The 144,179-nt window shown below is 45.3% G+C and overlaps 1 protein-coding gene across 1 annotated transcript; it reads left to right on the forward strand.

The window, feature by feature from the left end:
• The first annotated feature begins 7,540 nt into the window (after nucleotides 1–7,540).
• On the forward strand, nucleotides 7,541–107,839 carry Fbxw11 (F-box and WD repeat domain containing 11). Its single transcript, XM_051168066.1, has 13 exons — nucleotides 7,541–7,745; nucleotides 46,708–46,809; nucleotides 76,349–76,574; nucleotides 85,032–85,218; nucleotides 86,603–86,693; nucleotides 93,672–93,809; nucleotides 95,787–95,905; nucleotides 97,387–97,636; nucleotides 100,745–100,863; nucleotides 101,700–101,810; nucleotides 102,874–102,952; nucleotides 104,718–104,903; nucleotides 106,772–107,839. Exons 1-12 carry the CDS (start codon nucleotides 7,701–7,703, stop codon nucleotides 104,877–104,879), a joined length of 1,629 nt encoding a protein of 542 aa, XP_051024023.1. The 5' UTR covers nucleotides 7,541–7,700; the 3' UTR covers nucleotides 104,880–104,903; nucleotides 106,772–107,839.
• Nucleotides 107,840–144,179: the final 36,340 nt, after the last annotated feature.

Here is a 144,179-nt window from a genome sequence, read left to right on the forward strand (position 1 = left end):
TATAGATGGTTGTGAGGCACCATGTGGTTGCTGGGAATTGAACTCGGGACCTCTGGAAGAACAATCAGTGCTCTTAACCTCTGAATCATCTCTCTAGCCCCTTAGCCCACTTTCTTATACAATCCAGGACCAGTGCCATCCAGGACCAGAGATGGCACTGCCCACAGTGGGCTGCACCTGCCCACATCAACTAGTCATTAAGAAAATACCCCACATAGGCTTGCCTACATGCCAGTTTGATGGAGGCAGTTCTTCTATTGCGGTTCCCTTTCCCCTGGTGACTATAGTTTGTGCTAAGTTGACAAAACTGTCACTGTGTGTGTGTGTGTGTGTGTGTGCGTGCGCGCGCGCGCTGCAGCTCAGACATAGAGGTCAGAGGACAATTTTCAGGAGTTGATTCTGTCCTTCCATTATGAGGGTCCCAAGGATTGAACTCAGGTCATCAATCTTGGTTGCAAATGATTTTACACATTGGATCATCTTGCCAGGTCTGAATTGATAATTTTTTTTTTTTAAAGCCATTGATGATTTAGAGGTAGGTCTGCAAATCTCTGTTGGGACTTTGGTCATCTCCGTATTCTCAGAGTTGGTAGCTACTCAATCACTGTGTCTGGGAGGTGGCCTATTTCTGGTGACTGTGTTCATTCTGTGTTCTGTTGTTTTGGGAATCTCCCTCCATTGTATCTGGTGACCTCACTGAAAAGCCGTCTTTTGGGGGGGCTAAATCTCCGGGAGCTTTTCCCTCAGAGAGGGAAAAGCAAACTACTCTAAACAGCAATAACACCCAACACAATCAGCTACAGAAATGCAAGCAATTGTTGTCAGTTGACAATGATCGTAGATCAGAAAATGGCAAAAAGAGTGTGGTGTGTGCTACACACACACACACACACACACACACACACACACACACACACACACACACACACACTGCTAGTTATCAGAATCAAGTTACAGCCAGGCATGGTGGTGCACATCTTTAATCCCAGCACTCGGGAGGCAGAGGCAGGCGGATAGCCAACCTGGTCTACAAAGCGAGTCCAAGACAGCAGATTCAGGGCCCTTGTCTCATTAGGCTGCATTTCAGCATGGTGCTGAGACGTGTACTGTTCTGTCTCTCCCCTTTCCTTTGCTTGCACTGCTGAGCTGTGCTGTGCCATACTGTGTGCTTGGCACTGGCTCACTCGCTTACACTCCGCTCCTTTCACCAAGGGCTTTTGAGTTTTTCTCAGGTCTGTTTTTACAACTAAACTTCAGTACCTACTCATCTCATCTATCTAATTCTTTTTGCCTGTGTGCATGCCTGAATGCGTGTGTGTGTGTGTGTGTGTGTGTGTGTGTGTGTGTGTGTGACAGAATCTCTCTACGTAGCCCTGGTTGTCCTAAAACTTGTTAAATAGACCAGGCTGCTTCTGCCTTCTAAGTGCTGCAATTAAAGGCGTGTACGACCACACCTGGCTAAATCATTTTTTTTCTCCAACTCCATATTTTTCTGGAAAGAATTTCATCCTATTTTTTTCTTACATCAAGCACACTGAGACAAAACTATTACATATTTCTTGTTTCAAAGTCTTTTTTTTTTTTATTACCACCTTATTACACTTCTCTCCTGAGTGTTGCCATACTTTTTACCTTGTATATGATCATACGCTTTAAGAGAACCTTCTGGATTAAAGTGTGATTACAGTTATTAAACACAATTGGTCAAATAAGCACATTAATATCTGAAGTACAGATTTTACTACATCTTTTAAATACTTAATTTGTTAAGCTCATTTGCATAACATTTCTGCACGTGAATGTTACTTGTTGTTGCTGCTAGAATTTACATTATTTTTTTCTGTTAATAGTAAGAAAACCTGTTCACACATGAGTGTAATTTGTCTCACAGCCATATTATGAGACCTCTTGGAATTTCTTTTTTTTTTTTTTTTTTTTTTTTTCTCCTTTTTTCAGGCTGACACAGGTTTCTCTGTGTAACAGCCCTGGCTGACCTGTTCTCAGTTTGTAGACCAGACTGGCCTTGAACTCACAGAGAACCACCTGTTTCTGCCTCCCAGGTGCTGGGATTAAAGGCACGTGCTACCACTTCTGGCTGCCCTCCTGGAATTTTAGGTTATGTCAAAAATTACACAGTGGGAACTGTCCTGTGTTCCGTCATGTCGGCGTTCATCATCTTGTGGTTCCTAGAGAAGTATTTGAGCTCCGTTCCACAGGGGCTGAAGTTATCAGCTCCTATCTCCTGTACACACTGCTGACCAGGCCCTGTGGCCCAGCCCCTATCCCCTGTACACACTGCTGACCAGGCCCTGTGGCCCAGCCCCTATCCCCTGTACACACTGCTGACCAGGCCCTGTGGCCCAGCCCCTATCCCCTGTACACACTGCTGACCAGGGCCTGTGGCCCAGCTCCTATCCCCTGTACACACTGCTGACCAGGCCCTGTGGCCCAGCCCCTATCCCCTGTACACACTGCTGACCAGGCCCTGTGGCCCAGCCCCTATCCCCTGTACACACTGCTGACCAGGCCCTGTGGCCCAGCTCCTATCCCCTGTACACACTGCTGACAAGGGCCTGTGGCCCAGCCCCTATCCCCTGTACACACTGCTGACCAGGCCCTGTGGCCCAGCCCCTATCCCCTGTACACACTGCTGACCAGGCCCTGTGGCCCAGGCCCTATCCCCTGTACACACTGCTGACCAGGCCCTGTGGCCCAGCCCCTATCCCCTGTACACACTGCTGACCAGGGCCTGTGGCCCAGCCCCTATCCCCTGTACACACTGCTGACCAGGCCCTGTGGCCCAGCTCCTATCTCCTGTACACACTGCTGACCAGGCCCTGTGGCCCAGCTCCTATCCCCTGTACACACTGCTGACCAGGCCCTGTGGCCCAGCTCCTATCCCCTGTACACACTGCTGACCAGGCCCTGTAGCCCAGCCCCTATCTCCTGTACACACTGCTGACCAGGCCCTGTGGCCCAGCTCCTATCCCCTGTACACACTGCTGACCAGGGCCTGTGGCCCAGCTTCTATCTCCTGTACACACTGCTGACCAGGGCCTGTGGCCCAGCTCCTATCCCCTGTACACACTGCTGACCAGGGCCTGTGGCCCAGCTTCTATCTCCTGTACACACTGCTGACCAGGCCCTGTGGCCCAGCTCCTATCTCCTGTACACACTGCTGACCAGGGCCTGTGGCCCAGCTCCTATCTCCTTGTGGGCACCTCCCTTTCAACTTGTTCTTCTTTGGCTTTATCCTAGTCATTCGCTTGAGAGTACAGATCACCCCCCCCCCCCCCACCCCAGAGCAGGGTGGACTTCCAGCCTGTGCAGATTTTCTCTTCTCCAGTATGACCCTGCACCTTGTCATGAACATTGTTGGCTGAGCTTCTCCTATTTTCTTGGTTGTGGAGTTGGAGGCAAGCAGAACATTCGCTCTTCGACCTCCCCTAGAGAAGAATTCTTGAGATGGCAGTTTGTTGGATATGTAGATTCTTCAGCTCCATGCTTTACCACGACTCTGATTGGGCATAAGGTGGGGAGTCCAGAGAACTCCCTTGGCTCTGCCAGACCAGCCTGGCAATCATCTGGTAACACAAAATCTGCCTTCTTCTAAGTGTAACTTCCCTTTCCAAATTAAAAGTTTCTCTACTACATAAAAGGAAAAAAAAAATCACATAGTGACCTACCAGCAAAATTATCATTGTTGTCTTTTTCTTTTACATTTGATTTTTAACTTGTGTGTGTGTGTGTGTGTGTGTGTGTGTGTGTGTGTGTGTATGTAGGTGACTTGGCTGCATGTATATCTGTGCACCCGAAGAGGGAGCTGGATTCCCTGAAACTTGAGTGACAGACAATTATAATTGGTCATGAGGGTTCTTGCTGTGGCAGCAGAGCGTTGCCTGTGGTGCCAAGGCTGGTCTCTAGTTCCTAGGTTCATGCGGTCTTTCTGCCTCAGTTTTCTAGGCGGCTGAAGCTCTTGCTGTGTATCGCCGTGTCCAGGTATTGCTACGTTTCTCTCGGCTTCGGTTCAGTCCTCCTCTGATGTTACTGGCAGCGGTAGAAACCATTTGATTGGTGGGAGGATGGGTTCTTTTTTTTTTTTTTTTTTTCCCCCTTTTTGAGATAGGGATCTCAATATGTTGCTTTTAGGCTGACACAGAAATCCTGCCTTAGCCTCCAAGGAGACTAACCAACCGTAGGTGTGTGCTACCCCAGCCAACTAAAGGACTTTTTAAAATGTAGGTACTAGGAAAACTTGTTTGAAATTTTTTTGTGAAGCATACCACAATGCCTTTCCAACATTGTTTTCTCTTCTTCCTTGTTACTGTTTTCCTGGTGGTGAGAGTTACGCCAACAACTTTGCACCGCATTTACTGAGGCTTTTAAGTGACTATATACCTGCAGAGTAGGGACATCTCGCACGGTTTACCAATTCCTTCCCTAGCCTTTTTTTGCACTAGACATGAAACCCAGGGCATTATACTTCCTGTTTCCTATTGTACTCAAAGAGCACTCTAGCAGGCTCCCTACCAGCTTCTTGGGGGTCATGTGACTAAGTACTGGCCAATGAATGATGAGCAAGAAGGGTGTGCTTCTGAGATAGGTAGTTATCACCTCATACTGTGCTTTCCAGACTGTGCACCATTCAGATAAAGGTTAGCTTACCAATATTGGGTATCACAGGAACAAGATTTGCCTAGTAGTGGGAGTGCTTTGGCTATGGAAACTTAGAATCATGTCAGCTTGCCTAGGCCATTAAGACATTTCTCAGAGCTGGTGCAGTGGTGCACGCCTATAATCTCAGCACTCAGAGAAGCAGAGGCAAGGTGGATCTCTGTGAGTTAAAAGCCAGCCTGGTCTACAAAGTGAGTCCAGGACAGCAAAGGCTACACAGAGAAATGCTGTCTAGAAAAAACAAAACCAGCTGGGTGTGGTGGCGCACGCCTTTAGTCCCAGCACTCGGGAGGCAGAGGCAGGTGGATCACTGTGAGTTCGAGGCCAGCCTGGACTACAAAGCGAGTCTAGGACAGCCAAGGTTACACAGAGAAAACCCTGTCTTGAAAAACCAAAAAAACAAAACAAAACCAACCCCCCCCCCCCCGAAAAAAAATCCCCAACCAAACAAACAAAATGGCCCTGGGTTCAACTCATAGCACTGCCAAAATAAATTAGTTAAAAGATTCACATTTTAGGGAGCTTTGTTTTGTTTTTTGAGACAGGGCTTCTTTGTGTAACAGCCCTAGCTGACTTGGAACTTGCTTTGCAGATTTGGTTGGCCTAGAACTCACAGCGATCCACCTGCCTCTGCCTCCCAAGTGCTGAGATTAAAGGCATGTGCCACCACGCCCACCTGTGTGTGATGATTTTGTGTGTGTGTGTGTGATGATTTTTAAAACAATGAAAATAGTACTGTAGGCTAAAAAAACACATGGGAGGTTCATATTCATCCTGTGACACCCTACACGCTATACCTGTTTGACAGGAGCTGGGGTCTTCCAGGTCTTAGCTGGCTGCTACACTGGGGAACTCCAATGAACTAGGATTTCAGTATTCATAGAACTTCCCACACTCACTATGAACTTTGACATATGACTTGCTTTGGCCAATGGGGCAATCAGAGCTTTTGCAAGCCGCCCTCCAGAGGCTTGATACGTAGCCAGTGGAAAAGAGAGGCCCCAGAGGATGAGAAATCATTCTGAATGTGTTCCCAGCTGATTACAGTCCCATGTATAACCTCAGCTTAGCTTAGCTTATATCACCGTAGTCTGGATGAACTTGGTTAACTTACACAATTGTAAAAATAAATACATAAATAATAAGCCATTGTTATTTTACTCCACCAAGCTTTGGAACAGTTTGTTACGTTGCAATAAGTAACTGAAACAGAAGTTATTTAACCTAACCTCCTCAGTACATTACTGACTGGGAAGAGAGTTTGGCGAACCCCAGACAGCAAGGTGATGGCAGTAACTCTAATGCTGGGCTTTTCCCAGCTGCTCTTCTTTCAGGCTTTTGGTGAAAAGCCACCAGATAAAGAATATAACATTTCAAACTCTAACTGCTGGGGCTTTCTACTGTGATTTGGATGGCTACAGATTACTGAGACACGTTGATCTTTAGAAATGGAAAGAGTTCTAAGTCATAGGGACAGAGAGTTGAAGAAGACCTGAGAAGCAGGCTCTGACACTGTGAAGTGAGCCATGTAAAACCAGCCAGGCCCTTGAGATACTTGCTAATAGCCAGAGCCTGGCCCTCACAGCCAGGTGTCCCGTCAAACACAAACAGCTGCACAGGCCATCAACAGCCGACGAGGTCATTCTGCGGCAGTATCTTATGGATCAAAATAAAAGCAAGTCCACCCCATAATCATTTGTGAACACAGATAAACACATGAGCACTGTCCAAGCCACACGCACAGCTACAGGACTAAAGACTTGAAGCTGGCTAAGACGAGGGGCTGCCATTGAACAGTGCATTAGCTGCAACCCGATACAACTTCCTAGAGTTAAGTCCGAGGCGTTCGATCTTATTACCCGCCCCCCCCCCACTTCCTGACAGTGCCCGCTCCACAGCCTCTTCAAATCCTTTTCTACATTATCTGAGGTTTCTTACTGAGATGCCCATGATTCGTCATGATGTATGTTCTCTTCCGCTTCAGCTAGAAATAACTATCAGCGTGTTCCTGGGGGATTTTGGTTGGAGGGTACTGACAGCCTGGAGGTCACACAGAGGCGGAGTTCACTGGAAGTCTCCAGGTGTGTTCCTTCATAGTATCGCTAACTCTCGGTTAATGTCTGCGGTCTTTCCATTAGAATTAAGCTTCACGAGAACAGGAGTCTCGCCTGTCATGTTCGAAGTTGATTCCCAGTGCTTAGGGGCAGTACTTAGTAAAAACTGAATGCTTAAAAAAATGTCTTCAGAATGAACAGCTTCTTTGGCTCGGCTCCTCCCAGTCAGTGTAGCAGATCTCCATCCACCTGTTTCCAACTCAGTCTCCAAACTCTTCCTCTTGAGATGTCCATCTTTCCTTGGCTGGGTCCTGGGGCTCGCGGGCCCCCCTCCCACACCTGCCAGTGCACTTGGGACCCATCTATCTCAACCACTTGTCCCTACCAAATGCAACACACACGGAGTGGTGGCTCAGCCACCTAGCCGACAAGTGGGCACTGCAGACACCCACTGCGCATGTGCGGAAATCGGTCGTACCCGCAAAGATCTCAGACGAGTGAGGAGTTGCCTCGGAGTTTCCGTCCGGGTCTGGGAAGCCCCCGGCTGCCAGGAAGTCAGGAACGACTAGCCGGAAAGAGACCTCGCGCGCGGGGATTTCTGGGACAAGTAGTCGCGGCACTCTCTAGGCTCTGCTCCGAGCAAGCCCTAGATTCTCCAGGTCTGCACGTCCCACACGCCCAGCCCTGCGCTCCTCTAGGCGCACTGTCCAGCGGCGGGCCCCAGGCAGGAGTGGGCCGGGTGGCTTCTTGCTCCCACAAGGCCGAGCGGGCCGCTGCGGCTACCGGGAGTTGTAGTTCCCGCTGTGCGTCCTGCGTCCGCCGTGGGGGAGGGCGGAGCTGCCGGCGGCCCGGGCGGGCTGGCAGCTAGAGTGGGTGCGAGAGCTGCCTCCACCGCCGCCGCTGCCACCGCCTCCTCCGCCCGGGCCGTTCGCTGCTGTGCGGGGAGAGCGAGGCGGGGCCGCCGGGGCCGCCATGGAGCCCGACTCGGTGATTGAAGACAAGACCATCGAGCTTATGGTGAGTGAGGCCCGCTGGCTCTCCGTTCTTCCGGCCGGCCGGCGGCCCGGGGGCCTGCCCACCTCGGCGTCCGCGCCAGGCCGGCCCTTGCTCCCCGCCGCCCGAGCCCGGCCGGTCCCCTGCTATGGCTCGTTGCTGACGCTCTTGGACCGGCCCGGCCTCCGCTCCACCTCCCCCCGCCCTTAACCCCCCTCCCCGAGGTCCGGCCAGTCTCCGGCGCCCCTGCCTCGCTCCTCCCGGAGCCTCTGCTCACTCTCGCCTTGCCTTCGCACTCTCATTTTGGAAAGGGATTTCTTTTCACTTCCCTGGATTCCTCTGGTCAGGGCCGCAACGCGCTTCCCAGCCGCGTTCGAGCTGAGGCTGATGGTGGTGGGAGGGAGTCCGAGACCAGTTGGGGCTTCTTCGGCCTCCGTAACCTGGCGCGGGGGAGTGGGGGTGGGTCTCAGCACCCTCTACCCAAGCCATGGCTGTGTGGATGCCCGGATAGGCCCCACAGGGCTGGCATGTTGGGGGTGCCCTCGAGTCTGAGGCTGTGCGGGATAAGGGGCCTCTTTTCCGGGCCCCTGTGGTGTCAGGCTTCTTGGACAAAGGGTTTCCTACCCTGCAGTGAAGGATGTTTGTATACCAAGGCCCTAGGTACTCTGAATTCCATCCCCCAGGAGAGGGAAACCATAACTTTATCATTTGGGAAATGAGAAGGGAGGGGGGAAGAGGTCGCCCTCATCACTGCCACCGCTCTTTTAATAATAATAATAATAATAATAATAATAATAATAATAATAATAATAATAATGTCGTGTGTAAGGGGAATTCTTTGCTCACGGAGAAGTAGCCATCCCTTTACTGTTAGAAACCATTGGTAGGTTTCCCCGGACACCCCTAGCCCGTTTCTGACCTCCGATTTGATGCTAGAAGGGTTTTTGGGAACGAGACTATGAGTGAGTGGCTGGGAAAGTGAAGACTTTGCTCATTGGTGGAAGAAATAAAATATGGTTGGTATTACCAACCTGCCAGTGTAAACGTGAGGGAAATCTAGCTGGGCCTAGGAGAGTTCGGAGGAAATCAGCCTCTGCGAATGGACATAGAAAGAGCTTCTTCCTGTGAAAACCCTGACAGTTTCTTTGTATCTCTGCGTATACAGTAACAACTAGTATCTGCTCCACCGTATGGAGGAAAGGTGAAAGACCTGCCTAACTTAGCTAAGCGATTTCTTCGTCAGATTTTCTCCAGTGGGAAGTGCTTAATTGAGTCAGTGATTCCGCTGGGTAGGGTTGGTGACATCAGAGCCTCTTCCCCCATTTAATGCTATAAATAATAAATGGTGATACTGAAAGTCTGTTGGATAGCCTCATGGTTTCTGCGGAGTTGTTATCCAGGGAGTTGAGGTACATGTTTTCAGATGGAAGTATAGTAGCATCAAACAAATACAGAGTAGTCTCATGTCTGCTGGCCTCTGACTGGACTTGTTGAAAATTAGTGGCAAAAACTTGGGGGGGGGGAGAGTGTGAGTGAGAGAGAGAGAGAGAGAGAGAGAGAGAGAGAGTGAGTGTGTGTGTGTGTGTGTGTGTGTGTGTGTGTGTGTGTGTTTGTTTTCAAAGGATTCTGTCATTTGATCTTGAGGTACTGAGGCATATTTCCTTTTCAGCATTAAATTGTTGGCTATGATAGTTTGGGAAACTTCCATAGTGGTTTATTTTAACAAGCTATCTTTAAAAAAATTGTTATTTATGTATTATTCTGAATGAGCACAAGCACTGCAGTGGGCATGTGGAGGTCAGAGGACGACTTTGTAGAGTCATTTCTCTCTTGTGTTTACCGGGGTTCTGGGAGTTGAACTCATGTTGTCAGGCTTATGAAGTCAAGTGCCTTTGGCTGAACCATCTTGCTCTGTTTTGATAGTGTCTTCATACACGGTCCATCTTCTTAAAGATAAACAATGTGTCTGCTTTCATTGTGACTAGTGCTTCATACTGAAACACATTCATTTAAAACAACCAAAATGTCTTCTTTTTCAAAAGAGAAGAAATTCAGTGTAACCAACCCCAGGCTGGTCTTTAAGTATATGACTAAGGAAAGATTCTGGCCCACATATACTGGTTTTCTAAGCTTATTACTAAAAAGAGTTTTGTTTTGAGTGCTGGGGTGCACCGCAGTGGGAGAGCACATGAAGCGCACATGTGCTCTTTAGACTTTGTGTGATAGTGTTTACTATTAAGCTGAAGAGCTGTCAGTCAACTAAAACATAAGTTGGGGTTTAATGTAGGATTCTTTGTTTGTTTGATTTTTGTTTTGTTTGTTTGTTTTTTTGAGACAGGGTGTCTCTGTAACCTTAGCTGTCCTGGACTCTCTTTGTAGATTAGCCTGGCCTTGGACTCTCAGAGATTCACCTGCCTCTGTCCCCCAAGTGCTGGGATTAAAGATGTGCACCACTACGCTTGGCTAATGTAGGATTCTTAGAAATGTAATAATAAAGGGCTGGAGAAGTAGCTCAGTTGCTTGAGTGTTTGCCTTGCATATGTGAAGCCATAGGTTCAATCCCCAGCAGTGTTTAAAAAAAAAATTATCAAGACATACATTTTTGCTGGGCGAGGTGGCGCATGCCTTTAATCCCAGCACTTGGGAGGCAGAGGCAGGTGGATCTCTGAATTCAAGCCCATCTTGGTCTACAAAGTGAGTCCAGGATAGCCAAGGCTGCACAGAGAAACCCTGTCTTGAAAAACCAAAACCAAACCAAAACAAAAAGTAGTAATAAAAAAATGTGGCAGTCATGGTGGCACATGCCTTTTATCCCAGTACTTGGGAAGCAGAGACAGGTGAATCTCTGTGAGCTTGAGGCCAGCCTGGTCTACAAAATGAGTTCTAAGGCCAACTAGGGCTCCACAGAAAAAACCCTGTCTCAAAAAAACCCTAAAAAACAGACAAACAAATTGTAGTGATTAGGCTTGTATTCTAGATCTGATTTATGTGTCTGTGCCTAGATCCTGTTACTTGAGACATTTATAAACTCTGTAGCTACAGTTTTTCCAAATAGTTGATACCTGCTTTTCTTTATGATCTGTTTAATTTATAATCAAGATACTTCTTTGTTGCATATTTTTTGTTTTTGTTTTTTTGAGACAGGGTTTCTCTATGGAATAGCCCTGGCTGTTCTGGAACTTGCTCTGTAGACCAGGCAGGCCTGGAACTCACAGAGATCCACCTGCCTCTGCCCCCTGAGTGCTGGGATTAAAGGAGTGCACCACCATTGCCCCTATTGTTGCACGTTTTAAAATACTACTTTGAGAATGACTTTGTATTTGTTGTGGAATACCAATAATGGAGACTACACCTGTAGTTTATTACAGTACGCACTTTGCTTGAGTTCGTCCCTACCTATCCTGGGGGATGGTTGGAGGAGGAAGATGGTGATAGTAGAATAGTTAAAGTTTCAAAATTCAGATCCCCCCTTTGTGACTAATTGAGGCCCAGATGTGCCACAGGTCCTTCATGGGACTCTGACTTTCATGAGACCTCACAAGTACTCTCCCCCTCTTCACTCTCTCTTCTCTTTTCTCTCTCTCTCCTCATTCTCCTCCCTCTTCTTTCCCATCTCCCTCCTCTCGTTCTTCTTAATGCACTCTCCCTTTCTCCAGATCCCTATCATTTTCTAGGGTCTCATGGAACCCAGGCTGGCCTAGAACTTTGTAGCTGAAGGTGGCCTTGAACTCCCAATCTTCTTGTTTCTACCTTGCAAGTGCTGGGGTTATGGGCTTGTGGCACCATCCTTGACAAGGTGGTAAATGAACTTTTTGTTTTTCAAGACTGGATTTGTAGACCAGGCTGGCCTCAAACTCACAGTGATCCACCTGCTTCTGCCTCCCAAGTGCTAGGATTAAAGGTGTTCGCCACCACGCCTGGCTGGTAAATGAACTCTTGATAGAGACAATGATTTTATATCTGCTGATAGTGAATAATTTAATTGCCATGTGACTTTCATGGCTTTATATTGGCACAGTGCTAGGCCAGCTTTATAGACCTGTTTTCTAGACTTCTTTGTAACAATCAGCTTTATTATGATGAGATATAACAGCAGTGATCCATTTTGGAAATATTCAGAGTTCACCATGCTGTGTGTCTGGTTTGGTGGATTTCACTGGAAAGAATGCAAACTGCATTATGCATCACCCTGAGTTGGTAGTATGAGGTGATGATGCATAGGCATTCCTTAGGAAGCACTCAAGAGCTGCAGGTTGACGGATGGCTGCTCCTCCCGTGAAAAGATAGCAAAATGCTGCTAACACTTTAAGGATACAGGCCAACAGGCAAGGATACAGCCGCCAAGACTGACTACCTAAACTTCATTCCCTAGGACGCACGTAGAGGAAGAAGAGAAGAAATCTCTGGAAATTCCTCCCACCCTTACCTTGGCATGCACTTTCTTTTCTTTTCTTTTCTTTTCTTTTCTTTCTTTCTTTCTTTCTTTCTTTCTTTCTTTTTCTTTTCTTTTCTTTTCTTTCTTTCTTTCTTTCTTTCTTTCTTTCTTTCTTTCTTTTCAAGACAGGGTTTCTCTGTGTAACAGCTTGGCTGTCCTAGACTCACTTTGCAGACCAGGCTGGTCTTGATCTCACAGCAATCCGCCTGCCTCCCCCTCCCAAATGCTGGAATTAAAGGCATGTGCCACCATGCTCAGCTAGCATGTAATTTTAAAGAAGTTTAAGGATGCCGGGCTGGGCGTGGTGGCACGTTCCTTTAATCCTAGCACTCAGGAGGTAGAGGCAGGCGGATTGCTGTGAGTTTGAGGCGAGCCTCGTCTACAAAGTGAGTCAAGGACAGGCAAGGCTACACAGAGAAACCCTGTTTAAGGATGATAATTCAGGCGTGGTGGCGCACGCCTTTAATCCCAGCACTCGGGAGGCAGAGGCAGACGGATTGCTGTGAGTTCGAGGCCAGCCTGGTCTACAAAGTGAGCCCAGGACAGGCAAGGCTAACACAGAGAAAGCCTGTCTTGAAAAACAAACAAACAAACAAACAAACAAACAAACAAAAAACCCCAAAAAACATAGCCGGGCGTGGTGGCGCATGCCTTTAATCCCAGCACTCGGGAGGCAGAGGCAGGCGGATCGCTGTGAGTTCGAGGCCAGCCTGGTCTACAAAGTGAGTCCAGGATGGCCAAGGCTACACAGAGAAACCCTGTCTCGAAAAACCAAAAAACAAACACACACACACACACACACAAAAAAAAAGGATGATAATTCTGTCTCATGGGTGTGAACAAAACTTAGCTAGTTACACTTCTACTGAGTTATTAGTTCCTGAAAGACTCCCCTCTGCTAAATGACCTTAAGTGAGTCATTTCCTTTTTGTTTTTAATCTCTTAAGTGGATGAAGTAGTAAAGACTAAAATATAGTGGTATCTCAGCCATCTTCTTGTCTGGGAAACTTCACCTGTTCCTGATTCTCATAATCGTAACTTTATGGAGTCTTAGCATCATTGCAGAGTTGCAGTTGTGTCTAAACACCTGCACCAGAAGCTGCAGCTAGTGCTCCGTTTACTGCTTCACCACATGCGAAGTGTGTGGTAGCCCCGGCTGGCCTGGAATTCACTCCGTAGATGGCCAGGCTGGCCTTGAACTCAGAGATCTGCCTGCCTCTGCTTTCCAAGTGCTGGGATTAAAGGCACACACCACTTCTGCCTCACATTGTTTTTTAAAACTGCCATGATACCTTTTAAGTCTTTTTTTTTTTTCGAGACAGGGTCTCTCTCTGTGTAGCCATGGCTGTCCTGGACTCGCTTTATAGACCAGGCTGGCCTCGAACTCACAGCAACCCACCAGCTTCTGCCTCCCAAGTGCTGGGATTAAAGGCGTGCCCCACCACGCCTGGCCTTTTAAATAACTTTAACACAAAGGTGTATATAGAAGAAAAAGACTGGTGAGAGAAAATGGAAGGTGGTGTGTGGCACTCATGATATGCATCGACATTTAACCATCTTTACAGACGCACATAGATGCAGATTGATTTATGCATCCTAGACCCATCGATTAGCCAAGAACTGAGGAAGCCACTTTCCTGTTATATCTGTTGCTGAGAATAGTTAGTTAAGCTGCCAGCATTTCCTGACCTTAGGAAGTGTGATTTAACTAGCAGAAAGGGCATAGGCTGTAGGGCAAAACACCTGATTTTTGTCAAAGCTCTGCAATTCTGCAATGATGTTAAGACTCCGTAAAGTTAAGATTATGAGAACCGGGACTAGGTGAAGTTTCCCAGACAAGATGGCTGAGATACAGAGAGTAGTCCACCCCTAAGTAAACCGCTATTACAGGAGCTTACTTGCTGTGTGACCTTAAAGGAAGCCTAATAAGGCATGTAGAAGCCTGATTATCCTTCTGAGTCAATGGGAAGGTTTCAAGAGACATGTACTTGAAAGGGCTTTACAGAGGGGGCAGCCTTACTATGGTACCTGAAAGCCAGGGACCCCTTTTTTATTCTAATGTTTGAGACCGTTGCTAAGTTGGTCAGGCTGTGTCAGTCTCCCCGCCTCCCGTGCTAGGATTACGGGCATGGCTGATGCTTTTTTAAAGAAAACATTTTATTATTGTGTATGCATATGCGTGACCTGTGTGTATGTGAGTGTTTGTGTGTTGTGAGTGCCATGGGTGTTCGTGTGGACAGGACAAGTTGTGGAGTCATTCTCTGTTCACACTTTGTGGGTTCCAGGAGCTGACCTCGCATTGCTGGGCTCACATGGCAATCTTATTTACCGTCGGGGCCATCTTGCAGACCTAGCTTTTTTTTTGTTTAACTTTAGAAACATTTAAAAAAAAGTGGTTTAAAATTTTTGAGACAGGTTTCACTTCGTAACCCAGGTTAGCCTTGAACTCGTTAGCTTAGGCTGGCCTCAAACTCACGTCTTCTTGCCTCATCCTCCCATGTTGCTAGGATAGGTGTGTGCCACCATGACAAGCCTTGGGGGGGGCTGCATTTCTTTATTGTTATTATCTATTTATTTAGTTTTTTTGAGACAGGGTTTCTCTCTGTAGCCTTTGCTGTCCTGGGCTTGCTTTGTAGACCAGGTTGTCCTTGAACTCACACAGATCGATCTGCCTCCCCAAGTGCTGGGATTACAGGCATGTGCCACTGCGCCCAGCTCTAGACCTGCATTTTATAAAGCAAAATCAGGACAGATGGTGTGGGAAAAGTTAACTTTTTTCCCCCATGAGTTGTGCATGTGTTTATTTGTAAAGCTATTTGCATGTATGTGCATTTATTTTTAGAGGCCTAACATTTAGTTGTTTTTAGTCCATAGATATAGTGAGTCATTCTGAGGGAAATGATACATTTACAGTATCCACAATGGTTTGGAAAATATGGGAGGTACATGATGTTTAGTGGGAACTATCAGTTATTCTGATCAGATCTGTGTAGCGACAGAGAAAAATGCCTACCTCCACCCCAGCTTGTGTTGGGCAGGAGACTGGCCATTAGTGTGTGTGAGCATTGGCTGTGCTGACTAAGGTTTCACTGGTTTAGGGTGTTCTGTGCAGTGAAGGTTTTTGATTCTTGGCAGAGCTGGTGATTCTGGCTACTATTTGAATAAGCCGTGTTTCCTTCCAGGTTGAATTGTTGTTAATTGAATTAGTTGACAATAGGGGAAAACCTGTTGGTCAAGAAGAGCTCCCTTCTGTTAAGTTTCTGCTTGATCACAATTGCTTAACAGGAAGTTTGTCTTTCTAGGCAAATGAGAGACAGACTGGGAGGACCTGACAATCCAGTTGCTGTGTCTAACCTTGGCCTTACTGTTTTAGCAAATGTTAACTTTAAAAAAAAAAAAAAAAAAAGATTTATTTATTTATTTAGCTTGGCAGTGGTGGTGCACGCCTTTAATCCCAGCACTCGGGAGGCAGAGGCAGGCGGATCTTTATAAATTCTAGGCCAGCCTGGTCTACAAAGTGAGTCCAGGACAGCTGCAGCTACACAGAGAAACCCTGTCTCGAAAAACAAAAAACAAACAAACAAAACCCCCAAAAAACCAAAACAAAAAACAAGATTTATTTATTTGTTATTATTATACAGTGCTCTGCCTGTGTGCACATCTGCAGGCCAGAAGGGGGCATCAGATCACATTATAGGTGGTTGTGAGCCACCATGTGGCTGCTGAGAATTGAACTCAGGACCTCTGGAAGAGCATACAGTGCTCTCAAGCTCTGAGCCATCTCTCCAGCCCCAAATGTTAACTTTTGTGTAGAGTTTTGTGATGTCAGCAGGAAGATTGTTTAGAAAATTCCTTCTTATGGTTAGGCAACATAAAGGCCTTCACAGGCCAGAGTGCTGTGAGGTAGAAATTAATAAGACATTAACAAGAAAAATGGAGGAGAAAAGGGAAAATGCTCGCTTGTGAGTAAGAAGTGAGCAGATATAATGTGGGAACTGGTTTCCAGGAGAAACACCCTGCTTTACAGAAGGGAAAGCCAAGTGTGGGCTCTACACAACACCTTTTTAACTTTTTAGAAATTAAGCCGAGAACATATAGCAACTTGAAAGAACTGACTGCTCTTCCAAAGGACCTGAGTTCAATTCCCACAACCACATGGTGGCTCACAACCTTCTATAATGTGATCTGGGATCCTCTTCTGGCCTGCAGGTGCACATGCAGGCAGACCACTGTATACATAATAATAGATAATAAATCTTAAAAAAAAAAAAAAAAAAAAGAAATGATAATACAACTAGGCATGGTGGTGCACGCCTATAATCCCAGCACTCAGGGAGGCAGAGGCAGGTGGATCTCTGTGAGTTTGAGGTCAGCTTGGTCTACAAGTGAGTCCAGGACAGCCAAGGCCACACAGAGAAACCTTGTTTAGAAAAACCAGAATAAAGGCCTGGAGAGATGGCTCAAAGGTTAAGAGCACTGGTTGCTCTTCCAGAGGTCCTGAGTTAATTGAGTTCAATTCCCGGCAACCACATGGTGGCTCATAACTATAGTGGGATCTGGTGCCCTCTTCTGATGGGCAAGCACACGTGCAGGCAGAATATTGTATACATAATAAATAAATCTTAAAAAAAAAAAAGTGATAATACCTGAGAGGCAGAAGCTGGTGGATCTCTATGAGTTTGAGGCCAGCCTGGTCTACTGTGCAAGTTCCAGGACAGCCAAGGCTACACAGAGAAAACCCTGTCTCAATGCCCCCCACCTTCACCCCACCCCCAAATGATAAAGTATACCTTGGTTGTCTGTGAAGAGACAAGGAGAACTCAGTCCTCACTCTCTTAGCCTTCACTTGTTAATCTTCTGCAGAGCTCGCCACCAGTTAGGTATTGTCCAGAACTTCTTTGAAGGAAGGGTGAAAAATTAACTCACCAGGACAGGCAAAGGCCAGAGAGGATTCGGCAGCGTGAGAACGGAGTTGGCTGTTTGCTGTGTCCTGTCTTGCAGTTTGGTTGTAAGTTGAACTTTGAAAAAGCAGAGTATGTTCTTTTAGCAACTAGCTACAGTGTCGTTCACTGGATACTTTTGTCACACCTGGATTTCCAGTCTAATTAATTAATTAAGACAGGTTTCATGTATCCTAGGCTGGCCTTGAATTTGCTGTGTAGCCACAGATGCCCTTGAACTTCTGATCCTCCTGCTCCCACCTCCAGAGTCCTGGGCTTACAAGGATATGCACCTGGTTAATGCAGTGCCAAGGACAGACCCTGGGACTTTGAATGCCAGGCAAACCCTCTGTAACTGAGCCACATCCTCAGTTGGCATTCTGACTCAGTGACATCAGCTAGTGAGAAACAGCTTGGCCTTTTTTTCTTTTGGTGTGGTGCTTTACTTGCATGCTTGCTTCAAGTCGTGAGGACTGTGGTGTTTGCATCTGGTCAACTGTGGTACAGTTACTCACAGACAGGGCATTCAGTGCCCAGAGTGTGAAAATCAGTACACCCGTCATCATCACCGGCTCTGTTGGTGCATCTGAGAAGTTAGGTCACTTGAGTTGAGAAGGGAACGTAATTTGCTACTAGCACAGAAGAGGACTCCGCTCTGCTGTGACATTAGTGCTTGGGACCTTGGAAGTGCATACCTCTTTGGTAATGGGGTGCCTTTTAATGTGGAATAATTTGTGGAGTTTGCTCTTTCTGTCACCAGGCTGAAATTCTCACCCTTGTGTAATTTTGTAGTTCTTATTAACTTAGGGCCTTTTGAAATTATTTATTTCTTCTGTCCTGAGAATAATGGGTTTTCTGACCCTTGTACTTAAGAAGCAGCTGCGCTTTGTGAAAATGGTGTGAGCTTTACCTCCTTTAGATGGGGGACTTGAGAAGTTCTTGTGAATTAGTATGGGTTCTCGTGCGTGTGCCTCTCCCTCCCTCCCTCCCTCCTTCCCTTTCTCTCTCTCTCTCTCTCTCTCTCTCTCTCTCTCTCTCTCTCTCAACAGGGTTTCTCTGTGTAGCCCTGGCTGTCCTGGAACTCATTCTGTAGACCAGGCTGGCTTCAGCTCAGATCTACCTGACTCTGCCTCTGAGCTGGGATCAAAGGTGTGCGCCACTACCTGTTTTAAAAATGGTCATTAATGTACAAGGCTTGGCTCATCAGCAGCCCTTAGGTATTTAATACTGCAGGAACACTTTGGCAGTAGTGTGACAAGTAAATTCAGTCTTCATTTTCTTGTTGGTCGTCTGTCCTATTTAGTGTCTTTTTTTTTTTTTTTTATAGTTTGTTAGAATTTGCAGTCTATGTTAATAGGATTTGTATTGACTGTAATGTTTATAAATTTACAAACTAATGTTTGTAAATTATTGATTAGTGTTCTTTATTGTTTCTTTGGTTTACTTGATTAGGTATTGTGGGGTATTGGCCTTTTTGAACTGTAAATTCACACTTATATTGTCATATATTTAAGAATGTTCTGTTTTCCAGTTGAACATCAATGTTTGAGTAACATAATGTAGGTTTGATGTCTTTTCAGCAGCAGACCAAATGATTTCCTTGCTAGGTATGTCAGTAAATATTGGGAGATATTTAAACTCTCACTTATTTTCATTTTGGCTGGCAAACTGCTTTTGTAATGGTGGAAGAGCTGTCCTAGAAACCTGACAGGAGGTTCATTGTATTGAATGATCAGGGACAGTTTATGTGGACCGTTGAGTGAGTTTTTAGTTGCTCTCATTTGTAGATTGTTTGGTATTTATCATGAGTAAACACTAACATTAGCCGTATTCATTATTTGTCATGTAGAATCCTTCTGTCTGCTGAGGTGAGGGGTACTGCTCCAGGCCCTTCATGTCCGCGGTCTGTGCTTCAGACCTACCATTCCATCGGCCCATATTTCCCTTCTTGGTGGCTGTCATTTGCCGCTGGTGCCATGGTGGGTGTATGGATTGCTCTCTGTCTTCCAACAGTTGCCGAAGTGCATGTTTGGGATTTTGTTGAAGAAAGCTGGATACAGTAAACGGAAAGGATCTTGGAAGATGCTTGACTGCTGTCTTTTCTCAGACTAGTCTGAAAGGGAGTGCCCCATTCATTCAGTGGTGGATCTGAAGTACAAAATGCTTCCCAGGTAAGCCATTGCCCGTGTTGCTTTGTTTTGTGGAACTCACCTCACTGAAAGAAACTTTAAAAAAATCTTCTCAAAGGTGGATATTGTGGCTCACACCTGTAATCCCAGTCTTTGGGAGGGTCAGGCAGGAGGAGGATTGCTATAGGTTGGAGGCCAGCCTGGGCTACAGAGTGAGCCTGGTGTTTCAAACAACAACAAACCTTTTCTTTTCCCCCATTGCTAGGAAAGACATATTGGATATACTAGAAAGACATTGGATATTTGTGTTTAGTGTCGTGTGTGTGTGTGTGTGTGTGTGTGTGAGAGAGAGAGAGAGAGAGAGAGAGAGAGAGAGAGAGAGAGAGAGAGAGAGAGAAGGCGCTATGGCAGAATTACCAAAAAAACCCTGCATAAATGTAAGAAGTACAGTTATGGGCTTAAATATCTTCTAGTCAGAATCTGAGGACTTTGGGGTGTCAGGGGCTGGCGTCTAAAACAAGTGGCCGTTTTCCTGAGTGATTAATTGTTGCTACCGAGCCAGATTATTTTTGTAGATGCCATGTGAAATGGTGGTCTGTCGTGAGGACTCCTGCTCTAGAGGGTCTTGTCAGGAGCAGGCACTCTCTGCAGCAGCTGTTGAGAGCATTGCTAACCTGGCATGTTTCTTTAGACACATGCTTCCCTTGGATTTCACACAGTGGGATGACATGCAGATGTTCTGAGGAAGGAAGAGCAGGCTGCCTAGTGCATACACTAGTAAATGGCAGAGCCACATTCTGCCCTGGATCTTTATGTTCAGTGAAGTTTGTACTTAAGCCTTTTGGATTTTCTTTTCCTTTTTTGTTTTTTGTTTTTTGTTTTTTGTTTTTTGTTTTTTTGTTTTTTGTTTTTTAAACAATGTGTGTGTGTGTGTGTGTGTGTGTGTGTGTGTGTGTGTGTGTGTAGGTGCTCATTGTGTCTTTTTTCTGGGTTGACGGTTGAATATGAAGGCCAGGTTGATGGCAATCGTCTTTCTCCTTTTTTGTTTTGTTTTGTTTGTGTTGTTTTTCAAGACAGGGTTTCTCTGTGTAGCCTTGGTTGTCCTGGTCTCACTTTGTAGACCAGGGTAGCCTCGAACTCACAGAGATCTGCCTGCCTCTGCCTCCCTGAGTGCTGGGATTACAGGCATGCACCACCACATCTGGCTCTCTTCATTTTTTTTCTTTTTAAAATTATTTTTATGTGCATTGGTGTTTATCCACATGTCTGTGTGATACAGTATGTCTGTGTGCAGGTGTCAGACCCCATGGAACTGGAGTTACAAACAGTTGTAAGCTGCCATGTGGGTGCTAGGAATTGGATCTGGGTCCTCTGGAAGAACAGCCAGTGTTCTTAACCACTGCTCCAGCCCCGAGTGTCTTTCTCAATAGCTCTTTTTCTCCCTCAAGACAGATTTCTCTGGGTAGCCTTGACTGTCCTGGACTGGCTTTGTAGACCAGGCTGGCTTCTATCTCACAAGATCCACCTACCTCTGCCTCCTCAAGTGCTGGGATTACAGGAGTGCATGGCTGTGCCTGGCTGGTCTCAATAGCTCTTCTACATTATTTTTGAGATAGGGTCTCCTGATGAACCCAAGCTCACTGGTTTTGCTATACTGGTCAGGAGACCAGTGTTCAGATAATATGTGTCACCTCAAGCTTTGTGGTGATTTTTATTTATTTATTTTTGTTGTTTTAATTTATGTGGGTAAGGATCAAATCAGGTCCTCATGCTTGTGCCACAAGTACTCTATTGACTGAGTCATCTCCAGCCCCTCACAGTGGGTTTTCACTTGAAGAACACATGCTAGCTCATTGTCTGGCATGATATTTGTCCTAGTCAGGATTACTATTGCTATGATGAAACATCATGACCAAAAGCTGTTTGCTTTCACATCACTGTTCATCATTGACAGGATCTCAAACAGGGTACGAGCCTGTGCAGAGGCCATGGAGGAGTGCTGCTTACTGACTTGCTGCTCATGGCTTGCTCACCCTGCTTTATTATAGAACCCAGGACCACCAGGGTGGCCCCACTTACAAAGGGCCAAGCCCTCCGCCATCAGTCACTAATTAAGAAAATGCCTTCCTTATGGGCTTGCCTATAGCCCAATCTTATGGATGCATTTTCTCAGTGGAACCTCCCTCCTGTCTAGTGACTCTAACTTGTGTCAAGTTGACATAAACCTAGCAACACAGTATTTTGGTAAGTTCTGGTGTTCTGCTTCCTTTGTGAAAATTCAGCAGCTCTTAAGTCAGTTCTTCGGGTGAATATGAAAGTAATTAAGGAACACGAGAGAGGCACAGTACATTAAAATGCAATGTGTTACGTACAGGGAACTCCAGTGAATTCAACTCATTCCTTTTTGGTATTTATTGCTTTACTCAGCTTACAGCTCACATGCATACACTTCTTTTGACCTGTCATCTGTCAGCCTGACAGGATAGGTCAAGTAATTCTTGAAAACACAACTTTTTCATTATTTAACATTCCTTCTAGATTGTTTACACCCTATACTGTTTTAAAACTTTCTGTTATAGACTGACATTCTGACTTCTTTGAATTGGATTTCTTTGTGTTTGCTAATATTCTATTTCCCATCCCACCTTAAGAGCTGTGGTTGTTGGCTGGTGTAGTAGAAAGAAGAGCAGGTAATAGTCACTGGGCACTTATTCTCCATAAAGATTAGTCTAGTTAGTTGTTTTTTTCCTGCACACTCCCCCCTTTTGTTTTAGTCTAGTTATTTTACATATGAACTCATTGTATCCTTACAATAACCTGGGAAGGTGAGAGCCCTTGGTGTTTCATTGCTGAGGGAGCCAGTGGATAGAGTGGTTACATACTGTGCTCAAGAGCAGAGATGAGAGAGGAATCCAGGCCGCATGGTTCAGAGAATGCACCTCTGTCCTCTGTGCTCTTGTTTAGAGCCATATCCGGTCATGAGCACACAGGCCAAAATCTTGCCTAACACTGTATACAGTTTTCTTACTTTTAGAAATAATTGAAGCTGGGTGTGGCAGCTCCCGCACCTGTAATCCCAGGTGGGAGGCTGGTTGTGAGTTCCTAAGCCAGCCTGGGCTGTAGAGAACGATACTGTCTCAATAAAAAACAAGAGGAGACAGCTGGTAGATGTTTTACCCTTGAAAAAGTCTAGTTCTCAGGTTCCATTAACCACCTAGGCTCTCAGGTCTTTCCCAAGAAAACCCTAATAGTGTGAGTCTGAGATCGTTTTTCAGAACAGTGCTGTGTCGTTAACCGTCTGCCATGATCAAGATGTTTGAAATCTGTGCTGGCAATTAGCAATCGCCAAAGTGTTTGCTTTCTGCTTTTTGTTTTTGAGACTGGGTCTTGCCTCATAGCCCTGGCTACATTGAGCTTGTGATCCTCCTGTGTAGTCATCTGGAATGCTAGGATTACAGGTGTGTGTCAGCGTATTGGCATATGTAACAATTTTGAAATGTGACTAAATTTATGTTTAAATAGCCACATGTAATTTTAGAATTTGTCGTCATTCAAGGTGATGTCTTTAGCACCCTCCGATCCTGTTACTGTGCTCAAAGTGTGTCTTTATCCTAGAGCTGGGTAACGGTAGCAGCTTTACAACACTGTAAGGCCAGAACTAACTTATAAGTTCACAGTGATTGCATGTATATTGGCACGATCAGTATATTCTTGTCTTTCCTCTTTTGAGACAGAGTCTCATGCAGCTAGCTCTCGGGCTGGCTTTGCACCCACCACATAGCTGAGGACGGCCTTGAGCTTGTTTGGGATGTTTCTGCATGCACTTGCAAGTGCTGAGAATTACTGGCTTGTACAACTATACAGTTTTCTTTGGTGGTGGGCACCAAACCCAGGGCTTCTGTACGTGCTAGGCAAGCACTCTACCATTAGCCCAAGTATTCTCTCAAGAAAGATTTGCTTGATGCTAATTTATATGCTAATTTAGTTCTGAGGGGCCTGTGGGCTCCACCCAATATGACTGCAGCATTCTTTCTGTCGGTAAACTGCCTAGCAGGACGGGCCTTTGGGGCCCTTTGGGGCGGGTGTTGAACAGCCTTTTCCCAGGGTTCCTATGGCAGCCGCCCTGCATGTCAGACATTCCCATTACCATTCACGACAGTAGCAAAATTGCAGTTATGAAGTAGCAACAAAAATAATTTTATGGTTGGAGTTTAGAACCTGTATTAAAGGGTCACAGCAGTAGGAAAGTTGAGGGTCACTGGCCTAGCAGGCCATATCATGGGCCCAGTCTGTTAGTCTGCTAAGGAAGATGTCTGCTGGATGGGTAGAGACAACCTCCCCCCCCCTTCCACTTTCCAAATTCCTTTCTAATTAAGGCATTCAGGGTTTTGGGTTTTCCTCGCCCCCCTTGCCTTTATTTTTGGTTTTGAGTTAGGATTTTGTATGTAACCCAGGCTGGGCAGGAACTCCTTCACCATCCTTGGTGCTGCATTTAAGCTGCTACGGAGCAACTGGGGCCTTTAACATATTCGGCTTGAATGTACTTTTGACTTAGAAGTCTGAGAAGTCCTTTCTCTCTCTCTCTCTCTCTTTCTCTCTTGCATGTGTATGTGTGTTAAACATTCACGTGTATATCCGTGTGTGTGTGTGTGTGTGTGTGTGTGTGTGTGCGCGCGCGCATGTGTGTTCATGCAGAGGCCGGAAGTCGATGTCAGATGTCTTTCTCCATTACTTTCCACTTTATTTACTTAAGTTCTCATTACTGTAAGTTTCTCTGAATCCAGAATGTATGGATTGGCTAGTCTAGTTAGCTAGCTTGTTCCAGGGACCTGGTTTCCACCCACCCGTGCTGGGATGCAGACTCCTCTCCTCCAGCTTGGAGGAAAAGAGGCGCTCCCCACCCCCAGCCATTTTTCCACCTCTGGCCCCTGATTTTGCATCGAGTTCCTTTGTCACTGCTGTGACCCATTTTCTGCCCACTTTCCGCTCGTAAGGAGATAGTTGACTTACTAAGCTTGTGTAACTTGGTCATATAGAGTGCTGTAAATAGGACCATACTCAGAGGACCACGCCCCAATGGTACATTCTCTTGGCATTACAGCGTGCTGTTCAGTGGAGCTTGGTTGCAGCCTACTGAGTCGTTACTTTTCTTTTTTTTCCCTTCTGTTCTTGAAGTGGAAAAGGTAACACAGTGAATTGGTATTTCAGGAAGTTACCTTGGCAAGTGGATGCAGGATGAGAGACTAAAAGCCGAGACTTGGGCTTAGTGAGCAGTGCTAAAAGTGAGCTGGAGGGCTTATATACAGGCTGTGGCTTTGTGAAAATTGTAGGTGGTGGGTCTACAGAGCTTAGGGGTTGGTTGTTGTTGTTTTAATTTATTCTTAGTTCATGTGCATTGGTGTTTTGCCTGCATGTATGTATGTCTGTGTGAGGGTGTCGGAGCCTCTGGAACTAGAATTACAGACAGTTGTAAGCTGACGTGTGAGTCTGGGAATTAAACCTAGGTCCTCTAGAAGAGCAGCCAGTGCTCTCAACCACTAAGCCATTTCCAGTCCAGGGATTGGTTTTAGTAGCAGGGCAATTGAGAAGTAATATCATGAGTTTTTTCTTTTGCCTTGAGCCCTTGGGTAGATGTTTGCTTTCTTCCTCAGGATGGGTAATACTGTAATAAAACATGAGATTAGGGGAGAAGAAAGCATGAGTTTATGTTGGGCAAGATTACTAATGAGTTGGATTCGCCCATAGAGGTATGTATGCAATATTGGTCTGAGCTCACCAAATAGTGAAATTTCAGAGCCTTTGCCTTCATGTAGTAACTTTTTTATTTGTTTGTTTTTTGTTTTTTTGAGACAGAGTTTCTCTGTGTAGCCTTGGTTATCCTAGACTTGCTTTGTAGACCAGGCTGGCCTTCAGCTCACAGCAATCCGCCTGCCTCTGCCTCCCAAGTGTTGGGATTAAAGGCATGTGCCACCACAGGGTTTCTCTTTGTAACTTGGCTGTCCTGTACTTGCTGTAGACTACTTTGGTCTCGAACTCACAGCGATCCACCAGCCTCTGCCTCCCGAGTGCTGGGATTAAAGGCATGTGCCACCACCACTCGGCCAACTTTTTAAGTAGAATTATGAGGTTACTCAAACACAGACTGTGTCTGGGAATGCCAGCATACAGGAATGGACTGTGATGTTGACCAGGAGGTGTGGTCACACTTCTCTCTCATCAGATTTCCCAACAGCCCTCTCATTCCTGTTTCCAGTCCATTGATGAGATCATCACACTTAGTTGGGATTTTCTCTCTCACTCCAACTGGCTAATCAATAAAGGCTCAGTTTTTTTTTTAATTTATTTATTATATATCTAGTGCTCATCAGATCATATCATAGATGGTTGTGAGCCACCATGTGGTTGCTGGGAATTGAACTCAGGACCTCAATTTTATTTTATTTTATTTTTTGGTTTCTCAAGACAGAGTTTGTCTGTGTAACAGCTCTGGCTGTCCTGGAACTGGCTCTGTAGACCAGGCTGGCCTCGAACTCACAGAGATCCACCTGCCTCTCCCTCCCAAGTGCTGGGATTAAAGACATGCCCCACCACTGCCCGGCTCATTCACTCAATTTTAATTCTGCATCTGGTTACTAAAACAAGAGAAAAATAACCTGAGAAAAGATGGCAAAGAGATATCTGTCCTCCTAGATAGCCTCAATTCTGAGTGTTTTTCACCTAGCTCTGGTGAGTGCAACTATAGTATTTTAAAAGACATTTTAAACATCACAACATGAAGCCTAAATACAAGTCAGCTATTTTATCTACTTGTCAGTTAAAGAAACAGCTGTTCGAGTGCTGGAGCCAAAATTAGCTGTGTGGGACTAACTGAGAAGCTATGTTGGCCTCTGGTGTAGCACTTCCTTCAGGGAGTTAATTTTGAGACAAAGTCTCCCTGTGTAGTTCATGCTGACCTCAAGTTTCACCACTAAGTGGTGGTTCTCAACCTTCCTAATGCAGTGACCCTTCAATACAGTTCCTTATGGTGAGGTGACCCCGCCACCCATTACATTGTTTTGTTGCCTCTTCATATCCATAATTTGGCTACTGTAATAAAGTGTGATGTAAATATCTGATGTGCAGCCCCTTGACCCACAAGTTGAGAACCACTGCTTTAGAGGATTAAAAAAAAGAGAGAGAGAGATTTATTTGTTTTTATGTTATGTGTATTGGTGTTTTTGCCTGTATGTATGTGTACCACATGTGTGCAGTGCCCACAGAGGCCAGAAGAGGAGGTAGAGATGGTTATGAGCTGCCATGTGGGATCTGGGAACTGAACCTGGGTAAGAGCATCAAGTGCTCCCAACTGCTGAGTTAGTTCTCACACCCTCCTTAAGGGACCCCCCCCCCCCAGGGTTTCTCTGTGTAGCCTTGGCTGTTCCTGCACTTACTTTGTAGACCAGGCTGGCCTTGAACTCACAGAGATCCCCCTACCTCTGCCTCCCAGAGTGCTGGGGTTACAGGCGTGTGCTACCACCCCCGGCTCTCCTTAAGGGACTTTAAAAAATTATTATTATAGTTCTTTTTTTAGACATACACATTTATTTTATTACACATAAATAAAATAAACTACATACAGCAGAAAAAACCACAAAGCAATCAGGAATTATATACATGTTACATTTATAGTGATTTAGCTATTTGTATTTGGCAAACTTGAAGTAAACATATTTCCTATCTTGATGAGTTTAAAATTCTGAATGAAAATCACTATCTACTATATCTCATCTCTATCAACTTAAAACAGTTATCAGATCTAAAAACATCTTAACCCCTAAACAACTAAGCTTAATTGTAAGACTAAACTATCTGGTCTTCAAGCCCATCAGAGACTTGAGAAGGAATAAAACTTAATTAGCTGAGTGGACTGGAAGTTCAGATTAGCAGCTTCCAAAATGAAAAAAATGACAGATACAGTTTACTGCCTGAAAAGCCACCCAAAACTCTCTATAACATTGGAGCATCCTCTTCTGCCTTGGGGCCCAGTATATCTGACAGACATATTTGGGAGGCAGGAACTATTGAGTATTGAGGACTTGCTTACCCTGTCTTGGCAGAGTTTCGCTGCCAACTCTGCCTGCATCCAAGCTTGCCCATTTTTAGGCAGAATTCTGTCAGTGGCAGAAACAAGGACATTTTTCCTAGTGGCTGGTTTGCCATATTTGAAGCCATCTCCATAAGGAGGTTCTTTGATGCTCATCATCTTCTTGAGGAAGGCTGTGTTGCCAGGAGTTAACCTGTCTCGTCAAAGAATTTTTAGAATAATAAAAACATCTATAAATGCCATATTCTGTAGGTCTCTGAAGCGTTTGAAGACCTTTCCTTAAGGGACTTTAACACAATTCTTTTTACTACATGTTAATTCTACCTTAATCCCTTAAGACTGTTGGAGATGGCCGTCAATACTTGACACATTTTAAAATAAATTGTATATATCTGTGGCATGAGCCATAAAGTATACAATGTAAAAGAAAATGCAAGGCTCTTATTCTGTACTCACATATAACCTGTTTCTATATATGTATATATACTTTTTATCAGTAGTAATGTTTTTATTATTGTTGTTATTTTGAGATGAAGGTCTCATTATGCAGTCCTGGCTAGCTCGCAACTTGCCATGTGTAGGCCAGGCTGGCCTTGAACACTAAGCTCTGCCTGCCCTTGCCTCTTGAGTGCTAGGATTAAAGGCATGCTCTGTCATGCATGGCCTGAACCTTATTGTTTGTTTGCCTGCACACATTTCTGTGTACCACGCTTATGTGCATGGTAATTGAGGCCAGAAGAGGGCATTAGATTCCCCCAGAAGTGTAGTTGCAGACAGTTGTCAGTCACTATGGGGGTGCTGGGAATTGAACCCAGGTCCCTGTGCTCTTAACTGCTGAGCCATCTGTCCAGCCCCTGAATCGTACCTATTTTAATGTAAAATATGATGTGATCATCTTACCTACCAATTCCCAAAGGGCTCTCGTTATCATATAAATAAGCTGTAATTTGTGTAGCTAGTCTGGACTGATGGATGGTATGTGGATCATTTTCAGTCTTTTGCTATAACTTTGTACATATGCCATTTCACATATGAAGGAGTATATCTGTAGGGCGGATTCTGAGGAGGGGTGGGGTAAGTAGACACTCTGAGAGCTGTGGCCTTGGGCCAGGGTTTATCTCAGGGGCTTGCCTAACATGTACAGGGACTTGTGTTTGATCCTCAGTGTTGTACCTTACACAGGCTTTGCCTCGGACTGCACTTATTTCCTGTTCTCTAATGGTGTTAAGTGAACTTCAAACTGGAAGTTAAAAAAGTTGTTGTCCGCCTGTCTAGCCCCCAAGCCCAGGGCCTTCTGCTTTTTGGGTAGTTGGTCTAGCACCAAGGTGAAGCCCCTTGACTTTGCCTGAAGACAACTTATGTACATAGAGCTGGGGCTCAAACAGGCAGAAGGAAGCGTTCTTTTCACCTGGGCTTACCAATTGTCATGGGCCACTTTGGCATCTCCTCTGTGTTATTTCTCTCCCTTATTTTCCTCCCTACCCTAACCCCCCCTTTTTTTTCTTACCCTGATAACAATTCTTTTCTTTGTTGTAAAAAAATTTTGAAAGTCCATTGCAAACATTTTGATATTGTTTCCCTTAAATTTGTACTTAGCTGTCTCTCTGCTGTTTTAGTTTAGAACAAGCTATTTATCTTTTCTTGTTTTCCCCCACTGATTTCTCGGAAGAGCCCAGTTTAGTTAGTTGCCTTATACATGTGCAGTGGTGTGTGACATTCCACATTCATTTGAGTGTTTCCTGAAGCTTTGGTGAGCTGCATCCAAGTTCAGCTTTTTGTTAGGAATGCTTCATTATAGGAGAAATGTTCCTCACACTGAATCACAGCAAGAGGCATCAGAAGCTGTGCTACCTTGTCCCTTGGTTACGCTGACAGTAGCCAGATCTCTGTTAGAATTGCAGTTTTCACCTCTGCTCTTGGCAAGGTTGTCTGCAGGGCACTGTTTGACATTTTGTAACCGTCTTGTTACAACTCCTTACCTGCAGACTCAGAGCTTCCCAATCCTGAAGTCTTACTATAGCATGGTTACAAAATTGTGGTCTAGTTGTCATTCTCCTGTTTATTAGCTAGTGCTCACAGAGCTAGCCTGCTTCTCCACCTCTCTATCTGTGCCACTGTACTCTCATGGGCTTTTGTTTATTTGGCATGTTAACAGTCAATTACCATCCTTACTGATTCTCAGTGTCCCAGATTTGGCTAATGAGAGCCTCTTCCAGTAGCTCTCACTTTCTTTTGATGTGTCTTCACCAGTCTTTGTGTGTTTCCTGGCTTTGGGGATCAGATTCTCCCAGGTCTGTGTTGTGTGACACTATGGCTGTTTTATGAGGGGCATTTCTAGAAACTATTTGTTGTCATTGTTGTAGGTCCTTGTGGTAGACAGGGCTAAGAAATATCTTTAAAAGGAACCATGAGTTCATCTTATTTTTGATTCAAATTTAACATTACAGTTTTTCCTGTCTGAGCTTGGTAATCTTAATATTGAAAAATCTAAGGGATCTTGTTAACATAATGACCATCAAATTGAGGTGCACATTGCTGCATAAGTAGGTAAGTAGTTTATTCATTCGTTATCGGGCATATCCTCTCTGCTATTATGGAGAATAAAGAATAGAATCAGACGTGTATGTTGTTTCCAGTAGTTTGTAGTCTTATATGGAAATTAATTTTGTTTGGTGTTGCAAGAGTTAGAAAGGAGACAGTTTTATAAGGAATACTTTATTTGCTTACTTTGTTTGTGTTGTTTATATGTATGTGGTGTATACATCCATATATATGTGTGTAAAGGAGGTCTGAGGAAGGTGATGGGTGTCTTCCTCTTCATTCTCCACCTTGCTGCTTTAAGGCAGGGTCTCTCAGTGGGCCTGGAGCCTGTTCCCTTTGGGCTATGTTATGCTGTGGTTAAAAGCACATGCAGGGCACACCCAGTTTTTATATGGTTGCTGGAATCTGAACTCCCAACTTTATGCTTATACAACAAGCCTGAGCCATCCCTCCAGCTCCAGAAGGCACACTTTAAAAGCTATTCTTTGAGGCTTGGTATAGATTAGAAATGGACATAGATGGACTGGGAAGGTGGGGCGGGGGGGGGGTGGGTGTCCTGACATAGCAAAGACAATCAGAAGACAATGGCTGAAATGATGTCTATCTTGTTTTTTTTTTTTTATAATATATATATTTTTTAGATTTTATATGTTTATTTTATGTGTATAAGTGTTTTGTCTGCATGTGTGCGTGTGCTCCTGGTGCCCATGAAGGTCAGAAAATGGCTTCCAATTGCCTGGAACTGGAGTTATGGATGGATGTGAAACACTGTGTGGGTGCTGGGATCTGAACCTGGTCCTCTTCAAGAGCAGCAAGTACTCTTAAACACTGAGCTGTTTCTCCATCCCCCTTTAATTTTCAATTATGTGCCTGTGAGTGCAGGTACATGCTGTCTCTCAACATTCTTATGAGGCAGAGTCTAGCTATGTAGCCTGGGCTGGCCTTGAACGTATGACAATCTTCTGTCTTGGCCTTGAGGGGTGGGATTACAGTTGTGTGTCACCCATGCCTGGCAAAGGGTGTGTGGTTTCTATCAGGAGGGAGGAGTAAGGAGTCCCATGGATTGCTTAATACAGCTTGAATGAAGCAACCGAGGTATATGAATTTGCAAAGGTATATAACTAAATTTTGGACTTTATTAGGTCACAAGGTACAGGCTAATTTACATATAGACAGGAACCCCACAGATGGTTTTATTTCATCTGCATAGGTTTTTTTTTTTTTTTTTTTTTCAAAGGATTGGGACCTTGCATATCAAAAGCCCCATTTCTGGTTTTGTGTGAAAACTGGAATGTGGTGGTTACTGGCCTTCTGAAGCAGAGCTGTGCTTTCCTGCCTACCCTTGCCCATCTGGTACTCTTCATGTTACCTGCTGATGCATTTGAGCTTGCGATTCTTGTGACCAGAAGATGAGTGCAGCGAATGTGCATTATGGAAGTTTTAGCAGCATGTGTGCTTTACAAAGATGATTTTGGCAGTCAGTTTGGATACTGCATTGAAACAAGAGAAATTGGAGCAGTTAATAGACAAACCAGTAACAGATGGTGGAAGAGGAGGAAATGAGTCATGTTAGATACAGAGTGGACAGAGTGCAATGTAGATGTGAGCACGATGTGCCTATGGATTGACAACAGAGTGTAATTCTTATGTAAAAAGAAAAAGATTTACTGTTTGTGTCTGTGAGAGCAGAAGTGCATATCCATGGTGTGGCCAGAAGTCAGGCTGACGCTCCAGGCTCTGTCTACCTCCCATCTCCCCACAGGAGTGATGGGATTGCAACTATAGATTTCCACTTTTCTGTTTTCTTTTCTTTTTTTTTTTTTTTTTAACATGGTTTCAAGGATTGAACTCGGGCCCTCAGGGTCACATGGCAAGTGCAAGTGCTTTTTACCCACTGAGCCATCTTGCCAGACCTGTAAGTCCTTCTTGTTTTCTTTTTTGATTTTTTTTTTGAGACAGGGTTTCTTTGTATAACAGCCCTCACTGTCTTAGACTTGCTTTCTAGACTAGGCTGGCCTTGAACACACAGAGGACCTCTAAGTTCTTAAAACTTTAAAACACAAAGTCCTAAGGATGAAGATTTAGCTCAATAGTAGTGCCAGCCCTTGACACTAAATGGATAAGGTTCTCAGGACTGCAAACAAAATGAAAACAGCTTAAAAATGCTTTTACAAGCTAAGATACTTATATTCACCAACCACATTCTCAAAATTGGTCATTTGCTGTTTATAGTGTGTTGGTTAATTTGTTGTCACTGTGTAAAGTTAATTGTGTTACTAGGTGGCAGAATACACAGCTTCATCCATGCTGAGGCCTGTAGTTCAGTGGTCGCTATCATGCCTGGTATGCCCATGGCCGTGCATTTGAGTTCTAGCACTGCATTAGAAAAAATGTAACTTTCACATGGTTTGCACTTTTGAAGGTTGTGCGTGCATATTTATCTTTTTATTGTTTTATGTGACATCTCTTTAACTGTGTTAAAATTTTAAACAAACATCCTAGTAGTTCTGTGTAGCTCTTAAAAAATAACTTATCTATATTTAAATTTAAATTTCTTAAGTCTGTTACATATACTAAAAAAAAACCCAAAACATCTTAAGACTATTTGTATTGTTAGTATTTTGTCATAAGTCCTCCCTGTTGGCTTGGGGTCAAACTTGAGCCAATCTCATTGCCATTTCAGACACTCTGAGGCGCAGCCTTGGGAAACACAGTTGTAGGAAGTGACAATAATAGATTAAAAGCATTTGTGTGTGTGCATGTGTGTGATTACTAACACTGAGTGTATATAGCTTTTATAGGATAAATAACAACTATGTAGCTCAGTGAATTCTCATTAAGTGTGTAACATATAGTATGGCTGCTGCTCAGGACGTGATTACGACCAAATCCCTTGAAGAGCTGCCACTGCCAGCCCACTCTCCCAAAGACATTCATAGGTTAGCTGTGCCTCTTTTACAATTATATGTTCATGCACTCTGCCCATATTTATGTCTGTGAAGCTCTCTTATTTTGTGCATCTGTAGTGTTTGCCCCTCTGCATTTTCCATTTCTAGTTCATTGCTCTTTTTACTAGGTGGCTTGAATGGCTTGAACAGCTGGGTTGCTTAGTACTTGGCTGCTGTTCTTAATTACTGGAGTTGCTTCCAATTTTTGGCTGGTCCTGTGGATAACGCTTGCTTGTTTGTTTGCTTGTTTTTTTAAGATGGTGTCTCTGGGTTGACTTGGCTGTCCTCGAACTCAGAGCTTCACCTGCCTCGGCCTCCAGAGTACTGGGATTAAAGGCTTGTGCCACCACACCCAGCCTGATAACACTTCTAAGTAGATAGAATCCCATGTTTCTGTTGGGTATACAGCTCTGAGATGGAAGAGATGGGCTGTGGGTGGGCATATTGGGAACTTAGATAAGACAGCTCCAATGTCCTCTGAGCTGATTGCAGGGCCTAGTCCAGTTTATGCTTCCATTGCTAAGGTAGAGTTCCATGTAATACATCATCTGATGGCTTACCAGTCCTTGTCAGTCAGTTTAATGGGTGTGTGCTGGTATTTTTATTGTAGCCTTTATTTTCTTTTTATTTAATTATCTTAGTAGAGCTGGTGTTGAGTTAAATGTACTACTTATCTGTAGTGTAGTGTTTGAGTTTTCAGAAATACATAAGCTCATATAACCACCGCCATCATCAACACATGCTTTCAAAAAGCCTTCCTCACTTCCCTTTGCAGTCATCAGCCTTTTCCCACGTTGTCCCTAGTGTCCTGCTTTCCGTAACTGTTGGTTAGTTCAGTCTGTTCTGGGATTTCACATGGGTAGAGTCATATAACATTGTATACACTGTATACTCAGCTATGTTTGGTTTGGTTTGCTCAGCATGGTTTTAAGACTCATTCATTCTTAAGAAGAAAAAAAGATTTAGTGTGTGTTTGTTGTGTTGTGTGCATATCTGCACATGTACAGATGTGTACCTGGAGGCCAGGAGGAGTTTGGTCACTTGGTGTTGGAGTTACGAGCATTTGTGGGTTGCCTGGTTTATTATGTGGGTGCTGGAAGTGGAGCTCTGGTCCTCATGGTTATGCAGTCAGTGCATTTTCCCTATTGAGAGCCATCTCTCCAGCTCCAAGAATTGTTCTTGTTCTAATCCTTTTTATTGCTACATTGTTTGTATTATTTGCTTTTTGGGAATAAAGAGAGAAAGCTCATATATAGATTTTTGAGCAAGTTTGTTTTCAGGTGGATGTACCAAGAGTGGAATTATCGGGACAGTACAAATTCAAAGAGGAAAAAAAAGTTTCAACACTGGCAAGGAATGGTGGTGCACACCTTTAATCCCAGCACTTGGGAGGCAGAGGCTGGCAGATCGCTGTGAATTCGAGGCTAGCCTGGTCTACAAAGTGCGCCTAGGACAGCCAAGACTACAGAGAGAAACCCTGTCTTGAAAAACCAATTATGACAGGCAGATCTGGGTCCCGGGGTCCTGCTCAAACTATGGCACCAGCCAAGGAAAATACAGGCAGTAAACTTCGAACCCCTACCCAGACCTAGCCGATGGACAGGACATTCTTCCACCATTTAGTGGAGAGTGAGGTCTGACTTTCATACAAACTCATTGCCTTATTTTTGACCACATCCCCTTGATGGGGAGGCCTGGTGGTACTCAGAGGAAGGGTAACAGGTCACCAAGAAGAGACTCTATGAGCATATATAGGGGAAGGAGGTCCCCCTCAGTCACAGACATAGGGAAGGGGAGTAGGGGGAAGTGGGAGGGAAGAATGGGAGGATACAAGGGGATGGGTTAACAATTGAGATGTAATATGATTAAATTAATAAAATATTAAAAAAAAAAAGAAAAACCAACCCCCCCGCAAAATGCTGTGACACTGATTGTTTGGGGTTCTCCTATAGCAGCTCTCCAGTTCTTTGCATATTCCTACTGGACATCCTGGCATTAGTTCAGTTCCAGTGATACCTAGAATTTGTGTTAGATCCCAGATTGCCCCTACTTCAGGGGTCCTGTGTTGTGACCTACTTATATCATGGGAGTTTCCATGACTCTCTTCCTCATGGATAGTAATGTGCTACATGGTGCAGAGAATTCAGGGAATACTTTACTTAGGGTTACTAGTTTTATGAAAGGATATTATAGGATTTTAAAAAATTTATCAAGTATTGAGTGTTTTGCCTCCATGTGTGTAGTGCCTGAGGTGGCCAGAAGAGGGTATGAGATCCTCTGAGGCTGGAGGTAATAGACAGTAATGGGCTGCTATGTGAGTGCTGGAGACTGAAGCTGCTGTCCTCAACCACTGAGCCACAGCTTCAGCCCTTGCATGGATCTTATAAAGGATACAAAAGAACTATCAGACCAAGAGGTGCCACACATGGCTGTTCTGGCAACTCCTGTGTCCTTCCTAACAGTTACCTTACATAAGCTCAGGTCTGGTTGAGAGGGCTGCTTAGAGATAGCCCTTGCACTCAAGGAGTTCCAAGTTTTAGAAACCGTTGTTCTTGGAAGGGGGCAGAGGGCACAGCAGAGAATCAGGGATGAAATGTGTATTTATTATACCACAAAGTGTACCTGTAGCTAGAAAAATAAATCTTGAATCTTCTCTAAAGCAGTAAGATGCTTTTATTTTCTCTGGCAATATATGAACATTTCATTTGCTTTGCATTCATGTGAGAATTTGCTGTTGTCCTCTTTCATTTTGGTTTAACCTTGTGGTTTCACCTACAGAGTGTTGATATCACTCAGCTTCTCTGTGCTTGTTGGCTACTCATACCTGTAAGGGATGTGCCAGTTTACATCTTTAATCCTAGTGTTTGGGGGCCTGAAGCAGGTGGTTTCTAAGTTCCAGGACAGCCTGGTCTACAGAGATAATTCCACAACAGCCTGGGCTATGTAGTGAGACCCTGTCTTGAAAAACTAAACAAAATTTGAGTGTGTGAAAGGACAAAGTTCCACCAGCCTAACTCAGATCTTGATTGGCTTTCTTTTGTGTTTCTAGAACCAGGCATCTCTTTGCTGCACCTATTGCACACATTGCAGACTCATAGTATTGAGTGAGAGGGGAGGAGGTTTGTTTCATTGTGAGAAGGCTGAAACAATTGTGTCAGAGTTGTTTCCTTGTGTGCAGGGAGATGAATAATAGGAAAACAACTGGTGTGTTAATACCAGGTCATTTCAAGTTACATTAGGGATAGAGGATTGACGATTGGACCAGAGGGACCTTCTTTGTCATGGCATTTGGCCTATTTGGGAAGCTTGTCTGTTGCTTTCCCCACAACCTGGGAAGGTAAGATAGCTTAATTTGGTGACATGGAATGTTAGCATGGGTAACTCCATATTGACTTTTAGTCTGATCTGATGTGGCGCAGTGCAGGAGTTTAGTTCCTTAAACATACTGTAGCCCAGGCTGGTCTGGAAAGTATGGTGATCCTGTCTTCTGAGTGTTGGGGTTACAGGTGTGAGCCCCATGCCCAACTCAGCTTTCCTTTTTAAGCACTAATTCATCGTTTGCAGAGTCAGGAGTCTTGTTAGATGTTTTGTAAGTGTGTGGCAGTTTTGCAGTGGATCTACAAAAGATTTTTCAAATTTTAGTACTATGGAGACAGTGATGGGGTTTGTGTACAGACAGCATTTTGCACTGTAGGAATTAGCCACATGTCTTCCTTTAGTAAACTGGGAAATTATATAGCTTTACTTACAGAAATCATTTCTGATATCAGAATATTTGGTTTTGCGGTTTCTTACAATATTTGTTGAAGCATTTATAGCTTTAGCCTATACAGCAAATATTTTTGAATAAATAACAGCTTAAACTGAAAAAGTTAACTGTTCTCAGGCTATATTCTTGAAATAGTTATCTCTTCCTAGAAAAAATGAGAATATTTATCATATGTGAAAAAGTTTTTGACTTCCCATATGTTCTGTTGTTCTATATAAAACATGATAAAATTGCACTCTCTTGCATGAAAACTTGGTATGCTAAAAGGCAGTAGAATTTTATGCACACATTTTCAAAGACTAGTGAAGTTTTTTGGCTTGTGAGGTAGAAGGACCTGGAGTGGATGAAGCTGCACCGGTGCCTGTGATGGTATATTAATCCATTTTCTGTTGTGAGAAAGATACATAACACTGGTAGGTAGGCATCTTACAAAGAGGAGAGGTTTATGTAGGATAACAGTGTTGGAGGCTGACAATCCAGGACCGGCTGCTCCATCTGTTTGGTTGCTGATGAGGATCTTGCGACAGGACAGATGTGGCTATCAAGCAAGAATGCATTCAGAAGAGATCACATAGACTAGGATAACATCCTGTCTTGGGAACTCAACTACCTGGGAACCCCAGGAACTACATTATTCTCAATGTGACAGTGTTCCCATGACCTAACCACCTTCTGGGCCCCACTTAAAGGTCCAGCGCCTCACAGTGTTGCCGGGCTGGTTAGCAAGCCTTCAGCACACAGGAACCCTGAGGGCACAAGCCCATGGAGCTATAACCAGGGGGAAGAAAGGAAGCACACAGCCAATGAAGGCTTGTCTCTGCTGCTTGTCCTATCATGTGGAAGTCCTCCTGGTGTAGTGCATGGTAGGGTGTGGGTGTGGACTGCCACAGTCAAGTTCACTTGAGTAAGGTTCCTCTTAGATGGCAGGTCACTGGCTTTTTGACTGAACTCAGCTATCTGGTAGCCATAGAAGTGGAAATGAAGCTACAGTAAGTAGTGTCTTGGCCAAACTCTGACGGCTGTTTTGGCCCAATTTGCTTCATTGAAGGTCAGGGGACAAGTTGCTGTGATCAGATCCCTGAGTAAGGATGCAAAAACCGATGTTTTATATGAAGTGTTCTCAGGATGTAGGATCCAGAAGCCTGGATATTGTATGTCCAGCTGTATGTGGCTGACTGAGAGATTCAAATAGAAATAATTGCATCATATTCTGGGTATTTTATATGTATTAAAATGGAGCCATAACGGCAGCCCTGATTTATTGCCTTTATTCAGTTAAAGCTTCTTGAATTACTTCAGTGTGTTGGAATTTTTTTTTATGTCTATCTAGGTTATGAATAGGCTCTACTGGGTAGTCCTATGTGCCAGGCACATCATGCTTTTCCTGTGGGTAGTCCATAACTTACTGTTTGGTCCTTGTTGCTGGGGTTTCTTTGCTATTATGAATAATGATCTGATCTGATGAATGCCTTTGTTTTTCCTCTTACTATAATATTTTCCTTGTAAATTGAGTCAGTGATACACAAGCTTTTCAAACTTTGAATCCATGTGTGTTGTTGCACCTCAGGCTATGTCTGTTACCCAGTTACACTCCATCAGGACTGTGATTTGAGCAATAGGTTGATTAAAATTTGAATTAACCAGGCAGATGCACCACTTAGGAGAGTTTAATTTTAAACAGAATAATAGATGATGTAAATTAGAAAAGGAAGCAGGGACTTTGGAGTCAGATAGAATTATAATTCCACTTTTTTTTTTTAAAAGAGGCTTTTACATACTCGAGGCTGGACTAGAACTCACTCCATAGTAGAGGATGGCCCTCATCCTCTTGCTTCTACCGCATTAATGTAGTTCATGGTTGTGGGGGCAGGGGGTGCAGGCAAGAGACATTTTCTTTTTTGCTTTTTTCTAGAGAGGGTTTCTCTATGTATCCTTGGCTGTCCTGGACTCACTTTGTAGACCAGCCTGGCCTCGAACTCACAAAGATTGCCTGCTCTGCTTCCCAAGTGCTGCTATTAAAGGTGTGCACCACTACACCTGGCTCAGGAGACATTTATTTTCTTTCTTTCTTTCTTTCTTTCTTTCTTTCTTTCTTTCTTTCTTTCTTTCTCTTTCTTTTTTATTATTTATTTAATATATAGAATGCTTTGTCTGCATGTATACCTGCATGCCAGAAGAGGGCACCAGATCACGTTATAGATGGTTGTGAGCCACCATGTGGTTGCTGGGAATTGAACTCACGACCTCTGGAAGAGCAGGCAGTGCTCTTAACCTCTGAGCCATCTTTCCAACCCCAAGACATTTTCTTTTTTTTTTTTTTAATTTAATTTATTCATATTACATCTCAATGGTTATCCCCAAGACATTTTAAGTGGTGTAGCCACAGACAGTTTAGTTGCACATGCTCCTGTAGCAACCTTAACTAAACTGTGTGCTACTCATGATACATAAAGAAAGGTTGGGACTTTGCTGGCACGCGTAAGGCTTGGGTTCACATTCTAGCACCATAAAGTGAACAAACAAACAAATAACAGAGAAAAGGGGGAATGGAAACTGAATTATCCTTTATCCCTCTTCTGGAGGTGCCCATGCAGATCATGACGGCTTTGTGAGGTTCTGGATCATCACTCAAGATGAAGTCACTGAACATTAAAGAACTGAGAGGACAGTGTATAAGGATAAGTTGGGCTCTGACTTTCAGCTCTGATTCTATCAAGTTGCTATCATTGTTTGGCCTTGTTTGAGTCTCTGAAACTCAGCAGATCATAAATTTCCTTTTTCTCCCCACTTTTTCCTCTTGTCCTTTTCTTCCCTTATTGAGTATCTCAGCCAGAGAATGTTCTGCTATAATATCACTGACAAGTAAGTATGCACTTCTAAAGTACAATTGCTAAGAATTAAATAGGAACTGTCATGGTTATATGACACGTGTTTATTGTCCAATTCTGCCTTAACAAAGTGCCATTCTGTTTGAAAGATTGTTACACATGAAGGTATGGATCAGTATTGTGTTTTTTAAAAAAATATGTATGTAAAATGTAATTAAATTGTGAATTAACATGAGAGAGACAGAGAGAGAAGAGAGAGAGAGAGACAGAGAGACAGAGATGGAAACATGATGTGACTGGTAGGTAGTCAGAAGACAGCTTTGGCGGGAGTGGGTTCTCTCCTTCCCCTTGTGCAGTCTGGGTTTGAACTCAGGTATTATTTTAAAACTAAGAGTTGTTTTGTTGATGTTTGCTGTGTCTTACAGATCACTATTTAACATTAGAGGTCTAGGTTCTAAGTCTTCCCAGATTTGGAACAGCATTATAGTTTTTTGCCATCACAGACACTGTTGTTTCTTGACAAGTGACAAGTCAGGCAATTAGACACAATAGCATGGTTCCTAATTTTGATTAATTTTAATGCTTGTTCTACTTATTTGAGATGAGTGCAGTCTTACAGAGAGATTTCTGTGGGTCCTGCTGGATCTTAAACCTAGGTTTAGAGAGCTGACCGCTGGCTGAAGGTTTTCAGTGGAGAGCATGTTACCAGCCACATGCCGGTTACTTCTGTGTCTAGTGTCCCCCAGTACATTACCACGCCACCCTTGGCTTTCCGTCTCATAAGGAGGGCATAATAGAAGTCTTATGGGGAAGAAAAGGACTCGGACTATGAGTGTTGGTAAGTACTGGCTCCTCATGCACTGAGTGAAGTTTGCAGTGTGTAAGCCAAAAATAAATGAGTGGCTTGAAGATCCCTGAGATAGCCTTTTTGCTTTTCTTCACACTGTGCTTTTTCTCTAGCGGCCGAGACTCATTTCTCTGCTTAAAGTAGTTGAATACCTCCTATCATTTCTCACCAATGGTTTGTTAAGTTAAAACTCTTGTATATATAGTATGTATGGGTGTCTGTATGTGGAGGCAGTGTCATCCTCTATGCTTTCTACCTTAGCTTTTGAGACAGTCTGTCATCAAACTTGGAGCTCAGTGATGAGCTAGATGGGCTGACCAAGGAGAACTCCAGGGATCCCCTGCTGCCTCTCCAGCACAAGGGTTTCCAAGTGTGTACCACCACACTCAGCTTTTATACATGCTGGGGATCTGAGCATGGATCTTTATGTATACTTCCTCTGTTGAGCCGTCTTTCCCTGCCCCTGGTTATTAAGTTTTGTAAATTCTTCCTTAACAGAATTAAATGATCTAAGCACTCATATTTATTGAGCTTTAACAAAACTTACAGTAATCTATTAAAGACATTATGATTTTGTACTATTTACCTGTTATCCGGTTCTTTTTGAATAGAGTTTCATCTTATGTGTTTACTACATATTCTAGAACACAGGCTTTTCTTTGAAGCTGGCTATGGATTGATAGTGTACTCCATCTCCTAATTGTTGGGCTAAGAATCCATGGCCTGGGCTAGAGAGATGGCTCAGAGGTTAAGAGCACATGGCTCACAACCATCTGTAATGAGATCTGGTGCCCTCTTCTGGTGTTCAGGCACACATATGGGCAGCATACCGTATTAAAAAAAAAAAAAAAGAACCCATGGCCCATTAAAAAAAATTTATTATTTTAGATTGTGTGTGTGTGTCCTGATGGGGTAGGGGGTGCTATGTGCACAAGAGTGTCAGTGCCCATGGAGGCCAGAGGTATCAGATCTCTCTGGAGTTGGAGTTAACTGGTGATTATGGGCTACCTAATATGGGTGCTGGGAATTGAACTCCGATGCTGAGTCTTCTCTGTGACCTTACATATAAGGGTTAATACCCAGCTAGCTTCTGCCCTTACTGTGCCATTTCAGCATTGCTTATGCTCTTTATTCTGCTTGAAATTCATCTTTTTTTTCCTCCTAGCTGCCCCCTGCTCATCATTTTAGCCTTAGTTGCCTCCTCCTTTGGATAGGTTGTCTATTTGGTATATATGTGTATTTATACATTGTCAAGATATCTTCCTGTGTCTAGGGGAAAGTATTTTGTTCTTTATTTTTATTTTTTCTGTGCAGATAGATATAAGTTCAGATCCTTTTTTATTGGATGAGATGGGGTTGGTCACCTCAACCATCATGGTGGAAATTAGATGAAGGTAATGATTTGATTGGGTGGGAAGTGGTTTAAAGAAAACTACTTGAGAGGGGATTATAGGAAACCTGTAATAATGCAGATTTCTAAATCAGGGAGCATTAGAGGGATGACAGAACATACCTTTGTGTGCTGCTTTAAAAGAATTGCCTCTTTGAGGAGGAATCAGGGCAGGAAATTCAAAGCAGTCCCATCTAGAAAAAGCCCAGTGGCAGCCTTTGTGAGACTGCAAGCTGGCCAGTGAGAAGACAAGGTGGCAGCAGGTGCTTTTTCATTTGATTTGTGGTCCCTATGGTAATAGAGCGAAAACCTAGGATATTTCTCTTTTACTCCCTTTAATAAACTCTCAGCTTTTGAAATATGCCAAAAAGCTATTATTCTTGTCTTTTATGAACCTCAAGTTTTCCCAGCTGGTGATGAATGTGACAGAATCAGTAAGCATAGTTGGCTTCCTTGGCCAGTGTTTTATTTGACTTTAGAGTTGAAAAAGTATTCATCCTGAGTGTATATTTTCCCTTAATACTAGAAACCTCATATGAGTAATTCCATGTTTTCTATGAATATGAATAAATATGAGATTATAACATGTATATTGGAGATTTTTATGACCTCTGGAATGGTCCTTGTCAAAGTCTTTGGGGCTTGAAGCTGAGGTTGCAAGAACAAAGAAAGGTGGCTTGGTGACTAAGTAGGTTGTACATACTGTTAAGATTTGTAAATATGCTATTCAGGGTAAATTCCTTAGACCTTTTATAACAGGAAATAAGAATATTTCACTATTACCTTAAAAGCGTACCTGGAGGGAGGGAGTAGTCACATTGTAAACATAGCTGACAAGAAGATAGTTTTCATTTAAAAAACAACAACAGGCTGGGCAGTGGTGGCGCACGCATTTAATCCCAGCCCTTGGGAGGCAGAGGCAGGTGGATTGCTGTGAGTTCGAGGCCAGTCTGGTCTACAAAGCGATTCTAGGACAGTCAAGGCTACACAGAGAAACCATGTCTCGAAAAACTAGAGAACCAAACCAAGCAACAACAACAACAACAACAACCAGTTTAGCCAGGTGTGGTGGCGCACACCTTTAATCCCAGCATTTGGGAGGCAGAGGGAGGCAGATCTCTGAGTTTGAGGACAGCCTGGTCTATAAAGCGAGTTCCAGGATAGCTAGGGCTACACAAAGAAACCCTGTCCTGAGAAACAAAAAGAAACACAAACAAACAAACACAATACCTTCAGTTTCCAACCAAGTCTCGAAATTTAAATTAGAAGCGTCACGGATCAATTACTGTTAAGGTTCTAGATGCATTTTATTTGATATTCTTAGATTAATGAGTATAGTGTTGATTTTAAATTACCAATAAGGCCTAATAATAATTATTAGGCCTATACTTATTACTATTATGGCAGTATAACCCGCTAGCAATCAATCAAGACACAGACACTTGTTATATTTAAAATAGCCTTAGTTAACCTGGGCAGGGCAGACATTAACCCTCTATACTACTTCTCACAGTGGGGCAGGGATCCTATACCTGCCCCAATCCCATGCCATCTGCTTCTAATAATTTCTTTCAAGCTACTTCCCATCCATAATCCCATATACTTGTTAATCTTCTTCATCTGGGCCAAGTCTCCACACCGGCCACGTGCTTCTCCTCCACCCAACCCATGATGGCCTTCTCTCTTCTCCTCAGGTCTCTCCTTCTTCCCAAGATTTTCTCTGTCTCTCCAAGCCCAGGAACCTCAGCCACACCTGTCTCATTTGCCCTGCCCAGGTGTGATGGCTTTTTATTAATTAGCATCAGAATACATCAGACCAACCCCCAACAGTATAGAACTTTTGCCCATTTCAAGTTGGACCTTTGTCTTCCTGGTTTGTTTTTGTTTTTTTAGACAAAAGGATCTGTGCTTAGGGCAGCATGCATGGACTTCCCTATTACAAGGTACATGAGTTTCCTACAGTGGCCTTCCCTGTTGAGTAAAGACCGTTTCCAGTAGTGTGGTAGGTTATCTGCGAATAACAGTGTGGGGACGGAGCATGCCTAACGCCTTTTAACTACACTGTCTTACCCTCATCTTGACCTGGAAGATTGCAGGCCTGGTGAATGGAGGTTTCTGACTGGCAGGTTTTGGCAGTTGCTTTACAGCAACAGGTAGGTGGGCAGTGCCTGGGAGCATGCTGTCTCCACAGCCCCTGTTCTCAAGCAGATCTGTCAGCTGTGGGGCTGGCATTCTAATTTAAGATTACTAGGACCAGCGCCAGCTTAGACCTAGCTCTGGGTGGTTTTTAGATAAGAAATTGCATCTCTTCAAAACCATTTTCTTATTCTGAATATTGGAAAAGTAAGGTGTGTAAAATTGAAATGGTGGTGAGTTGTGTTTAGCATGGCGCGACATGGTCACCGCTGACCGTCATTCTTCTGTGTATCTACTGTGGGTGGTAGGAAAAGAAACTCTTGAAATTTAAAGATCCTTTAAAGTCCCCCCCCCCCCCCAATAGAGTTGGACATGCTGGCAAACACCTGTAGTTCTGCACTGGGAAAGCTCAGGTTAGAGGCTCATGAGGTTGAGCCAACCAGCCTCATAGTGAAAATCTGTCTCAAAAGCAAACAGGGCAAGTTGGTGAATTCTATCCTGGGAACTTTTCCACCACTTGGAAGCTAAGAGGAGAGAATTGACTATTCTAAGCCTTCCTCATGTCATGGCATGTGAGGTCCCTCGCATCCCCCTGCCCCCCTTCCAAATTATAATAAAGAAGCCAAAGCAAACAAACAAAAATCTCTGGAATATGCAAATTCACACCAAAGTTTTAAAAGTTGTGAAGCAGGTTTGTGGGTGTAGCTCAGTAGCAGGATGCTTTCATGGAACTTGTAAGTGAGTTTTACAGAGGATCTCAACTGTTTACTGAATAACTGGACATTGATTGCAAGTGAGCTTTGCTACTTTGGTATTAGAAAATACTGATGTGATTCTTCCTCTCTTGGTTAAGATCTGAGTGATTTTTGTGAGTCAGTAAGCTGAACAGTCCAGAAAGAACCCTAAATTTCTGGCTGGGGAGTCTACTTACAGATCCCGTGCTTAGCATGTTGAAAGGTCCTGGGGGTCAGTCCCCAGGATTGCCAGACGGAGGAGCAACAAAGATACCGAGAGAGTCCTCAGACTGAGCTCTGAGGATCTAGGGAGTTTATTTAACCTAAATAATCCATGTAATGAACATGTGATGTAGATCTTTTCTCTGGCCACACACTGTGACACAGACTGACAGAACTGCTGTCCCAGTTAGTGTGTGTAACAAGGCCTCAGGGTAGAGAACTCGCTGTAGAGTCAGGATCAGCCGGCATTGCTGCAGACCTCAGACACGCTGGTGTTTAACAGAACGTCTGTAGACCAAGATACTAACTGCCTTTCAGGGTTACTGTGACAGTTGTCCTAATAGGAACTAGTCAGAGGCGCTCAATAAACGGCAGCTACTCTCATTGTATTTTATAAAAATGTGGTCAGGCCCTTTCTGTGGTTGCTTCTTTACGTTGTGAAGCTGCTGGGCGACAGTCTGTCCCGAACAACAGGTACTTCACCACTGTCTTGTCCGTGCTAAGCCTTCAGTGAGCACTCAGGTTGGAAATGTGTGATGTTTTTCATTGCTTAGAGAGTTGTGCCCTGACTTACCCCATTTGCTTCCTCTGATTTTGTGTGCTCTTCTAAGTAACCTCAACATTCCCTCCATCACAAGTGAGCTGTAAGTAGGAAGCAGCGAATGCAGGGTAGGAGCAGGTCTATCTGAGTTCCAGCAAGGCTCATTGTTTATAGTACACGTGTACTGATTGTAGAACATTTCCTAGTGAAAACCAAGGAGCCAGGGGAACAAACACATGGCTTGAGTCTTAAGATTTGTGGAGTGTTTCAGTAGAACTCAAGCACCTGCCTTCAGGGTTGGTTTGTTTTAATTTTTTTATTGTAATTATTGGTTTTTGCCTCTGTAAACTAATTGATCTTAGAATAAAAATATTTATTAGATATCATAGTCTGATGGTTACTATTTGTTAGCTATAATATATGCTCATTTTTGTGTTACATTTAAAAATTCTTTCAAAAGCAACAAGTTTCTTTTTAAGGGTGGAGTGGAGTCAATCAATTAAGCTTTTAATTCTTTTTGTTTTGTTTGTTTTTTTTCGAGACAGGGTTTCTCTGGGTAGCTTGGTTATCCTGGAATTTGCTTTGTCTCTGTAGACCAGGGTGGCCTTGAACTCACAGAGATCCACCTGCCTCTGCTTCCTGAGTGCTGGGATCAAAGGTGTGCGCCACCACCACCTGGCAGGCTTTTAATTCTTAGTCTTGCCACCAAGTTTGTACATAAAGTCCAGAATGAAAAGTCACAGGTCATAGTACTCCATTTTTTTCTCTGAGCATGCAGAGATGTTGATGACAGTGAAAACAGTGTCTTTCAAGCAGTTTTAATTACCTGTATCTGTTACTTATCTCTCTTTTCCTTTCCCTCTTTCTCTTTAAGTGTCCTGCAATTTTACTTTAGAAAAATGCAAAACTGTATTCACATGGTGACTGTTGGGTCACTAAAGCTTTTCAATAGAGGAGGCTTGTGGGACTTGGTAGCCTGAGGCTAAACCATGCTGTGTGTCCTTGTGCAAATTATTCAACAACTGCGTCTCACCTTTTTATAGTGTGGTATGGGGGCCTGCTATGGTAGTTTCTTAAGCAATGGAGACTGCGTGGATAGACCAGAGTCCCTTAACTTTTATGGAATTGTCACACACACTCAAGTGCTCTTGCTTTACACGCAGACTCACAGTTCCCTCTAGGGGGTTGTCATTTAAGCAGTCTCTCCCTCTTGATTCTGTTTACTTTATCCTGTGAAATGAGTGGTTGGCTGCACCAAATCCATGTCCATAAGACAGAAAGGGGGCCTGCTCCCCAGGGTTCAGGAAACCTAGGCCTATCCCTGCCCTCTACACTGCATGGGTGTGCCCCGCCCCGACTAACATGCAAGCTGCCTGTGTGAAGGAGTGACTTGTTGCGGCCTCTAACTGCTTCTTCTCTTCCTTCCTTTTTGTCATCCTGCAGTGTTCTGTGCCAAGGTCTTTGTGGCTAGGCTGCGCCAACCTGGTAGAGAGCATGTGCGCACTGAGTTGCCTGCAGAGCATGCCCAGTGTCAGATGTCTCCAGGTGCCTCTCTTCTTTCTTGTTGTAAATGTGTTTTTACGTATGCCATGAACATTTGTTGAAACTTGCAGTAGTGTGTTTAATCCAATGTTAAGTCTGCTAAATGTTCTGTGTAACCCTCTGCTTTCCTCCAGCCTGGATGCCCCCTGGGAGGAGGAGTACAAGGAGGGGCCCTTCTGAGCAAACAGGTCTTGAAGGGTCCTTTCTTGCTCCCCTTTTCTGCTCCTACCTTTTAATTCTCCCCCTTACTTCAAAGTTGTGATTCTCATGTTTAATAGTTAAACCTTTGAAAAACAAAACAAAATACTCTGATATTTCCCATTTGGCTACCTTTAACAGTTTTGAGTTGAGAGAGTTTCATAATTAAAATAATTTTTCTATTTTGAAACATCTTTTTGGTTTACCTTTTCTCTTCCATTCAAAAAAGAAAAAGGAAAAAAAAAAAAAAAAAAAAAAGAGGGGGAGGGAATCAGTTAAGAGTCTATTACAAACCTCAAATTAGAAGTTTCTAAAGGCCATAGCTTTATGCTGTTGGGAACCATCAGCTTGAGCCAACTCCAAAAAAGGCCAGATCCGATACCTGTCCTTAGGGTCTACCCAGTTTTCCAGGCCAAGGCCAGCAGAGAATTCCACAGATAAAAGTAATATTGGGAGGGGGTTTCGGGTGGGTAGGGGTGGGGGTTGCTCAGGATAAAACTGTTAGCAGCATAGTTGGTGTCCTCTTCTGATGGCTTCTGATAAAACCAAGGCCAAAACCATTATGGCCGTACATGGGAAGCTCTATTTAGAGAGTGTGTTTAATTAAATGTGTCAGTAGCAGTATCAGCTTTTATTACTGTAGAGCTCATACAAGTTGGTCTTTTAAAGGCAATATTAAATGCCTGGTGTCCTGTGGATCCCGCCCAGATCTTAGGAAATGAATTAGAGAGGTATTGATGCCATGGGTGATTTCACTGCTCTGTCACAAGGCTTTCTATTCATATGCACAGTTTTAAAATGGTGCTAGGTGTTTGGAAGGAAGACGTTTCTTTTGTATTGATGTTGAGCCCTTTATTTGCTTATTGGCCAGCCTCTGAGTAGCACCGTGTGGTTACTGATGGAAATTGCTATCTTTAGAAAATTGCGCTGGTACCCATTAACAGTTTGCTGGAGTTTAGATTCTGCATGCCTCCCAGTTCTTAGGTCTGTGGAAGAAGATAGGTCCCCAGTCTGGGATACAGAATTGAGTGTTTGATTCTGGCTCCTTGCCTTGAAAGGGCAGCCAAGTGTTGCAGTGCTCCCTCTCTTCTTGGTACTAGGCAATGGCCATTTACATTATAAAAGTCTGTCTTTTCAGTATGTCTTGAGAGTTGCCTTTGATTTGTCATGGGCTGGCCCAGTTTTAGCCAGAGCTGGCAGTACAAATAGGGAAAGAATTGTAGTTATGAAATTCTCTTTGCTGTGTTCAGTTAAGTAATCAGGCAATATAAGGCACCAGGCAGCATGCTGGTACTGGCTGTGGATCTCTGCAGGTGCCAGGGGGTGGGGGGGGGGGGGTAGGAGAAAGTACAGGTTTCCCCTGAAATGGGGAAATGCCTTCAAAGTTCCTCAGTCACCTTCCTCTGAGGAAAAACGATGAAATATTGCCTTCCTAGGGGCCTGTTTCAATAAATGGGAGCAGCATTGACTTCAGATGTATGCAGGGAGTTTTGATTATTAAGCCTTTACTTTGAGTAGCCTAAAATTGAAGGCATGTAGCTTTGTAAAATGAACCAAGGGCTTAGGTGATTGGAATTGCCAAATCATTATTTTGTTCTGTGTGAAAAATGAACCTGGGAGATTTCTTTGCTTTCCACTCACTTGTTTTATATAAATATTACTGTTGGTTGCTATTTTAAACAAAAATGTATATGTGGAGTTTTAATTCTTACTTTTCTCTTAAAATTTAATTACTGTTTTGACTTCTGGTGCTGGGGATTGAACCTAGATCTTGTGTAAGTGCTGTGTCATTGACTGCATCCCTGCCCCTTCCTTCTCCTTCTCTTCTGTGTTGGGCACAGAAGTCTCCACGCAGTGCTAAAGCACCTGTTGACGTGCTCTTTTTTTTTTTTTTTAATTACAAAAATGGCTCTCCTAGATGTTGGATGCCTCAACACAGCCATTTAAAAAGACTAGAAGGAAATAGCACCTTAGTTGACTCTGTTTGGGCTGTTCGGGTCTGAAATTGACACATTGGGCCCCATAATCTCAGCTTTCAGCCTATTGTCCTATGTGGCTGTCTGTGTAGTTTTTGAAAAAACAAGAGTGGAGGTAGTAATTGCATTTAGGCTTAATTTAGCTCTTGCAGGTTTGCCAACAGAGAAGAGTCTTTTAGCGGCTATGCTTGATGTTTCCCATCTATCAGGTTTATGACAACCCATGAGATGCAGTTCCTGTCCCCATTTTCCTCATGCTGCAACTGAGGCAGATGATGTAGCCTCCAGACTGAGATGATGTGTGCCGACTGGCTTAGGTTTATGCGGCTGTTAAGTGCTGGAGCAGGTGTTTGAGATCCAGGTCCGCCTTGTGCAGACTCTGTTCCCCCATACTGGGTTTTAAATTTCTTCCTTTCTGGGTTTTTTGCTTTTAGCATAGCTGTACTTGTAGAAATTGTACTAGTGATATCTAATGTATGGTTTCTTTAGTCATTATGTATTTGAATATAAAAGAAGAAAAGCCTGTCAAATTCAGATATCCCTTTTGCCAAAATGAGTGCTTCCCAGTCTTAGAGCTAGGAAACCTGGGTGGATTTCTGAAAATTTAGTGCCATGAGTATGTCCCTGGTATGCTGTGTATGGGCCTTCCCCTAGTGTGTGGATGCAAGGCACAGATTTGTTTCTTGTTGTCAAGGAGCTTTCTGTAGAAAGCAGTACCATGAATGAAAATCCAGACTGCACTGTGAATGAAGTGTGTGTGTGTGTGTGTGTGTGTGTGTGTGTGTGTGTGTGTGTGTGTACACGCGTGGACAATAAAGCTCCAAAGTTAGCTAAACCTACACATGCTTTTAGACTCTTGTTAACCAGTTTAAACTTGTTCCACTCTCCACATGTTTTAGAACAGTTCGGTAGAAATGTTTGAATGTCTTAGAGTCTAGCTGAGCTGAGCCAAGGTAGGTTGTTTCACAAGCCCAGATTTGACTGGTTGGTTCTTAGATCAGATAATCCAAGAACACTGATTTGACAGGACACTGATGCCTGTACCTTTTATTTTCTACCTTCTAAGTGTTTGTGGCCTAGGATTCTCTGACGATTGAATCCAGGCCCTACATGTGCAGGCAGGCATTCTCCCACTGAGTCATGCCTCTGCCATTGTTGGATCCTCTGTAGAAACTACCTGGGTTTTTCTTTGTGTATGAAGTTACAGAATTGGATTGACTTGCCGAGGCTGTATGTTTATCTAACAGAACTGGGCTCTGAACCTAGACCCGCACAGCTGCCCCAGACTGAAGTGACCATTGCGATCATTTGAGAGTTGAAACAAATTCCTCCTTTTGGTATTTTTGAGACAAAGTTTTTCTTCTATGTAAGCCTTGGCTGTCCTGATCTTGCTTTGTAGACCAGGCTTGCCTCCCTCCGCCTGCCTGCTGTCTCTCTGCATGCTAGGATTAAAGGCATGCTCCATAAGCATAGCCAGTTCCTCTTATTTTTAATGTCAAAACTGAAAAACTACAAATGGAGTACAGAGGCTCAGCACAGTAGACTGACAAATGACAGTGTTCCTTAGGGGTTAGGAATGCTTGCTTGTTGGAAACAAAGCAAGGATCATGGGACTCTGCTTTTGGGGCCTTCCTCCGAGTGCCTTTGTGTTTTGTTGGGCTGTGAAAGCTCAGCTGTGAGCCTGAGGGCTGGGAACGCTATACAGGATGTAGCTACTGACAGGGTGGGACTGTAGGGGCGAGGTGGCTCAGTAGCTAGAGTTGGGCTCCAAGCTGGTAAACCCAGATTCACCTTCTGGCTGCTAAACCCAGATTCACCTTCTGGCTGCTTGAGCTGGGAGCTCGGTCCTCTATTTAAGAAGGGTAGTTTCCTACCTTGCAGGGTTTTTACCAACTAAAGGACAATACCAAATGCCTCCTGCTGACGGCCTTCTTCTAAGGGGATGGAAATCCATTTCTTTCTTTGCTTGCAAGGAGTTCTCTATTGAAGAATAGGCCATCTTATTTGTAGTTCTAGGGTGTGTTAAAGAGAAGATAGAAGACAAAGCAGGTGAGGTGGCCCTTGTTTTCTCCTGGTGTTTAGGGCATGTGCCTCTGGCTCAACAGTGGGCTCTCTTGACCACCTTAGTCTTTTTTTTTTTTTTTTTTGGCTAAACGCTGCAGATTTGTTGTTTCTAATGATTATTCCATTGCACTTCAAGTCTAAAAGTATGAAGGCCTAGGATGACCTTTGGGATTCCTCAGGGTTAGAGCCTTTAGTGTTTTCTGAATATTAAAAACAAACAAACAAACAAGCAAAACCCCACACCTTTCCTTTCAGTAGAAAAGATTGCAGCATACACTGACCAGACTAGAGATATAGCTTAGTGGAGAGCACTGGCCTAACAAGCTTAGCATGAGCCACGCATAGAGCCTTGAGTAGTAGGGTCACAACAACAACAACAACAACAACACCGGATACCTTCTCCTCTCAAATCTGTCAGCCACCTCATTACCAATCAAACACCCAGGGGCTTTATTTCAACCTGCAGCAGGGCAGTTCTGATGGTAATGGGAGTGTTTTTGTTTTTGTTTGTTTGTTTGTTTTGCTTTGGAGACAGGGTTTCTCTGTGTAGCCTTGGGTGTTGTGGGCTTTGAAGACCAGGCTGGCCTTGAACTCACAGTGATCCACCTGCCTCTGCCTCCCGAGTGCTGGGATTAAAGGTGTGCATGGCAGTGTTTGAATTGTCCCACGAGGCTCAGTTTGGTTGTGGAGTCAGCAGAGGCATAGAAGAGCCTGGGCATTGTGTTCCTTGATTTCTGCCTTACCCAGAATACCTCTGGGTTGATCTTTTCTCTGAAATATTTTAATTGAAAACTTTATTCGACATGAGAAGCACTTAGCTTAATCTCGAGCCATCTTCAGACCTTCAACTTTGCTGTTTACTGGGACATTTTAAAACAAACTGGAAAACCAATTAAGGTTGACAAATCACATTTCTGTCAGCATTTAAAGATTTAAAACTACAGTTAGAAATGAAAAGGAGCAGTTGGCACTGAAGGCTATAAAGTAGTGCATAGTGTGGTAGTGTGTGTTTATATTCCCAGCACCCCGGAGGGAGAAGTGTGGAAACCTTCGGAAGGTGTGGAAAATCTTGTTTTCCTTTGTTTTTCCTAACTGGTGTGAGGATTGAAGCAAGGGCCCTGCCAGTGCTTAGCATAAGTGCTATCCTGCCTACCTGCAGGGAACCGGCAGGTAGGGAGTTTGAGGCGAGCCTGGACTACCTAGACTGTAGCTCAGAAAGCCAGAAGTACTGCTGGCGAGATGGCTCTTGGGGTAAAGTTGGCTGTTGCCTGCTGCCAAGCTTGATGACCTGAGTTCAGTCCCTGGGATCGAAAGGGGAGGGAACTGTCTCTCTGCTCAAAGAAATATATAAGTGCTGAACACTTTGCTTGACCTCCAAGTTTTCCTTGAGGACTTGTCATTTGTCACATGCTGGCTCCCATTTTACTTTCAGGTTAAATGCAGAGAGCCACAGTATGTACACTCTTCAGCTAGCTCAGTGCTGTTTCTTCAAGTCAGTACAGGAGGTGATGAGCCAGGAGCACTGCACCTTACTTTTCTTAGTTACAACTGACAGATTCTAGAGTAAAACACTTGGTGGATATGGTGTTACAGTGTAATTTTAGGGAAAGGAAATAGGTAAATGGGTTTTAGACTGCATTAAATTTTCTTTCCTTTTTGAATAAAAATTGTGCATTATACCTTACACTACAACCACTTGTTGCTGGTAAAAATGCTGATTTTATTTCTACTGTTGGTTTATAATTGTGTATTCTGTTATGAAGTAACATCTTTTCTCTGTCAAAATTTAGATAGTAGGTAAGTATAAAAAACACCTTAGTTATAATATAAACTTCATTGTTCATTTTGTGATAATTTTGTGACATTTTATGTCATATGTATTTTGTTTTATAAAGGCTCTTGCTTCTTATTGCATTCTCGATTATAAACCACTTTAAAATATTGTTAATGGAACAATATGGTACATATTAGTGAATGTAAGTCCCTCTATATATTTTGCTTGTTTTTTGAGACAGGGTCTCACTGAGTTTGAGTTTTGGCTTATTACTGTGGTTTAAATAACTATTTGTCTTCATTACCTAAGCGGTTATATTAAGTTAATCAGTCTCTTATCAGTGAATGTTGAGGTCGTTAAACTTTAATGTGTATTCATGATTAATTCCTAAGGATACATTATTCACTGGGAAAATTTGAGTTGTCCTGAAGTTCATATCTGCAGGTTTAAAGTTCAGCAGAAAGGTTGTCTGATGATTGTACAGAAATAACGCCCAATGTGAACTACTAGAAACCAGGAAAACATGAAGAAGAAATTTAAAAATACCCTTTGTTGGAAGCTAGAAAGATGTCTCAGTGGCTAAGAGCCCTTGCTGTTCTTCCAGAGAACCTGAGTTTAGTTCTCATCACCCACAGTAGGTGGCTCACAAGTGTGTAACTCTAGCTCTAGGATCCGACATACGTCTGGCTCCTGTGGGCATGTAGACACAGACATACAATAGAAAGCCATAAACTCCACCCACCTGCCCTTTGTTTTTCCCTCCCCCAGCAGTAAATATTTACGATACTCCTACTATGTGCAACTTTTAGGGTGTAAGAAAATAGAAGAGCTGAGGCTTCCTTCCCACCTGCTAGCAAGTATTCTCTCAGCCAGGAACTCACCTTCATTTTAACGTGAAAGAAACCAAATGAGGAAAACACTAGGGTTCAGTGGGAGGGATGCTAAGGAAAAGCGAGCCTAGAGGAGCCTAAGCTTTGGGAAATGGTTTCAGCTTTACACTGGCTGAGGAGAAGCCCCCCCCCCCCCAAAGAAAGGTGATTGAGTGAATTCCTGGAGGAAATAAGTGAGCAGGCTCATAGCAAGGGCAAGGGTGAAAAAATCCCCGACCTCGGGAACAGTGAGTGAATAGCCCATGTGGGAGCATGTGTGGTGGAGAACAGCAGAGGCCGACCTCTGCTGGAACGTGGAGTGAGGGAGTAGGAGGTGAAGCGCGGATGGACAACGAGGTACATCCTGTTGGCTGTCAGCTATCACTGCACCACGCAGGAGATCGCTGGAGCATCTACAGCAAGGCACCTACCATTCCACCAGGCAGGCCCTGGCTGCTGGGTCACCATGAGATGAAAAGAAGGAATCAGGGAGACCAGTTACAGCATGCCAGGCAGCTTTTCTCCAGAGCCTCGGAATCCAGGGTAGACAGACAGGAAGGAAAGCGTGAAGAACCAGTTCACTCTATTGTGGGGACTGACAAGTTGGAGCTTTGTAATGTAGGCAGGCAGGCTTTCTCTGTTGCTCTCAGGAAGCAAATTTCCCCTGAAACATTAGCCTTAACTCTAAGGGTTCCCATTGATTGGATGAAGCTCCCTTACATTGTGGATTGTATAGGGTTTATTGGAAGTGTACTGCTTGTGTGTGTCAGTCATATCTGAGAGAGTGTTTCCCAGAAGCATCTGGGTTAGTGTTAGAACATATGGCTGGCCATCATAGGCAAGAAGATACATAAAGCTGGCAGTCACAGAAGCAGGCCTGGGGTAGCGTGCCAGGCTGGACTAAGGGATTTAGTGTAGAGAGAGACAGTCGTGACATGGTAAGAAGAGGAAAGGACAGAGTAACATTGATAGACATGTTGTCAGTCTGCTCAGGCGAGTGTCGTTTATAGCGCCCATATCTGATGAGAATTTAGAGCTGACTGGGTGCGGGGGCTGGTTGGCTCTGAAGGTGAGACTGCTCACAGAAGTGTGACAGTACTTCACGAAGAATCCTTCAGGGTATAATCTAGTTCATTGGTGGAAAACCTGGTCAGTGAACTCAGCGGTCAGTGAACATGTGCCTGCTTACGTGTTCCTGGGCTGTCCCCTTGCATCTTCTGCACAACTTTGTAAAGCAGGCACTGTTAGGTCTATTTTACATGTGAGAAAATTGCAACCAAGAGGAGGGAGGGAGGCTCCAGGACTGAAGGAAGGCTAGTCTCTGCTCTCAGGAACCTCATTGGTTCTTACAGTACAGTCACTGCAGCGCTTGCCTGTGTTTTAACAAGCTTTTCAAAGTCTGAGGGTAGTCGTGCACGAGCGGTGCTATTATGTCACTGTTGGTCACTCGCAGAGCCCAGTGTCTGTTCAGGGGCCGTTCTGCGTGTCTGTTCTGATGTCCTGCTGGCCACTGCTCCTTCATGGTTTAATTTTTTTTTTCATAGCACTAAGCAGTGGCTGAAATTGGATTGTAGGTTTGTTTTTTCTATCTCTTGCCACACCCATCCTACCCAGATCCAAGTTCTGAGAAAAACAGGTCATGTTTTCTGCTCACTACTTGGTAAACACACTTGTTTCTAGACTGGCAGGTAGTAGGTTCTGAGTAATTATTCTCTGACTGCAGAGTGGGTGCAGTCGGCTGGAAGAAGAGAGCCAGGCCAGGCTCTGTGCTCGGCTTTTCCCTGGATTGCATAGGCAGGGCCACTTTGGACTTGGTTTTCAGAGTTCTGTGAGTTTAAATATTTCTGCGAGTTGGAAAATGACTTTGGAAGAAAGTTGATTTTGCTTTAAAGCCAGCTAGTTGTAATTTTGTTTTGCTTTTAAAATTAATCTTTTAGCCAGGCAGTGGTGGCACACACCTTTAGTCCTAGCACTTGGGAGACGGCGGCTCTCCGAGTTCCAGGTCTACAGAGTGAGTGCCAAGGCAGCCAGGGCTACACAGAGAAACCCTGTCTTAAACACCCTCCCCCCCACAAAGTAATAAGTTAATAACAGAGAATTGGGGTAAAAATGGAAAGTGAGAGATAATCCTCACCTTAAGAGGGGGAATCCTTCATATTTTTGCCCTTTTTTTTTTTAGTTTTGAATACATGCTTTACACGTAGTTGAGACTTTTTGTAATTATAATTTGACATGCTTCATTTTTCTCTTTATGCCTTGCACATTTGTTGTTCTCTAGAGACAGAGTCTATGTAGCCTGATTGTCCTTGACCTCACTGTGTAGACCATGTGGGCTCTGTCCTCACAAAGGTCTACCTGCCCTTGCCTCCAAGCATTGAGAGTAAAGGTGTGTGCCATTACTCTGGGCTATTCAGGGTATTTATACTAACCTTTTCCTATAATTTCTCATAACACAATTTAAAAGCATCCCGCAATTCACTACTTATCAAGGCACTCAGAATCTTTGCTTAGGTATTACAAAATGCGTTATCTCCCTGCCCTTGCCTTTATTTGAACTGCTGAGGGGCTAGGTGGGCAGAGCCTGTCACATGGCATTCATTGCAAGCACATCTCACCAAACCCTCACATTATTATTTTGAGAAGTTTGGAAATCTGTTGCCCTTGGCATCAAAGTAGACGGACATCATGACACATGGCAGCTCTTCACTCAGAGCGACTTGAGTCTATATGAAATCATAGCGTACGGCTACACTGGGCCATGAGAAAGAGCCCCAGAGACAGTGTCAGGCACGCAGCTATGCCAGCGTCAGCTCAGACCTTCTGACTGAGCTCCTTGGACACCATGTCTAGAGTTTTTGTTGAGATGATTCCGTTAGAATGGCATTATTCACAAATACTTAAGTTATGCACTCATACATCTTGTCCAGCCTGGGGACCCCTAGAGTCCATCATGCTATGCCCAGCTAATGCAGAGAACAAGCTCGCAGTCCTAGACAGATTGCATGTAAACATGTACTCCCTTATACAAGCAAGCTTCCTACCCCTTGAGAAAACAAAGTGTCTTTACTGAAGTCTGTAAACTTGTTTTTATTCTAAGATACTGTTAGTTGCTTAATTTGAAATAAGGAGCAAAACAAAAATTTAAATCTTTCATCTTTAAAAACAACAGAAACAAGTAATTAAGAGCTACAGTGATAGTATCTGCTGGCAGGTAGGAATCATGTAATAATCTCGGGGAAAGATCAAGGGCACACTCCTTATTATCATAGGTGGTCTGGGAGATACATGACCCCAGTGCCCTTAGTCATTGCTAGCTCAGGGTACTTTTTTGTTGTGTGCCGTGTGTGTGCATGTGCTTGTGTGCATGAGCATGTGACTGCTTATGTGTGTGCATGCATGTGTGTGCGTTGAAGTCAGAGGACACTTGCAGAGTTCTCTCCTTCCACCTTTACATAGTTCCAAGGATTGCACTCAGTTCACCAGGCTTGCAGAGCAAGTGCCGTTAACCTGCTGAGCCACCTTGCTGGCCCAAGATGCTTTTAAAGATCATCTGACAGTAATGGTTTAAGGCAGGGAGGTGGTCAGGGTTAGCCAGTTACTCTCCAGTTAGATTTGAGGCTGGCAGGACTGGAGGGAATTCACCCTTCACCCCTGTAAACCTGGACAGAAACTCGTGACTGGGGAGGCCACTGCTGTGGTTTTTCTACCTGGGCATGATGCACCTTCAAAATAGTTTTGTCTTTGTCCATGAAGCAGTGCTCTCATCAGATTTAGTCACAGAAACGTCTTTTTTTTCAAGTGGGCATTAGTAATTGCAGAGGTTCATAACTGGTCAAACTGCTGAAAATAACTGACTCTTGAAAAGTTGAGCTCCAAATGAGACACCTGTGTCACTCCTTCTAGGGTTCAGGGGCCATCATAGGCAAGGGGCTTGAAAGAAACTGTGGGACGGGACAGAGGGTAGAATCTGTGGAACGCTTTCTTCTGATATGGCCATATAGAGTCCTGAACTCAGCACGAGACCTACACAGCACTGGGCCTTTAGCTTCTGTCAGTGGGAGCCAGAGGCAGCCTCGTGAGGCTCTATTTCTCCTGCAGAGACGAGTACAGTTAATGGTTCTTGAGAAAGAGAGACATTTTCTTCAATGTAGCCACTGGTAGGGTGTCCATGTGCGGGTAAGTAGCCCTAATTAGTCTCAGTGGGTACCAAAGACAAAATGAAAGAAAAAGATGTGATGGGGCCAGGAACTGGTTGAGAAGAGGAAGAGGATGATGGGGCAAGAAAGGACTCCTGGGTTAGAAAAGAAAAAAGAAAAAGAAAAAAAGTTGTAGAAAGGATTTGAGTGTGTATGCACACATCTGTGTGAGTGTTCATATGTGTATGGATAAGCTGTGGAAGCCCTGGGTTCATGTTCAGCGTCTGCATTCTATTGAGGCCGGGTCTCTTGCAAATCTGCTGCTCCCTGATTTTGGGTAGTTTAGCTATTTCTTACCCAGGGATTGCTGGGATTGCAAGTGGTCACCACCCTGCCTGGCTTTTCACTTGGGTTCCAGTAAAGCACTTTATCTACTGAACTGTCTCCCTAGTCCCAGGATTTAATTTTTTAAAAACAAAAATAAAAATTGTTTTTATTACTAGCAATAAAAAGAAAAAAGCTTAGGGCTGGGCATATAATGATAGCTTGCCAACCATGTGCAAGGCCTGACTTCAACCTCAGCACTGCAAAAATAAACAAGTAGATAAATAGACAGACAAACTTGAGTCTATTTAAACTGAAAGGAGGAAGGATGTTTTAAATATTCTATCATATCCTTTCTTAGCCATTGCAAGGCTGCTGCTTTTCCATTTGAGCTGGTCCCAGGCTTATAGAAAAGTTGCAGGTGTGTCACAAAAAGGTGTTTCTAAAAGCTTGAGAGAAGCTGGCTGCTGTCTTGCTCCACCATTATAGTGCACGGAGACTGCTGACTGCTCCTGCAGTCTGGCAGACCTCAGCAATGAGTTAACACTGATGTGTTGCTGACGTCAGTCCTTAGGCCCTACCTGAATTTCACCAAAACTCTTCGTGTCCTTTGAGGCAGGGCCATGCATGTAGGAATGGTGCACTGACTTCAGCTGTACCCTTGAAATCTTTTCAGCTTTTCTATCTTTGTTGGACTTAGGTGACTTTGCTACTTATTTGAGTTACAGACCAGCTGTTATGTGGTGACTTCAGTGTAGGTTTCCGTTCGCGTCTTTGGTAGGAGTAGCACAAGGGTTTGCTCTACCTTCAAGGCAGAGCATGATTTTGATTTGTCCTTTATAAACTGATTGCTTGGTTTAAGTAGAGCCCAGCAAGCTTCCTTCATTTTAAAGTTCTTTATCCCTTTGTAACTCAGTGTTTTGTAGAGGGGTCCTAAGGAACTATGTAAGTATGTGGTTTCACTGGCATTTCACTTTCATTGATTGTGTCAGCATAGATGGCTTTCCTGTTGTACTCCGTAGGCTGTAGTCTGTTAGTCATTACTGTGATGGTCAGATGTCTCAGTTTGGCTAGTGGATGCTTCAAGATCAGCTGGTGGAAGTGCTTTAGACATTTATTTGCAGCACATTGCAGGCTCTTGGTTTTCCCCATACTCGGGTCCAAGTGTGGGTGCTTAGTGTTGCTGGGATGTCATTGCTGTCAGGCCCATCAAGTATGCTAGGAGTTTTCATTTGTTTCTCTCTGAAACCTCCTTTTTTATTGCACGGAAAACCCCATGAATTCAAACCTTTAGCTGCAGTGCAGTTCCATTCCTCCATTCAGCCTTCAGTGAGACCTTCCTGCCTCAGCCTTCCAGGGGAGGAGTTACTGTCACGGCCACCACAGTAGCTTTACAGTTGCTTGAGTATTAGTTTCCAAATGTATGTGAGGACTGAGTTTTAGCAAACTTTCTTTTTTCTTTGTACAGAATATTTGTGGTAATAACGCAGTAAGAAAAGTTGGTGTCTTAATTTATATCTCTTTAAAGAACTGAATGCTTATTTTCTCAAAAAATTTTTTGGAGCTGGGTGGTAGTGGCAATGCCTTAATCCCAGCAATCAAGAGACAGAAGCAGGCAGATCTCTGACTTCAAGCCAGCCTGGTCTATAGAGTGTTTCAGGACAGCCAGGGCTATACAGAAAAATCTTGTCTCGAAAAACAAAAAACTCAAAACATGCATATATGTGTGTGTGTGTGTGTGTGTGTGTGTGTGTGTGTGCACATACATACACACACATATATATTTAATATTATATATATTTATTTAAGCCAGGCATAGCGGTATGCACCTTTAATCCCACCACTCAGGAAGCAGAGGCAGGAAGATCTTTGAGTTTGAAGCCAGCCTGACCTATGTAGTGAGTTCCAGGACATCCAGGGCTACATAGTGAGACTTTGTCTTGGGAAAACAAAAGCACAGAAATGTTTTTGAGTGGTAGTACTGAGGACTGATCCCAGGGCTTCTTGCATGCTAAGCATGTGCTATAGTGCCGATCTGGACCCACTGCCCCCAAATTGTCCATAATTTCTTGGAACTCACTGTGTATCACAGGCTGGCATCAAACTTGTAGCCTCAGTATGAGATACTACACACAGCTGGGCAACCCTTCCTATATCTATAACTTCCTTTTGCTTTTTTATTTGTTTGTTTTGAGACAGGGTTTCTCTGTGTAGCACTGGCTGTCTTAGAACTTGTTCTGTAGATCAGGCTGGTCTTGGACTCAGAGATCCACCTGCTTTTCTGAGTTCTGGGATTAAGGGATTTGCCACCTCACACAGTTTATAATTCCCCCTTCTAATGCTGAGAAATATGATATGTAATTTCCTCTTTTTCACTTGCTTAGTCTGAAGACCTAGGAAATAGATTTAGAATGACTTAGGTTACTGAGAAGTAAATACCAAATGAATACTTTTTTACTTTTGAAAACAAACACACCTGAACTCATGAGTAGCAGACCACCATGGTAAAAGTGCCAGTCATGTAACCCTGATGCTCAGAAGCAGTGACATTCAGCAGCCTTGTACACAAGCGTTTTTTATTGTGATTAAATTTTAGTTTTTCTTTAGGGAAAATTCCTAGTGGCAAAGTTGCTAGATGGAGAGGTATAGACATATTTCATTTCATTAGAAATTGCCAAGATGAGCATGCCTGCCTGCTGACCACCATGCTTTTATACTGCTGGGTAGCTGCTAGTAAGCTCAGAGAAAATGTGTGGCTTCAGTTTGCACCCATCTAATGATAAGGAAGCCTTAGCATGTTCCTGTCATTAAGGATCATATTTCTGCCTTTACAAATACTTTTATGTCAAGGTGGGTTGTGACCATGGATGAGATGTTAGAACGAAGCCCACTCTTTAGTGTAATTGCTGTGAAATAATGAAGTCCCTGTTGAGGTCTTTCCCATTTCTTCATTTTTCTATTGAAAGTTTAGCATGTTCCTGTCCCCTCTGATTTTTTATTTCCCGTTCCCTCTGATTTAAAAGGAACTTTAGTGCTTTTTATCTGTGGTCTTAATTGTCTTCCCCCCCCCCCCCCCCCCCCCCCCCCCCGTGGTTTGTTTCATTGCCACATGACTTTTAGCTACACTAGGCTGTAACAGTTTCATCGAGTTTCCCTCTCCAGGTTTCCCTCTCCAGGTTTCTGGTCTTTGTGAAGTCTATTGTGTAGGCTCTGCAAAGTGTGGATCTGATTTTATGCCCCCAAGTTGCTGACGATGTCCTCACAGTACTCACTGAGAGCTTCTCCAGTCACTGGGATGCTGCTATGAGCCTGGTCAAGTCTCACATGTCCCGGGGGGTGCTTCTCTGCTCTCTCTTCTGTTACACCAGGGTTTGGCACACTGACCCATTGGCAGATCCAGCCCTGTATGTAAATACAGTCCGTGCTTACTCAGCCACTGGTATCTCTTTACTTGATGCCTTTGCTCCTTTCATGCTGAAGCAGAGAAATTGAGTGCTTGGACCTGCAGAGGCTGAAGCTTTGACATCTGCCCGAGTGCTCCCCAGGCTCCTCCCTCTCCTGAGTACTTGCACAGTTATTTCCACATGAGTTTGCCCACGAGGAGTTTTGGTGTCAGTTTTGGAAGTGTGCTGACCTATAAATCGGGGAAGCATCTTCAATAGTTTCCAACAGCAAGTTATAAAGCAAAACCCAGAGAGTCCACAGAGCACTCCGTCCACAGACACACACGGTTCCTGAGCGCCATGTGGTTCTCTCTGTAGCATTGGTTCTTTTGAAGACTTACTTTTTATGGGAATTATTTCCAGTTTTAGATTGTTTTAAATTACATACTATTTTCTAATCTTTCTTGTTTATGAAGGTTATTTCTTTAGATTTGGCATGGTCAGCTTTTGTCAATTTTAGGCACATTTAAAAAGCAGATTACTTCAAACCTCTTTTTAGTAGTGTTAAATTTGATACCTACTTCTTAGATTTGCCCCCCTCATCACTTATACTTTATTTTGTCCTCTTGAGCTGTCTAGTACCAAGAAAAATGTGTGTAGAATATTTTCAGCATTCCTTCCTTCTTTCTTTTCTTGTACCCCACCTCTCCTCCCACTGTGGTTGGGGTTGAATCTAGTCCTCATTGCATGCTGTGCAAGCATTCTGCCACTGAGCTATACCATACCCAGATACTTTGATTCGAGGACTCTCTGTGTTTCTTAGTTTCTACCCATGATGCATCGCTTTTACTCTTAGAGGGTTGGTTTGTTTGTTTTTAATTTTTTTCCCCTTCTTCGAGACAGAGTTTCTCTGTGTAGTTTTGGCTGTCCTGGACTCACTTTATAGACCAGGCTGGCCTAGAACTCTTAAGAGATTGGCCTGCCTCTTGCCTCGCTGAATGCTGGGATTACAGGTGTGCACTGCCACACCTTGTGTTCTCTCTCTCTCTCCCTTTCTCTCTCTCTCTCTCGGGATGGGGTGGGCTAAAGTTAGGTTAATTTGTATTTATTTATAATATTAGAATACTTATAGCTCTCGATGAAGCATCATTGCAGTCACTTTTAGGCTGTTTTCCCTGTCACCATGTGTAAACTACTTTTGGGCATGTAATAATGCTTTCAGGGGCTGGGAAGGGAGGCTCACTCAGTTAAGTCCCTGCTGTCCAAGCATGAGGACCCCAGCCAGGGGCAGTGGTCCACGTCTGTAGCCACAGCCCTGGAGAGGCAGAGACAGGAGGATCCTTGGAGTGCACTGCTCAGCCAGCCCCACGGAATCCATGAGCTCCAGACGTGACTGTTTTTATTTAAAAAGTAAATTACATAGGGATCAAGGAAGACATCTGACTCTGACTTCTGGTCTCTATACATAAGTACAAATATACACGTAATACTTTTAATGAACAGAATTACTTAACTGTAGTGCAATTTATCACATTTATTCTAACAGTAAATTATGCGTTCTATTTAAGAAAACTTGCCCAATAAGAATGTATTGAGGATTCATAATAATAGTTTTCTTATTTATCATTTACATTTAAGTCCCTAATGTAGAGTAGGTTGTGTAGAGGAACTAGGAGAAGGATTAAGGTATGTTAAAATATCAATTGATATGGTGTTTTTAAAGACCACTTTCTTCCTATTGCACTGAAAGGTCAGTGTTTAGTCAGGTAAACTTAATTTGTAGATTTGTGTTTGCATCTGTCCCTCTGTTGATCATTTATTTACACATCGCCTGCATGGCTGTCCTTTACTAAAGTTATATGCTAATGCTTAGTATTCTGCGGTGTGTATCCCTTAGCTGAGTTCTTTAGATTGCTTTGATTGTGTGTGATTATGTGGCAGTGGGGGCATTAGGGCAGCCGGTAGGGGTTTGCCATAGGAAGCCTAGTGATACTCTGACTGCAGTTGTGTTGAATCTGTTATCTCTTTGTTCTTTGACAGTTTTGGTGGACTTAGGTTTTTTGTTTTTATTTTCCTTTTATTTCTTCAGTTTTCGTTACTTACCAAATGGTGGCTTCTGCATTGTAACTATCATGATGCAGTCTGTGTAGTTGCTTTGATGTTATGGTTTAGTCTTAGCTGGATTTGACCAGCTGTACTTGGACAATAATGTAAGTAGCAATTGTGATATGCTATAGTATTTCTAGCTTTGGCAGGTGTTGCTGGTAGATGTTTTCTGTTTTCTTTTACAGTGCCTGTTAGTAGAAGCGAAACAAGATAAAAAGCATTTTGCAAACTTTGGATGATTTTGACTCGTTAGCAGTATTGTAGGTGTTTTTATGTTATGTCTATGCTAGCAGCAAGGCAAGCTTTCCTCCTTGTTTAATAAAGATTTTGTCTCTAGCATGTTGAGGGTCAGAAATGGCATGCATGTTTTTCTTCCTGTGTGTTTTGTAAAGGACATGGGAAATATAGAAAAGGATCAAGGACAATGAAATCACATTTCTGTCAGTGTACTAGCTTATTGTGTAATTCAAATGCTGATTTCTGTAACCCCCTCCCCCATATCTGGTTGCAATCCTTGTTATGAGAATCTCCTGTCCCAATGTTGTTATAAACACTGCTCCCCAATTGTCCCTTGATAAGCCAGTAAAACAGCTTACAGCCGATCGCTGAGCAGGGGAGAGAATAGGGCTGGACTTCCTGCCAGCCAGGGGAGGAGGAGTGAGAAGAGGAAGAAGGGTTTTGAGCCATGGCAGAGGCCCAGGAGACATCAGGAGAGTGGAGGTGGAATAGGGAAAGCTACAAAGTGCTGGTATCTCTGGGATGCACACTGGGAGGAAGCCAAATGAGCTTAGAGGGTTAAGAATAGTACAATAACTGCTCAGTTCCTAATGCTATGAAGCTTGTTTAAGAAAATAAAAGAATAAAATAATAACTGCTCAGTTCCTGTGCTGTGAAGCTTGTTAAAGTAATATAATAGAGTTTCAATTATTTGTGTGGTAGCTAGGTTACGAAAAAAACTGAGAAACAAACACAATTTTATAAAAATAACTTTGGAGCTGGGAAGATGGGGTAGTAGCTAGCTGGTGCTTACTCTGGACACATGTTTGCTTCTCCATTTGCAGATGTCAGGAGGTACCCTAAGTGTTAAGGTGGCAGAACGAACAAACTCAACTGTATGCATTTTGTGCTGGTTGCAGTGGTTAAAGGAGCCCTTCTGAGTGCTAGGGCTATCTTTGATCATTTTCTCGCAGTAAGATCCTTTGCGAGGCCCTTGTCACCTGTTCTGTGGACCTTTTGGAAAGTTAGATAGTTGGCTACTGTTTCCCTGAGAGTAGAGTGCGTGTGTCAAGTGTTCTGTGTGTGGATCCTCTTACTTTTGCTGATGGTCGGTTTTTAAGGGAGACACTTTTCTAAATAAATATTTAAGTAAAAAACAAAAAGAACAAACTAACCAAAAACATACATACATATATTTACCTTTAAAGTCTATTTTTTATTTGCATGGTGAGATTCCCATCCAGTGTGATTCATACCCTTTTTATTGCCGAATTAGTCTCTCCAGGGACTAGAGAGATGTCTCAGTGGTTAAGAACACTTGCTACTCTTGTGGAGGACTTGGGTTCAGTCTCCAGGACCCACATGGCAGCACACAGCTGTTTACACAGCAGTTCCAGGGCTTTCAGAGCTCTCTTCTGACCACTATAGGGACAGTCACACACATGGTGCACGTACATACATGTAGGCGAACACTCACACAATAAAATCTTCAAAAGTAAAGTCTCACCATTTGGCAATAGTTGTGCATGTCTTCACAATTTGTGGTATACAGATGGCTGTCCAGCTGCACCAGGAGATTTCACCAACCTCAGGGTAAAAATACTGAAAACAAACAATAGGAAAAAACCCCACTATATTTGTAATGGTCGTTTACATGATTTTCCTGTCCTCATTATTCACTGAGCAGTACAGTTTGACAGCTGCTTGCTCACACAGCATTTTATGGACAGGATTGTGAGGAGTCTGGAGGTGACTTAAAGAGCATATATGCAGCTTAAGTGCAGACACGAAGTTGTCCTTCCATTTTGGTTTCTGAGGAGGTTCCTGAGGTCAAGTCTGAATGGGTCTTGAGAGACAGCTGTGTATCTGTATACCGTAATTTGTGCTTCTACACATTTCACATATTTTTAAGTTACACTTAAGTCAGAAAGGGAGCTACATATAACCTTATGACTGGAAAAATCAGTGGTGCTGTAGAAATAAGCTATGGAAAAAATAAATATTATGAAAACAAGACCCTGATGAAATCATAGCCAGGCACACACTTTGGGAGAATATTAGTATATGCTGCAGTGGTCCAGTTGTACTTGTAAATAGACCTGATAGCATCACACATGTGCACACCAGAAGGCATGGCAGAGCTGTTTTTAAATGCTGAAAATGTGTTGGGATGTGGCCCAGTAGTGCTTGGCTTGTTTGCATGAAGCCCTAAGTGGGACCCTTAGCACCAAATAAAAAAGGAGAAGCGAGGGGGGAAGCAGCTGTGTGCCTGACCAGCTAAATTTTGGAGTTTTGAGGATTGAACCTGGGCCTTATGTAAGCAAACAGTCTGCTTTTGAGTAGTAAATAATTCCCAGAATAGTATACAGAAATGAAAAAGAAGGAAATCTTGTTGTATTTAAGAATTTCAATGATACAGTGTTACACAAAGGAAGCCAGACTCAGAAAAGTTAATATAGTCATCTGAGACCTGTCTTAGACCACACAGAACTTGGCAGTGACCTAAAACCTGTTTCCTCAGAGGTAGAGAAATGTCTGGAAAACCACATTAACAACTTTTTGGTGTCCTTTGTGTGTGGGTTTTTTGTTTTGTTTTGTTTTGTTTTTTCCAGACAGGGTTTCTTTGTGTAGCCTTGGCTGTCCTGGACTCACTTTGTAGACCAGGCTGGCCTCAAACTCACAGAGATCCACCTGCCTCTGCCTCCGAGTGCTGGCATTTAAAGGCATGCACCACCACACCTGGCTGTGAAATTTTATTCAGTATATAAAAGTACATTCCTTCCTGTTTGTAACCTTTGCTTTCTAGAGACAGGGACACTTTTTTTGTGGGGAAAGTTTTTTTGTTGTCAGATAGAATGTCTTAGTGATTCACAACCTCTTACCACAGAATTTACAGTTTTAAAAATAAGAATTGTTTCTTTTAAATGATTCTCAAAATGGGGAGTTTTTGAAGTGAAATTCATTCTGTGTTAGTTGGTGGCACCTTCCAGCAAAGAAACTTCACTGCTCAGCTACAAGGTAAAAGAAAATGGAGATGAGATATTTTGGAGCCAGACTGGCAGTTCCATTGTTTGTCATGACAGTGTGAGAAGGCAGAAAACACTTTACACAGGCTGTGGTAGCTGCCACTTGTTTTCTCCTTTCCAGTCTGGGAGAAATGTTAACAAAGTTGCGGGGGAGAAGACAGCTATTTCCGTTGAGCTTTTGTCAGACTACTACATGTATCTTAGGACACTTTTAAATATTAGTTTAAAATTTAAAAAAAAAATTCTTTTATCTTTGATTAATGGAGATCCTATTAAGTGATCCAACTGAGGAAGCCAGTGTCTCCTCCTCAGCATGAAAACCTGTGCTGCTTGCTCTAGATTTGGGATACTGCCTGGGGCTTCCTTGTGGGTGAAGCCAGGCAAGCGCTCCACTACCCAGCTGCACCAGCCTCTTTTTACTTGTAGCTCTGAGACATATGGTCTGGCTAAGCTATCCATAACGGCTTGCACTCACTATGTAGTCTAAGCTGGCTCCTGACCCATTATCTTGTCTGAGCCTCCCAAGAACCTGGGATTACAGGCCCTTCCACTGGGGCCTAGTGCAGAATGGTTTTTGAAAGCCTCATCCTCGGTGCCTGTAGTTTCCTTGTGATGGTAGAAAAGGTGTCTTTAAAACAAGATTGGGGTCTTCCTAGGGCTCCAGCTAGCTATGTGCGCCTGTTACTGAGGCACACGTGCATGGAGGAAGAGGCTGGCTCTGAAGCCTGACACTGGTGTGACATATCAGGCCACTTGTATACTTCTGAGTATTGGTAAAACAGAATTTGTGTACTTGTCATATAGGTTGTTGTAAGGAATGGAAGAAATTCATATAAAATTTTACAAGTTTCAAAGCTGATTATTGTGAGCAAGCATTAAATGGTAACTTTTTGGCTGCTGTGATGGCTTGGTAGGAAAAGGTAAAGCTGGGTGTTTGGTCCCTGGGACCCACATGGTAGGCAGAAGTAGAGAACCAACTGCAATGCCCTCTGACCTCCATATGTGGGCCGTGGCTCTTGAACATGCATAGCCATCAAAATGACAACTGTTGTCATTTCTGTTCTTGGTGGAACTGCTACGTAAGGTGTGGAGTGGTTGTTTTTTTTGTTTTTTTTTTTTTTTTTTTTTTTTTTTTTTTTTAATGTAATTGAATGTTACTTGAGAAGGTACCAGCAGTTCTGGACTCTTGCATTTGGGTTGGGTCCATTGCCGAATCAGTGGGGCTTTCTTCCTTTAGGTTACTGATACCACGAGCCACACCATTTTGCCATAGCAGTGAGGTTTAAAAAGAGACATAAATCACAATTACTTGAAGAAATTATAAAAATTTTGTTAAAGCCCGTGGTCCTCTAGTAAGAACTCCTGTTATTAAAGTTTCTCAGATAACTGTTTTGACGGTAAGCAGCTTACCCCAGGAGGTAGTAGGTGTACATATCTACCTGTTTGACTGGAGGCATGCACTACTCACTCTGTAGTCTAGGCTGGCTTCTGACCCACTGATCTTGTCTTAGCCTTCCAAGAACCTGGGATTTCAGGCTTTTCCACAGGGGACTAGTGTAGGAGGGAGATGTGCGGTTGTGCTACAGTCATACTGTGTGTGAAGAGCCTCAAATACTGTTCTGGAGCCACGCTGAAGGGACTGCAGTGTTATCTGAAGGCCACCACACAGCATAAACTCCTAGAGTACTGCCTTTCACACGGCACAGACAGTTCTCTGAGGAGAAGTTCCCATCACCACTTAACCAACAACACTGTATAGATTGAGAAAGGTAACGGAGAAATGGCTTCTGCTTGTGATTGTCAAAATGGCCCTTTCCCTTGTGCCAGAGCTACTTGTGGAAATGGGAGGAATAAGACTGTTGCCATAGTCCAGTGTTTGCAGATCTGTGTTAAGCTATGAGCAGATATTACTACTGCTCATGTCCAACTGCCTTGAGGGAGGTAGTATAAACTGTCTTGGTCTGACTCAGAGTTCTAGTTTGTTACAGAATTTACAGTAGTCTAGTAGTCACTTACTGCGTGAGCAGGTGACTGCGTGTGCTCATGTGCATAGGCAGTGTTTCTCAGACTTAATGAGACCACAGGCCCTTTTTCCTCTCAGCGTCTCTCATGCCACGTAGGATTAAATACTATTTGGAAATGATTCGCTGGGAATGCGGTCCACTGTTAAGGTCCTTCCCAGCAAAATGAGGGCCCATGTTTGAGTTGTAGAAGTGAGAAGAAAGTGATGCAAACCAGCTCTGTCAGGACAGCTTGTGTGGTGTTGTGTGAGGAGCTGGGGAAATGTGTAGGAGGGGAGTTAGCCTGGCCCTCAGAGGGTGTCATTGAGGTGTCTACAGTCAGCCTCTGTAGTCCAGCCTGAAGAGGATAGTTGGCATTTCTTCACAAGAACGGCCATCCTCTCAGCTGGATAAATGCTGCTTTTTGTTATTGTGGAACAGGTGAGTTAAAGCTCACTGTGGTGATGGTGTTACTGGTATAGTCTGCAGGTCTCCTGACGTTGTTGCTTCTTTCTTGAGTGAAGAAAAGCATCTTGTTACTTAGGTCAAAACCACTCTTTCTAACTGCCATATTCAGGCTGCGAGGAACCAAGACACTGTCTGAATTCCCGAAGGTTTAAGCTAGACTGTGTCCCAGGCCTTGTGAGATATGAGGGCCCTGGCTCTCATTTACCTCCCTCCCTGCCCATGCTTTCCTCGTGCTTCCAGACATGCTGTTGTCCTCTTGCCAGTCTTTTTTTTTTTTAATTGATTTACATCACATACCCCAGTCTCCCCCATCCCCCATCCCTTCCTAGCCACCCTTTGCCCTTGCAACGCCCCTCCCCCCTCTGCACATCTCATCATGGAAGCTGTAGTGTATCACAGTATGTCACACTATGTACCCTTTGTCCATACATCTTTATTTGCAAATGTTCATTGCAGTGAGTTGTTGGCCAGGTTCTGGCTTCTGCTACACTATCAATACTGGATCCTCACTGGGACTCTTTGGATATTCTGTTGTTGCCCTGTGTCATGGATGTCCTGCAGCTTTGAATCTGCAGGGCCGCCCCTTCTTGTGCCCCAGCAGATCACAGATGGAGTGGATGTTGGGGTGGGCCAACTCAAAGTCCAGGCCCTGGGCGTGAGTGGTAGCTGAGCTCTCCATTACTGCCCCAGGTAGCTCACCCAATGCTGCATCTAGCAAGGGGCAGGACCAGCTCTCCTGCATCCACCCCATCAGGGTGAGCTCTCCATCACTGCCCTAGCTAGTTCACCCATTGCTGCATCTAGCAAGGGGCAGGACCAGGTCTCTCACCTGCTGCAGGTGGCTAGGGGTAGGGAGGGGATGCATATCTCCCTCACTTATTGTCACTACAAGCTACAACATGACAGGTAAGACATGGTGGGGCCAGTTGTCCTGAGCTTACACCCTTGAGGCCATCTAACCCATGCTCACACCACTAGGGCCAGCCCTGCTGTGCTGCCCAGGCAAGGGGCATGGACACTCTGCCACTTGCATGCTCTCTGTACCAACTCTGCCACACTGTCCAGGCTAGGAATGGGACCAGCTCTCCTTAGCTAGTGCTGTAGCTATTGAGGGATGGGGCTAGTTCTGCACAGCCCTCAGACATCAATATGGCCCCAGGTGGCACCCAGAACAGAGACCTTTGTGGTAATAGACCCCCACTGCTGCAGCGCCACAGACCCAGAAAAGGCTCTCAGCGGCAGCATGGGCAAGGACCTCATCATGGCCTCAGGTGGCATCACTGGCTATTTCTGACTACCTTCAAGTCTCTGGTTCTGCATCTCTTCGTTGTGCACACACTGTTCTGCTTCTCTTTCTCTTCCATCTCTCCACCACTTGCTTGTTCATCTTATTGGTGCCAGGGGTTCCTGGGTGTCTGGGGTCGTCTAGGTCCTTCTCTGCCTGCCCACGCCCTTGTCATTCTTGGGCACCACTGTGACATACCACTTTGTAACTTCATGCACAGGGCGTGAGGTGCTGAGTCTCATTCTCATGTTGCCTAGTTTTCTAATGAAGCCAGTTGGACTTGATAGTCTCCAAGGCCATTCTAGGTAGCTGTAAAGGACAGTGACGTGAGGAGACCTTCATAAGCACAGCATTTGTCAGCTTCTCCCTCTCCTTTAGGATTGTCTACTGCTGCCCCTGGTTTTGAACACTAGGACACACTGCCTCTGCCACCCCCTCCTCCTTCACTCTGTTATTAGCCTTGACGTTCCGGAACTTTTAAGGTATATTTAGGAAGATTTGCCCTTTAGAGCCATTATGCTTTGTCCAGGTCACTGAAGTTGTACATGTGTGCCAAGGAAACGTTGGGAGAGTAGTGTCCTCAAAGCAGGGAAGGAGGGCATCTTTGACAGAGGTGCAGCGCTAGTGGTCTCACCACATCCCGTGGCTCAGTTTGATGAGTGACTTCACTTGCTCAAGGTCCCACACTGAGTCCAGTGTCTGGCTTTGGCTCTCTTATTATGTGCCACTGACACAGGCAGCAGTGACTCATGCTCAGTGGTGACTCCTGTCAACTGTTGGGAGATTTCCCATTGCTCTGTTAGGAAGTACTCTGGGTTGGGTCCAAATATGTTAGGACTTAAAAGAAAAGAAGGGGGGATTTGAGAAAGAAGTTTGTCCCTGAAGATGTAAACAGAGATTCCAGAATGCTGGCAACTTTAATAGATCTGTAATGAACCTTCCAAAAAAACACTGCAGAGCAGCTGCTGGAGTTTAAGATTTGTGTTCAGACCTTAGAGTTCTAGGTTTGGGGCAGAACCCTGGAGTGCCCCTGGCTGCGAGTGAGCTGTCACTCCTTTCAGACCACAACCCTTCTACTGTCCCATCTCATTAAGGCTCCCTTGGCTGCTAGTTAGGTAGGACCTTCAAAAGGGAAAACCCAATCATGTATTCTCTCCAGTTAATGGGCAGCTGTTGAGCCAGTAGGTTACCAAAGGGATAATTGCACAGTGCTTCTTTGTAAACACAAAAGGGAAAGGAAATATGTTCCAAAGGCAAGTCAGCCTGTTAGTGACTAACAACATCTTTTTCTTGAGGGAGAAGGTTGGGGCACTCCTCCGATTTTGCTGGGAGAGATAGCGAGGCCATTCTCCAGAACAGCTATGGAGGGAGAGGAGGGGAAGGAGGTGTGGTATGTGCAGGGTCTTGTCACTTGTCATTGCTGGCGGATGGGATGTATTACCAAACAGCAGGCATTTCTAGGATACATTTTGTGCAACCATAGGGGACTTGCCACAAGCCATAGAACAACGATGATGATGAAGGTGCCCTTCAACCCTTCCCCACAAGTTAGCTGGTTTCCAGTCATGCCCAGTACCCATAAGTGAAAGCTGTATGCTTTCTATTGATTTATGAAAGCTGAATATAGGTTCCTGACCCAAAATGGCATGTGTTACCACCAGCCATATGTAAAGTTTGGGATCTCAAAGTTTATGTCTTGTAGTCACTTAGGTTTTGCAGAAGTTGGCATAATTCAAATAACCTGTTTTTCCCCCTTTAGAACACTTCAGTTATGGAAGATCAAAATGAAGATGAGTCCCCAAAGAAAAGTGCTCTTTGGCAGGTAGGCACGATAAGCTGGCAGATGACTGTAGATAAGCTCCGCCTTTGCTCGTGTCCTCACCGAGACCAGAGCCTAGCCTTTGCTTTGCGAAGGGCTGCAGGATTCAGGAGCCATCCTATTTGTCCATCACTTCCTCAGGGAACCGTCCTGACTAGTAGTAAATATCTTCGGAGTTTTCTGAACGGTTCCAAAAGGGCAGTGTCCTGAAATACCGACTTTATGACCCAAGACAGCGCGTGTGGAAATCCTCCTTCCCAGGAATGGGATGCTTTTAGCTCAGAGCCAAGTGCAAACCTTATGCCAGTGCCAGTCCTGCAGGCTGCTGCTTTTCTTCGTTGGTGCCACGCCCCTCCTGCCTTGCTCTTCCTGTGGGGTTCTTTCCCCATCTCAGTCTCCTTTCGTGGCTCTCTTACTTTCCTGTTCAGTCTCCCAGGCTTTGTTGTGGGGTTCTGGGGAACACGCAGCCAGCCCTTCATGATTTAGTGTTTTCAGTAATTATTCTGGTGAACATTTTTTTCTCCTTTGTGAGGACATGAGTAAAGGCACAGCATATATAGAGTAAAACAAAACAAAAACAAACATACAAACAAAAAAACAACCTGGTTTCATTTGAAAACTACAAAGGTAGGTTAGTTAGCTAGAATAATGTATGCCCAGCAAATTCAACACAAAGTGAAACATGGTAAATAATGCCAGTAGGGTTTGTCTGGACCCACCAGGGAGCTGGAAATAGGAGCTGGAAAATGTGCTCCCAAACATTGGATGCACGTGTGTTCGTCTTTTTGAACATTATATGTAAAACAAACATGTTGGCCCTCCAGTTTGCAGTGGTTCCCAGCACTTTCTCATCCAGGTTTCTTCATCTATGCACCTCCTAGTTGGTTACTCAGTGGGAAACTTGATGGTAAATGAAAGAACAATCCTTTTGCCTATTAAATGAGAAACTGGTATGAAAGCCCTGTGAGTTAGGAAGCAGTGTGCAGATGCAGAGTGTTGACACAATTCTATTTAACCTGTTGTGAAAGCAGATGTTGTGGAAAACTGTCACCCGATGTTAAGTAAAAGAGGAACACATGCAGTCTGTAGGACTCCACAGCTGGCATTTTGACGTGCAGCCTGAGTTTGTCTTGGTGTGCTCCCCTTCCACAGATGTGCGTGTTTCTAGCACCACAAGATTTTGCACCTCACCTTTGTTCCTTTCCATCATTTTAAGAGCTGCCTCTGGTCAGTCGGGTCTTAACTTAATTTAAAGCTGGATTGTAACAGCAACACTGGAGCCCTTCTGTGTAGAGACTTGTGCTGTAATTTGCTTTACCAATTGCTTGTAATTAGGCAGTTCTATTTTTTCCTGTTAAACATTGGGATACTGTTACACTTAAAATAGGATAGGCATCTCCTTTTATATTTATACTTTTATATTGGTGACTTTATGTAATCTCTCTTTTTTTTTGAAAGGTTCTGAGTGGATTTATTGAATAGGCAAGAAAATATATGGACTTGTGTTTTATTTTTAAACATGAACAGTTAATAAATAGTACAAGTCTACATGTGTTCTTCTTGTTCTCTATGACTTCAAACCTCCTTGAATGAGAGCCCTGAAGATGCCAACAAAGTTCCTTGTCAAAAGTAAACTGTTTGGCATTTTGTTTGATTTTATTTTTGATGTGTTTGCCAGTAATTGAAGGTCCTGCTTCCAAGATAGTCTGGCACAAAGTAATATATGCACTTCACTGTCACTGTAATCCTTTGCTTTACATGTCTCCTTTTATATTTGCTATTGATATTTATCACAGCAAAGATTTTTCACATTGTCTTCTATTGGGAACTTTTAAAATGCTGTTCAATGCTGCCCTCTGGTGGTAGCTGGTGCCTATTGAATTATTCAGGATTTGTATGGGTGTGGAGAGCTGGAAGCAGACGGCTAATGTAAATTAAGTGGAAGATAAATGCTTTCTGACCTTGCCTCTAAGTGCAGACATAAAATAACTTGAGCTATGAAACTGAAAAGATTTTTGTCAAGGAAGATTAGAAGTGCCCTGTGAGCAGTTACAGAGGCTCGCTTCCTTCTTAGATGATTTAGTCTAATGAGAGCACACTATCAACAAAGCTCTTCATTCCACATCAGACTTTGGAAGCAAGTTCATATGGAGTTAATGGACATTTGCAAGTCAACTCTTTATCTCTGAAAATCTTCTAGTGTCTTCTTGTTGGTATATGCAAGTATTCTATTCTAGGACAAATGGCTTGGGAAGTACCAGGTGGTGGTGGCATGTGCCTTTAGTCTCAGCACTCAGGAGGCAGAGGCAGGCGGATCTCTGACCACTCTGGTCTGCAGAGTGAGTTCCAAGACAGCCAGGGCCACACAGAGACACTGTGTCTCAAAACTAAACAAAAGCAGGCCACTGTGATGCTTTTCATAAAGAGGAAGGTACTGTCCTCCCTAGTATTAGTAGTGGTTGTGTCTTCAATCTAGGGATGTAGGCTGCTGTTGCTATGGTGACGGGAGAGGGTGTGTATGTGAGTATGCAGATGTGTTTGGGTATTGAATGTCTTCTTCTATTGTTCTCAGCCATATTACCTTGAACAGGGTCTCTTGCTGAACTGAAAGCTTGCACTTTCAGCTCTTCTGGTTGACCAGCCAGCAGTTTGAGGCGCCTGCTTGTTTATATGTCCCATGCTAGCATTACAGGCATGTGCAACCATGTCTGGATGTTTTATTTTGTTTGTTTGTTTGTTTATGTGTTTTTTTCAAGACAGGGTTTCTTTGTGTAGTTCTGTGTAGTTCTCTGTGTAGATCCACCTGCCTGACTCCCAAATGCGGGGATTAAATGCGTGCCGCCACACCTGGCCTGTCTGGATTTTCACATGGGTGCTGGAGACTTGAATTCAGAGCCTCATGCTTGCAGTGACAGTGCTCTTACCTGCTGAGCCATCTTTCAGCCTCTAGATTGCTGGATGATGTCATCCAGAAGTAGTTTATATGGCTTGTTTAGGGGAAGGGTGTTGGAATTGGACCTTCCTCTGGACTGTACCCAGCATCCTATGGTTTTAATTTAAAATATTAATTAACTAATTAAACATTTTATAGTGCAAGTCTGGAGGCCACAGGACAACTTGCTGCAGTCAATGATCTCTTTCCACTATGTGGGTTCCTGGGATCAGTCTCAGGCTGAGCTATCTCATTGGCCATCAGGTTAGATGATGCTACTGTTCAGGGGAAGGCAGGTGGAAGAAGTGGTGAGAAAGGCATTGCTGTAATCATAGCACTGATCATATAGAAGCCGTCCAGGATGAATACCTTTCCAGGTATACAGGAGTTACTTTGGGTTATTTTCTGAGAAGTGGGGCAAAAGAAGGGATGGCAAGCCTAAGCTTTTTAGCAGTTATGCCACAGGGACTAATGTGGAGGGGCCAAAACTATTAGGAGAAAATGAAGCTTTATAGATTGATTTACTTTCAGGCTCTTTTCTACTGAGGTAGATTGAGAATATAAGAGAGACATTAACTTTTAATTTTGAGGAAGTAAGATAGACGACTACTAGCCAGTCAGATGCTAGCTTGTCAGGCTGGGCAGTTAGTACCTCTAAGATGGTCATCTCCAAGTGAGTTGCCTAATGATGGGTGGTATTGTGTAGGTATTAGGGAATGGAGAGCTAAGACACCAGTTAGCTTTAGAAACAGCTGCAACTCTGGGAATTACTATGGTCATTAATTTGAGGATACATGGGCCTTGAATACATTTTAATAATATCTTGAATGAATGCACAAAGAAATGAAATTGGTTTAGGTTAAAACTGCCATTTTAGGGTTAAATCTATAGGACAAAAGGTATTTCTAATAAAACTGATTAAATACCTTCCTAGCTAATTTTTACTTCTTTGTTTTTCCAAAACAGATAAGTAACGGAACGCCATCTGTGATTGTCTCCAGAAAGAGACCCTCAGAGGGAAACTACCAGAAGGAAAAGGACCTGTGCATTAAGTACTTTGACCAGTGGTCTGAGTCAGATCAGGTGGAATTTGTGGAGCATCTTATCTCACGGATGTGTCATTATCAGCATGGACATATTAACTCATACCTGAAGCCCATGTTGCAGCGGGACTTTATCACCGCGTTACCAGGTAAACTCTACTGACAGTTGTTGGGCAGCACAAGACCCCAGTCCTTGAACATGGGTAGAGCTGAGTGCAGGCCTGTGAAGTGAATGGCAGAGTGCCTGCACTGTGAGCCATTTCTGGGGCCATCTGTGCTATTTGTAGTCATTTTAACCTTCCTGAAGGGCCATCTATTAAAATAGAGTGGGTAGGTAGATACCTGTCTGTCTGTCTTTCTTTCTTTCTAGATGTATTTCTAGGAAACGCAGGCTACCTCTGCATCAGTGCTATTGCTTTACTTATTTGCTTTTCTTGTTTTTAAAGATACACTTAATTTTTGTATTATATATACAATTTTAATTATGTATGTACTCTGTACTTTACCTTTACATATAATTGCAAACATGTATAGAGCTAGACATGGCAGCTCATGCCTGTTCCTAAAATTCATTAGGCTAGGACAGGAGGATTATTTCGAGGCCAGCCAAGGCAAGGCAGACAAAAGACATACGTGTCTAATTTTCCTTAAGTCTGCATCTCGGCAAGCCTCACAGAGTTCAGATCGTTCCCTTGTGTCTGCAGTGATACTTAGGAAATGGCCAAGAAACTGAGGAAACTGGTAGTATCTTTGTTAACATTTTGTTTGTTTAGATTTATTTATTTTCTCTTAGGTGTATGAGTGTTGTCTACATATATTCTATGCACTGTGTGGGCACCTTGTGCCCATGGAGGCCGGAAGAGTGTTGGGTTTCCTGGAATTGGAGTTAGAGGTGGCTATAAGCCGCTGTGTGGTGCTAGGGACCCAACCTGGGTCCTTTGTAAGAGCAGCAAGTGCTCTTAACCATTGGGCTACCTTTCCAGCCTGTTAACATTTTTTGAAACTTGCTTCTCTATCCACTCCTTGGAGTCCCACAGTCTCTCACACATGTATATGTGCACCCATGGGTACATTTTTCTGTGTTATAAAATATGTATGTATGTATGTATGCATGTATGTATGTATGTATGTATAAAAGCTTTGTACTTACAACAGTTTTAGTCCTGAGCAAAATCCGATGAAAAGTACAGAGAACTCGTGCCTACCTGTGCCCCCCTCCCACAGGCACACGCTTGCATTGTCGGTGTCCTGCTGCGTTTGTGTTCTTGGGTGAACCTATGGCTACATCATCCCCTAAATCCACATTAGATGTTAGAATTCACTTTGGGGCACGTCATCATGGGTCTGAGTGATATGTAAACCTGTACCCACCACTCCCACTTAAGGCTCTTATTTCATTCTACTTTGGGCTTTGACAGCTTATTCTTTTCTCTCTTTTAATTTGAACTGTTTCATCTTCAATTTGCCTAAGTAGGATGTAGAGCTCTGACTTCTAAAGGGAATGATGGCTCTCTTTTGACAGTCAGTGCCTACTGCAGCAGCCTTGCCTCAGGAACAGCAGCTTTTCTGCTGCCGGCGCTTTTGTAGCACACAGGACCTAAGCTGTGGTCCTAGGCCTGGAGCCTGTACTCAAGTGACAGGGATGCGTCTGATGTCTTTGTGCTTTTCTCCCAGAGCTCTTGTGTTTGTTCCTGAGAGGGAAGAGTGTTTGAGAGTTACTTTGCTGCTGTTCTTGGGATGCCAGAGTGTTGTCTTATCTTCCCTGCGTGTCTCTAGAAAAGCAAACAGAACTCTTTCTATCCAGAATTGTAGCACTTACCTGCTTAGCCCAACTTGTCACTAGGCAGATTAGAATGACAAGAGTCAGAGAGAGAATCACCATGAAATGCCCTTTCACATTGTCACAGGGCAAAATGATGGTGGCCACACATTGGTTCAAAGTTAGCACAAAGGATGAAATCACTCAGAGTTGAGATTTTTCTGGGAAAGTCCTTAGCTTGCTCCTGAGTGTTAAATAAATATATGGTAGCTGTCTTAGTTGCTACCTAGTACTGTGATCAAGCACCATGATCAGAAGCGACTTGGAAAGGAAAGGCTGTGTTTCCCTACAGCTTACAGTCCTCCAGTGAGGGAAGTCAGGACCGGAACTGAAGCAGAGACCATGAAGGAGTGCTGCTTACGGGCCTGTTCTCCTGGCATGTGCGGTGTGCTTTCTTACGTTACTCTAGGCTGTGTCAAGTTGACAAAAAACTAATGAGAACAATAACTCAGTTCATAAAATTCATGTCTAATTTTGGAGCATGAGAAAAGGGATCTTTGATTGTGAGAGAGAAGGGTATAGGTGAATGGATTCTTGGGTGTATCTCTGCACATAGCACTGCAACTGCAGGGCCCTGGCATTGAGCTGCACCGAAAGAGTCAGGGAAGTCTTTCAAGTTGATGATTGTATTGTTCTCATCAGTGGCTGCTAACTAATGAGGCCAAGCCTCCATTTTCACAAGCAAATCTATTTATTGTTTGGCTTTTCTTTTGTTTTCTTTCTTTTTTTTTTTTTTTTTTTTTTCCCTTCTAATTTTCTTTCCAAATGGTTTAGATGTGGGTGATTGGCCCTTATGTTTACAGAATAGCCACAAGGTGGCGCTGTTGAAGTTCCCCTGATAGTTCCCAGCAGCTCCTTCTGGGGAGTGCACAGCCTTGGAGAAGAGGCAGAACAGATGAACATGTGTTATGTATATAAATATGGTTAGTATAATTGCACACAATTCAGTTTTCATTACAGCGAATTTTAAGGCATTGTCCATATCTCTGTTAAAGTGGAATTTTGTGGTATTGAATGTTATATGAAATGAATGGACTGTTGGCTGGAACATGGAAATATTTCTGTTAAAATGCTATTTGTTTTAACAGGATTTGATCTGAACATATATACAAATGTCAGTATATTTCATACATGAGAGTCTAATAGCCAGGGACAAGCTGGCCTAGTTGATTGTGTTTGTGACTAGCAGACTTGGATTAAACCTGGCATCAGTTGTGATCCCAGACCTATGTGGGTAGAGCGTTGTGAGGAAGACGAATTTTTGTGCACTTACATAGGTTTAGTAAGACATAGAACCACCTTTAATCATCCTCCAGTTAGTGTTTAGCTTTAAGTCTCTTGAGTTTGAATTTTTACTGTTAAGATTGACACTCATTTTAAGCCTTTGATTGTGAAAAACATTAGTTCCAAAAAATTGTCTATAGTTTTGGCTTTTTTTCTTTTTCTTTCTTTCAATGCTTACTGTGAACATTGTACCTGTCAGTATAGGAAAAGTGGAAAATGTTTGTGGTCTCTGGCTCCTTTTGGTTCAGTGGAAAAAGTGATAATTATGATACGCTTTTCTAAAAATCATAGTAAATGTTTAGTCTGCAATGTCAATTTCTGCAGGCTAAGTTTGTGGTTTGTAAGAACTGTTGTTAAAGGGAAAATTTATACTATTTAAAATAGAGGCAGATTGTACTTCAAAAGGGATGATAAGTCTTACTGATCAGTTTGTGAGGTATCTGTGCAATTAAAAATTTTGAAATACTTAGCTTCCTGACCATGGTTTATTCATTTGTCTAGCTTCCAAGTAAGGACAGAAAACCATTAAAGACTGTAAATGTGATAGGCTAGCTAGATCAAAGGTCACGGGAGATGGGCAGGAATAAGCTAAGACTTCGGGCTGGGTGCAGGGCCAAAGACCCAGCACCGCTGAGTGGAGAGTGAGTGCTGGAATTAGAGACTCTGCACACAGTAGCCCCATCCTCATCTGTATGGGGACAACAGTAACTGCTAGTGTGTGGGACGGTTAAAGATAGGGTGTTTATAATATGCCTGGCACCTAGTGGGTGATCATGTAAATGTTTCCACTTTGTCATTTGGGGTTCTGGTAATGTAACGGGAAATCCTTGGCTTTGTGACCTGCGCTTCTTTTCACTTCTCTTCTCACCCTTAGAGTTACATGTTCCCGGGAAAGGCTTCGCCATACTGATTGTAGGTGGTTGTCTTGTTGTAAAAGGTTTCTAACTTCAGAAAACCAAATCTGTGACTCAGGAAGCAGCAACAGAGGGTTGGGAGGAAGGGGGGGATCTGGAGAAAGGAAGTTTCTTTACAGCTGCTCTTTGAGAGGTTTCTAAAATAATGGAAGTTTTTGTATCACCTAAACAGCTGTGTTAAACTGGTCTTCTTCACCAAGGGCATTGAACTGACATCACACAGTTTAGGTTCATTTTGATATGATAGTTTTTACACATTGAACTTTAGAATCGGTACCTTTTTATTGTTTGAATTTATTGCTGACGTTTTTCTGCATTGTCATGAGGTGACTGTAATTAGCACCGGCAGTGCTTTCAGAATTGTGCGTGCACTATCAGGCTGCATTCTTTGGAGGCAGTGGTGTGTCCTCGCGTTGCCTTAGGAGGGGAGGGTGGGGGCTCCACTCCTTCAGCATGATAGCATAATAAGAGCCAGACACACTGTTTAGGAAAGTGCCCGGTTTAACACCTCAAATCACTTCAGTCCTAGCTAAAAGATTGCTTTGTGCTCCGTAACCTCTTTCTCCTCAGTGGACTTGAAACCAGAAAGTTCTGGGATTTATATGGCTCTTCAGGATGACTACTAAAGAATCCTCTATTCTGGGAGTCAAGGTGCCCAAACAGCACTTGATTCTTACTCTTCTCAGGACAATTTGGGAATGTGGGGCTTAGACTAATAGAAGGGAAGCTAGCTGGTTTTCCCAGCAGACATAGGCATTGTTTTCTTTGTGGGTGAAGACTGGGGCAGCCTCCTTGAGCATTCATATCAGCTAAGGAGATTTGGAGGGAGGGAGGTTAAGGACATTTATTGAATACCTGTTACATATCTGGCCCTTTCTATCTCTCATTAGCCTTCCCGCTGGGCTTGAGAGATTCCTCCCCTGTAGAACGTGGATAGTTAGAACACTTCTCTTGCAGAGTTGCTTTGCAGACTGTATGAGATAACTCCTGTGCCTGTGTTATGGACTGTTGATATCTAAAAGGATAACATGTTTGCTTATGGCCACTCGTATAGCAATCGACTGAAACAAAATGTAAACCCGCTCTCCGGTGTGACGGCCATTGCATTTTCCTTAAGACTGAAACATGCTGCCTCCGGTCAGGAGGATGGGAATTTAAGGTAGCAACTAAAGGAAGCCTAAGGAGTCCAACCTCAGATGTCACTAGGGTGCAGTTTAGATGAGCTGGTGGCATTTGGAAGAGGAAAATATTTAAGGGATTTTCTTGTACAAAAACTTACTGGTGGCTTAGTTGTGAGCAGTCAGTGAGGAGGAAAGATCCAAGACCACACGGTACCCTTGCTATGAACCAGAAGTCCCTAAAGTGTTAGAATTAGGTGGCACTTCCTAGGCTGCCTCCTCCAGAGGTTGATTCAGTAGAAAGTCTGAGGGTCTGTTTTGTTGCTGTGCTTTTCAAAGTCAGTGACCCCAACCAATTCCAGTGCAGCACACGCTTTAGCACCTCATGGTTGCAGGCTCTGGCTTGTCAGAGGTGGCAGTTTGAATGCCGGTTCCTCTGGTTCTTCACAAGTCACGGGAACCATGCCATCGAGACTTGGAAAGGCAGCTGCCTTTCTGATGCATGCTTGCCTTGCTGTTTGCTTCATCTCCAAAAATAGAGGGTCTGAAAGGGGAACTGGTTAGGGCATGCTTATGATAGGAGGTCCAGTCAGGGAGTCACGGGAGTCATGTAGAGTGACTGTTAATATCCTGTGTGGGAGGAAGTCCAGTGAGCCCCCAGATTTAGAGACAGCCAAGAAGAGCTAAGTGTGTTTCCTTGTGGCTAGAGAAATGTGATTAAGCATGATTTCAATGCAGTTATAGTTGGGATAAGCATAGACTCAGCTTATGACATATGAAATTTGAATCCATAGTTTTAGCTGTGATGTGGAGAGAGAGGCCCATCTGTGTGACTACACATAGAAGATGTAGGAGAGGACACCTGAACATGTGGCTCACTGAAGGTATTTGAACTTTGGAGAATGGTTCCAAGAACACCGAGTTTCACATCATGTCAGATTAACCAGATAGGGAATCCAGAGAGTCGAAGACTAAGTATCCAACCATTTGGAGGGGAATTACAACAAATAAGTGGATAGTGTATTTGAAGTAGATGGCATAGTGGTAATAGAAATAGGTCTATTTTCACTCCTGTTTAACTTAGTTCTTTCCTGTCCCTAAGAACAATGCCCTTAATCAGTAATGGAAAGAAAAAGATGTGGCCAAGAAAGGTATGAATAAATTTAGAAATCCTGCAGGTACATTTGTGAGGTAGCAACAGAGCCTGGGACAGATGTTCAGAACTGGAGAGTTCTGAGCAATGCCTGAGTGTCAGTGCACCTGGGCTCATAGTCCTGCCTGATGGTGCCCAAAGGAGACTGTGGGACAAGTCTCTGAGAGGGGTTAACAACTCGGGAGGTGTTTGTGGGATATCAGCTGTTATATTGGATGCTACTCTTTAGTCTATCTTAATTAAAAAGCTAATTGGCACCTGAAAAGATTAGGAAGGGGGTGTAATCCTCAAGAGGGTAAATGCAGGATTTGGAAGATCTCTCGGATATGGGTTTTAGAATTGGCAGTTAATTTGGTTATGTGTGTTTTGTTGTTTTTCTCCAATGAGCATAGATTGTATATGTTAAGAAGGGACCCAAAGCAACTGGTGCCAACCTGCAAATGAAAGATTGCAAAGCTAGTAGGTACCAGCGGGAGAGTGAGTGAGCAAGTGAGCCAGATTCAGCTCCTTCCTCTTCTGTGTGCTCTTACCAAAGTAAGGTTGGAAGAGTGCTCTAAAGATGGCAGTGTCTTCATGAGAGCTTCTCCAGACGTCCCTGGGGACTGAATGGACAGATTTGGACTAGATATAATTAGACGACTTAGAGAGCTGGCAGCTGAGTGTTAAGACCCTTAAATATCACCAGACTCATCTGTAATGGCCTGCAGGGGAAGAGCTACTGTCCTGGGTGCTGTCCTTGGTTCTGACCCATTTTCTGTGTGTGTTCTCAGCTGGGGGTAAAGACAATCTGTTTGCTCATTATGCAGGTCTGCTGAGGGATACCCTCTTTCTGGATGCCAAGACCAGCATTCTAGAGACTGCAGTGGCTGGTCACATGGAACTTTTGAAGTTGAATTATAGTAAGGATAAGCATAAAGTGCTGCTGACTCTGTCCTCCTGGTGGTCAAACACAGAGTTAAAGGGAATTCTTTTAATAGCTATTGGGAGAAGCCATCTCAGGAGACAGCTGTGATATGTCCATTAGGGGAAGGAGGTCAGTCTTTTATTATGTGACTCTAAGGTAATTTTGGTAACAGGATAGCAATAGTGCCATGTCAGGGTGGAAGATGGGCCTTAGAGTTAGTCCAGGATAGAATTAGTATATGAAAGCCTGGAAACTGTCATCAGCCATGCAACATGTCATTCTGAGACATGCAGGTAACCTCCGTTTATAAAGCCAGCCTTTTGTCCTTCCTTCAGCGGAAATATCAGGCCTGGACCCTCACCACATCTGGCTTCAAAAGCATTGTTTGGTCTGTGCCGTAGAACCAGCAGTACACAGTGAACTTAGGACGTGGAAATTGAATGTTTTGTGCTGCGGATGAGTTGTATTTTCTGTAGCTACAGAAGACATACCTAGAACTACAGGAAGGAATAGAACAGACCGTGACAGTGCTACCCATTGCGATCTTCTGTGGCAAAGCTCAAACACAGCTGGAACTTGCATGAATTTCTTTCCAGGGCCCTTGCATTTTTATTTTGTGTGTGTGTGTGTGTGTGTGTGTGTGTGTGTGTGTGTGTGTGTGTGTGCGCGCGCGCGCGCGCGTACGTGTACACACACGTGCTACAGCACTCCTGACTCCTTTGGAGGTCAGGAATAACTTTTGGGAGTTGGGTATCTCCTTCCACTGTGGGTTCCTCAGGGTCACAAATTCAGCAGGCTCGTGGCTGACCTTCAGTGGACTGTTTAATTCAATCCTCAGAGTCACAAAGTGAGTAGGCATGCAGCTGTTGCCTTTGAAGGTTTTTGCCCATCTGCTCAGAACAGAAAGTAGTTCTCCATCAGAGGGAGACGAGAAGATTGCCATGAACATTTTTAATTCTTTAAATGCCTTTAAAAATGGGTCAGTTTTCCCTTTTGGCCTCTGTGGCTATCAAGAATTCACGATGGAGTGCAGTTTATTGTAAAAGACCGTGAACATGAGCAACAAGCACAGGTTTTGCAGTAAGAAGTCTTGAGGTCCCATCTGGCTTCACTACAGAGTATAGCCCAAGAGCTTTGCCCTCTTGATTCTCATCTGTAACTTTAGGGAACTATTAGCCTGTGAGGTTTGGTGGGAAAAAAGAGTCTCAAAATTTTGAGAAAGACAGAGCTGTCCTAGGGCAGCTTTTGTACCAAGGACAGCTGCTGTTTATGCACCTGTTTATGAGCCTGTCTATGTCTTGCTCTTAGGGGTTTCACCTGCCTCATCAGGGCTTACTCATTTCTTACTTTTTAAAAAGGGCTAGTCTGTGTCCACAGCCCTCCCCATTTCTTCCACTGCTTTTCTGTTTTGTAGAGCAAGGCTTAGATCATATAGCAGAAAATATTCTTTCCTACCTGGATGCCCGGTCCCTGTGCGCAGCAGAGCTGGTGTGCAAAGAATGGCAGCGAGTGATCTCAGAAGGGATGCTCTGGAAGAAGCTCATCGAGAGGATGGTGCGCACCGACCCCCTCTGGAAGGGGCTCTCCGAGAGAAGAGGCTGGTGAGTACGGGGGGCTTGTTTAGGAAGGGTTCCTTGGTGTCCCGTCAGCTTGATTATTCAAGGCAGTTATATTTGTGAATGTATCAGTCTGTTTAAACAAGGAGGAAAAATGATTGGTCAGACTGGTTAAAGCTCTTAGAATTTCCCCTTCTGGTAGATTTTTGTTATTATAAAGTTTTGAATACCATTCATCTTTTTAAACTTTTTCAAAAGTTAAGCATGATCCCATCACAAAAAGATAAGAAAAAGAAGTATGAGAGCTGGGACTGCAGTGATGGTTAAGAACACTGGCTGCTTTTTCAGAGGACCTTGGTTTAGTTCCAGCACCTAGTTGGAAGCTCTCAGCTACTTGGTGCTCCATTTCTAGAGGACCTGATGCCCTCTTCTGGCTTCCATGGGCACCAGGCACACACCTGGTGCACAAACATACATGCAAACTCAACCTCCATACACAAAGCAGTTTTTAAGGAAAATGTGAGCACCTAGTAATGTTATTTACTTGTTTTTGTGATTGCTGGGGATTGAGCCTGGGGGTGCATTCAGGGTGGGCAGCTGCTTTGCCACTGAGCTGTGTCCCAGGCTGAGTCTGTCATTTCTCCATTTATTACTGCTCATGGGGAAGAATGGAAACACAGCCCAGGACTTTTAGGAAAGCTCGTGAGCTTAAATGAAGTTCAATAGTTCTGCATAGTCAGTGGCCCTGCTCAGTCAGCATAGAGAAAGTTATAGACGGGACACAAGGCTGGGAGGACAATGGAGGGCGAGGCTGCATTTTCTTTATGGGAGGAAGTTTAGTGATCCTGTGTGGGTGCAGCACAGCACATAGAACAGGGAGGAATAAGTACTAGGGATGGAGAAGTGCAGCTAGTGGGCATGCAGAATGATGAGGGGAGAAGCTAATTGGTTTCCTGACTCTAACTCTGCCATGAAAATTTCATTTTTCTAGTGGATAAGAACATAAAAATATGTTTGATAGTGAAAAGTGTAAATATCCAGTGTGAAGGTCCACAGCTTCAGAATGTCTATTCTAAATTTTTTTTTAGAGGTTCATTAAAATGTATAGACTTTGTGACTGGTTCATTTCAACGTGTCCTGTTTTTTATTTGCAAGTGTTTACTAATAAAATTTATGTATAGAAAAAAGATAGCTCTAGGATGAGAGCTTAATTATTTGTGTGACAGTACTTAGAAAACAAAAGACCAGTGTCATGCCAGAACTAAGCTGTCTGCCACGGAGACTGCAGTCTGTCAGAAGCCCTGCTTTTGAACTGTTAGCATTCAGTGCAAGCAAAGACATGAAACATGGGCTGTTCTTGTGAGCGCGCTTACAGAAAAGCCCTTCTTTATGTGCAAAAATGTAACATCTGTTTGTTTTCACTTGCCAGGGATCAGTACCTGTTTAAAAACAGACCTACAGATGGCCCCCCCAACTCATTTTACAGATCATTGTACCCAAAGATTATCCAGGACATAGAGGTAACTATTTCACCTAATTGTTTTGCACTCTCTGGGCTCTTGTTCTTTATATTGTTTTAAAAGTCCTTTTGTCCTAAATCACGGAAGTCATAATTTTTAAAAGTTGAGTTTTGGAAATAAATATCACAATGTGTAATCTGTATCTGTTCTTTAAACCTGATGATGCCTTTTTATAGAAATACAACTTTTCCTAAAACATGCAATGCTTCTATAAGGCTGCTAGTTAATTAAAACCTTAATCCAGGATAAACTGTACTCTAATTTGATAAGCTTTTCACAATCCGAGGCCTGGTTTTTTTAGGTAAACATACTTTTATATTTTTGGCCATCTTTGTAGAAGGCATGTTTGTAGTCTTCTGTCTTAAGTCTTGCATAATTTTTCGTAAAAATGGCTCAGGTTATTCTGAGGTATCGTGAAGCAGGCCATGCTTTGGGGCCATTGTGGAGCTGTGGAGTGACTCGACAACCAGCAGAGCTCTGTGCACGCGCTCAGGACAGTTAGCAGTGCACCGTCCTGCTGCTGTGCTCTGCTCTGTCGGTTTAGCTATTTAGCCCTTTCCTTGAACCAGGAAACACAGGCACAGGTACGCTGTCATTAACTCTTTCACGTGTGTCCTCGCCTGTTCTTGGTTACTTCACTGTTTTCTCTTTGGCAAAAAAGTTTACCTTTCGCTGGCTAATGCTGTCTGTATCTCCGAGAGCCAGTTTCCAAAATGTGAGGTCATCCTCTTTCCCAGGTGTGGAGTGTAAGCATTATTGTGCCAGAATTCGTTAATGGAGAAGCATGTGTCTTTGTGTAGCTCGTCCCGAGCCCCTTCTCAGGCAGATGTGAGCTGGTGGACCCATCCTAGTACTCGTACGTCTGTGGCTGACTAGATGTCATTATTTAAAAGAGGAGCTTTTGTCTCGAGTGTATGCGCTCTAAAACACTGAAAGCTAACCTTTTAGGCAAGGCTCAATAGTTTTAAACTATTGTCACAAAGTTTAAGAATCAATTGACTTGTTGTTCAAAAGTTGTACTAATGTCCTGCATTGCTTAGTGGGTGACATAAATGGACAGGCATCATGGGCTAGTGTTTGCGCATTGCAGGAGGGCGGGGCCTGCTCTAGGTTGGCGCATGACGCTGTGGATATACATATCTTGGAAGTGCCTTTTGGCAGGGGGTAGCTGTTGATAGAGACTGACTTTCCTGAGTGGTCCCAAGAAGGCATTCCTTTTGAGGGGATGTTGTTTAAAGCTAGCCATTAATAAACAGGAACTCTGGAGAACCTTTATCAGATTGAGGTTTGGTGATGTAAATTATTTTATTTAGTTGCCATGACTGCTGTTCTAATTGACAGTAAGACAGTACTTAGCACAGCCATTTCCTCAGGCTGAAATAATACTTTTGAGCTAGCAAAGGGGGCAGATGTGATGGGAAATGGAACCGCTGGGAAATGCTGTTCAACACAAAGCCTCTGCATCAGGGTGGTCTTCCCAGTGGCTCTTAAAGTGTGGTTTGGGAAAACCCACTGCCTGCCCACAAGAGTTTCCTCAGATTTTTGTAGCTAAGTTTCTTAATATGAGGGATGACGATTATGCTTTGGTGTACTCACTAATAGTAATAGTGACAGAAACAGTGCATCACTAATAAGAGCACTTATAAATACCAGATACTTTGTTTAGAATTTTATAGCATATTTCCTCATTCAGTAACCTAGAGATCCTGAAAAGTAGGTCAAATCCATGTTGAGCATTAAGAATCATGAGCTGACAAGGTAAACTCTTACCCTGGATCACAGGGAGTGGTATAGTCCACAGTCAACCACGTGTTCTTGTGTGCGCAGTGAGTGCACAGCTATCCACACACTCTACATACATAGTTACTGAGTGGTAGAGCCCACAGCCAACCATGTACTCTCTGGCCCTTCATACAACGCTTGCAGCATGGATCAGTGGCACCACCTCTGAATAGAGTGTGCTGTGTTCTGTCAGGGCAGATATGTGTGTGGAAGTTCTTCTCTTTTGTGAGCCATAGATCAGAATGTGAGGCACACAGATGTCCACAATGCCTGCTGTGAGTGCTTTACCTGCAGGGCACTATGATTGTGCCCTGTGATCTACCATGAACTGTTCTGGGGGAGCTACGTAGATAATTGCAATAATATTACAGGGTCCATAGCATGCATCATACCGTATAATATCGTTTACCATATATCATGTAAAAAGGGAAATTGAGACAAAAAGAAATGTTAGAATATGTTACATAGAAGTAGGCTTTTAGCTGAGGTCTGTCTAGCCTCAGGCTTACAGTTAGTTGTTTGCTGTTTCCAAAGTAGACAGTCCAGGAAGTGAAGGAGAAAGGCATATTTATTCTTGTGGACTTCTCTTCTGCTGAGTGTGTGGAGAGTCATCACCTTGGCTGTTGGGATGAGACCCTTTGCCTTGCTTTTAGTTCTGCTAGGGAGAAGGTAGCATGGAAAGGTAGCACACTGCCCAAAAGGTAAAGGAACACGAGACTGTCAGGCGAGTACTCAGGTCTCCCCTGCCTGTTCTTTCCCCTACACTCCACAGAGCGGGCACTTCCTTGGTACTACTTTTGCTTTCCTCTCCTCTGTCTTGACAGTTGGCTGACTCCTGAAATACATCCACTCTCAGCTTGGGTTCTCATGAGCGTAGAGGAAAATGGTCCCCTCTGAATTTTGCCTTACGCGTGAAGCCACCAGAAATTGGCTGTATTTTAATAATAAATAGACAGCCTGGCTTTGTGTGGCTAGCTCTTGCTGGTCAGAAAACGGGGAGTGAGAGTCGGAGTCTGCGGGGGACAATTCACATTCTTCCCTTTCTGCCAAGGCCCCGCTTTCCTGGGTGTCCTTGCCACACAGATGTCTGAGGACCTCTACTGGCAAACCTGAGGCTTGTCCTGCCAAGAGGCAGCCACACCCTCCTGTACTATCTAGAGCCCTTGTCAATGCTGTTTTCAAGGCAGCGAGTGCACTGTGCACAGCAAGGTACTTGGCTGAACCTAACTCCCAGAACTGGGATCCTGACTCCTCAGACTCTCCCCACCCTGCACTCCCAAGCCAACATGCTAGTGTCCTGAACTTGATTTTTCTTTTGGATTTGTCTTTTCTGCCATTCTAGAGTAGTGACTCTTTATATTTACTGGGTAAGTGGCTTTGAAGTACTCTCTTTGGAGCTGACCGTGGGGAAAATGACGATGTGTTGTATCACACCTTTTAATAAACCACATTTCATTCAGGGAAAATGGAAAGCTTTTTTGTGGTTTGCAAGTTTGATATTAACATTGTCCCGACTAGAAAATGCTGAAGCTTGCCCACCCACCCAGTTATGTTTAGGCTTCTAAAAATAATGTTATTCCTCTATACCCAGACATCTGTTTTCACTCTATTGCCAATTTAAATGCCGCTGTGTACTCTGTATATCATGGCTACTTTCCCAGTATTTTGAAATTTTGCGCAGGGTAAGGGGATTTTACAAGTTCTCTAACACATGAAATACTCTTGTACAGTAGCTGTTACCACCTGATGGCTCATGGTAGAGCAGGCATTGGCGAGGGCACCTGCGTGTGACTGGCCTTACTGCTGCTGCTGCAGTCAGATTAGAGCTGGGTTCCATTGGAAGACTGAGCACCTTGCTGGGCCTACTACAAAATGCAGGCCACCAGCGATGGATAGCAGCCTAGACCAACAAAGCCATTCCTGCGATTTGAAGAGACCCCTCCTTTTTAAAAACAGCACACTGCTTTTGGCAGCATTCCTGATACGTGGTGATGAGCACATGCTTTATCTTACGTGGTCCCTTGGTAGTTAGGGAACAGATTCTACTGATCTGCTTCCCAGAGGTGGAAGCTGCTGTTCAGTCTGTACCACTGGCAAGGCTGCCTGCCAGGCGTGAAGGTCTAGTTTTTGTGAAAGCCTGATTTAAAAGAATTGGAGTGAAAGTTGAGGTGGTCAGACATGGTGGTAGTGCTCTTGGTAGGCACAGTCATCAGCAAGTGCTGCTTTGTGTGTGGGTGGCCTGGAGAACTGCAGAGTGACAGTCTCAGGAGTGCCTTTGGTGGCTGCACGGCTGTCAGAGACTTCCTGTTGGGTTCCAGTGCGCTATACTTACCCTGGATTCAAGAACCTAAAGATATAAAAACCTGCCCTAACTGGGGACTTCCCAGTGTGACTCACCAAGAGTCTTCTAAACTTTTCCTTAAAATTTAAAAGTATCTTAGAAAGTTAGGAATCTTGTGTGCATGGAGAAACTCAGCCATACACTGACTCCCTTTTGACTTAGAGGGAACATGGGATATCTAGTGGCACTAATGTAAAGACCCGTCCTCTCACAGCGGACAACTCAGCTTTCATATTGGACTGTTCTTTGCCGAGGTGTTTCAGGGAGTGATTTTGCCACCATCGGCGGCCATGTGGTATCATCTTGTCTCCTCTCCCTCATCCATTCTGTTGTTTCCTCTGTGTGTTAGGTACAGTTGAAGGTTATGGCTGGCTCACTCTGTTCGAGAAAATACCTTGAAGAGTGGTAGGAAAGTGTATAAGAAATCCTCTTGTTTCCTCTGTTTGAATGAAAAGCATTTTTCTTCCTTCAAACTCTCATGAGATGTAAACGTGCCTTTTCTGTTCATTGAAATGCACAGGAAAGCACACCTTAGACCCACACTTTAAAGCCCAAAGGTAGCCATGCAGTTTTAAAGCAATGTCTAGTCTATAAGGAGGCATGCTTTGTATTCGATGCTTTGGCTTCAGATGGAATCACACACTCTCTATCAAGTCTTGTTCCTCTCGAAGGATGGCTGGCACCTGAACATGGGTGACTACTACTCAAGGTCACTGTTAGGCTAGGAATAGACTCCTTACCCATAGATGTGGCTTCCTAAGTCAGCATTTCCCTGGAATGTTTAGCATGCAGAGATGGCCCAGTCACCATCCAACAATACACTGTTTCTCTGAATGCGTCTAAACAGTTGGTTTGTTTGAATAAGTTTTTATGCTCTGGAGAGACCTGTCTTGAGAGATGTTTGCAGGTGGGGTGACTTAGTTTGCCCAGTTTTGACAGAGACAATGCCTGGCCGAAGATGTCCTGATGGTAGCAGGTGGGCAGAGGGCTTCTCCAGTCTGTTGTTGTCTCCAGGGCTTGAACATGCTGTCCTGCTGGTTGAGTGCTGGCTCAGATATTCCTGGGGCCCTTGCTGAGTGTGAGGGTGACAAATGACAGACACTTGCCCTTTCAAGTATACATGTATCAATATATGTATTAGTGGCTCCAGTGCTCCATTTCTTTCTCTATAAAAATGTGGGCATTGATTTTTGCCTCAGTGTAAGATGATGAACTGGCTAGAAATACAGCTGGTCCTGCATGTAACTGTGCTCCACAGAGGCACCTGTTATAATGGGAAAGAAGTAGAAAAATTGCATTTGTACTTAACATGTGCAAGATTTTTTTACCCTCTTTGGTTGTGATTCCTTAAATATTTTAGTATTACAACCATTTATATAACATTTATATTGAACCGGATGTGGTGCACACCTTTAATCCCAGCACTTGGGAGGCAGAGGCAGGTGGATTTTGGGGCTAGCCTAGTCTAGTTCCAGGACAGCCAGAGCTACACAGAGAAACCCTGTCTTGAAAACAACAACAAAACCACAAAAATCCCTCAATGTTTATGGTATGTTTGGGTTCTGTGTTCTCTGCCTAAGAGCTGGGACTATCCTTTACACCGGAGAATATATTCCTAGCAGAATCCTGGCTGATTAGGACTGAGTATGATTTCTAGCTAGTCCAGTTACTATTTTTGCAGACTTAGGCAGATTAAACTGTTTCCTTACTTATACAAGGATTCTATAAATCCTTATTTATAAAAACAATGAGAAATCCTACCAAGATTATAGGCTTAATCTTTAGCCAAGTGAATTTAGCCCAAAGTCTAGATGTTCCTTAGTGTACTATGAGGTTACAGCCGATAAACCCATGGCAAGCTGAAAATAGTGTAAACTGAGATGTTACATGACATATGTAGCCCGCTGAGCAGCCCACCTCAGTAATACATTGCACTGTCATCCAGCATCCAAGTGGCAAGCCAGGGAAAGGATCACTATTCAAAATACAGTTTCTGTTGAATGTGTATTGCTTTTGCATTTTAAGGCCAAGAATAAAAGTTAAGCCTAACCATTAAAGGTGAAGAGCAAGTGTGTGTGGGCCTTGAACTTGACATCTTGTGCCTCAGCTTCCCGAGTCCTGGATTCCAAGTGTTTGCCCTCACAGCTGGCTCGATACCTCCCTGGAATGCAGCATGCATCCTGTTCATCTTTTGCCCCCAGGACTGGGGTACGCTAACAGCCCATTAAACAGCGCATGATGAGGAGCGCTTGGACACCCCAAACCCAGCGTTTCTCTGGGTAGTCTTGGCTGTCCTGGAACTTGTTCTGTATACCAGGCTGACCTTAAACTGAGGTCCTCCTGCCTCTGCTGGCATTAAAGGCATGCACCACACCAGGCAAAGTATTCCATTCTTATTTCAAGTGGTTTCAGTCTGGCAGGAGCTTAAAAATGACAGTACAGTTGTCTATGTAGTTGGCAGGCACTAGCACAGTGCCTTCAGTTAGATGTGTGGGTTGTTAGTACAGTGCTTCCTAATGGGGCAGTCTTTTGCCAAGTATCTTAATTGGCACTAGGGAGTGACACAGTGAGTTAGTTACTATATATTTGTATTTTGGGAGGGCGAGTGATGTTCTTTAAAGGTACTGAATTCTGTCTAGGCTGTTTCAGATCAAACCCAGAACTCACTGAAAATCCCATGACGGCTGCCAGTAGGCAGGGAAGGAAGGTTTGACAAGAAACTTTGCTGGCCAGTGTTTCATTAGGAAAGAGCGAAATTGGGGTCTCTGGTGTTTTGCTTCTGGAAGCAAGACAAGATTGTGAAACCTAACAGAATAGTTGACTCAAAAAACCCACCTCTTGCCTCCTTTCTCCAGACCATAGAGTCAAACTGGCGGTGTGGAAGACACAACTTGCAGAGGATCCAGTGCCGCTCTGAAAACAGTAAGGGCGTCTACTGCTTGCAGTATGACGACGACAAAATCATCAGCGGCCTCCGGGACAACTCTATCAAGGTGACTTACGGACTGTGTGTGCTACTCTAGGGCGCTCAGCAGTGAGGCGCTGCTGCATGCTGGTCTCTGCTGCTGCCCACAGGTTCTTATCTGCTCTCAGCCTCAGCAGCTCTCACGTGCTTCAGAAGACACAGAGCCAGCCTTTCCTCTTCTCCCCGCACCATCCCCTCAGCTTCCCTTGCCCTGCCCCTGAGATAGCCCTTTTATCTCTTCATGCCCGCTTCCCTTACCTCTATATAAAACCTAGCATTTCCTATCAGTGTGTCCATGTAACATGTAACAGACTCTTGAAACTGACGTCTTGTTCTTAGGACAGGTGGGCCTAATTTCACTCTCTTGCTTTGTTTCGCGATAGTTCATTACTTCTTGCTGTGGCCTAGCATTCTGTGTTACTGGGTGCATCGTAGTATGCTAATCCGTGTGGTTCTCAGGGATGGTTATGCTATTTGTGGCTTCTCAGAATTGTGAATGCAGCCTTTGGAAATACATGCATGCAAGTCTTTATGGGAATATAACTTCAGTTCACTTGAGTGAGTGAAAACTTGGGAGCTGAATTGCTGCCTCATGCAGTAAAATGATCTTGGGTTTGAGGATGACATTGTAGATGTAATACCAGAGCACAGGCTGTGAAAGAAGAATTGCTGAGCTAGGCTCCATTAGCATGATGCTCTTCGCTCTTTGAGAAAATACAGGCTTCAGACTGACAGCATATGCATGTAAAAGACACAGCTGATAAGGCAGTAGTAGCTACAGTGTGCAGAAGCTGTAAAAACCCAACAATAAGGAAATAAAACACATTTTTAAAAACAGGCAGAGACCTTAATAGCTATCTCTCCAAAGACTATGCCTAGCCAGCAAAGCAGCATTTGCAAAGGTGGCCATGTCGACAGTACTCAAGGAAGGGGAAAGCAACAGTGAGAGGCATCACGCTCCATCAGTGTGGCAAGAACTGTAGCACTTGCAGCACTGGGTGAAGGTGAGGAAGCCAGCAGAGCCTTCATCCATTGCTTGTGGAAAAGTGAAATGGTCCAGCTACTTTGGAAGGCGGTTTGGCAGTTTCTTAGAAAACACTCTTATACAACCCAGTGCGTGTATTAGTTAGTATTTGCTCAAAGGAGTTGAGAACTTAGTCCACTCCAATACTTGCACACATTGGCAGAGCTTTATTCATAATTGCCAAGCCTTGGATATAAGCACGCGTCCTGTGCTGGTGATTGGATAAGCTGCACTGCGACCAGTTAGTGGGATAATTTTTCAGCACTGAAAAGAATTTGCCTAACAAGTCTTAGAAAGACACGGAGAGCTTTAAATGCATGTTAATAAGTTAAAGAAACAAAGTTGAAAAGGCTGCATGATGCAAGATTCAGTATGTGATGTTTTGGAAAGGGAAAACTGAAGACTAGTCAAAGAAGAGGGAAAAAGCTCAGGGTGTAAAAGTAACTACGACTCCTGTTTCACTTCTTTTCATCTTCAGAAACTAGGACCATTATGTCACCATATAAATAACTTTTGTTTTGATTCTTAAGTGCTTAACTTTTTAATAAAACACTGTATTCTCTTATTAAGAACTCTGGTTAGTTTGTTTGGGGCTTTCAGGGAACAAACACTCCATATTTGTAAGGTTTTGATGCTGTAAGAGCATGCGTTTTTGACCGCTCCTTGTAGAAACTGTGGTGCTATTTACCCGAGAGTAAGCTGGCTCTTCCCAGGCTCTGTTAAAACCCCCTTTCTCAAGCTGCTGGTTTATTGAGTTCAGTAGCTAAGGGCTCACATTAAGCGATCCTTGTGTGTCTGTTCTGGAAGTTGGTCGGTATTGCCCAGTTCTGGTTCCTCTTGTCATTTCCTGCCTGTTTGATACTTACCTTGTATCCTATACCCTGTGTGTTTTCTTGTGTGATTCAGAGTGTGGGGTGCATGAGAGCCTTTGTCTAAGTGGATGCACTGAATTACTGCTCTGGTTGATTTTTGTCTCAATAGATCTGGGATAAAACTAGCCTGGAATGTTTGAAAGTGCTAACAGGGCACACGGGCTCTGTCCTCTGCCTCCAGTATGATGAGCGAGTCATTGTAACTGGTTCTTCAGATTCCACAGTGAGGTGAGTGATCTGGCTGAATTCTCTGATCTCAGAGACCTTTTGTGAGGTGACAGAGATGCATACGTTCTTCAGGGATTTGCACACACACAGATCCACATGCATGCGTACATGCTATTCTGTACATATTTTAACTTACTGTATCTCAAGGCTCTTTTTGATGGAGTTTTGTTAAGCAAATAGACTAGAAGGGTGAGTTTTAAGTGTGTCTTGTTCCTCTTGCCATGTTTTGTAGAGGTGGCAGTGTGCTTTCCTATAAACCAACACTGCTTTATATTAGCTTTCCCCTGCCATCCAGAGCAGAGTGGGAAGAAGTTAGTTGTTTTTGAAATATGAAGGGTGCTGGGAGTGAAAGAACTGGGCTGTTTGCAGGCCCTTGGAAAAGTGAGACCCCAGAGCCAGAGATGATATGTTTTGATTACAGACATCTGCTTGAGTTCTTTTAGGCATTGTCTTTATCTTTGTAGGTACATTAGAAAACAGAGGTTAAATAGTTTCTTTGGAGTCACATAACTAGTGCATTTTTGAACCTTTAGTTTAGGTCACTCATGACTGTGTTTATAGTCACTGCAGTGATAGAAGCTTTAGTGTTTAGTTGCCACCCAGGGCAGAGTGGAGAAGGCATTATAGAAGGAAAGCAGTGACTGGTGGCTGCGTATCAAGAATAAAAAAGGAGCATTACTGAGACATGCTCCTATATGCCTGGGAAAGCACACCTCCCTATACCTGATAGACTTGCAGGTGGGGTGTAGCAAAGTCTGGCTAGACTGAGGCAGACTGCAAGGAGAGAGGATAGTGGCTCAGTCTACCCTGGGCTCTGCCATGTCCCCTCTTGGTTACTTGTCTTGCCACACTGTCAGATGCTTTATTCAACCCTGCCCACAGCACAGCTACTGCCCGTACCCTGGCTTGGCCCTTAGGCCACTTCTGCCAGATGTCACTGCTTGGCCTGAGGGTCATCTGTTCTATGTTGAGGCATTCTTTAGGATGTTGGAGTTTTCTGGAGGTGCTGCACCTATGCACTCCACGTCTTCAGTGTCAGACAGAAGGTGCTCTGATGAGATGCCACAGCTTAGTTTGCAGATATAAGCAATAGATTGATTCTTCAGCATGCCAGAGGCCAGTGGAAACCTTAAGCTTGAGGGCACCTGGGCTCAGCTGTCAAACTCCTCCTGTCAGCACAGACTCACTGAAAGCCTACTGTCTTGAAGGATTATCTTTGTCGCCTGTACAAACCTGAAGATGTCCCTGAGTTAATTACTTTGAGTGTGAGGTAAACCTGCACGTAGCCAGATTTTGCTGCCTTTTTAAAGACATCTTGGCTTTGTCAGCATTGAGGAAGATGCTGCCTGGATTCTGCTGGCAGCATGCACCTGGGAATAGGAATTTGCTGGCAGCCTGTACCTGGTATAATAAGAGTGACACTGAGGTCAGACTTCACCTTTCCCTGGGTTTCCCTGTCACACCTTTCTGTTCTCTTGCAGAGTCTGGGATGTGAACACTGGTGAAGTTCTCAACACACTCATCCATCACAATGAAGCTGTACTGCACTTACGCTTCAGTAATGGACTGATGGTGACTTGTTCCAAGGACCGGTCTATTGCTGTGTGGGACATGGCTTCTGCCACTGATATCACTTTACGGCGTGTCCTGGTTGGCCACCGTGCTGCTGTCAATGTAGTTGACTTTGATGATAAGTACATCGTGTCTGCCTCTGGAGACAGGACCATTAAAGTGAGTGTGTCTGTGGTCTTCACCCTGACTGTCTTGTCCCTATACCACAGAGAAAACGCAGATGTACTCACACTAGGTGGCAAGGTCTGTCCTTCCTGCATTCCTATAAGACCGTTCCATTGCACATGCTTCTGGAGCCACAGGCAAGGCCCGGGGGAGGGGGGAAGGCCATTTCCCAAGAGAGAACAGTTGCCAATTTTGAGATGACATTGTCATCCTGAGCGTGCTATGTGTGGAAGAAGTTTATGTTTGTCATCTCACTCCCCCCACGCCTCCCCCAACCCCGTACACTTTAGGGTAGGTGTGTCTGTTTCACAAACATGGCTCAAGCTAGTCATGTGGAGCTTAGATTTGGTTTATGCACTTCTGAGAGCTTGCTGTTGTATAGCCCCTGGCTAGATGCTGGAGAAAGGCTGAATAAGGCACACCCCTGCCTTCAAGAAGCTGGGTTGGGGTAGAAGGAAAGTAAATGTGTGACCAGCAATTGTAGACTTAAGGTAGCCCATAGGGTGTAAGAAATTCAGTTCTGATTCCTGTATCTTTGTTAACTTATATAAACTTTAGTGCTGCTCCCCCTACGTCTGTCTGTCTGTACACATAACTCATTCTTTTTTCTGAAGTTGACTCACAATTTCTCTCTCTCTCTCTCTCTCTCTCTCTCTCTCTCTCTCTTTCTCTTTCTCTCTCTCTCTCACACACACACACACACTCATTTTTTTCTTAATTAAATTGATTCATTGACAGTTTTCACACATTGTCCATACTGACCATTTTCACAGAGCTCCCACTTCCCTGTTTCTCCATTTCCCCACAAATCTCTTTCCCATGTTCACCTGTTTATTTTGTTCTGTGATGCATTGAATTTGACCTGCGTTGCTTGGGTGACAAGGGTTTGGAGTTATCTGTTGGTGCCTAAGTGGCTCAGAGATGGAGTGCACAGCTGAAGAGAGGATTCCCCTATCTCAGAATCTTATCAGTAGCCAGTAGTTGCTCAGTAAGTGGTTAGGCCCCATGAGATCCTTCTAGTTTTTAAAATGTATTTATTAACAGCTTTATTGATATATAATTTCCATACCTGAAGATTTGGTTTTGTAAATGTACAATTAATTTAGTACATTTACAGCTTTGTATAACATTACCCCAGCCTAGTCTGTAAACATTTTACCTATAACACTGAATGTGCAGTAGAGCCAACCTCTGCTCTCTCCACAAGCTCCTGGCATTCCTATTTCACGGTCCTGCCAGCACAAGGCTCTGTGCTGGCCTCAAAGCCTTTAATCACTGGACAGTGCTCTGTTCTCTCTTAGCTTGCCCCACAAATCACGAGCTGTGTTACAGTAAACCTTAGGGCTCTTGAAGCTGAACACGTGGTTTTTATGTGCATTAACTTAGACACATCGCAGTAGTCAGGACAAGAGGAGCCCTGATAGCCAGTAGCACTTGGGCCTGATTAGAAGACATCTCTGTGGGGAGATTGCTCCGCACACTTGCCAACACTTGTTACTATCTTGTTTTGAGCTGTAGCTTTCCTGGGCTGTGTGAGAATCTGGAGTTTTGCTTGCACTCTGCAGTGGCTAGTGGTGTCTTGCTTGCTTATTGGTATTGGTTACTATGTACCTGCTCTGGATAAAAATAATTTAGCCCATTTAATAGCTTAGTTTTCTTTTGCTGGCTGAGTTACAATTTTTTTAAAACATTTTTAATACATTTTGGAGCTGAGCCCTGTAATTGGATAAATGACTTTTCTCTCATTCTTTCACTCTGTTGATGTCACCTTGGGAACACAAATAACTTTAATTTTGATGACAACCAGCTTTACCAGTTTATCTTTTGTGTTGCGTGTACTTTCGTTATACCTAAGAACCCACTGCTTGACACTAAAGTTTACTCCTTTGTTCCTCCTGAGGGTTATATTATTTCAGTTCTTCCATTTAGATATTTGATCTATTTTGAATTAAATGTTCATATATGGCATGGGGTTCAGGGCCTAACTCCATTTGGTGAGGGTGCAGCTCATTCTGCTGAGCGGCAAATGGCAGCTGTCACATTAACTCCGAGTCTCCAGCTACTGTGTTCTCCCTTATTTGACTCATTACACAGTATGTGTGTCTGGGAGCATCTGCATCTTAAGACAGATCCACAGAGGGGATTATTTACATCATGTATGGAATATTAGGAGTCATGTGGCAAAATAAATGAAACTACTCAAAAACCAGGTGAGCAGAGGGATGAGGACGGTGCAGAGGCGTGTCAGAGGCGTGAGTGTGCTCAAAAACCAGGTGAGCAGAGGGATGAGGACGGTGCAGAGGCGTGTCAGAGGCGTGAGTGTGCTCAAAAACCAGGTGAGCAGAGGGATGAGGACGGTGCAGAGGCGTGTCAGAGGCATGAGTGTGCTCAAAAACCAGGTGAGCAGAGGGATGAGGACGGTGCAGAGGCGTGTCAGAGGCGTGAGTGTGCTCAAAAACCAGGTGAGCAGAGGGATGAGGACGGTGCAGAGGCGTGTCAGAGGCGTGAGTGTGCTCAAAAACCAGGTGAGCAGAGGGATGAGGACGGTGCAGAGGCGTGTCAGAGGCGTGAGTGTGCTCAAAAACCAGGTGAGCAGAGGGATGAGGACGGTGCAGAGGCGTGTCAGAGGCGTGAGTGTGCTCAAAAACCAGGTGAGCAGAGGGATGAGGACGGTGCAGAGGCGTGTCAGAGGCGTGAGTGTGCTGTATGAGCTGGCATGCACACACAGAATCTTTCCCCCACACAAAGAAAGGCCCGAGCCTTCCAGGACAGTCTGTCTTTGTGAAGATCTCAGACTTTAGACTTTTTAACTCCCTTAAATGCCACTCTAGTTTTATTACCCTCAGCCCAGGAAAACTCGCCCTGTCCAGTTTCTGTTCCAATCCATGGTTAACTGAGAAGCAAGTTTATGGCTGGGCATTTGGGGTCATTCTTGGAGTGGCCTCTCCTCCCTACTATGGAGCCACACTATCTTCAAGCTTGCCATCCTCCTGCCTCGGCCTCCTGAATGCTAGGATCATAGCGGTAGTCCCCTGCCAGCTCTCCTTGAAGGTTTCTCGTGGCAGGGCGTGGTGTCATCCTAGTGCTGCTGTCTGTCTGCAGGTGTGGAGCACAAGCACCTGTGAGTTTGTTCGCACTCTGAATGGGCATAAGCGAGGCATCGCCTGCCTGCAGTACCGGGACCGGCTGGTTGTTAGTGGATCATCAGATAATACCATCCGGTGAGTAGAAATTGCTTGGTTTATATACAAAAACCGTCTGTAAAATCCAAAAAGTCTCTCCCTCCAGAATTAGAACACACAGGAGTTTGTCCCTCTGAGTCGTGTGGAGGAGAAGGCTTACTATGGCCAGCAGCTCTGCAGCTCAGGACCCCAGAGGCCAAGGCCCACTCCTTAAGGACCTAGTGATCCTGGTGTCTAGTGCACGCGAGGCAGCACTGAGCTTCGTCAAGATTGGGAGACCACCAGGACTGAAGTCCCTGGCCAAGTGTGATCTCCCTTCCTTCCTTCCTGGACATGCTTTTTTCCTTCCCTGACTCAAGTCCACATCTCCTCCGAGGCCATGGGGCTCTGTGGCTTTATCAGCTTAGACATCAAGAGAACTCCCAGGAACTAAGCATAATTGAAATGCTCTTGTTGATGATTTGACTTAAATAGAAAATGCCTTTTAAAAGTTTCAAATTGTGTGTGTGAATGTGTATATACACATGTGTATATGCATGCATACACACACACACACACACACACACACACACACACACACACACACACACACACACACACACACACACACACACACACACACACACACACACACACACACACACACACACACACACACACACCCGGGGAGGGGGGAGGTTTCTGTCTAAATTAATGCTAAAAGCCCAAATGTTAGATTTAGAGGTGCATATGCGATATGAGCCAGGAGTGAGATGGGACTATGGAATTCAAGGAGAATGAAAAGTCCTCTCTGCACGGAACAGATGTACAGGACTTGAGGAGGGTGGGAATCGTGTGTGAGAATTTGTTTCATAGATGACTGCTTCTTGTTCAAGGCTATGGGATATTGAATGTGGTGCCTGTTTAAGAGTCCTAGAGGGGCACGAAGAATTGGTGCGATGCATCCGTTTTGATAACAAGAGGATTGTCAGTGGCGCCTATGATGGGTATGTATTTACTCTGCACATGCATGGCTGTAGCCTTGTCAAGAACAAAAGCTCTGTGCATGCTAGACTCTGTAGGTTTAGTTTTTTTAACCAATATATTTTATTATAACTTATTAACTGAGTATATGTCACTTATAACCCGACTAACCAAAACTAACAAAACTGTAAGGATATCAGTTCCGAGCAGCGATTCTCCTGGTGTAATCAGCAGGATTTCTTCTGCTGGAATCTGGAGTAACCAGAACCCGGAATCTCAGCAGGATCTGGAGCCCCAAAGCCTTCCCCCGTCAGTTCTCTCTAGGACCGTCTCGAAGTGCAGTGATGAACAGTCAAAACTATCCCAAGTCTCCAAAAGTCCCGCCTCCAGTTCTGGGCTCATTTATATATCTCCTCCCAGAGTCTGTTCACGGGATCTTTCCAGCTGGCAACAATCAAACTCCTGCACGAGGTGGTTGGTCTTCTAGTGGATTAATATTACCTGTTCTCTCACAAGACCGTTCTGATCCCACACTTGGAATCCTAAAAAACAGGTTTATCTCTCCTTCAGGACTCGGTGTGAGAAAGAGCAGTAACATCAGTGGGTCAGATGAGGGTGCTCAGGGAAGATGAAATAAAGCTTGCCTCAGTCACACTGCAGCCAGGCACTTGACTTCTAGCTTATGTCTCATATTAGCCGAGGTGTAAGAGTAAGGCCTGCCTTGTATATACTTGGTTAGTGGTCAGCAGGGCTCTGAACATTTCCTCATGTGGAGAAAGGCAGCCTGGGAATCTTGCACTCAGTCCAAATAATGAGTTGGGTAACATAGATATCAAGTCAGGAAATGAATTTAGGTAACCTAAAGTCTTCTGCCTGTTTATCTCCTTAACAATAACATCCTTTCAGTTTCAGGAATTCCAGGAAGGTTAGATTCTTTTTCTAAAACCCAAGTTCAAAAACTTAGAAATAGCAGCATATTGCCCACTGGCTTTGGTAGTAGAGCTTTCAAGTGCACTCTGCTTTTTTATGGATGGTGTAGACGGTGTTAACTCTTTTATTAACCCCAGTCTCATTTTCCCTTCATAGGAAGATTAAAGTCTGGGACTTGCAAGCTGCTCTTGACCCTCGGGCCCCAGCAAGCACATTGTGTCTGCGCACCTTGGTGGTACGTGATGAGTTGGGGTGGCAAGGGTGCCCAGGAAAGCTTGTGTCTTGTACCATGCTTTCAGAGATTCATGGGTAATTTTAGCCAGCCAGAGCATAGTACCTTTACACTTTGTAGGATCCTCTGTAGGTGGGCAGGCGTCCTCATAGATTATACTGCATTCCATCTGCACCTCGGGGGAGTCTGTAATGTCTGACTGTGGTAGATTTTACAGCTGTGCATTTGTGTGTCATTGAGGTACAACTTCCCTTCAGTCTCTAGTATGTGGGTTATTTCTTTGACATATAAGAATACTTTAATTTTTAGGTTTTATTTTAATTTTAAAAATAATGTACATTATAGAAAATTGTTAGTCAATTAATGAATCCATCAGTTTTCATTTCTTTGTGATAGAAATATTAAAAATCTGTTTTTAACACTGAGTGTGGTAGTTCAGACCTATAATCTCAGCACTTGGGATCAGGGTTCTAAGGTCATTCTTGGCTACGTAGTGGGTTTGAGGCCAGCCTGGGATACAGAAAACTGTCTCCCACCTGTAACAAACAAACAAACAAAAACCTACTCTGAAAAAGTCTTGAAATATACCACACTTTGCCTTTTACTGTGGTCACTCTATAGTGCAGTGGGACCCTCCCTTCTGCCTCATTTTTGTGAGATTCCACAGTCTGTGGGATCATTGTCTTTCTGTGTCTGGCTTATTTCACTTACTAAATGACTTCTGGGTGATTGATATCCATGTCAGTGTAAGTGGCAGAATGTCTTGATTGCTTTAAGACCAGATAAACACTTTATTTTGATATGTAAACCTTTTTGAGTATTACCAAAGCTGTTGATTTCTAATTGTGGCTGAATCTGTTGGGTTTTTTTGTTCTTGTTTTTGTTTTTTTAAGAAGACAATCTGGATACAGTGATAGGCTTTTCTTGAAAATTTTCAGCAATTTTGTTCCTTTTTTAAAAATTATTTTTAAGGCCATGCTAGTGATACATGCCTTTAATCCCATCACCTGAGAGGCTGAGGCGGGTGGACCTTTTGAGTTTGAGGCCAGCCGGGTCTACAGGGTGAGTTTTAGGACAGCCAGAGCTACACACAGAGAAACTGTTTCAACATACATCTATCCAGCTTTACGTGTATGACGATTTCCCTGGTGTGTGTGTTTGCCTGCCTGTGCACACCTCTTAGACCCCCTGGCTACTTATGCAGCGTTGTGCGCCACTATGCCGGTGCTGGGAGTGGAGCCTGGGTCTTGTGTAAGTGTGACTAGTGCTCTTAACTACTGAGTGCTCTCTCCACTGCCAGCAGTTGGCCTTGCATTTCCTTACCCCGCACGCTGACTAGACCAGGCAGGACTGTAGTGAGGGCCACTCTTGCTTTCAGCATGAATTGTGATGTCTGCTGTGATTAAGCGTAGATGTTCTTGATCATCTTTGAAAAAAAAGTTATAGCGACTTTGTCCTTCTCATCCTGGCTTTGCAGTGTGTCTTGAGTGGGTGTTAACTCTGATGGTCTCTGTGAGGTGATCACATAGTTTTTCTTCTGTGACGTATCACCAGGTCATGGTGTAGGACATAATATTTAACTAAAAATGAAAAAGAAAAGCCTAGAAGGCAAAGCAGAGTGTTTGTTCTCAGAGAAAGGTCACAGTTCAGTGGCTGGGAGGCCATGCAGGAAGCTCTGAAATGCACAGACCTTCCCATCTGAGTTGAGTTCCAGCTCCGGAGGCCGGGGCTGCCAAGACGGTACTGCTAACCAATTGCTCTTTCCTAGGAACACTCTGGACGTGTGTTTCGGCTGCAGTTTGATGAGTTTCAGATCATCAGCAGCTCCCATGATGACACTATTTTGATTTGGGATTTTTTAAACGTGCCTCCCAGTGCCCAGAATGAGACACGCTCTCCCTCCAGAACCTACACCTACATCTCCAGATAGCGGTCTGCACTTTGGCCCAACCTGGTGAGTGTGTTCAGACTCTGGTCCCGCCTGGGCTCTTCCAAGCCTTCATTCTGGGCTTTACCTTCCCTCTGGGAATTAGGAGAGTGGGGTTCTTTGGTGACGTGAGCAAAAGCTCTACTAGAGCTAACAGGCAAGGTCCTGACAGTCTCCCGATAGAGTCCTGCACACCCTGGGCTTTCACGTCCTCACCGACAGGTGATGGTGGATGTGGTTGCTCTTTTTATAACAGTGGTTTCCTAAATGGTCATAGGCATTTAGCACCAGGATAGTTTTTCAGGTTTGATTCTGGAGTGCAGAACTCAACCTTTTTTCCTGGTCCCTTGGTTCTATGGCTGGCAGTCAGACAGATGCGCGCGCGCGCACACACACACACACACACACACACACCACAAAATCTTTTTCCCAGCACCTTAGTCCACTCTGCATTGCCATCTCCATAAGTAGCTGTCACTGAAGTATGCTATGAGCCTTGAAGGCCACACTTCATGGTGAAGGGTGCAGGCGCTTTCTAGTTACAGAGCCATCACACCGTTGGGGATAGATGTTCAGTTTAGACAGAGAAAAGGCCGACTTGGCCACATTCCAGATACCCATGACTCCTGGAACAACATTCTCACCTGGAAGATTTACCAGAGGCCACTAGATTCTGTGCACATCACACTTTTGTAGACTTAAATACCCTTACTTCTATGGAAAAAAAAAGTTTATAATATATAACATATTTGTGATATCTACAATATATAAGACCTGTGGTTAAATTATCTTAATTAAAAAGTATTACTTAATTCTTTGTAGCTTTTTATTATCATGTGTTTTCTTGTTTATTAAAAAGTAAAAGAATAAGCACACCTTTAATCTCAATTTCAGATTTTTTTTTTCTTTTGGATTTTCGAGACAGGGTTTCTCTGTGTAGTCTTGGCTGTCCTAGATTTGCTTTGTAGACCAGGCTCACCTTGAACTCACAGAAATCTGCCTGCTTCTGCCTCTTGAGTGCTGGGATTAAAGGCATGCACCAGCACTGCCCGGCTCAGATTTTTTTAAATCAAGATCCTGAGTCCTATAAGTGACTGTCAAAAAGATTACTTTGCTCAGGGTTAATACACGGTAACCGAGTGTCAAATTTGACACTTTGTTTTTCTGCCACTGCAGGCCAAAAATAGTTCTTATATTTTAAACACTTGAAAAATATTAAAAAGATATTTTCATGCCATGTAAAAATATATATATTAAAATTCCAGTCTTCATAAAGTCAGTTTGACTGGAGCTTAACTGCACTCATGTATTTACATGTCACTGTGGCTGCTTCTGTGCCTCAGTGGCAGAACTGAGTAGTTGGCACAAAGCTCACACAGCCTATAACATGGCAACCATTCTCTTTAAGAATCAGAGATCTGCATCAATAATGGCAGATCTGTGCTGCCTTGGAGATCTCGGTTTGGCCAGTAGTGCTGCTTGGCGGCTACCTTTAGAATGGCTCTGCAGCCCCAGGAGACTGCAAGGCAAGATGGCCTGGTAACAGCTGCTCTGTGTGTCTGAGGCCATCAGCAGGCACCTGAAAGCCACTCACGTGTTTACTGTACCTGGTCTCCCATGTGTTCGCACCATCTCTGTCTACACAGTCATCTTCCTCACTACTTTCTCTTGGAAGGTTGTTTATAAATCTATTGACAAAGCCACCTGTCAGACTCTTGTGTTCATTGATGAAGTCTTTGGAGTACAGCACACGAGAGGTTTACAGAGGTAGAGGACAGGAGCACAGGGAAGGCATGGAGGACTCCTGGTCTTCCCCTTCCTTCTTGAACCTGCCCCCTGTGCCCCTTCTGTGTCCTGTCCAGTTACAGTAATGCCTGCTCTCCATCCTTCTCCAGGGTTTTCTGGTCTTGAACTACTGGCTACATGGCTACCATATGCCTACGGGAGTTCGTTCGCAGCTGAGTTCTGGGGCTAGACTTGGTTCTAGATGCTGGGTAGACACAAAGCAGCCCCACTCTTCAAGCCCCGACATTTCTCACCGCGCCCCAGCTCTACTTGGAGAAGGACAGCTTAGCTCACCGCTGCAAGTAGAGCAGCAGCTCACGCCCCTCCCTTCAGTGAAGACCCCAGCGCTCCCAATGCACGTGTTCTCGTGAAGGACACATGGCCTGTACGTTCTCCAGAAGCAAAGACCGTCGGGAGAAGCCCTGCCTCTAATTTACGTCGCTTTGCACCTCGGTTTGGTACTAAAAGCAGCATTGCATTCTTGGTGAAGTGCTGGGTGCCAAACGCTGACCCAGAGTTTTCAGGGCTTTTCTGTCCAGCAGCAGCTTCTCCTTAGACCACCGGTCATTGTTGTTCTGAAGTGCGGAGGGATGTGCCGGACAGTGGGCAGATCTGGGTTATCTTAGTATTTTTGGATTACATTTCCTTTCTGTACCAGTTTCTTTTAATTTAAAGAATAAGCAAGTTATATTACCTCTCCATAGGTAGTATAGCTGTTTTCTTTTATTAACTGTTCTCTGTTTCCCGTCATCTCCTGATATTTGGTAGAGTAACACCTTTATCCGAGTGCTTGCCTCCTAATTTAAAATACTGTATCCGCATGTAGATAGAATGTACATAACAATTCAAGCTCAAGGTTGCCGCCCGGCCCCCTGCGCCTGAGACACTACCGTGGAGCGTGTCACACTTAGCCGCAGGTGGGCCGAGTGCCTGACTCCAGGGTTGCTGTGATTGCCTAGAACCTTCCTGCAGTATTCATTCGGGTTTTATTTGTCACTGTCTTTGTGTGTGCTGTGTGTTTTCAGATGGAACTTGAGAAGTTTAACATGTTTGTTTGTTGTGTGGCATCTGCAGGGGACAGGTATCTTTACAGGCTCCATGACGCTCTTCTTTTCCTCATGAGTCCAACAGCTTTCTTCTTGGCAGTGACCCTGAGACAGGGAGATGGCAGCCCCGTTGACGAGTCTCCAGGCTCTGGGCTCCCTGAACTCTAATGGAGTCTTGGGGCCTGCCGAGTTAGAGCCTTTGGGGCAGGTTAACTGTTCAGAGCATGGCACTCCTGTGTGGAGCAGTGCCTCAGACGCTGTCAGCCCGGTGTGAGAGTGGCATACAGACAGGACATTGGTCAACATTATTTCCCTCTTTCAAGATTAGGCTTTGATTTGCCCCTCGCCATTGTTTTCAAAGATGAAGGAATATCAGTATGGTTTTAAAGGACCAAGCAGCCCCTGCCTGTGAATGAAAGCTCTTCCCATGGAAGCACATTCCAGGAGAGCAGGCCCCTGGGTTCCGCTTGTCCTGGCATTGCAAACACTGGGGCTCAGCATGTCAGGGATTGGTTTCCTGGGTTGGCTTTGGTTTTGTTTTGATACATCATTCTCACTTGCTTCTATGTTTGTTTCTGAGTGGTGGGGGCTCAGAGATACAGAAGGTAGCCCGGTCCATAATGGGGGTGAACACACCACCTCACAGCTCAGCACCCATTTGACAGGAACACCCAGGGGAGGGGTAGGGGAGGAGGTGAGATTTGAACAATTGGACTTTTCTGTTGTTTTTGCATGTTTAATATAGAAGTTCCTGTCGATCCTTGGGAGATCATCGCCTTCAAATATGCACACAACCTTTAAATTGTGCCTACTAAATTATAGCAGGGGACTTGGGTACCCAAGGAATTCCAATTTCTGGGATTACAATAGTAGTTCCCAGCTGTACTCTGGACTTTATTTTGCTAACCGTAATTGAGCAACTGTAAATTACTGCTATATTAATGTGTTAAAGCACTGGGGTAGTCTAATTCTAACTGGTAATTAATTATGTTTGCCAATTATCTGTTTGAAATAAATATGTGTCTGAACAGCTATTGAAACTGTTAAATTGTACAGATATTATCATGACGGCTTTGTACTGTGGAATGTGCTTAATAAAAACAAAAGTTTGACCTTTGTCCAACAAATTGCTAAGTAATGTCAATAAATGGAGATGAGTATTACGCAGTACACCTGACCTGGCTTTAATGGCGATTGTTACTTCAGCTACTACTTCAAAGCCAATATTCTAAATAAAGTGTTGCAGTACTCTGCTGGTCGGTTACATTTTTCAGAAAAATAGCTTTGTGCTACCAGGAATTAACTGACATACCATTAAAGGTAAATTTTCAGGAGCATCTGGTCTGGTGACGCTGAAGGCAGTGTTTCTGGCCTGTGAAATTCCTCACCTTTGGTTTTCCCAGAAAGCTTCAAGAGCTCAGGGATTCTTGCGTAGAGCCATCGCAGCAGCTCTGTGTCTCCAGGGTGTGCATGATTACTTCATGAGGTCCGCAAGATAGAAGAGCAGCCACCAGAACTTCCAGGTGAGAGAACCCTTCCTCTTGAGAAGATGTGAGTGAGTGGTAGAGCTATAGGTGCAGGAAGTGAGCTCGCTATGGGTGAGGGCTTTTTGGATGAAATTAAACAGTATTTTGACAGACTTGTCTCCTTAAAATAAGTAGAAGCATGAATATGGGTAAGAAAACCAGTTTGCAGCCCCTAAGAGAGTGCAGAGTGCTGCTTCCCCTGCTCCATTTCCCTTTTCCCTCTTCTGTCCTCCCCCATGTCTGCTGGGTACCAGTCTACACTGTGTGTGTGGTGTGTGGCGGTGGCGGTGGTGGTTGTTGGTCCTTAGGAACAGCAAGGGAAAGCCCAGAGGGAAGGATAGCAGCTTGGATCCTGTGCTGGATAGTTTTATGTCAAGTTGACACAGCTAAAGTCATCTGAGAGGCGGGAGCTTCAATAAAACCCTCAAGATCAGGCTGTAGGCAAACCTGTAGGGCATTTTCTTAATTAGTGATTGGTAGGGGAGAGTCCAACCCACAGTGGGTGGACTGATGATCCTGGATTCTATATGAAAGCCAGCTGAGCAAGCCAGTAAGCAGCTCCCCTCCATGACCTCCACATCAGCTCCTGCCTCCAGGTTCCTGCCCTGTTTCAATTCCTGGCCTGACTTAATATGGTGATGAACAGCAATGTTGCAGTATTGGCCAAATAAATCCTTTCTTCCTCAACTTGCTTTTTGGTTATGGTGTTTCATCACAGCAATAGAAACCCTGACTAAGAGGTCACTTCCTGACCTCTTCTGTAGCTGGTAGACTCCCTCCCTCCTTCCTTTCTGTTTTTCCTTCCTGGATGCTGGGACATACCCGCCAGTGCTGGAGAGCTGAGGTCCTATAGTGCTTGACCACCATCAGCGATGAGCTCCCTGCCATCCCAGACTGATTGTCTTTTATTTAATAAAGATCCCAATGGGCCATTTGGGTCATAGTTCTCTTCCCACTTAGCTGCCTGGCAGTCCTAGGTGGGGTCTTTGCCCCCTGTTTGCCTTTATTTAAGAAGGCATGGCAAGCTTAGCTGGCTGTACAAGAGCACAGAGCCAGCGATGCCAGGGCTGACTTCAGTGTAACCTGGATTATGCACTCATATAACTTGTAGAAGTTGGCACTTTTTCATTGAGACAGATTTCTGTGTATGCATTTTGTCTGTGTCTGGAGGCAGGAGTTGAACAGAAGCCATGGAGGGCTGCTGTTCCTGGCTTCCTCCTCCTGGCCTGGTTCTGTTTGTTTTCTTATACCAGGACCATCTGCCTAGAGTGGCCCCTCCATGATGGTCTGGGCACTCCCCAGCACTCGGAAGGCAGAGGCAGGCAGATCGCTGTGAGTTCAAGGCTAGCCTGGTCTACAAAGAGTCCAGGACAGCCAAGGCTACACAGAGAAACCCTGTCTCGAAAAACCAAAAAAGAAAAAAAAAAAAAAAAGAAAGAAAGAAAAAAGAAAACCGGCTTGCCTACAAGCAGGCTTTATAGAGGCATCTTCCCAAGTGAGGTTCCTTCCTCAGATGACTCCTGCTAAACCAGTACTGCCTGCCTATGTGTACGCATGTACACCAGATTGTGTAGTGCCTACAGAGGCTGTTATGAGGGCATTAGGTGCCCTTGAACTAAAAGTACAGACAGTTGTGAGCCACCATGTGGGTGCTGGGAACTAAACCTAAGTCCCTGCTGAGCCATCTCTCCAGCCTCTGATGACATTTACTTATTTATTTATTTATTTATTTATTTATTTATTTATTATCAACCTCATCACCAGCTTGCATCTCTGAGCAGTGTGATATTAAGCATTTCTAGTGACCTGCGTGGTTATTGTATCAGTGAAGGGCTTAGGAAGGAGACAAGATAGGTGTGTGTGTGTGTGTGTGTGTGTGTGCGCGCGCGCGTGCGTGCGCATGTGCATATATATATGCCTTGTAGCATTGTATATAGTGTACAATACAATAGTCACTCAACGTGTTGGTTTCTGAAGAGGTATTTAACAAGACCAGAGGAGAAAGGAGCCAAGATCTGTGTTTCCTGTCTCCCATTGCTGGGTGAGTGTTCAGGTCAGCTGCCTGCTTTGGGTTGACCTCATAGCAGAGAAAGGTAGAGGTGTGGGGTTGGCTTGGTCTCCATCAGGAGATTAGAAACTTGTCTCTGCAGAGCTCCAAGGTCTCTGGGCTCCTGCAGGCTCCTTGCATTAAGCTGGTGGGTATCCAGCTACTGTGGAACATGCGGCTGGTTAGGGTACCATCATTTGCCTGAGGACGGGGCAGTGGGCCCTTGATTTGTGTTGTTTTGTTTTTTGAAATAGCCTCTGTAGCCTAACCTGTCCTTGAACTGGCAGCAGTTCTCCTGCCTCTGCTCCCAGGTGCTGGGATTACAGTGCCTGGCCTGAGTCTCTGATATTCTAGTTCATGGATCTAAGAACATGGCTGCTTAGGCAGAGCTGTGTGAAAGGGACAGGGCAGGCTCCTCTAGTGGAGTCACAGCTGCAAGAGGTGAGAGGGTGGATTCATGTTGCTCCCTTGCTTCCTGCTCTGTCTCCACTCACTTCTAATCCCCTCCAGGAGCCTTAGCGTTTTGTCGATGACTCTGGGACTCTGGAACCTCTTCTTGGGCTGGGCTGGGAGGAGACCCGGGGCTGGGGGTCTTAGGAACAGCTCAGCCTGGTGTCCTAGGGAGACCCTTTGCCCAACCTCAATGCCCTTGGTGCCTTGTTGACTTCTCTTGCAGGTTGTATTTGTACTCCCAAATCTCAACAGTCACCACAGTCTTTAGATCTTGCTGAGGAGCATTCTCCAGCTGGCAGAGGAAAGGGCAGCTTTGGGCCCAGCTCCCCCAGGACTGGAACTCTGTCATCTGTGTAGCAGGCAGGACAGTGGGCAAAGACATTCATTGCTTAGAACCTGAACTTCCACAACTAGAAAGCAGGGACAGCGTTTCCAAGAGCGCTGTGGGGATTTAGTGGTACAACCTAAAAATGACCTAGAGTATTCTAAGATAGTCAAAGACTGTGCGGGCGTCTCAGAAGCAACTGCCTCGCATTGTGCCTGGTGGCGCCACTGGTGACACTTAAATAGCTGGGACTGTGCTCAGTCAGGCATGGTGGTGTCTGGGGTGTCATGAAAACAGACACGTACAGCAGCCAGCCCTGGACCATGAGCTGATGGACCAGTCAGAGCTGTGCCCCAACAGTGGAGCCCCAGTTTTGCACGCAGGGTCTGGGCTGTGCATTGTGTCCTCTGTGGAAAAGAAGGTAGAATACTTTGCCTAGACTGGCTTCTGGTCCATATTGGTAGCCATAGCTGACCTCTCTGTAGGTGGCTCTTCTCTCTCCTTGCTCTGAGGGCCATGATGCCCGCGGAGCCCCACCTCCACCCCCTGCAGAGGAACCAGGCCTCAAGCTGTATGGTCTCCTTACGCTAACAGATTCTCTGCTCATCTCCCTTTCTTCCACATCCTTGACCTCCTCCTCCTCCTCCTCCTCCTCCTCCTTCTTCTGAGATAGGGCCTCACTGTGTAGCCCTGGCTGGCCTTGAACTCACAGAGATCTACCTGCCTTAGCCTCCTAAGTCCTGAGGTTAAAGAGATACACCACCACATCTGGCTTCTGCCATGCATTCTTGATGAGTAATAATGTGTGTGATGTGCTTGGGCCAACACTGAAGGTGTGACTGAGTGCAAAGGGCATCAGCCTCTGTCCTGGGCTGGTGAGCTGGGTGTCTGCTGTCCCAATCCAGACGGATTCCAAGGTCTGGAATAAGAAAGAACACAGGACATGGCGGGGCGGGGGGGGGGGGGCCTCCGATCGGCATTAAGGACCTAGGAATTATGGGACTTGGCTGTGGTGGGAGGTAGAGCAGGTAGCAAAGCTCCCTCCCCTGTTTGGTGTGTGTCTCCCCTGAACCACTAAGTGGCACTGTAACAGAACGGGGGACACAGTCCCTGCTCTCAGGAAGCTGGTGTTCCAGAAGCAGTAGTCCCCTGTACCTGCCCCAGTGTGCAGGGAATGTAACACGGAGTGACATGACAAAATAAGATGAGTAAGGGCAGTGAAGAGGTCACACAGACAAGGGGTGGACGAGGTTTGGGACACTTGAGCCAAGACCTCAGTGGTAAGGAGGCAGACATGTTGAGTCAAGGAAAGATGTTTCTGAGGAGGCTGCGGAGATGCAAAGGCCCTGAGGTGGGAAACCCAGTCCCCAAGAGAGGAGAAAAGAATATGGCGGGGGTAGGGAGGAGGGCGCAGGGACGGCGGGGAATGGACAGGTAATGCTTTTGGGGTTTGAACAACAGAAATGTCCAAGAGAGGCGCTGACCTGAGAGCTGCCCAGAAAGGGGGCTTTTGATGCCTTCTGAGTCTGGATGAACGCATGCGTGGGTTTAGGAGAAAGGAGGGTAAGCCATGGTACAGACAGAACCAGAATGCAGGCGTCTCCCGGGAGCCGTGTCTGTCTGCTGCTTACACACTGGACACCTAATCCCGCCTCACACTCCTTCCAGCCTCCAGCCTTTCCCTGGCTCTTGCTTGCTGGCTCCCTCCTTGGGAATGTTCCTGAGGCCCCTCTGCACAAACAGCCCAGGGCCAGGTCTACACCTCAGGAATGGGAGATAAAAGGGGCTGTGGGGACTTTTCCACCAAAGGCAAGAGCAGTTTGTAGAATGGGCTGTGAGGTTTTGTTTCAGGAAATTTCATCATGTCTCTAAGAAGGAGATGGGGGGGGGGAGAAGAGAGGGGTGAAAGAAAGAGAGAGAAAGGAAGGGAGGGAGGGACAGAATAAGGGGGGGGGGGACTGGTCTCAGACTTCCTTGCCCCTTTTCATGTTGGTAACACAGGTGGCCCAGGTCACCCTCAGGTCAGCGACAGTCGGCTCTTTAGTGCCCATCTGTGAATACCTCATTTCTGTAATAGTTTTTCCTTTAAAAACAGCTCTGCCTTCTTTGGCAGATGGTGACATTCCATTAGCATATGGAATATTTTTCAAAACACATCCAAAAGTGTGTCTCTTATGGAGGAGCCTGGGTAAAAGCATGTGCATGCTTGAAAAGTGTGTTGGAGAACCTTGGCATGGAATGAAAGGCCACAGTCCCCTGCCTGGGCACTGTCGTCTCTGGTCCTCACCTGAACTGAGAAAATGTCTGCCTCTGAGGGTCACCTGCCAGCTCTGCAGAGCAGGCAGAGCCACAGAGCAAAGCTAGAGAGCCGGCAGAGGACAAAGAGCGTAGCCGGTACCTGGCAGCATTGCTGGTGTGGCTTTAAGGACAGTGACCTGTCCGGGGAATGCTATGAGCAGCTACACTGTTGCCTTCTGGTTGAAACTCATCTGCCACACAAGGCTGACCAATCTCTTGCATATGCAGATGAGATCAGGCCGTTTTCCTGCCAACACTCCAGTAGCAACCGCTGCCCTCAAAATCTCACAGGACCTCCTTGCTGTGGGGCTCTTACTCCTGCTGTTTTGGATCAGACTTCTTTCTCTCCCTGAGGGCAGCTGGCTTCATGAGTAGTCTCCATCTCTGTGCCTGCCTCAGGACTTTGGCACATGCTGTTCCTCTGCCTCACACGCATTTTTCTCGGCTGTGTGCATGGTTCCTCCTCATTCAAGTCTCAGCTTAAAAGCCTTTTCCTTACAGAAGTTTTCCTGAGCAGGTAATTCACCAGTTCAGTGTGCCATTCACTGTGCCAGAGACACACCCAGCAAGCCATCTAAATGGTCCGTGTCACCATCTAGCACATTCTGTGGGACTTTAGGTTCAAGTCCTACTCAAGACTTCTTTCTTTCTTTCTTTTTGTAGTTTTGTTTTTGTTTTAGGACAGGGTTTCTCCCTGTAGCCCTGGCTGTCCTGGAACTTGATCTGTAAACCAGGGTGGCCTTGAACTCATAGATCTGCCTGCCCATGCCTCCCAGTGCTGGGATTAAAAATGTATGCTGCTACCACCTGGCTTTAAGATATATTTCTTGAAGGCCTACTATGTGCCACATACAAGCCGGGGAGGGTCAAAACAAGTATCCCTGATCTTATGACAAAGGAAGGCAGACAATGCATTAGGGTAGTCTCTCGCTATCTTCAGGTGACAATTCTATGACCTCTCAGAAACCAAAATCCCGGCATACTCAGACCCATCCTGTAAAATGGCTTAGTGTTTGCCTAGAGCCCACCTATCATTCCAGGTGCCTCCATTCATCTGTGAGTTCTTATGCCTCATGATGAAAACACTGCACAGGTTGCTGTGGACTATACTGTACACAGTGCCAAGGTGTCTGCACAGGCATGGAACAGACGTCCTCCCTCCCACTTTCACATTTCTAGCCAAGGTGAGTGAACCTGTGGGTGCAGACCCTGTGACTTCAGAGGCCTGACTATTTACAACGCTATATAACTGACTATCTTAGCCAGAAACATGACCTTGAGGGCAAGACCCTCATTTGTTTTGACAGAGACAGAGCACAAGGCTATGGAAGTCCAGCTTGGACATCAACTAGGGAAAACTGAGCTGGGGCGTGAATCCTGTGGCTGGCTGGTGACCCTGCTGACTTTCTCTGAGGGCAATCTTCCAGGCTGGAACTGATTGTTACCGGCAATAGCTTCCACTGATGGTGGCAAGCTGGGGCTAGGGCTGATGGCTCCTAGCGGGGGCTTCCACTGATGGTGGCAAGCATCTAAAACAGAAGGGGAAAGAAGGAAAGAAAAGAAGCACACCCATGCATGCACGCACACAGACATGCACACATGCACATACTTGATAAAGACAGACTCCAGCAGGTAGCTTTCAACAAGCTTCCTTCTTCTTCTTCTTCTTCTTCTTCTTCTTCTTCTTCTTCTTCTTCTTCTTCTTCTTCTTCTCTTTCTTTTTCTTTCAAGTTCCTCTTTACAATTTCACAATTGATGTACATACATACATACATACATACATACATACATACATACACACACACACACACACACATCTTGGTGGATGGAACAAGATTCCAACCCGACCTTATACACATATACACATCTCTGTGGATTGAAAAAAGATTCCAATGACTTTCTTATGTCTCCAACAGCTTATATATCCCAGCAAGATCTTTTGAGCAATTCAAAAATCACAATATGATTACATTCTATTTTTCTATAAATAAATGATGACAATGAACAAATGTGAGAAAATCATGTTCCTTCACATGATCGTATGTTTTACGTGTTATGGGTGAGAAACAAACATGAATAACAAATTATTTCCAAGAACCCACATACATTTGTAACTAAGCAACTTGTCACATATTAACAGAGTATAAGCAAGCAAGGGAATTTCTCAGCCAGCTTTTCTTTCCTAGCAGGCTGCAATTTGTAATTACAAAGAAGGAATCAATTATCTTAAGAAGTAATCTTATAAAGACCTTAAAAAGAATCAAAAATCTAAACTCCTGTATAAAATAATCAACCACTTCTACTTTAAGTCCTAAAGGTGCTCATCTACTCATTATATGTTTTATTAAATCATATCAGGAAGCTGAGGACAGAAAATAGAATAAGGAAATCAATTGTCATCTCAGTCACCAGCCCAGCTTGAAAGAGTCACGTCAGCCAATGCTGCTATGGGCCATTGTTCTTGCTTTGCCAACCTCAAAAAGTCCCCTGGCTTTACTAATAAGAGTGTACTTTCTCTTAACTTCAATTGTCCCCTAAGATTTCCTGCATCAGGGCCAACAGTAAAAACATCTTTACGTTACTTTGCTAAACAGTCTATTCTTCCCTAAGACTTTCTACGTCAGAGCCACCAGCAAACACATCTTTACCTAGCCTTGTTGGACAATCTGTTTTTCCTAATTCTTTCTAAGGGTGGTGATCATTGTTAGCAATCTACATCTGCAGGTTGTTTTCAAAGGTGTTGGTTGAGTCGTTAATCTGCTCTGGCAGCAGTGCCTGAAAGAGATGGAGCATCATTGTTGTGTATGCCAATGATACTGCCCAGTGAGGGGCTAGAAGCACAATTCACATATTAAGGGGATGATAAGGCCCGCAAAGGTAACAAGCAGAGCTATGCTCCATAACAGCATGAAGTTCTCAGGACACGCAATTCTCGGGGTTATGCCTCATTGAGACACACACATCGTGGGTTTGCTAACCCATGGGCTGCATTCCATGAATTCTAGAGCTATTTTGCTGTTCACAACCCCCCAACACAAGGCATTGTGGTTAGCTGGAGAGCTGCACCCACATTTGATGGACAGCCTTGAGACATAAGCATGGAGAATATTCTGCCCATGGAACAGCAGATGTCTGATTCTGGGCCGGCGTTGTGTAATCCCTCATCTGCTCCAGGATCCTCAGAGGCCACTGCCATCCACCCATTTTACAGATGGGTAAGTGAAGTCTCAGAGGAAGGAGATGTGAGCTGACTGGTCCCTTACTGTCTGTAGCTGAGGCACAGGATCAGAGTTATCACTTGCCTCCTACTCTGCAGCTTTTCTGGGTTATTTGTTCCTGTTGCTGTGACATATGCCTGAGAGAAAAAAAAAATCTGTGTTTGGCTCCATCGTGGCACGGAGGGCATAGTGGCTCTTCTCAGAAAGCAGAGAGGGGCAAGAATGCCTGGGTCAGCAGCCTTCCCCCTTTTCCCTCCTTTCTTCCACTGGGGTCCTGCCTGTTGGAATGTGCCACCCACATTCAAGGTAGGTCTTCTTCCCTCAGCTTACCCTCTCCCCGAGAAGCGCCTCGTAGACCCAGCCAAGTGTGCTTTACCAGTCTGAACCAGATGCACTACCATCGCATTTTCCAACCATCCAGAAGGTTACACAAAGTCTCTTTGGGGATTTTTGTCTAAAATGATGAAGCAGTAGTAGGGCCTTCAGTCAGCTGTCTGACCTCTGTTCAAGCACAATTTTGTCAATTTGATGCCAGGTTATGGCACTATCCCCCTAAAGGGCCATTGCAGCCCAGTGGGCAGGCAGTGCTGGATCTGCACCCCTCAGCTCAGCTCGGTGTGTCCTGCTCATTGGGCCCTGTGGTTCTGTGTGGGAAGCTGAAGCTATCGCCCTCACTAAGATGGCGCCTGGCAACCTGCCAGGCAGGATGACTTGCAATTCTGCTCCTGGTAAACAAGTCCTTATTTGGGTTGTGGGCCGTGCTTTGCTCTGATGTATGCATCCCGCCTTGTCGGGAACCAATTGGAGCTACCGACGTAAAGGCTGCTGATTGGGTGAGGCAGAGGATATAAAGGGGCGAGGAGGTGTTGGGGGAGGAGAAGAGAGCGAGTGGGAGAAGAAGAAGCTTGCTGAAAAGGTTCCTGAATAAACTGCCTGGAGAAGAACGCTCGGGTCGTGTCCTTATTTTCCGCTGGTCGGAAGGGACGCAACAAGTGGTGGCCCGTATGGGGACGGCTTGTCATTTACGAGCGCTCAGAACTCCTGGCGGTCAGGGCAGTCGACTGGAAAGTTCCCTGGTAAGTGAGGGACAAATAAAGTTCTCGGATACAGAGACTATAAGGTTCCGGTTAGGACTATAAAGACTCGGTAAGAGCAATAAGGCTCCCGGTAGAGGATGAAGTGAAACAGAAAGTAAAATGGGAAATTTACCATTCAGCCCTGTGTTTATCGCACTTAAGGACTTGTTGAGAGCAAAACCTGCAAAATCTGTAACATCATCAGATTCAGAGGGGGAAGACTCAGAAGAGGAAGTAGAAAAGCTGATTTGGAAAATGGAGAAGCTGGAATCCGGGGTGGAGCCTTCGGCTCCTGGGCCGCCTCTATCTGAGTTGCCTCTCCCTACGTTCGAGAGAATGGCTCGGGGACAGGACAGTGGACAAGGCCTCCGGGCCCGTGGCGCGCAGCGGGCTGCCGGCGGGAGCGTGAGCAGCTGAGCAGCGGCGGAGGTGTCTCCGCTGAGAAGATGCTCCCCTTGTCGCTACTGAAGACAACACAGAATCACCCCATGCTGGTAGAGCTGAAAAATGGGGAGACGTACAACGGGCGCCTGGTAAACTGTGACAACTGGATGAGCATCAACCTGCGGGAGGTCATCTACACGTCCCGGGATGGCAACAAGTTCTGGCGGATGCCTGAGTGCTACATCCGCGACAGCACCATAAAGTACCCACGCCCCTGAAGAGGCTGGAGATCAGACCTCTACTCCTGCCTGTTGCGTTTTAAAACGAAGGGGGAACTGTGGGAAGCTGAAGCTCTCATCCTCGCTAAGATGGCGCCTGGCAACCTGCCAGGCAGGATGACTTGCAATTCTGCTCCTGGTAAACAAGTCCTTATTTGTGTTGTGGGCCGTGCTTTGCTCTGACGTATGCATCCCACCTTGTCGGGAACCAATTGGAGCTACCGACGTAAGGGCTGCTGATTGGGTGAGGCAGAAAGGGGCGCTGAGGTGTTGGGGGAGGAGAAGCGAGCGAGCGGGAGAAGAAGAAGCTTGCTGAAAAGGTTCCTGAATAAACTGCCTGGAGAAGAACGCTCGGGTCGTGTCCTTATTTTCCGCTGGTCGGAAGGGACGCGACAGTTCTGTCTCCCACAACCCCGGAGGCCTCCAGGAGCTGCCTGACAGTTAATTCTGCATGGTTACTGCCAAGCATGCTATCAAGGAAATCCCGTTGTAATAGTATTTCATTAAATCTTCTCACTCAAGATATATGTTTCAATGGAGCATCAGGTCCTGGAGAAAACCAGGGACTTGTCCAAGGACCGTCATCCGCAGATGGAACTGGGCCTGAGTCCAGGCCGATCTCATCCTCTTTATCACTTCCCCAAAGCTTTGGAAGTCTAGTGGATTTGCTAAGAGCTCAGCTTCCTTTCGGCTACCAGCTCTACCGTGCCCACTACCAAACTTGGGATTGCAGGCTGTCAGAGGTAACTTTTGTGGCACTGTTTATCCTGAGTATGTGACAATTTCCCTTTACCTCCTTAGCCCTTCTCAGGAGACGCTCATTGGATGGTCCTGAACACCTGACCATGTGAGCACAAGGCTTACCTTTTCCAAGCCAACTTTCAGGTCATTTCTGCTGGCTCTGGGGCCTTTGGGCTAGGCTGTGAGGGTTGAAGGCTGGCTCTGTTTCTGTGTAAGCTCCTTGCTGGAGTGCTGGCTCAGGGGCAGAGTTCACAGTGCCCTCAAGTAGATGCATGTCTGCTTGAGGGTTCCATTGCTGCGAAGAGACATCATGACCGTGGTAAGTCTTATAAAGGAAAAAAATTTACTTGGGGCCTGGCTTACAGTTTCAGAGGATTAGTCCATTCTTGCAGTAACAGGAAGCATGGCATCATGGTACTGAAGAAGCTGAGAGCACACATGTTAGCCCATAGGCAGTAAGGAGAGACTGTGAGCCACACTGGGGGTAGCTTGAGCATAGGAGACCTCAAAGCCTATCCCCACAGTGACACACTCCCTCCAATGAGGCCACACCTACTCCAACAGGGTCACACCTCCTAATAGTACCCCTCCCTATGGCCAAGCATTCAAACCCATGAGTCTATGGGGCCATTCCTATTCCAACAGTCACATTCCACTCCCTGGCCCCAGTGGTTTGTAGCCATAACATAGTCCAACTTCAAAAGTCCCCATAGTCTATCACAGTCTTAAACTTGTTTAAAAGTCCAAAGTTCAAAGTCTCTTCTGAAACATAACTGTAATCCCTGTAAAATCAAAGCCAAAAAGCAGATCCCATTCTTTTAGCATATAATGTTATAGGATATGCATTACTGTCCAAAATGGAGGGAAGGGAGCCTGGTAAGAAAGCACTGGATCAAAGCAAAGCTGAAGACCAGCTGGGCAAATTCCAAACTCTCCATCTCTATCTGCTGTCAGAGTGCTCTTCAGATCTCCAACTCTTTTCAGCTCTGTTGACTGCAACACACTTCTTTCTCTTGGGCTAATTCCACTTCCTGTTAGCAGCGTTTCCTCAGCAGGTATCCCACAGCGTTGGCATCTCTAACCTCTTGGGGTCTCCAAGACAACCCAGGCTTCACCTTCACAGCTTCCATGCAGGGACACCCCTGACAGTCCTGGCCTCAGTGGCTTTCCTTAGTCACTAAGGGAGATTCCATAGCCCCTTTTTTCTACTCTTTATCCTAAAGCCAGAACCACATGGATGAAGCTGCCAAATTCTGCTGCTTGCTAGGCTGGAACATGCCCCCTTGTTCAATGACATCTTCACCAACGTTCTATTTTCAATGGTTTCCTTCACTGCCTAAGTTTGGCTATCCTGGAACTTGCTCTGGAGTCTAGACAGGCCTTGAACTCAGAGAACTGCAAGCCCCTGTCTCATGAGTGCTGGTATTAAAGGTATATACCACCACCCCTGGACCTAAGCTTTTCTTTAATTCCTCTTCACAAGATGGAAGCTTAGCCAGCTGTGATCTTACCTAAGGTTACTACTCCCTAAATCCCATTTAATATCTTTAATCTGTTTATCTCCTTGAACACAGGATTTAGCTCCATTCCACTTCCTGGTGCTCCTTTAATCCTTGAACCATACATTTTTGTATTTTTTCCTTGCTCAGCTTGTTCCTTTTCATCAAAACATTCTTCAGAAGAGTTAACATTACAGTACTTAGGGAGGCAGAGGCAGGTGGATCTTTGTGAGTTCGAGGCCAGCCTGGTCTACAAAGCTAGTCCAGGACAGCCAAGGCTACACAGAGAAACCCTGTCTCAAAAAACCAAAAAGAAAAAGAAAAACAAAACAAAAGTTAACATTAGTTACCACAAGACAGAGTCTATATTAGGCTATTTCAAGATTTTCTTTGCCAATGCAATTACTCTAAATCTCTTTACCTAGACCCAGGCAGATTCTTCTTTGGACAGGGGCAAAAAGAAGGCAAATTCTTCATCAAACTCAAATCACAAGAACAATCTCTGCAACATACTAAAATTGTTCTCCTCTGAAACCTCCCCCAGTTCAAATCACCCTCAGCATCACTGTCTTTCATACTTCTACTAGAATGGCCCATTGGGCCCCACTTAAAACATCCCACAGCTTTTCTAATCCAAAGTTCCAAAATCCACATTTCTCCAAACAAAAGCATGGTCAGGCCTAACACATAGCAATACTCAACTCCTGGTACCAATTTCTTAGGGCTTTATTGCTGTGGTGAGACATCGTGACCATGGGAACTCATAAATAAAAACATTTAACTGGGGCTGGCTTACAGCTTCAGAGGCTTAGTCCATTATCATCATGGTGGGAAACATGGCAGCACACAGGCCAACATGGTGCTGAGGAAGGAGCCGAGAGTTCTACATGTTGCTCATCAGGCAGCAAGGAGAGACTGCGAGCCACAGTCAGCATAATTTAAACATAGGAGACCTCAAAGCCTGCCTTCACAGTGACACGCTTCCTCCAACAAGGCCACACCTACTCCAACAAGGCCATGCCTCCTAATAATGCCAGACATTGAAACACAAGAGTCTATGGGGGCCATTCATTCCTATTCAAACCACTACAGTGACCTAGGCTGCTGTGGGAACAGTCTTGCTGTCCTACTTCAGGGCTGCTGGGTGCTCAGGAAGGAGGGAACTGGTGAGAAAAGAGCTCCTTGATCAAAGCTCATTTTGCAAATGGGAATTACATGTTTTCCTTTATAAGAGTTGCCGTGGTTAGGCCAGGTGTGGTGGCTCCCAGCACTCAGGAGGCAGAGACAGGCAAACCGCTGTGAGTTTGAGGCCAGCCTGGTCTGCAAAGTGAGTCCAGGACAGCCAAGGCTACACAGAGAAACCCTGTCTCAAAACAACAACAACAACAACAACCAACCAAACAAAAGAGTTGCTGTGGTCATGGTGTCTCTTCACAGTAATAGAAACCCAAACTAAGACAGGAACCTTCTGTTTGTGAGGTCTACCTGGTGGGTGTGAGGCCGTATGAATAGGCCTTGGCTCCACTTCTGGTCTTTCTCTGTTCCCTGATCTGCCAAGATATAACAAGCTATGCCACAAGATCTCAGTGCCACGGATGGACCCCGGCTACTATGCCCCGCTGCCCTGGTGTAACCATATCCCTTATAAACAAACCAAGGTTCCCTCTTAGGGTGCTCATGTGAGGAATTATTTTATCGCAGTGATAGGAGAAGTAACTCACGTAGTGATGGTTAATGACAGTTGTGATAACGGTGGTGCTGCTGACGGTAGGGATGGGGACAGTGTTGATGATGATAGGGTTGTTGCTGATGGCGGTATCGTTGTTCAGGGTGATGTAGCTGCTGATACTGATAATTGAAAACCAAAAGGCACAGTTAAGGCCTTGGAGATATAGCGGAATATGGGTATTGGGGTTCATCAAGGCATCTCCTCTATTCTTTATGCATGCTTTCCCTCAGGTGGCATTGCAGAGTGGTCACGGTTGATTCTGGCAGCAGCATGAATAGGAGACAGAGTCCTGGCCCTGTCACTGAGTGGCTACGCGACCCCAGTGGGAGGAGGAGTATTTCACAAGCATTTCTGTGAATCTGCAGGAAATGGCGGTGTGCATGAGGTGAGGAGTTTTGTGTCAGGCTTCAGTTCTTGCTGAGCAGACAGATGTTCTTCCCTGCATCCCTAGGAAGCTTTGCTTTGCATCACAGCTTTGTACACCATGGGGGCTAGCGAACTCAGTCCTCGGCTTTACATCACGGCTTTGTACACCACGGGGGCTAGCGAACTCAGTCCTTGCTGGAACGATCCTGAAGCTAGCTTCTACTCCAATCCCTCAACGTCTTGTCCATGACACCCGGAGGGACGTCACCTCTGGTGCAATATGGAGGCACGAGGTTACTGCCTCCCCTTGCAGGCTCCTCTGGGATTGGAGGTGCTGCCTGTGAGGCACTCAGCTATTCATATAGAGACTTGGCCCATTCCCAACCAGGCTGAGCTCAGAGGGGTTAGTGTCTCACTCACCATTGTCCTTCTCTGAGGCCAAATGACTGGGACGCCTCTGTGAAGGAGACATATCTGTAAGCCTGGGCTCTGCCCACTAGGGAGCCATGTTTAGGGAGATACAAGCTAGGGGAATAGAACGGCTGGAAGCCCTCTCAGGGGCCTGTGGCATCCAGAGGCTCTCCTTCCATCTGGAATGTCTCTTCTTCAGCTACAAGCTCTGGCCTGTATAAATGCAGCCTTGCTTCCAGAACATAGGTTGAGGCTGGTTTCTGAGAGGCCCCTTGTGCTCCGTGGCAGACCGTGCAATGCAGCCACTTTCCAGGTCAAATTCAGGGAACTCAGCTGTGTTGATTTGAGGTCACAGGTCAGTCTCCTTTACTGACCTGTGGGATGTCCCCTCCCTCTCAGGATGGCAGTGGGGCGAGGCTTGATGTGAGCGAGGAGCCTCCAGCCCTCTCATGGCTCCCCCTTCTCTCTAACCTCCTGGCCTAGGTAACTATTTCACTTAGAGGCGGCAGTGATTCTGTCCGGAGCTGGCCCAGAGGTCTTTGAAGTCCCATGACATGCTGTGCACTCGGCTTCCGGCATTGCTCAGGAAGTGTGTTGGTTTGAGGCCCTTCTCCGGGGATCCCAAAGCATCACTACCCATGACTCCATCCACAGAGTCCTGTCTGCTCTCAGAGCAGAGACACATCTGCCTTCTTGTATTGTAGATTTCACCCTGGCAAAGCCCGCAGGGTCTCACCCTATAACGGCTGCGGCCCTTAAGCACGGAGCAGCCACCAGCCCATTCTGAGAAGCTTTCTACACAGAGGTGGTCCTCGCTTCGCTTGGGAGGGCTACACTCTTGAACTCAGGGTTTCTGATTTCTAAGTTGTCTCCCCTCTCCTTGCAGCTAGCCTTGGCAAGGAACTCAAGTTCTAACACGGGAGAGTTTGTCAGGCCAGCGGTTCACAGGAGATGCTGCCTATATCAACAGAGGACCAGAGAGGGGCGGGGCGGTGACTTACCCAAGGTCATCCAGCTAACAAACAAGGCCTGTACTGGGACTTCACTTTCCAGCACCCAACCCAAAGAGCAGTGGCTCTTCATGGTCCCAGCCCTTCAACTTGGCCCAAGCCTAGGGATGACACAGATGTCCACTGGACGTCATTATTTCTCTACCAAAAGCTAGGTGGGTGTTTCCCTTGGCGGGGGAAGTAGGATTTCCCTGCTTTCCCAGGCAAGAAAATTGTGTCTGGGGTGCTCAGGTGTGACTCTTCTCCTTCTGGCTCAGGGTCAGGAGGTAAAACCTGCTTCCTGTTTTCGTAGGGTGGAGAACATTCACCTGCAATCTGAGTTTTCCCCTTCCTGGCCTCTGACCGCTGTGGCCTTCCTTCAGCCCTTCCATCTCTTCCCCGGGCCTCTGTCCAAATCCCAGGCTTGGGGAGGCATCACTCGCTGTCCTGTCCCCGCTCTTCAAGTCCTCTCACTCACCCCTCCTCACAGGAGATGCAGGCTTCCAGCCAGTGCAAAGCCCGCAGGCTCACAAAACCATTCGCCTGTGTTTGCTGTGAGGATGCTGATGCCCAAGCAAGCAGGAAGTGCTCCTGGACAGAGTGGGAGGGGCTCTGAGCTCAGACTGCTTGCTCTTGCTGAGGTCTGGGCTCTGGGCTGAGATTCTAGGCAAAGGAATTGTAGCTGTCTGAAGGAACATGAAGGACCGGGCAGGCGGGCAGCAGGGGTGGACCGCACACAGGAGTTTGGGATGGTGGTGGGGGCAGAGGGCACATCTTATGAAGAGTGCCAAGGCTGGGGCTGGAGAGACGGCTAAGCGTTTAAGAGCACCAGCTGCTCCTCCAGAGGTCCTGAGTTCAATTCCCAGCACCCACATGGTGGCTCACAACCGTCTATAATGTGATCTGATGCCCTCTTCTGGTGTACATGCGGGCAGAGCACTGTATACATAATAACAATAACAACAACAATAATAATAACCTTAAAAAAAAGAGTGCCAACGATTAAAGGAATCCACATAGAAGCCCATGAGGTGACAGACACAGCTAGGGGGGAGATGGCAGGCCCATGTCACAGAAGAGAGCCTCCTCAAAGGGAGTGCCTGTGGTTTTTGACATCACCCACACCACCTTAAACGGCTGCCATTTCCCCCATCTGACCCCCACCCGGCCCCCCACAGGCAGTGAAAGGGGCTGAGGCACTCCTGGGCAGTGGGAGGGGTGGAGGCATGCAGACCCAGTGCTCCGGCTCGGGTCGTTGACGTGCCCATGCTGTGCCCTTTAGAAGGCAGCTGGGACAATAAAAGGGTTGCCCGAGCTTGCCAGGTGAGTGTATTATGGCACTTAGGACCGATGTTCATTGAGCAGCTAAGAGAGCAGGCCAAAGGGTCAGCAGACAGGCCGAGAATGAGTCGAAGGTCCCACCATCCATCAACACACACCCAGTGCTGATGGACCAGGTGGGGAGGAAGGCATTTTGCCATTCTTCTGTAAGATGCTGCTGAGGTTGCAGTGGACAAGAGAGGCCACCGACAGATGGGCAATGTTGCCTGGAAGTTCACACCCGTCTCCCCACCTCTTTCCACTAAGTAAGTGATGATCAGGGACTGGGAAAAGGAACCTGGTTTCCGAGAGGTTAGTGTTAGGCAGCCAGGATCACTGACTTTGAAGCGCCATCTTCCCAAGATGGAATTTCCTGTGTTGTTTACCTGTGGAACTTATTAGGATGCGTTTGGCTCAAAGCAACAGGGCAACCAACTAACAGAATCGTAAACAGGACATCTCTGTTAGACAGTCACAGACTAGCAGTCCTAGGGTAGCTCGACGACTCAGGGGTAACTTCAAGAACTCTCTGAGAAGTCTCTAGTCTACTGGCATTGATATATTTTCTTTCACAGTACGGACTACCCTACCTCCTAGCCTTAAGAGAGCTGCCATTGCTCAGAGCATCACATCTTTATCTACTGTACTCCAGGGAGAAAGTAGAGAGTTGCCATTTATTAAGGAAGGAACGTTTCCAGGGAGCTTTGGAGACATTGACTTCATCCACACTGGGACCCATGACCAACCCAAAGTAAAGATTAGCCAGTAAGGAGACATAGGTCAAGGATGGGTCTCCTAAGGCTGGGCACATCTTGTCAAGACTGGGCTTTTGTGGCAGCGCTGGGGGCTGGCTCCTGGGTGACCAAAAGCTCCCTCTCAGCTCTGCTCCCTGACTCCTGCCCCTTCCTGATACACCCCCCCACTCCATCCCGCCACACCCCCCCCCCCCCCCCCGCGCATGCTCAGAAACTCTGGGCAAACAGGATGAGTCTGCAAGAGACATGCGCTAGGCTCTGTCCTGCCCACCTGTATAAACGTATTCCCAGGCTCACCTAAAATCTCAGCCTAGACAAAGCAATGCAAACTAGGCCAGGGAGGCAGAAAGCGCACGCACGTCTTGGCCATCTCAGCGACCACTGAATCACTGAGCCTGGCTGTTTTTCCACTGTCAAGGGGTTTCCGGCTGCGGCTGCGGGGAGAGCCGCCCTTCCTGGATTAATGGCCTCAATGTCAGGCGGTGGGAGGAGGCCTGCTGACTTCTCACCGGGAAAACAGTGGGTTTTTAACAGTGGGAGGATAGTCCTGGTTAGTAATCGGGTGATTTATCTGATGACCAGCATTTGGGTTTCCCCCATGGTTTGCACTTGAATGTGGGCTGAGTGGAGTAAGCATGACACGGCTTTAAGGAGGAAAGGATGGGGGTGGCTCAGAGTGGGGGCTGTCCCCAACACTGCCCACACTTCCCAGTTCATCAGTGTATTTGCTCAGCTCCCTCGTCAGCTCTTTCCTGTCTTGTTGGGGCCACCGTGCGTTTGTAACATGGGCAGGTCTCCCGCTGATGATGTGTGTACACCTCACACCTGTGCTAAAGCCTAGTCTCCCGAGGGATGTTTGCAGAGCCCCCAGGAAGCTGCTGGAAGCCCTCTCAGAAGCTGGACCACCAACTTGGGGCTTTCTGCTTCCTGATGTGAGAAACTAATTTCTGTTGTTTGTAAGCTATCCAGTTTCTAGCATTTTGTTATAGCAGCCATAAGCTGCCTAAGAAATGTTTCTTGACAAGATCACAGGCTCTGAACAGAGAGGGGGCCAGACACACCCAGGCACCAGGAAGCAGCAGTAGTTAGTGCTTTCCTCACATCCCCAGCACTCAGTGGATGGTTTCTATGTGGGAACTCACTCATTTCCCTCTGCCACACAGCAAACAGATTTTCTCCACCTGCCACCTATTCAACTCCACCTCGGAAAGGAGCCCACAGAGTGTCACAGTGACTCTGGAAGACGGCAGCTGTGGCCTTAATGTCTCTTCCCAAGCTCCTGCTGTGACTGAGTCATGAGAACCCTTGTGGCACAAAGCAGGCTCAAAGTTCTGAGACTTTTGATGGATTTGCTAGGAAGGAGGTTCTCCTAAGGATCTGAGTCAGGCATGTCCACCTGTGCCTGTCACCTTGTGGGGACTCAGCCAGTCTGACTGCAAAGCAGGCTTGGCTTCTGCTTTGGTTACTTTTCTGTTGCGGTGACAGAACACCCTGGCAAAAAGGTGTTCTTTAGGGGAGAAAAGGGTTTGTTCTGGCTCCAAATTTCCAAGGGGACACAGTCCATCATGATGGGGAGTGAAGCCAGCCTGGGAGCCATGAAACTGCTCATCACAGTTCATCTCCATACAGGAAGGAGAGGAAAAGAGGGATGGGGAGGAGGAAAAGTATGTGTGTGTGTGTGTGTGTGTGTGTGTGTGTGAGAGAGAGAGACAGAGACAGAGAGAGACAGAGACACACACAGATACACACACACAGAGACAGAGAGATAGACAGACTGACACACACACACACATACACACACAGAGGCAGAGATAAAGACAGATAGAGACAGACTGAGAGAGACACACACAGAGATACATACACACAGAGACAGAGAGATAGAGACACAGACACACACACACACACATTGAGAAACAGGAAGTGGGCCAGGCTGTAGAACCTTAAAGCCTGCCCCCAGTGATACACTTCCTCTAGCAAGTCTGTGTCTCCCAAAGTTTCCATAACCTCCAAAGCAGTGCCACCACCTGGGGACCAAGTGTTCAAACACAGGAGCCTGTGGGGGACACCCCTTTGTCAAACCACCATAGTTTCTGTGGGTGGTCACTAGGGGCTGAATGGCTGCAGCCACAGAACTGCCTCTCCACAGTTTTAGAGGCTGGAACCCAACATCAAGGCATCTGGTGGTGTTTCTTCTTTTTTTCCTCCTCCTATTCCTTCTTTTCCCTCCCCTCCCTCTCCTTCATCCCCCTGTGGCTCCACCCCATAAACCCATCCATCATTCACCCATATTACAGATGGGAAAGCCGAGGCTTAAGGAGGGATTGGATCGAGAGCATACTCCAGGAAAAGGACAGCCAGATTCAAAATGCTTCATTGTGTGTGTGTGTGTGTGTGTGTAGGTACACACAGGTGTGTTGAGATTAGAGAACCATTTTTTGGAAGTCAGTTCTCTCTTTCCATCTTCATATGAGTTCTGGGGACTGAGTTGCAAGGACCCCTGCCCAGTGACCCATCTCACTGGCCCCATCCCTCTGCTTTTGAGCAGGGTGTTGATTGGAGGGCATGGAAGGAGAGCGGAAGGCTTCAGATCTCACAAGCAAGGCAGTATGCCCTAAGCTGACACACTGGGGTCTCCAGCAGCGAGCTGCAAAGGCAGAGGCCCCGTGCCCTGCTGACTTCTTGTCTGCAAGGAGAGTTCTTTTTGCAAGTGATTTGCCTGAGCTACTCCATGAGCTAAAAGAGGACCCCGGGGTCTCTTTACTACAGGGAAAGAAAAGCAGACATGACCTGCCCCTGCCAGCACCGGCCTTCTGGGGCAAATAAAACGCAGCTGACATAGGGACACAGCACCTAAGTTGCACTAAAATCTACCCCATAAATGGTCTCTTTCCTTGTGAAACCACAAAAGGCATGGAGGAAAGTGGTTAGGTCCAGGCAAAAAAAAAAAAAAAAAAAAAAAAAAAAAAAAAAAATTTTTTTTCTGCAGTATGCCTGACTCTCCAGGATCAAGGGCAGGATCAAGAACTTCTGCCCGAGAAGTGGACTCCCTGCTCAACAAGCCCATACTCTGCCTAGTCCCCTTTGAGGGACTGGGGTTGGCATATGGTGCAGGGGTTGTGTCTGGGCTGGGAACTCCAGGAAACGGATGCAGGAGATGGGTTTAGAGGAACTCTAGTGAAGAGTGCGTTCTCAGGGCATTTCTTGTGTGATGATCAGGATGCTGTCAGAATCAAGGGGAGGCATGGGATGAGCCTTAAGCAGCAAAGAGGAGACGGGGAGGTACCAGGATCCTGTGCGGTGGTGGCTCCTTTCACAGGCTGCCACTGGATCTGTAGATGGAGAAGTGCTCCCTTCAATGTACTGCAGGTGCTGGGTCTGGAACCCTCACAAGCAGCCGGAGGCCACCACTTACTCTGTTCTTCTGGGCTGTGCTTCTTAAAGTCCACTCGGCCACAGGCAACATTGGCCTTAAACAGCCAGACTGCCTTGGGGAGATTTGATTTTCAGGTAATCAAAAAAAAAAAAAAAAAAAAAAAAAAAAAAAAAAAAAAAAAAAAAAAGTAGAAGAAATGGTTATTTATCTGAAATTAGCGCTGGGCAACTTGTGATTTTGCTTGCTAGCGAGGTCTTGGCTCTAGCCTAGTGGTCAGTGGACAGGAACCTGGGAAGGAGGAGCCTCAACTGCCGAAGTGTCCCCCCATTGGCCTGTGACCATGTCTGCTAGAGACTGTCTTGATGGGTAATTGATGTAGGAGAGGCCAGCCCACTGTGAGTGGCACCATCCTTAGGCGGGTGGCCCTAGGCTATATAATAAAGCCAGCTGACCATGAGCCAGTGAGCAAGCCAGCAAACAGCATTCCTTAGTGGTTTCTGTCTCTATTCCTGCTTTGAGTTCCCATCTTGACTTCCCTCCGTGATGGGCTACTGTCTCTTAGTTTGCTTCCTATTGCTGTGGTAAAACACCCTGACCCAAAAAAAAAAAAAAAAAAAAATCGGGGGAGGAAAGGGTTAATATTTCAGCTTCTACTCATAGACCATCGTCAGGGAAGTCAGAGCAGGAACTCAAGGCAGGAATTTGGAGACAGGAACTAAGGCAGAGACCACAGAGGAATACTATTTATTGCCTCTCTCTCTTCCTGCCTTGTTTAGTTTGCTTTCTTATACACCCAGGGCCACCCATCTGTGGACCCCACTGCCTGTTGTGGGCTGGGCCTTTTCTCATCAATCTTCAGTCAAGAAAATGCCCCCACAGCAGCACATGGTGGTACAAGCCTTTAATCCCAGCACTCCAGATGTATAAGGCACAGGCAGAGGCAGGGGGATCTCTGTGAGTTCGAGGCTATCTTGGGCTACGTAGCACATTCTAGACCAACTAGTACTACATAGTGAGATCCTGTCACGAGAGAGAGAGAGAGAGAGAGAGAGAGAGAGAGAGAGAGAGAGAGAGAGTGCCCCCCACATATCTGCCTACAGGCCAGTCCAATGGTGCCATTTTCTCAACTGATGCTCCCTCTTTCCAAATGACTGAAACATATGTCAAGTTCAAACAAACAAACAATAACAAAAAACAAAACAACCAGCCAACCAAAACAAATAAACTAACCAGCACAGACGAACCTGAAAGAGAAGGCCAAATAGTGCCTCTCCTTCCCAGGCTGCTTGGTCAGCGTGTTTCGTCACAGCCACAGAGGGGAAACAAGATGTCTTTCACCTCTGCTGGCCAGTGCCAATCTTGGAAACTAGACCAATTCCATTGTTTGGAGGTAAAAGAACCCAAGACAGCAAATTCAGGAGTTCCTAGATTAAAGATGGGGTGCCATCCCAACAGACCCACACCACGCTGCAGACGTTGCAGGCAGTGATTGACTTCTTGTCTGTGCCAGCTCAGCCACAGCCACCCTTCAGCATCTGCTGCCACCCCCCTTGAGCACATGGACAAGGAGTGGCTTGCTGTGACTGCCCGGTATCTGGAGGGAGGACTGTAACGCACATTGGTCTCCTTTTGCTATAACAACATACCTGAGACAGTCAGCTTAAGCAGAAAACAAGGTTTACTTTAGCTCAGTGTGGGATGTTCCACTGATTTTGGGCCTGTGTCAAGGCAGCACATTATGCTGAGAGTGTGTTGGGGACACCATGGCTCAACTCAGAAGCCAAGAGAGGGTCAGCAGGGAGAGACATGCTGCTAGTGTCTTCAAGGACATGCTGTTCATGGCCTACACATTCCTAAAGGTTCTATTTACCATGTCCCAACAGCGCCAAGTTGGAGAACCAAACCTTTAACACAAGGGCTTTGAGGGAGGTTGAGATCTAAGCTGTAGTTGCACACGTCACTAGCCCAGAACCAGACCCCAATTCAAAATCCAAAGTTCTGAGTCTGGCTCCTATGGGGTGTCATTGTTTCTGCACACCATAAGATGGGAAAAACTAAAGGTGAGCCGTCCTAAGTCAGGGACTATTTGTACCAACTGCAATGCCAGTTTTAAACGCTCTCTTATCTCTAGGGTGCCGTGGGCATGGGGAGACTGGTCTCTATTCCCTTTTCAGAACCCAGAGGCCTCCTCCCCTCATGGTCCCTGTCAGGCACATTGGAGGCAGACCACTCAGAATCTCCGTACACTCATGTGCTCACCGTCATGAGTGGGTGAAGAAGGGAGAGCACCAACAGTGGCAATGATCTATGGGGTTGCCTGTCTAGACAGGGCTGACCCACTAAACGGGCAGGAAAGCAGACGAGAGGGAGCTTTGGCCAAAGCTGAAACCCAAGACACCCCCCCCCCCCGAGCCATCCTCTGCTGATCTAGGCCTGTCTGGGCCACAGACGGCCCCACTGCTGCCTCCTCCAGATTCAAAGGGTCTAGCTTCCACAGAGAAAGCCTGAATGTCACAGTGAAAACTTTACCAAGGGAAGGGGAGCCGGGACTCTCCTCTTTCTTACCCCTCTGTGTGGAGGAGGCTGCTGAGAGGAAATTAATAGTTTAGCTATAAAAATTGTCTTCAGATCTGCTTTAGAGAGACATGTACTAATTGAAAACATCATTTGGGGGTGGGGCTTTAAATCAAAGGAAACAGGTGCAGGCTTGTGGGGTTTAGAGGGAATATTTCTCTTGGAAAGTAGTGAAGGAGGCCCAGATAAGGTCCCTTTAATGCCAGAGCCCTGCGCTTCAAGTAGAAGCTGGCTGAAAGATTCTCTGTAGCTCCCCAAGTCAGGCCTCTCTCCTTCCCTCGATTCCTACCAGGTTCTAGGAGGGCATGTACACTTCCTGCAATTTCCAGAGCATCCCATCCCAGTGCGCTCATTCCCAAGTGGATCCTGCCATGCTCAGCTTTTATTAATTTATTTGGGTGCAGTGAACATATTGATGGTATGCAAGGGAGCTGGGGGGAGGATCCCTAAGCCCCTCTCTTCTTCTGGGGGTCTGAGATGGAAACTGTTGTGGGAGATGACTAATGTTGGGGGCTGAGTTGGCACGGGAACTCCCCAGCAGCCAAGGGCCTCTGTCTTGCTCTTGTGTTCTTGCTGGGATGGGTAGTCCAGGGCTTCTCACTCTTTGGAGGCCATGTAGGTCATGAAGTCCACCATCCTGTTGGTGTAGCCATATTTGTTGTCATACCAGGAAATGAGCTTAACAAAGTTGTCATTGAGGGCAGTGCCAGGCCCATATCAAAGAGTAGGTGTCACTGTTAAAATTGTAGGAGTCAACCTGGCCCTCACATAGCCAGGATGCCCTTTAGTGGGCCTTCCAATGCCTGCTTCATCACCTTGATGTCATCATACGTGGCAGCTTTCTCCAGGCAGAGTGTCAGATGCATGATGAACACACATTGAGGGTAGAAACACGAAAGGCCATGGCAGTGAGCTTCCCGTACAGCTCTGGGGTGGCCTTGCCCACAGCCTTGGCAGCACTGGTGGATGCAGGGATGATGTTCTGGGCAGCCCCATGGCCATCATGCCACAGCTTCCCATAGGGACTAGCCACAGGCTTCTGGTGGTAGTGATGGCATGGACTGTGGTTGTGAGTCCTGTCACAATGCCAAACTTGTTGTCATGGATGACCATGGCCAGGGGAGCTAAGCAGTTGGTGGTGCAGGAAGTATTGCTGGCAATCTTGAGTAAGTTGTCATATTTCTCATGGTTTTGTACCCATCACAAACATGGAGTATCAGCAGAAGGGGCAGAGATGCTGACCCTCAACTGAGTCCCAGCCTTCTCCATGGCAGTGAAGACAGATGCCATCACTCCATTTGATGCTGTCAGGCTCTTGCTCCTGGAAGATGGAGGTGGTTTTCCTGCTGGTGACAAGTTTTTCATCCTCAGCCATGACTATGCCATGGACCTCACTGTCACTAGAGTCACACTGGAACATGCAGACTCTTTAGTTGAGGTCAATGAAGGAATCAGTGATGTCAACAGTATCCAGTTTGCTAGAGTTAAAGGCAGTCCTGGTGACCCGGTACGGGCAAGCCATCCACTCTGACCTTCACTATCGTGTCTCAGGGATGAGACTAGCAAGGCATGAGAAGTTGCTGCTGTTTCTAGAACAGGGAAGAGTAGAGGAGCAGATGGCCTCTGCTCTTATTTTACTCTCTGGAGGACAAGCCTGGCTTCCTCCTTCCACACGCACCCAACAGAACTGGCACTTCCCACTGCCATGTCAGTGCCATGGTTTTGAGCATTTTATCCGAAGGGATGTACATAAAAAAAATTCCACTGGCTATATCAAGTTAGATTCATTCTGAGAGCACAATGGTATTTAACCCATGCAAATCAATGAGCTTGTCTTCCCACACCATGGCAAAAGTCATGGGATCACCTCAAGAGAGCAGGGGAGAGAGTTGAGGAAGTCCAATTTGTTGATAAAGACTCAACAAATTAAGTGTACAAGATACATACAGTAAGGACCAAGGATAACACTAACCCCCCCCCCCCCAGCTGATTTCATTCTAAACAGAGCATGTCTGAAAGCATTCTAGGATTCAGGACAGGATGAGAGCACCCATCCTTACCACTTGTATTCAATGCACTATTAGAAGTCTCGGCCAGAGCAATATGACAAGAAAAAGTAGCAAGCATCAGTTTCGAAGGGAAGATGTCCAGTTGCTTCTGTTTGCAGAGGACATAATCTTATATACAGGAACCTTAAAGTGACAGAGATTCCAAGGTCATAAAGTCTCAGAAGTAATTGTGTGTGCATGTGTGCGTGCGCGTTAGAAGCTTGGCTATATCATATATTTCCATATTTCCAATGGAGTTTCTCTCTAAAACCCCTTGCTATAGTTAAGGAAAAGATGTCGAGAGAAAAATGACAGGCCAAGGCAGGACAGTAATCTCAACCTCAAAGTCAAGTCCACAACTCTTGAGTCCTTGATTCTACTGTTGCACAAACTTGCTTTCCGTGCAGTGTGTCTAGGGTGGGAAATGGGATATGGAAGTCAAAAACTATGAAGTTGCCTAGAAGACCTTCTGTCTTCAGAAACTACTCAGAAGTGTATGTTTAGTTGTACTTACACACCTTTACCTATGCCATCTCTAGCATTTGTTTATCTGTCTGTCTATATTTTATCTATCTCATTGCCATGTTTGAGGGGGGAGTTTAAGTTTTAGTCAGTGTCAAGGAAAGTAGTCTGGGATGGTGTGATGGCTCAGCAGGAAAAGGCAAAGCCTGTGACGCCTGGCTAGCAGAGTTTGATTTGTGGAGCCCACAGACAGCGAGAATGAGAGAACGAACCTCTGCCCTACACATGTGTGTCTTGGCTGCCACATTCCACCAGCCCACATTAAAAAAAAAACAAAAAACAGAAGTTATCAGTAAAGCCTGTTTCCCAAGAAAACTTCCATCGTGTATGAGTTAGCTGTTACTGCGTAACAAATCAGCCCCAAATCTAATGACTTAATATTACATTTATTAGCTCACATTTTTTTTTTTTTTTTTTTTTTTTTTGTGCACGAGCCTGATTCATTCATGTCTTCTTCAGGTTTCTTGTAAGTTTCTGTCATTATCAGAAGTCTGGGTCCAAGTTCACATGATGATTGGCAGGACTCAGATCCTCTCTGGCTGGCAGCAGCTGAGTCCCTTCCCAGTTCCTGTCACACGAGAATTTTCAACACAGCAGCTCATTTCCTAAAGTGCACAAAGAAGAGAGGTAACAAGGTGGGAGCCACAGCCCTTCAAAGCTAACTGTAGGGGTGAACGCCACCACTTTTTTGTGTTCCATTCACTGGAAACAAGTCCAGTCCCCTCAAGGGGAGAGATGACACAGGGGATTATGGGAAACTGTGATGGCAGCTCCCTGTCTTCAACAGGAATGTTGGAATGGCAAAAATAAAGCGAATTAATAATAGACTGGTGAAGAATGCCATCTTCTGGGTGGTTTGGATTTGCCAAGCCTTGGCCGACCCCTTCCACGCACTTGTCTCAATCGCTGCAGCAGAGATAGGGCCCAGCTCCAGTGTCCCTCATGGCAAAAGCCGATCCCACCATGTGACGCCATGTGATGCTTAGCTGTCTGAGCTGCTGCCCCAAAAGGCCTCCACTCAGCAAAGGGGCAGAAACACTTGAACCAGAATTCCCAACTCATCAGAAAACACAAATGAACCCAAGCCAGCAGATTGGAAACCACACTGGAGGTTGGTGGGGGAGTGGAGAATTCCCTCGCTCAACAGAGAGACCATAAATTTGTATAGCCACTTTGGAGGGAAATTTGGCAGGATCTATTAAATATTTTTAAAGGGCATAAAAAAACGTGCATCGCTTATGACCCAGAAATTACACTGTCGACCCCAGAGAAATAGTTGTACATGTGAACCAAACATGGTGTAGGAGAGTTTTCAGTGCGGCATTGTTCCCCACAGTAAACAGTAATACTGGGCACCATTGAAATGACCATCAGTTTAAAACTGGCTGGGCAGGCTGGACCATTCATCACAGGGAACAACATGCAGTGGGCAAGGAGGAGGCGCAGATACAGCATAGAAACCTATACGAAGCTTGTTGTTGGAGGGAAAAATGAGTGGCTGAGCTATATCCTGCCAAACATTACATACCTGTGTGTGTTTGTTGTGCATGTATGCGTGTATGCCTACCATGTGTGTCCACAGAGGTCAGAAGAGGGTGTCAAATTCTCTGGTGCTAGAGTTACAGATAGTTGTAAGTCACCCCGTGTGAGTGCTGGGAACTGAACTCAGGTCTTCTGCAAGAGCATCAAGGGTTCAACCTGAACTGTGTCTCCAGCCCCTAAATGTCTTCATTTGAAGCGCACTGTCCTCTATGTCCTGCTCAGCTCTTTAGCCCCTGATCCCTTAGAGGGCTTGCGGGGTGGAGTCAGCTCCTTCAATTTATCTGTGTGTTGGTGTTCCATTCTTGGCAGCATGCAAGCTGATGTGCTTTCCCCTAGCTAGCTCCCTGGCTGGCAAGGTCCAAGGAAATCACTGGATAGTGTCCGGATGCTTGACTCCTCTTGACTGCTTTCTGCCATTTCTCATGGAGTCCTATAGGAGGGGGTACAGCTAGTCTGCAAGGCAAGGCGAAGGGTGCGTCTTTGCTGAGTGACACCACAGGGACTGGCTGAGGATCTTATACTTTGAAGTGTGTGGGCTGAGAAAGCTCGGCATGAGCAGTGTTGGTGAGGATGCTCCTTCCTGGGGAGAGTGGGGCTGACAGACCTGGGGAGATCTCTGTGGTGCTTACTGCTCCCGTGCATTGCTGCTCCAGATGTTCTAGGCAGACAGAGACACACACTCACTTTATACACCCCTGCCCACTTCTGTCTATCCACCCACCCACCCACTCATCTATCTATCTATCATCTATCTATATCTCCATCAACTATCTATGTATCCATGTATGTATGTATGTATGTATGTACATATGTATGTATGTATGTACATATGTATGTATGTATGTACATATGTATGTATGCATGTGTGTATGTACATATGTATGTATGTATGTACACATGTATGTATGTATGTATGTACACATGTATGTATGTATGTATGTACATATGTATGTATGTATGTACATATGTATGTATGTATGTACATATGTATGTATGCATGTACATATGTATGTATGCATGTATGTATGTATGTACATATGTATGCATGTATGTATGTATGTACATATGTATGTATGTATGTACATATGTATGTATGCATGTATGTATGTATGTACATATGTATGTATGTATGTATGTATCTATCTATCTATCTATCTATCTACCCAGCCCTTTATCATCTATCTATCTTCGTTTTCTATCATCAGTTATCTATCCACCTTCTTGCCAATGATCTATTGTCTATCCACTCACCCTTTGTCATCTACCCACTCTCTTTCCTCTGTGCCTTCAGTCTAACACACAGAAACAGCCCATTCTCACTGTGGTGGTTTGAATGAAAATGGCCCCCCATAGGCTCATAGAGAAGGCACTATTAGGAGGTGGGGCCTTGTTGGAGTAGGTGTGGTCTTGTCGAAGGAAGTGTGTCACTGGGGGGTGGGCTTTAAGGTTTCAGAAACTCAAGCCAGGCCAAGTGTCACTCTTTCTTCCTGCCGCTAGTGGATCCAGACGGGAAACTCTCAGCTACCTCTCCAGCACCGTGTCTGCCTGCGTACAGCCGTGCTGCCCGCCATGATGGCAATGAACTAAATCTCTGAAGCTGTAAGCCAGCCCCAGTTAAATGCTTTCCTTTATTAGAGTTGTGGTCATGGTGTCTCTTCACAGCAATAGACACCCTAAGACATTTACTTCCTGTTCTTCTGTATCTGTAGCAGCACTGCTTGGCAATGAAAACCCAGAATATATTTGCAAATTGCCTACTATCCCTGCAAGGAACCTTATCCTCTTTCTTGTCACACAAGGGCTTGGAGCCACCTCTAGTGTGGCTCCAACATCCTGTCCTGGCTCATGACAATAATCACTGCTTGACATGACTGGCCCTTGCCCCCTCAGGCTCTGACTCCCAGGACTACTGTCACCACCTGCCTTGGTGAGACACCTGCCCTGGGTCACTCTTCTGCTTGGACACAGGCCTTACCAAGTCTATTCAGCAACCTGGGTCAGCCATGCCATGGCCACTGCACTGTACAAGCTTCTCGCTGCTCAGCTCAGCTCTCCAGTCTTCTTCGGGAGTGCCTTTTCAGCCAGGATGGTGCCTTTTACATTGAATTCCTGACAAAGGCAAGAAAGAGAAAGGCCTAGTAATCATTTTAATGGCTGTAAGCACGCTGCACACGGATGTGACCTAGCTGCCTGGCCACCTCCAGCTGGACTAGTGACAAGCTGTCCCTCCCTCTCTCTGGGTGAGACTCCAGGAACTAAACTGGGGAAATGAATCTTAATGTACCTCCTTGGGCTCCTCCCAGAGTTCCCCCTCCTCCAGCTCCTGGTCTTTGCTGTACAGACCAGCACTCATTGTAGGACCCGTAGAGGATAAACAAGCTCTGCATCCCGGAGTGGGCTTTTCTAGAGATGACACTTGTTTTGCTGCTTTGATGACATCACCGCCTATTTAGGCCGTGATTGATGTAGGAAATAGTGTTTAAATAGTCAGCATTAACAAGCCACTGTGTCAGCTGGCCTCTTAGAGATGGGCTGCTGGCTCAGCACAGCCAGGCCAGCCTGTGTGGGACAGGCACCCATAGTTTTCCTACTGTAAATGTCTTGACTCACAGAGTTCTATGATGTCACTCTGTCCCTAGCCTCGGTATTGCTGAGGCAGAAGGAAGAACTGTTGTGGTGGAGGCTGAGTAGCACCGAGGAGGATGTTTATGATTTTAAGTGGGAGAAGAAAGAAAGAACGGACACTAGCTGGGCAAAGAAGCATTCAAGTCATGGGGGTCACAGGCTTGCTTCCTAAGAGCTGTGGACTGCCCACTGGCCATTTGTATATTTGCCAGCACTTCCTTTGTGTCAGGCCCTATCCAGGGGTGCTGGGGACCCAAGGGAAAGCAGACATCATCTGGAGCTCACATTTGGAAAGGGAGAGATCAAGCCCACCGTGTAGTATCTACTGGTGTCCCAAAAAGATCTGAACAAAGTGTCAGAATCAGAGACAAGTTTCCCGTCCTGTGGTTATAGTTGAAATGGTTTTCTTTCTTTCCTCCTCTTCCTTGTTCTTCTTTTGGTGCAGGGTGTTGAGACAGGATCTCTCCATGCAGATCTGTCTGGCCCTTGAACTCACAGAGATCTACTTGCCTTTGCCTCCTGACTACTGGAATTAATGGCCACCATGCACCCAGAAGAAAAGATTTTGTTGTTGCTGTTGTAAGACTGAAAAGGGGCTGGAGAGATGCGTCGGTGGCTAAGAGTGTTTACTTTGTCTTCCAGAAGATTAGGCTTGGATCTCAGCAGCCAGATTGGGCAGCTCACAACCACCTGTCACCCCAGCTCCAAGGGATCTGACACCCTCTTCTGCTCTTCATCACACACACACACACACACACACACACCACACATCACGGACACGTGCATGTGCACACACACAAATAAAAATAAAGATAAAGACAGGTAAAACAGAGTAGGAGTACGCAAACACACAAGCATTTTGTGAGACTCTTTTACATGCCCGACACTGTTACAGGAAGGGAATTCCTGACCTAGACTTGAACTGGGAGTTGTTATGCACTCTGTAGAGTGTTCTGCTGTCTCCTTTATATGCACTCCGTGACCCAAGGCCATGAAACAGTGCTGCCCATTTTTAGGGTGTGTCTGCATTATACTGTTCATGACTTCTTTTTGCTTCCAGGGTACCCCACAAATGTCCAACCTAAGCATCCCAGGCTGACTCAGTTGACAGATGACCACAGAGCCTCAGTGTCAGGTGGAGGTATACATTTGTTGTCCTTGTCCTTGCATACTCCTGTGGGCTAGCATGTGGCTGCTTTTGACTGGGTCAGCAATTCTTGGTACAGGCTGTGTGAGGAGTCCCTGCCTGCCCCACCCGACTCCAGCTCCCAGGAGCTGTGATTGCAAGGGCAGGCAGAAGGCCAGAGGCAGTTGAAGCATGTTCTTTCCTCCCCTCAGGACTCCCATGAGTCAAAGTGATGACATGGCTGTGTCCAAATCCAGGCTAGGACAATATCTTCTGACAGCTATGACAAGGACAGGGCTGCCCATTGGCCCCAAAGACCGCTGTTGCCTCACTCTGTTCTTCCAACACCTTTGGTGGAGCCACGTTGGTAGGACCGTTTGTGTTTTGGCATGCCACAACCTCTCACATTCCACAATTTGCATTGGCTATCTCATGGGCCTACAATGTTCTTTGCTGTCTCGCCCATCAGGTCCACCACTTTCCGGCATTCCTGACTAAGCTTGCCTGAGGGTGGGAGGAGTTGTCTGTCTTCTCTTTCCTTTCTTTACCTGGTAGGACTTGGATATAAAATGTGCCCACAGGCTCTTGTGTTGGGTGCTTGGTCCTGACCTGGGGGGCTGTTTTGGAAGATGGTTAGAAGCTCTAGGAGGGGGTTGGAGCAAGAGGAAGTAGGTCTCTGGCTGGGGACATCTGATGGCTGCACCTGGACTGGACAGCTCCTTTCTCACAATCCACTTCCTGTCATGAGATCAAGAGCTGGTTCCTCCACACTCTGATGCCATGACACTCTCCGCAGTGCATGAATCCACAGAGTCGTGGGCTGAGCCCTCTGAAACGGAGCTGAGGAGCCTTACTTCCTTTAAAGTGCTCTCATGCATTTCGGTCACTCTTGGGCTCATGGACTATGGCTCCAGGGGAATTGGCCCAGGACTAGCGAGATTAGAGCATGTCCGAACCCCGGAAACCCCACACTTGAAACTTAAAATCTCACCCTGAGAACTGAAGGTGGAACAAAGCTCTCTGCTTGTTTTCTGTGCCTGGCTCAGGAGCACGAGATACAGCACCAAGATTACAGGTGGTCACTCAAGGTTATGGGCGGGCCGTCACATGAGCTTGTCTCCTGTTATCTTCTGCCCATGCAAATACAGCGTTGCAGCCTCCTAGTCCGGGCCAATGACACACATTCATCCTCAAAACCCCGCCCACAACCCAGAGCTTATATGTCCCTGCTTTGTTAGTGAGCGGCTCATCCATTGCTGGACCCCTGGGCTTGACAACCACAGCAGAACCACCTCAGTCACCTCTACAGCCCTCCTGGCTGCTGTAAACTTCGGCTGTTCACTGGTCTGTCTGTGAGGCTCGCCGCTGCCATCTTTCTCAAGCTGCAGAGGCCCACCGCAGTGCCCGGCTGCGGGAGCGAGCGGCTGTCTGTTCCCAAAGCAGCCACCAACTTGCCTGAGTCAGGTCAGGCCCTCGTTGCTGCCTGGCTTTGGTTTTGGAGCCCTGAGCTCCCCGCTGCCATCTGGCCTTGTGCTGGCAAGCCCAGCCCCTCCCCCCCCCCCCCCCCCCAAAAAAAAAGAAAGAACACTTACCACAGAGAAATCTTTTCTCCCGCTCCCGCAACTCCGGGATCTCGATTTCTTGTTCCACCCTTTGAGGCCAGGAGACTGATGTTTCAGGGAAAGCAGAACCTTTGACCTCGTCGTGCTTCACTCTTTTCCAACCGGAAGTCTACAGTCCTTGGACTCTTCCTGCAGTAGAATCATGCACTTCCGGCCCAGCAGCGTCCTGGCCTCCTGGGAGAGCAACAGGTCACGTCTTTACAAAAGCGACTGACACAATATAGATGTACAAGCAGAGAGGCTTCTGAATCCTTCTTCATGCTTTGTTCTTTCTTGTGGCCTGCCCTGCTCTGCCTGCTTCCATCTTCTCTCCTCCTTGTGCTGTTTCAGCGTGCAGTGGGCACGACAATTATAAAATTCAGAGCTGGGCTAATGACAGGCATCCTTGGTTTTTGTTGTTGTTGTTTTGGTTTGGTTTGGTTTTTTGTTTGTTTGCTTTTGGTTTTTCGAGACAGGGTTTCTCTGTGTAGCCTTGGCTGTCCTGGACTCACTTTGTAGACCAGGCTGGCCTCCAACTCACAGCGATCCACCTGCCTCTGCCTCCCGAGTGCTGGGATTAAAGGCGTGTGAGACCACGCCCAGCTTGGCATCCTTGTTTTGAGGTTGACTTTGGACCAGGCAAATGCCTATAATTCCAGAACTGGGCAAAGTGGAGCAGAAGGATCATAGCTATGAGGCTTCCCTCAGCAATACAGCAAGATCCTGCCTCAAGAAATGTAAAAAGAAAAGCCGGAACAAGGCTGAGGCTCCCAGGGCTGCTGTTTCATTATAGTTGCTGCTGTGACAAGTACCAAAGCAATGTAGGGGCTCACAGTTTGAGGGAACACAGTCCATTATGGCAGGGAAGGCGGCAGAGGATAGTGAACACCCATACCCAGCTCCCCCTTTTAATGCAGTCAGTGACCCTAGCCCGTGGGATCATGCTGCCCACACTCAGGGTGGGTCTCCCACCTCAGACAACCTAACCTGGATGTGCCTGGATTCTGGATCCTAAGCTGACAGTCATTATTAACTGTCATAGAATGGTGACACCAGTACATAGTTCTTGCCTGCCCCAGGGGCATGTGCAGCAGGCTGCACAGTTGCCTGGCAACAAGTGTATGGAGGGAGCCTTCTCTCCTTACAGCATTCTGTTCCCTGTGAGCATTGAGGGTGAGCCTGGCACTTGGGTGTGCACAAGCAGAGGGCTGAAGGAGCAGTAAGGAGACACTGAGAGTGGGCACGTTAGGTAAGAGCACTAACTCCGTCCACAGCAGTGACCGAAGGCAGCTCTGAGGTCCTGGCACTTGGTTTACAAAGTAGGTACAGGTTTAGGGAGGGGATTTAGCGGGGGGTGGGGGGGGTGGGGGGGGTGGAGGGTGGGGGAGGGGCGAGGAGCTTTGAGCCACTTCTGGCCCACTTAGCCTGAGTGTTGTCTTCAGGGATGGCCAACTCCTTTTATGTAGAACTTTCCATTTACTATTGCTTGGGCACTGTCCACGTTACAGTGAGCAGGCCGCAGGAGCCTCATCCGTTACAGGTCATCAATGAGATCAGCAAAGAGAACAGGTGACCTTGTGGCCCAGCAGGCAACATTTTGGGGTTTAAATTGTGGGTTGTTTTTGCATTTTAACAGAGGAGAAAAC

This window comes from Acomys russatus, chromosome 25, assembly GCF_903995435.1.
Source record: "Acomys russatus chromosome 25, mAcoRus1.1, whole genome shotgun sequence".
NCBI classification, from domain to species: Eukaryota; Metazoa; Chordata; class Mammalia; order Rodentia; family Muridae; genus Acomys; species Acomys russatus.

Coding starts and splice junctions, on each gene's coding strand:
- Fbxw11 (XM_051168066.1), top strand. CDS start 7,701: ATGGAGCCCGACTCGGTGATTGAAGACAAGACCATCGAGCTTATG. Junction 95,906..97,386: donor TCTTCAGATTCCACAGTGAG/GTGAGTGATCTG, acceptor GTTCTCTTGCAG/AGTCTGGGATGTGAACACTG. Junction 97,637..100,744: donor CTGGAGACAGGACCATTAAA/GTGAGTGTGTCT, acceptor GTCTGTCTGCAG/GTGTGGAGCACAAGCACCTG.